A 124,751-nucleotide genomic window follows, 5' to 3' on the forward strand; every position below is an offset into this window, starting at 1 on the left:
GAACCAGTCTGAACCGGTTAGAACCAGTTTAGAACCGGCTTAGAACCAGTCGGAACCGGTTAGAACCGGTTTCAACTGGTTAGAACCAGTTAGAACCGGTTTGGAACCAGTTAGAACCAGTTAGAACCGGTTTAGAACTGGTTAGAACCAGTTTGAACTGGTTTAGAACCAGTCTGAACTGGTTAGAACTGGTTTGAACCAGTTTAGAACCAGTTAGAACTGGTTTAGAACCAGTCAGCACCAGTTAAAACCAGTTAGAACCGGTTTGGAACCAGTCAGCAGCAGTTAGAACCAGTTAGAACCGGTTTGGAACCAGTCAGCAGAAGTTAGAACCAGTTAGAACCGGTTTGGAACCAGTTAGAACCGGTTAGAACCAGTTTAAAACCGGTTAGAACCAGTTTAAAACAGTTCAGCACCAGTTAGAACCAGTCAGAACCAGTTCGACACCAGTTAGAAACGGTTTGAACCAGTCAGAACCAGTGAAAACCCGGAAAAACCAGTTAAATCCCAGTTAGAACCAGTTCAACACCACTCGGAACCAGTTAGAACTGGTTAGAACCAGTTTGAGACCAGTCAGAACTGGTTTTAATCAGTCAGAACCAGTGAAAACCCAGAAAAACCAGTTAAATCCCAGTCAGAACCAGTTAGAACCGGTTTGAGCCAGTTGGACACCAGTTAGAACCGGTTTGAGCCAGTTCAACACCAGTTAGAGCCGGTTTGAAGCAGCTGGGCACCAGTTAGAACCGGTTTGAACCAGTTTAGAACCGGTTTGAACCAGTTGGACACTGGTTAGAACCGGTTTGAACCAGTTTAGAACCGGTTTGAACCGGTTGGACACCAGTTAGAACCGGCTGAATTCCAGTTAGAACCAGTTGGGACCAGCTCAATCCCAGTTAAGGACGGGTTCCAGTCACCCCAGTCCCAGCCCCGCACTGGGCTGAACTGGTTTATACTGGTCTATACTGGTTTATACCGGTTTATACTGGTCTGTACTGGTCTGTACTGGTTTGTACTGGTCTGTACTGGTTTATACTGGTCTATACTGGTTTATACCGGTTTATACTGGTCTGTACTGGTCTGTACTGGTTTGTACTGGTCTGTACTGGTTTATACTGGTCTATACTGGTTTATACCGGTTTATACTGGTCTGTACTGGTCTGTACTGGTTTATACTGGTTTATACTGGTCTGTACTGGTCTGTACTGGTCCGTACTGGTTTATACTGGTCTGTACTGGTCTATACTGGTTTATACTGGTCTGTACTGGTTTATACTGGACTATACTGGTTTATACTGGTCTGTACTGGTCCGTACTGGTCCATACTGGTTTGTACTGGTTTATACTGGTCTGTACTGGTTCATACTGGTCCATACTGGTTTGTACTGGTGGGTACCTTGATGGAGATGAGGAAGTGCCCCCCGCAGCGCAGGAAGTGATGCGCGTTCAGCGCCACGATCCGCGTCTGTCCCTACTGCTCTGTACTGGTCTATACTGGTCTGAACTGGTCTGAACTGGTTTATACTGGTTCATACTGGTTTATACTGGTTTATACTGGTGGGTACCTTGATGGAGATGAGGAAGTGCCCCCCGCAGCGCAGGAAGTGATGCGCGTTCAGCGCCACGATCCGCGTCTGGTCCTACTGCTCTGAACTGGTTTATACTGGTTTATACTGGTCTGTACTGGTCTGTACTGGTCTGAACTGGTCTGTACTGGTCTGAACTGGTTTATACTGGTTTATACTGGTGGGTACCTTGATGGAGATGAGGAAGTGCCCCCCGCAGCGCAGGAAGTGATGCGCGTTCAGCGCCACGATCCGCGTCTGTCCCTACTGCTCTGAACTGGTTTATACTGGTTTATACTGGTCTATACTGGTCTGTACTGGTTTATATTGGTCTGAACTGGTCTGAACTGGTTTATACTGGTTTATACTGGTGGGTACCTTGATGGAGATGAGGAAGTGCCCCCCACAGCGCAGGAAGTGATGCGCGTTCAGCGCCACGATCCGCGTCTGTCCCTACTGCTCTGTACTGGTTTATACTGGTCTGTACTGGTTTATACTGGTCCGTACTGGTTTATACTGGTTTTTACTGGTCCGTACCTTGATGGAGATGAGGAAGTGCCCCCCGCAGCGCAGGAAGTGATGCGCGTTCAGCGCCACGATCCGCGTCTGTCCCTACTGGTCTGAACTGGTTTATACTGGTCTGTACTGGTTTATACTGGTCTGAACTGGTCTGAACTGGTTTATACTGGTCTGTACTGGTTTATACTGGTTTATACTGGTGGGTACCTTGATGGAGATGAGGAAGTGCCCCCCGCAGCGCAGGAAGTGATGCGCGTTCAGCGCCACGATCCGCGTCTGTCCCTACTGCTCTGTACTGGTTTATACTGGTCTGAACTGGTCTGTACTGGTCTGTACTGGTTTATACTGGTCTGAACTGGTCTGAACTGGTCTGTACTGGTTTATACTGGTCTGAACTGGTCTGAACTGGTCTGTACTGGTTTATACTGGTCTGAACTGGTCTGAACTGGTCCGTACTGGTTTATACTGGTCTGAACTGGTTTATACTGGTGGGTACCTTGATGGAGATGAGGAAGTGCCCCCCGCAGCGCAGGAAGTGATGCGCGTTCAGCGCCACGATCCGCGTCTGGTCCGGCTGCGCCACGTCGGCGAAGATGACGTCAACCATGCCTGGAGTTAATTAATTAACGGCTCGGAGTTAATTAATTATCAGCCCAAAGTTAATTAATTATCAGCCCGAAGTTAATTAACAGCCTGGAGTTAATTAATTCTCATCCCAGAATTAATTATCAATGCAGAATTCCCAGCCTGGAATTAATTATCATCCCAAAGTTAATTAATTAACAGCTCAGAGTTAATTAACAGCCTGGAGTTAATTAATTATCATCCCAGAATTACCATCCTGGAGTTCATTATCATCCCAAAATTAATTATCATCCCAGAGTTAATAAATTATCAGCCCAGAGTTAATTAACAGCCTTGAGATAATTAATTATCATCCCAAAATTAATTAATTATCACCCCAGAATTCTCATCCTGGAATTAATTATCATCCCGGAATTAATTAATTATCATCCTAAAATTCACATCCCGTAATTAATTATCATCCCAGAGTTAATTATCAGCCCAGAATTAATTAATTATCAGCCTGGAGTTAATTAACAGCCTGGAATTAATTAATTATCAGCCCAGAATTCCCAGCCTGGAATTAATTATCATCCTGGAACTAATTATCAGCCTGGAATTAGTTAATTATCAGCCCGGAATTCATTATCAGCCCAGAATTAATTAACATCCCTGAATTAATTATCAGCCCTGAATTAATTATCATCACTGAATTAATTATCATCCTTAAATTAATTATCAGCCCTGAATTAATTATCATTCCTGAATTTATTATTAGCCCTGAATTAATTATCATCCCGGAATTAATTATCAGCCCAGAATTAATTATCATCACTGAATTAATTATCAGCCCTGAATTAATTATAAGCCCTGAATTAATTATCATCCTTGAATTAATTATTATCCTTGGATTAATTATCAGCCCTAAATTAATTATCAGCCCAGAATTAATTATCATCACTGAATTAATTATCAGTCCTGAATTAATGATCAGCCCTGAATTAATTATCATCCCTGAATTAATTATCACCACTGAATTAATTATCAGCCCTGAATTAATTATCATCACTGAATTAATTATCACCACTGAATTAATCATCATCCCTGAATTTATTATCATCCTTGAATTAATTATCAGCCCTGAATTAATTATCAGCCCTGAATTAATTATCATCCCTGAATTAATTATCATCCTTGAATTAATTATCATCCCTGAATTAATTATCAGCCCTGAATTAATTATCAGCCCTGAACTAATTATCATCCTTGAATTAATTATCATCCCTGAATTAATTATCAGCTCTGAATTAATTATCAGCCCTGAATTAATTATCATCACTGAATTAATTATCATCACTGAATTAATTATCAGCCCTGAATTAATTATCATCCCTGAATTAATTATCATCCCTGAATTAATTATCAGCCCTGAATTAATTATCATCCTTGAATTAATTATCAGCCCTGAATTAATTATCAGCCCTGAATTAATTATCATCCCTGAATTAATTATCAGCCCTGAATTAATTATCATCCTTGAATTAATTATCATCCCTGAATTAATTATCAGCCCTGAATTAATTATCAGCCCTGAATTAATTATCATTCCTGAATTAATTATCATCCTTGAATTAATTTTCATTCCTGAATTAATTATCATCCCTGAATTAATTATCAGCCCTGAATTAATTATCATCCCTGAATTAATTATCATCCCTGAATTAATTATCAGCCCTGAATTAATTATCAGCCCTGAATTAATTATCATCCCTGAATTAATTATCAGCCCTGAATTAATTATCATCCTTGAATTAATTATCAGCCCTGAATTAATTATCAGCCCTGAATTAATTATCATCACTGAATTAATTATCAGCCCTGAACTAATTATCATCCTTGAATTAATTATCATTCCTGAATTAATTATCAGCTCTGAATTAATTATCATCCCTGAATTAATGATCATCCCTGAATTAATTATCAGCTCTGAATTAATTATCAGCCCTGAATTAATTATCATCCCTGAATTAATTATCATCCTTGAATTAATTATCATCCCTGAATTAATTATCATTCTGGAATTCTCGTCCCAAAATTCCACCCAAAACCCCCAAAATTCCCATTGAAGAAACCAAAATTCTTCTCCAGGAACCCCAAAATCACCTCAAAACCCCAAAATTCCACCTGGGAACCCAAAATTCCTCTCCAGAACCCCAAAATCGCCTCAAAACCCCAAAATTCCTCTCCAGGAACCCCAAAATCGCCTCAAAACCCCCAAAATTCCATCTGGGAACCCAAAATTCCTCTCCAGGAACCCCAAAATCGCCTCAAAACCCCCAAAATTCCTCTCCAGGACCCCAAAATCTCCTCAAAACCCCCAAAATTCCATCTGGGAACCCAAAATTCCTCTCCAGGAACCCCAAAATCGCCTCAAAACCCCAAAATTCCACCTGGGAACCCAAAATTCCTCTCCAGAACCCCAAAATCGCCTCAAAACCCCCAAAACTCCCAAAATTCCCATTGAGGATCCCAAAATTCCACCTGGGAACCCCAAAATCGCCTCAAAACCCCCAAAATTCCATCTGGGAACCCAAAATTCCTCTCCAGGAACCCCAAAATCGCCTCAAAACCCCCAAAATTCCTCTCCAGGACCCCAAAATCGCCTCAAAACCCCCAAAATTTCATCTGGGAACCCAAAATTCCACTCCAGGAACCCCAAAATTCCTCTTCAGGAACCTCAAACCCCCAAAATTCCTCTCCAGGACCCCAAAATCTCCTCAAAACTCCCAAAATTCCATCTGGGAACCCAAAATTCCACTCCAGGAACCCCAAAATTCCTCTTCAGGAACCTCAAACCCCCAAAATTCTTCTCCAGGAACCCCAAAACACCTCAGAACACCCAAAATTCCTCTCCAGGACCCCAAAATGACCTCAAAACACCCAAAATTCCTCTCCAGGACCCCAAAATCGCCTCAAAACCCCCAAAATTCCATCTGGGAACCCAAAATTCCTCTCCAGGAACCCCAAAATTCCTCTCCAGAACTCAAAAAATTCCTCTCCAGAAACCCCAAAATCACCTCAAAACCCCCAAAATTCCCATTGAAGAACCCAAAATTCCTCTCCAGGACCCCAAAATTGCCTCAAAACCCCCAAAATTTATCTCCAGGAACCCCAAAATCGCCTCAAACTCCCCAAAATTCCATCTGGGAACCCAAAATTCCTCTCCAGGAACCCCAAAACCATCTCAAAACACCCAAAATTCCTCTCCAGAACTCCAAAATAACCTCAAACCCCCCAAAATTCCACTCCAGGACCCCAAAATCGGCTCAAATCCCCCAAAATTCCATCTGGGAACACAAAATTCTTCTCCAGGAACCCCAAAATCGCCTCAAAACACCCAAAATTCCACTCCAGAACCCCAAAAATTCCTCTCCAGAACCCCAAAATTCCATCTGGGAACACAAAATTTCTCTCCAGGAACCCCAAACCCCCAAAATTCCTCTCCAGAACCCCCCAAAACCACCTCAAACTCCCAAAATTCCTCGCCAGGACCCCAAAATTCCATCTGGGAATACAAAATTCCCTTCAAAACCCCAAAATTTCTTCTCCAGGACCCCAAAATTCCTCTCCAGGACCCCAAAATTGCCTCAAACTCCCCAAAATTCCTCTCCAGGAACCCAAAACCTCAAAATTCTTCTTCAAAACCCTCAAAACCCCCAAAATTCCTCTCCAGGAACCCAAAATTCCCTCTGGGAACCCAAAATTCCTCTCCAGGAACCCAAAACCTCAAAATTCTTCTCCAGAACCCTCAACCCCCCCAAAATTTCTTCTCCAGGACCCCAAAATTCCACCTGGGAACACAAAATTCCTCTCCAGGACCCCCCAAATCACCTTAAACCCCCCAAAATTCCTCTCCAGGAACCCAAAACCTCAAAATTCCTCTCCAGGAACATCAAACCCCCCAAAATTCCTCTCCAGGACCCCAAAATTCCATCTGGGAACCCAAAATTCCATCTGGGAACACAAAATTCCTCTCCAGGAACCCCAAAACCATCTCAAATCCCCCAAAATTCCTCTCCAGAACTCCAAAAATTCGTTTCCAGGAACCCCAAAATCGCCTCAAAACCCCCAAAATTCCATCTGGGAACACAAAATTCCTCTCCAAGAACCCCAAAATCATCTCAAAACCCCCAAAACTCCCAAAATTCCCATTGAAGAACCCAAAATTCCTCTCCAGAAACCCAAAATCACCTCAAACTCCCCAAAATTCCTCTTCAGGAACCCCAAAAACACCTCAAATCCCCCAAAATTTAACTCCAGGAACCCCAAAACTCTTCTCCAGGACCCCAAAATCGCCTCAAAACCCCAAAATTCCACCTGGGAACACAAAATTCCTCTCCAAGAACCTCAAAATCCCCAAAATTCCTCTCCAGGACCCCAAAACCACCTCAAATCCCCCAAAATTCCTCTCCAGAACTCCAAAAATTCCTCTCCAGGAACCCCAAAATCGCCTCAAAACCCCCAAAATTCCCATTGAAGAACCCAAAATTTCTCTCCAGAACCCCAAAATCACCTCGAAACCCCCAAAATTCCTCTCCAGGAACCCCAAAACACCTCAGAACACCCAAAATTCCACTCCAGGAACCCCAAAATCACCTCAAAACCCCAAAATTCCTCTCCAGAACTCCAAAAATTCCTCTCCAGAACCCCAAAACCGCCTCAAAACCCCCAAAATTCCCAAAATTCCCATTGAGGAACCCAAAATTCCTCTTCAGGAACCTCAAACCCCCAAAATTCCTCTCCAGAACCCCAAAACCACCTCAAACTCCCCAAAATTCCTCTCCAGGACCCCAAAAATTCCATCTGGGAATACAAAATTCCCTCCAAAACTCCAAAACCCCAAAATTTCTCCTCCAGGACCCCAAAATTCTTCTCCAGGAACCCAAAACCTCAAAATTCTTCTCCAGAACCCTCAACCCCCCCAAAATTCCTCTCCAGGACCCCAAAATTCCATCTGGGAACACAAAATTCCTCTCCAGGACCCCAAAACCTCAAAATTCTTCTCCAGAACCCTCAACCCCCCCAAAATTTCTTCTCCAGGACCCCAAAATTCCACCTGGGAACACAAAATTCCTCTCCAGGACCCCCCAAATCACCTTAAACCCTCCCAAAATTCCTCTCCAGGAACCCAAAACCTCAAAATTCCTCTCCAGGAACATCAAACCCCCCAAAATTCCTCTCCAGGACCCCAAAATTCCATCTGGGAACCCAAAATTCCTCTCCAGGATCCCAAAATTCCTCTCCAGGAACCCAAAATTCCATCTGGGAACCCAAAATTCCTCTCCAGGACCCCCCAAACCACCTCAAACCCCCCCAAAATTCCTCAGAATTCCTCAAACCCCACAAAATTTCATCTGAGAACCCAAAATTCCTCTCCAGAAACCCAAAATTCCCCAAAATTCCTCTCCAGGACCCCCAAAAACGTTTGTGTGGGTGCCCCATGTCCCCAGGTGTCCCCAGGTGTGTCCCCAATGTCCCCAGGTGTGTCCCAGGCGTGTCCCCAATGTCTCCAGGTGTATCACACCTGTCCCCAGGTGTCCCCAGGTGTGTCCCAGGTGTCCCCAGGTGTGCTCCAATGTCCCCAGGTGTGTCCCATATCCCCCCAGGTGTCCCCAGGTGTATCTCAGCTGTCCCCAGGTGTCCCCAGGTATGTCCCAGGTGTCCCTCACCTGTCCCCAGGTGTGTCTCACCTATCTCACCGGTACCACGTTCCTTCTGTCCCCAATGTCCCCAGGTGTGTCCCAGGTGTGTCCCAGGTGTGTCCCCAGGTGTGTCCCAGGTGTCCCCAGGTGTCCCCAGGTGTGTCCCCAGGTGTCCCCAGGTGTCCCCAGGTGTCCCCAGGTGTGTCTCACCTATCAGCATGCGGTATTTGTGCGGGTGCCGCGCGTCCTCGATCACCGGCACCACGTTCGTTCTCTTCTTGGCCACGTTCAGCAGGTCCCGGCCCGAGCGGTGCGAGAACTCCACGGCGTAAACCACGCCCTCCTGGGGACAGGGACACACCTGAGACACCTGCGACACACCTGAGACACCTGCGACACACCTGGGGACAGCTGGGGACAGCTGGGGACAGGGACACACCTGAGACACCTGGGGACAGCTGGGGACAGCTGGGGACACACCTGAGACACCTGGGACACACCTGAGACACCTGGGGACACACCTGAGACACACCTGAGACACCTGGGGACACACCTGGGACACACCTGGGACACCTGGGGACACACCTGAGACACCTGGGACACCTGGGACACCCTCCTGGGGACAGGGACACACCTGAGACACCTGGGACACACCTGAGACACCTGGGACACACCTGAGACAGCTGAGGACACACCTGGAGACAGCTGGGGACACACCTGAGACACCTGGGACACATCTGAGACACCTGGGGACACACCTGAGACACCTGAGACACCTGGGGACACACCTGAGACACCTGGGGACACACCTGAGACACCAGGGACACACCTGGGGACACCTGGGACACACCTGGGACACACCTGGGGACAGGGACACACCTGAGACACCTGGGACACACCTGAGACACCTGGGACACACCTGGGACACACCTGAGACACACCTGGGACACACCTGGGGACACCTGGGACACACCTGGGGACAGGGACACACCTGAGACACCTGGGGACACACCTGAGACACCTGGGGACACACCTGGGGACAGCTGGGGACACACCTGGGGACAGCTGGGGACAGCTGGGGACAGCTGGGACACACCTGGGACAGCTGGGGACACATCCGGGTCACCGGGGTCATCTGGGGACAGGTGTGATACACCTGGGAGTCACCTGAGACCACCTGCGGTCACCTGGGGGGCTCCTGGGGTACCTGGGGACACACCCGGGTCACCTGGGACAGCTGGGGACACCTGGGGGTTACCTGGGGACACACCTGGGGACACTGGGGACAGCTGAGGACACCTGGGGACACCTGGGGACAGGTGTGATACACCAGGGGACACACCTGGGGACACCTGTGTCACTTGGGGACAGGTGTGATCAGCTGGAGACACCTGGAGACACCTAAGGGGCTCCTGGGGACACCTGGGGAGAGCTGGGGGTTACCTGGGACACACCTGGGGACACTGGGGACACCTGGGGACACACCTGGGGACACTGGGGACACACCTGGGGACACTGGGGACACCTGGGGTCACGTGAGGCCACCTGAGCTCACCTGAAGTCAGCTGCTGTCACCTGGGGTCACCTGCTGGCCACGACACCTCGGGGTCACCAAAGGTCACCAGGGGTCACCAAAGGTCACCAGGGGTCACCAAAGGTCACCAGGGGTCACCGGGGCCCCCCCAGGGTCACCTGGGGCAGGTGGGGACAGGAGCCGGGGACATCGCACGGAGCCGGCGTCACCTGGCCCAGGTGAGAGCTCGGGGACAGCCCCAGGTGTGTCCAGGTGTTCCCAGGTGTGTCTGTACCTGTCCCAGGTGTGTCCAGGTGTTCCCTGGTGTGTCTGTACCTGTCCCAGGTGTGTCTGTACCTGTCCCAGGTGTGTGTTACCTGTCCAGGTGTGTGTTACCTGTCCCAGGTGTGTGTTACCTGTCCCAGCTGTGTGTTACCTGTCCAGGTGTGTGTTACCTGTCCCAGGTGTGTCTGTACCTGTCCCAGGTGTGTCTGTACCTGTCCCAGGTGTGTGTTACCTGTCCCAGGTGTGTGTTACCTGTCCCAGGTGTGTCTGTACCTGTCCCAGCTGTGTGTTACCTGTCCCAGGTGTGTCTGTACCTGTCCCAGGTGTGTGTTACCTGTCCAGGTGTGTGTTACCTGTCCCAGGTGTGTCTGTACCTGTCCCAGGTGTGTGTTACCTGTCCCAGGTGTGTCTGTACCTGTCCCAGGTGTGTGTTACCTGCCCCAGGTGTGTCTGTACCTGTCCCAGGTGTGTCTGTACCTGTCCCAGGTGTGTCTGTACCTGTCCCAGGTGTGTCTGTACCTGTCCAGGTGTGTCTGTACCTGTCCCAGGTGTGTGTTACCTGTCCCAGGTATGTGTTACCTGTCCAGGTGTGTGTTACCTGTCCCAGGTGTGTGTTACCTGTCCCAGCTGTGTGTCACCTGTCTCAGGTGTGTGTTACCTGTCCCAGCTGTGTGTTACCTGTCCCAGGTGTGTCTGTACCTGTCCCAGGTGTGTGTTACCTGTCCCAGGTGTGTCTGTACCTGTCCAGGTGTGTGTTACCTGCCCCAGGTGTGTCTGTACCTGTCCCAGGTGTATCTCAGGTGTATCCAGGTGTGTCTGTACCTGTCCCAGGTGTGTCTGTACCTGTCCAGGTGTGTCTGTACCTGTCCAGGTGTGTCTGTACCTGCCCCAGGTGTGTGTTACCTGTCCCAGGTGTGTCTGTACCTGTCCCAGGTGTGTCTGTACCTGTCCCAGGTGTGTGTTACCTGTCCCAGGTGTGTCTGTACCTATCCCAGGTGTGTCTGTACCTGTCCAGGTGTGTCTGTACCTGTCCCAGGTGTGTCTGTACCTGTCCCAGGTGTGTGTTACCTGTCCCAGGTGTGTCTGTACCTGTCCCAGGTGTGTGTTACCTGTCCCAGGTGTGTGTTACCTGTCCCAGGTGTGTCTGTACCTGTCCCAGGTGTGTCTGTACCTGCCCCAGGTGTGTGTCACCTGTCCCAGGTGTGTGTTACCTGTCCCAGGTGTGTCTGTACCTGTCCAGGTGTGTGTTACCTGTCCCAGCTGTGTGTTACCTGTCCCAGGTGTGTCTGTACCTGTCCCAGGTGTGTCTGTACCTGCCCCAGGTGTGTGTCACCTGTCCCAGGTGTGTGTTACCTGTCCCAGGTGTGTCTGTACCTGCCCCAGGTGTGTGTTACCTGTCCCAGGTGTGTGTTACCTGTCCCAGGTGTGTCTGTACCTGCCCAGGTGTGTGTTACCTGTCCCAGGTGTGTGTTACCTGTCCCAGGTGTGTCTGTACCTGTCCCAGGTGTGTGTTACCTGTCCCAGGTGTGTGTTACCTGTCCCAGGTGTGTCTGTACCTGTCCCAGGTGTGTGTCACCTGTCCCAGGTGTGTGTTACCTGTCCCAGGTGTGTCTGTACCTGTCCCAGGTGTGTGTTACCTGTCCCAGGTGTGTCTGTACCTGTCCCAGGTGTGTCTGTACCTGTCCCAGGTGTGTCTGTACCTGTCCAGGTGTGTCTGTACCTGTCCCAGGTGTGTGTTACCTGTCCCAGGTGTGTGTTACCTGTCCCAGCTGTGTGTTACCGGCCCCAGGTGTATCTCAGGTGTACCCAGGTGTGTGTTACCTGTCCCAGGTGTATCTCAGGTGTCCCCAGGTGTCCCCAGGTGTCCCCAGGTGTATCTCAGGTGTCCCCAGCTGTGTGTTACCTGCCCCAGGTGTGTGTTACCTGCCCCAGGTGTCCCCAGGTGTATCTCAGGTGTACCCAGGTGTGTGTTACCTGCCTCAGGTGTACCGTACCTGTCCCACGATGTCGGACACGTGGCTGACGGTGGTACCCGAGGCAGCCCCCAGGTACAGCCCAGGTGTGTGTTACCTGTCCCAGGTGTGTGTTACCTGTCCCAGGTGTACCCAGGTGTATCCAGGTGTATCTCAGGTGTACCCAGGTGTCCCCAGGTGTACCCAGGTGTATCTCAGGTGTACCCAGGTGTACCGTACCTGTCTCACGATGTCGGACACGTGGCTGACGGTGGTACCCGAGGCAGCCCCCAGGTACAGCCCAGCTGTGTGTTACCTGTCCCAGGTGTCCCCAGGTGTATCTCAGGTGTACCCAGGTGTCCCCAGGTGTCCCCAGGTGTATCTCAGGTGTACCGTACCTGTCCCACGATGTCGGACACGTGGCTGACGGTGGTACCCGAGGCAGCCCCCAGGTACAGCCCAGCTGTGTGTTACCTGCCCCAGGTGTGTGTTACCTGTCCCAGGTGTACCCAGGTGTATCTCAGGTGTACCCAGGTGTACCCAGGTGTCCCCAGGTGTACCGTACCTGTCCCACGATGTCGGACACGTGGCTGACGGTGGTACCCGAGGCAGCCCCCAGGTACAGCCCAGGTGTGTGTTACCTGTCCCAGCTGTGTGTTACCTGTCCCAGGTGTACCCAGGTGTATCTCAGGTGTCCCCAGGTGTACCCAGGTGTATCTCAGGTGTCCCCAGGTGTATCCAGGTGTATCTCAGGTGTACCCAGGTGTACCCAGGTGTCCCCAGGTGTACCGTACCTGTCCCACGATGTCGGACACGTGGCTGACGGTGGTACCCGAGGCAGCCCCCAGGTACAGCCCAGGTGTGTGTTACCTGTCCCAGGTGTACCCAGGTGTCCCCAGGTGTATCTCAGGTGTACCCAGGTGTACCCAGGTGTCCCCAGGTGTACCGTACCTGTCCCACGATGTCGGACACGTGGCTGACGGTGGTACCCGAGGCAGCCCCCAGGTACAGCCCAGCTGTGTGTTACCTGCCCCAGGTGTGTGTTACCTGCCCCAGGTGTACCCAGGTGTATCTCAGGTGTACCCAGGTGTACCCAGGTGTACCCAGGTGTACCGTACCTGTCCCACGATGTCGGACACGTGGCTGACGGTGGTACCCGAGGCAGCCCCCAGGTACAGCACCCGCGCTCCGGGCCGGATGTGGATGCGGTCGATGCCCCCCAGGATGGCGGCCGCCAGCTTGGAGCGGAACGGGTTCCAGGCGCGGTACTCCACCGAGGCCTCGCCCTCCTGGGGACCAGTATAAACCAGTTAGAACCAGTATAAACCAGTATGGACCAGTTAGAACCAGTATGGACCAGTTAGAACCAGTTAGAACCAGTCCAGACCAGTATAAACCAGTACACCCCCCAGGATGGCGGCCGCCAGCTTGGAGCGGAACGGGTTCCAGGCGCGGTACTCCACCGAGGCCTCGCCCTCCTGGGGACCAGTATGAACCAGTTAGAACCAGTATAAACCAGTTAGAACCAGTATAAACCAGTTAGAACCAGTATAAACCAGTTAGAACCAGTATGGATCGGTATAGACTGGTATGGCCCAGTATAAACCAGTATGGACCAGTATGGGTCGGTATAGACCACTATAAACCAGTATAAACCAGTATGGACCGGTCAGGACCAGTACGGACCAGTCCCTCCCACTATAAACCAGTATAAACCAGTATGGACCGGTCAGGACCAGTACGGACCAGTATGGGCCGATATGGACCAGTGCGAACCAGTCCCTCCCAGTATAAACCAGTATAACCACTATAAACCAGTATAACCACTATAAACCAGTATAACCACTATAAACCAGTCCCTCCCACTATAAACCAGTCCCTCCCAGTATAAACCAGTATAACCACTATAAACCAGTCCCTCCCAGTATAAACCAGTATAACCACTAGAAACCAGTCCCTCCCACTATAAACCAGTATAACCACTATAAACCAGTATAACCATTATAAACCAGTATAACCACTATAAACCAGTCCCTCCCGCTATAAACCAGTATAACCACTATAAACCAGTATAACCATTATAAACCAGTGCCTCCCAGTATAAACCAGTATAACCACTATAAACCAGTATAATCACTATAAACCAGTATAACCACTATAAACCAGTATAACCACTATAAACCAGTGCCTCCCAGTATAAACCAGTATAACCACTATAAACCAGTCCCTCCCAGTATAAACTAGTATAAACCAATATGAGCTGATACAAACCAGTATAACCAGTATAACCAGTATAACCAGTATAAACCAGTATACACCCATATAACCGGTGCCTCCCAGTATAAACTGGTATACACCAGTATAAACCAGTATAAACCAGTGTAACTGAATACAAACCGGTGAAAACCGGTCCCTCCCAGTACAAACCAGTATAAACCAGTATAAACCAGTATACACCAGTATACACCAGTATACACCAGTATAAACCTGTATAACCGAATACAAACCGGCGCAAACCGGTCCCTCCCAGTACAAACCAGTACAAACCAGTATACACCCATATAACTGGTCCCTCCCAGTATAAAGTGGTATACACCAGTATAAACCAGTATACACCAGTATAAACTGGTATACACCCATATAACTGGTCCCTCCCAGTATAAACTGGTATACACCAGTATAAACCAGTATAAACCAGTACAACCAATAACCCCAGTATAAACCAGTATAAACCAGTATAACCGAATACAAACCGGTGCAAACCGGTCCCTCCCAGTACAAACCAGTACAAACCAGTACAAACCAGTACAAACCAGTACAAACCAGTATAACCAGTATAAACCAGTACCTCGACGCTGATGCGTTTCTCTCCGTACACCGACTCTCCCGGCACCAGGTTCCGCGTCACCAGCGCGTCCTCACGGCCCCGGCAGATGAACACACCTGGGGACACCTGAGTCAGCGCACCTGGGGACAGCTGGGGACAGCTGGGGACACCTGGGGACACCTGGGGACAGCTGGGGACACCTGGGACACACCTGGGGACACCTGGGGACACACCTGGGGACAGCTGGGGACAGCTGGGGACAGCTGGGGACACCTGGGGTACACCTGGGGACAGCTGGGGACAGCTGGGGATACCTGGGTACAGCTGGGGACACCTGGGGACACCTGGGGACAGCTGGGGACAGCTGGGGACAGCTGGGTTACACCTGGGGACACCTGGGGACAGCTGGGGACAGCTGGGGACACCTGGGGACACCTGGGGACAGCTGGGGACAGCTGGGGACAGCTGGGGACACCTGGGGAACACCTGGGGACACCTGGGGACAGCTGGGGACAGCTGGGGACAGCTGGGGACACCTGGGGACAGCTGGGGACACCTGGGGACAGCTGGGGGACAGCTGGGGACAGCTGGGGAACACCTGGGGACACCTGGGGACACCTGGGGACACCTGGGGACAGCTGGGGGACAGCTGGGGACACCTGGGGACACCTGGGGGACAGCTGGGGACACCTGGGGGGGCTGGGGACAGCTGGGGACAGCTGGGGACACCTGGGGACAGCTGGGGACAGCTGGGGTACACCTGGGGACAGCTGGGGACAGCTGGGGACACCTGGGGATACCTGGGGACACCTGGGGACAGCTGGGGACAGCTGGGGACAGCTGGGGACAGCTGGGGAACAGCTGGGGGCACCTGGGGACACCTGGGGGACAGCTGGGGACACCTGGGGACACCTGGGGGACACCTGGGGACAGCTGGGGACAGCTGGGGACACCTGGGGACACACCTGGGGACACCTGGGGTACACCTGAGATACACCTGGGGACACCTGGGGACACCTGGGGACAACTGGGGACACCTGGGGACAGCTTGGGTACACCTGGGGACACCTGAACCACCTGGGGACACCTGGGGACACCTGAGATACACCTGGGGACAGCTCGGACCCACAGACCCCTCCCAGTCCCTCCCAGTATCCCCAGTAACCCCTCCCAGTATCCCCAGTTACCCTCCCAGTATCCCCAGTTACCCTCCCAGTATCCCCAGTTACCCTCCCAGTCCCTCCCAGTATCCCCAGTATCCCCAGTAACCCCTCCCAGTCCCTCCCAGTATTCCCAGTATCCCCAGTTACCCTCCCAGTCCCTCCCAGTATCCCCAGTATCCCCAGTAACCCCTCCCAGTCCCTCCCAGTATTCCCAGTATCCCCAGTTACCCTCCCAGTCCCTCCCAGTATCCCCAGTAACCCCTCCCAGTATTCCCAGTATCCCCAGTAACCCCTCCCAGTATTCCCAGTATCCCCAGTTACCCTCCCAGTATCCCCAGTTACCCTCCCAGTCCCTCCCAGTATCCCCAGTTACCCTCCCAGTATCCCCAGTTACCCTCCCAGTCCCTCCCAGTATTCCCAGTATCCCCAGTAACCCCTCCCAGTCCCTCCCAGTCCCTCCCAGTATCCCCAGTTACCTTCATGCCGGTGCGGCTCCACCGTCACTTTTTTCCCGCCTTTGAATCCTCCTCTGGCTCCGCCCCCTCGGCCTCGGCCCCGCCCCCGGGGGCCTCCGCGGGCTCCGCCCCCTCCTCTGCCCATGCCCCCTCCTCTGGCTCCGCCCCCTCCGCGGGCCACGCCCCCTCCGCGGGCTCCGCCCCCTCCGCGGGGCGAGAAACCGGAACCTGCAGGAGGGAAACTGGGGTTACTGGGAGGGGATACTGGGGATACTGGGAGGGGTTACTGGGGATACTGGGAGCACTGGGAGGGGTTACTGGGGATACTGGGGTTACTGGGGATACTGGGAGGGGTTACTGGGGATACTGGGAGGGGTTACTGGGGTTACTGGGAGGGGTTACTGGGGATACTGGGGTTACTGGGAGGGGTTACTGGGGATACTGGGAGTACTGGGAGGGGTTACTGGGGTTACTGGGGATACTGGGAGGGGTTACTGGGGATACTGGGAGGGGTTACTGGGGATACTGGGAGGGACTGGGAGGGGTTACTGGGGATACTGGGGATACTGGGAGGGTTACTGGGGTTACTGGGGATACTGGGAGGGGTTACTGGGGATACTGGGAGTACTGGGAGGGGTTACTGGGGTTACTGGGAGGGGATACTGGGGATACTGGGGTTACTGGGAGGGGTTACTGGGGATACTGGGGTTACTGGGAGGGGTTACTGGGGATACTGGGAGGGGTTACTGGGGATACTGGGGATACTGGGAGGGGTTACTGGGGATACTGGGAGGGGTTACTGGGGATACTGGGAGGGGTTACTGGGAGGGGATACTGGGGATACTGGGAGGGGTTACTGGGAGGGGATACTGGGGATACTGGGAGGGGAAACTGGGGATACTGGGGTTACTGGGAGGGGTTACTGGGGATACTGGGAGGGGATACTGGGGATACTGGGGATACTGGGAGGGGTTACTGGGAGGGGATACTGGGGTTACTGGGAGGGCTTACTGGGGATACTGGGAGGGGTTACTGGGGTTACTGGGAGGGGATACTGGGGATACTGGGGATACTGGGAGGGGTTACTGGGGATACTGGGGATACTGGGAGGGGAAACTGGGGATACTGGGAGTACTGGGGATACTGGGAGGGGTTACTGGGGATACTGGGAGTACTGGGGATACTGGGAGTACTGGGGATACTGGGAGGGGTTACTGGGGATACTGGGAGTACTGGGGATACTGGGAGTACTGGGGATACTGGGAGGGGTTACTGGGGATACTGGGAGGGGTTACTGGGGATACTGGGGATACTGGGGATACTGGGAGTACTGGGGATACTGGGAGGGGTTACTTGGGTTACTGGGAGGGGTTACTGGGGATACTGGGAGGGGTTACTGGGGATACTGGGGATACTGGGAGGGTAACTGGGGTTACTGGGAGGGGTTACTGGGGTTACTGGGGATACTGGGAGGGGTAACTGGGGTTACTGGGGATACTGGGAGGAGTTACTGGGGATACTGGGAGGGGTTACTGGGGTTACTGGGGATACTGGGAGGGGTTACTGGGAGGGGATACTGGGGATACTGGGAGGGGTTACTGGGGATACTGGGGATACTGGGAGGGGATACTGGGGATACTGGGAGGGGTTACTGGGGATACTGGGAGTACTGGGAGGGGTTACTGGGGTTACTGGGAGGGGTTACTGGGGTTACTGGGAGGGGTTACTGGGGTTACTGGGGATACTGGGGATACTGGGAGGGGTTACTGGGGTTACTGGGGATACTGGGGATACTGGGAGGGGATACTGGGGATACTGGGAGGGGTTACTGGGGATACTGGGAGGGGTTACTGGGGATACTGGGAGGGGTTACTGGGGATACTGGGAGGACACTGGAGCTCCCAGTGTGGGCAGCAGGGGGGTTCCTGCTGGTTACTGGTCTGTACTGGTCTGTACTGGTCTGTACTGGTCTGTACTGGTCTGTACTGGGACTCACCTCGGCCCCGGAAGCCGCCGCGTCCCCCTCGGGGGCTGAAACCTGCGGGAAACTGGTCAGACTGGGAGATACTGGGAGCTACTGGGAGCCTCCCAGTGCTCCCAGTTTGGCTCCACCACCTCCCCCAGTTCCCTCCCAGTAACTCCCAGTTCCATCCCAGTTCCCTCCCAGTATGACCCAGTTCCATCCCAGTTCCCTCCCAGTTCATCCCAGTAACCCCCAATTCTCTCCCAGTCCCTCCCAGTAACCCCCAGTTCCCTCCCAGTTCCCCCTAAAACCCCCCCAGTATAACCCAGTCCATCCCAGTAACCCTCCAGTCCCTCCCAGTCCATCCCAGTAACCCCCAATCCTCTCCCAGTCCCTCCCAGTTCCCTCCCAGTCCCTCCCAGTTCCCTCCCAGTCCATCCCAGTTGCTCCCAGTTCAAACCCAGTAACTCCCCAGTCCATCCCAGTCCCTCCCAGTCCATCCCAGTTTATCCCAGTCCATCCCAGTTCCCTCCCAGTCCATCCCAGTTCCCTCCCAGTCCATCCCAGTAACCCCCCAGTCCCTCCCAGTCCATCCCAGTAACCCCCAATCCTCTCCCAGTAACTCGCAGTTCCCTTCCAGTAACCCCCAGTTCCCTCCCAGTTCATCCCAATAAGGCCTAAAACCCTCCCAGTATAACCCAGTCCATCCCAGTAACCCTCCAGTCCCTCCCAGTCCATCCCAGTAACCCCCAATCCTCTCCCAGTAACTCCCAGTTCCCTCCCAGTAACCCCCAGTTCCCTTCCAGTTCCCCCTAAAACCCTCCCAGTATAACCCAGTTCATCCCAGTTACGCCCAAGTCTCTCCCAGTTCCCTCCCAGTAACCCCCAATCCTCCCCCAGTAACCCCCAGTTCCCTCCCAGTAACTCCCAGTTCCAGCCCAGTTACCCCTAAAACCCTCCCAGTCCATCCCAGTTCAAACCAGTAACTCCCCAGTCCATCCCAGTCCATCCCAGTTCCCTCCCAGTCCATTCCAGTTGCTCCCAGTTCAAACCCAGTAACTCCCCAGTCCATCCCAGTCCATCCCAGTCCATCCCAGTTCATCCCAGTCCATCCCAGTTCCCTCCCAGTTCATCCCAGTTCCCTCCCAGTCCATCCCAGTAACCCCCCAGTCCCTCCCAGTCCATCCCAGTAACCCCCAATCCTCTCCCAGTAACTCCCAGTTCCCTTCCAGTAACTCCCAGTTCCCTCCCAGTAACCCCCAGTTCCCTTCCAGTTCCCCCTAAAACCCTCCCAGTATAACCCAGTTCATCCCAGTTACGCCCAAGTCTCTCCCAGTTCCCTCCCAGTAACCCCCAATCCTCCCCCAGTAACCCCCAGTTCCCTCCCAGTAACTCCCAGTTCCAGCCCAGTTACCCCTAAAACCCTCCCAGTCCATCCCAGTTCAAACCAGTAACTCCCCAGTCCATCCCAGTCCATCCCAGTTCCCTCCCAGTCCATTCCAGTTGCTCCCAGTTCAAACCCAGTAACTCCCCAGTCCATCCCAGTCCATCCCAGTCCATCCCAGTTCATCCCAGTCCATCCCAGTTCCCTCCCAGTTCATCCCAGTTCCCTCCCAGTCCATCCCAGTAACCCCCCAGTCCCTCCCAGTCCATCCCAGTAACCCCCAATCCTCTCCCAGTAACTCCCAGTTCCCTTCCAGTAACCCCCAGTTCCCTCCCAGTTCAACCCAGTAAGGCCTAAAACCCTCCCAGTATAACCCAGTTCATCCCAGTTACGCCCAAGTCTCTCCCAGTTCCCTCCCAGTAACCCCCAATCCTCCCCCAGTAACCCCCAGTTCCCTCCCAGTAACTCCCAGTTCCAGCCCAGTTACCCCTAAAACCCTCCCAGTTCATCCCAGTCCATCCCAGTTCAAACCAGTAACTCCCCAGTTCCCTCCCAGTCCATCCCAGTCCATCCCAGTTCCATCCCAGTCCATCCCAGTTCAAACCAGTAACTCCCCAGTCCATCCCAGTCCATCCCAGTCCCTCCCAGTCCATCCCAGTTCATCCCAGTCCATCCCAGTCCCTCCCAGTTTATCCCAGTTCATCCCAGTTCCCTCCCAGTTCATCCCAGTCCCTCCCAGTTTATCCCAGTCCATCCCAGTCCATCCCAGTTCCTACCCGGCCTCATCGCGCCGCTTTCTCCACGCGGGGCTCGCGCGCCGTTGCCGGAACAGGAAGTGACGTCACAAAAAACCAGCGTCACGCACGCGACGCTCGGGCCCCGCCCACTCCCTGCAGGACGCGTCCTCAGAGCGCCCCAAGGAGGCTCCGGAGCGGATTTCGGGGTAAAAAACGGGGATTTTGGGGTAAAGACAGGGGATTTTGGGGTAAGACCGGGGATTTTGGGGTAAAACCGGGGGTTTTGGGGTCTCTAACTGGGTATTTTTGGTGCCTGGGGAGGTTTTGGCGTCATTTCGGGGCAATTCCGGCGGACTCCGGGGCGCTGGCGGCTCCGTGTCGCCGCCATTTTTCCTCCGGGAGAGACGCTCTGTCCCGAACCTGCCTCTCTGTGCTCTTTAGTGACGTCATTTCCGGCGACTCTCCGGCGCTTCCTGCGTGACTCGTTGGTTCCGGCGAGCGGCGAGCGAGGGTGAAAGTGACTTTGAGAACTGGGATGTACTGGGAGGGAACTGGGGGGAACTGGGAGGAACTGGGAGGGAACTGGGGGGAACTGGGATGGACTGGGAGGGACTGGGATGAACTGGGAGGGAATTGGGGGGAACTGGGATGGACTGGGAGCACTGGGAGGGTCGGGAAGGGCGCTGAGGGCAGGTTAGGACTGACTGGGAGGGAGCTGGGGGGTTACTGGTTTGAACTGGGAGGGACTGGGATGGACTGGGATGGACTGGGATGAACTGGGAGGGACTGGGATGGACTGGGATGGACTGGGAGGGAACTGGTTTGAACTGGGATGGACTGGGAGCGACTGGAAGCGACTGGGGGGGAACTGGGGGGTTACTGGTTTGAACTGGTTTGAACTGGGAGGGAACTGGGATGAACTGGGAGCACTGGGAGGGAACTGGGATGGACTGGGATGGACTGGGAGGGAACTGGGGGTTACTGGTTTGAACTGGTTTGGACTGGGATGGAACTGGTCTGAACTGGGAGGGAACTGGGGGGTTACTGGTTTGAACTGGTTTGAACTGGTTTGGACTGGGATGGAACTGGGGGTTACTGGTTTGAACTGGGATGGACTGGGATGGACTGGGATGAACTGGTTTGGACTGGTTTGGACTGGGATGGAACTGGGGGTTACTGGTTTGAACTGGGAGGGGATACTGGGATGGGTCTGGACCCAACTGGTTTGAACTGGTTTGAACCATTTTGAACCGCTTTGAACCGCTTTATACTGGTTTGAACTGGTTTGAACCGGTTTGGTCTGGTTTGAACCGGTTTATACTGGTTTGGACTGGTTTGAACCGGTTTATACTGGTTTGAACTGGTTTGAACTGGTCCATACTGGCCCGTACTGGTCCATACTGGTCTGAACCGGTTTGAACTGGTCCGTACTGGTCCATACTGGTTTGAATCGGTTTGAACTGGTCCATACTGGTTTGAACCGGTTTGAACTGGTCCATACTGGTTTGAACCGGTTTGAACTGGTCCATACTGGTTTGAACCGGTTTGAACTGGTCCATACTGGTTTGAACCGGTTTGAACTGGTCCATACTGGTCCGTACTGGTCTATACTGGTCCGTACTGGTTTGAACCGGTTTGAACTGGTTTATACTGGTTTATACCGGTTTGAACTGGTCCATACTGGTCCATACTGGTTTGAACCGGTTTGAACTGGTTTGAACTGGTCCGTACTGGTTTGAACCGGTTTGAACTGGTCCATACTGGTCCGTACTGGTCCGAACCGGTTTGAACTGGTTTGAACTGGTCTGAACTGGTTTGAACCGGTTTGAACTGGTTTATACTGGTTTATACTGGTCCGTACTGGTCCATACTGGTTTGAACCGGTTCGAATTATCCCAGTTCATCCCGGCAGCACTAATTAATTAATTAATTAATGTGTTCCCAAATTAACGAGGAACCGAATGGCTGATTGATGGAGCGCTAATTAACTTAATTAATCAGATAAATTAATGAGCCCAGGGGTTGCTAATTAGCCCAGGCAATTAATCCCTTAATTAATATTCCTTATTTAATTAATTTGTTGTTTCTTCATCCCAGCCCGGCATTAATTAACCGTTAATTAACCCATCTTAATTAGCCCTCTGTGAGCTTTGATTAGTTTACACGGCGTTAATTAGCGTCATTAATTAGCGTCCAACGTTGATTTTTGTCGGCTTTGCCCCCATTTGGGTTAATTAAGGTTTTAATTAGCCCTTTGTAGAGCTAATTAATTTGCAGGGCGCTAATTAGGCTGTTAATTACCCTCCATGTCAATCATTGTCAGGCCAGGGCGGGATTCGTTAATTGCTTCATTAATAATTAATTCCAGGAGGTTCTGATTAACACAGTTGGTTGCTAATTAATTAAATTAAGCGCTAATTAATATGCTAATTGGTTAATTAGGTGCTCATTAGCAGCCTTAATGAGCTAATTTGTTCTTAATTGGTTTCAGGCTCACTTTTAATTCCAATTTTGTATTAATTAGCTCATTAAGTAATTAATTAGCCACAGCGTTTTATTAATACCGCAGCTCGTTAGGTAATTTGGCTGCTAGCATATTAATTAGGTGCTCATTAGCATAATTAATGATTTTTTTAATGCTAATTTCTCCCAGGTTCATGTTCACTTTTAATTGCAGGAGTGAACTAATTAATAGTTAAATGAACTAATTAATGGATTAGATTGATAATTAACTAATCAGCTGCTTGTTAGTGTTTCCGGTTAGTTAATTAGCAGCTAATTACCGTAATTAACAACTTCAGAGAGGCGGAGCCTCCAAATCTTCATTTCCGCCCCATTTTTGGGGTAATTAACGACCCCTGAGCCCAATTAACGAGCTCAGGCCAGTAATTAACAGCCGGTGGGGGGGGGCTGAGACCCCCGGCTGCTAATTAAGCTCTGTAATTAGGTTAATTAGCATGGCTGAGGACATCCAGGCCAGTCTGGGGTGCTAATTAAGCTCTGTAATTATGTTAATTAGGTTAATTAGCATGGCTGAGGACATCCAGGCCGGGCTGGGGTGCTAATTAAGCTCCGTAATTAGGTTAATTAGCATGGCTGATGACATCCAGGCCAGGCTGGGTTCTGGGGTGCTAATTAAGCTCTGTAATTATGTTAATTAGGTTAATTAGCATGGCTGAGGGCATCCAGGCCAGGCTGGGATGCTAATTAAGCTCTGTAATTAGGTTAATTAGCGTGACTGAGGACATCCAGGCCAGGCTGGGGTGCTAATTAAGCTCTGTAATTATGTTAATTAGGTTAGTTAGCATGGGTGAGGACATCTAGGCCAGGCTGGGGTGCTAATTAAGCTCCGTAATTAGGTTAATTAGCATGGGTGATGACATCCAGGCCAGGCTGGGGTGCTAATTAAGCTCTGTAATTAGCTTAATTAGCATGGCTGAGGACATCCAGGCCAGGCTGGGGTGCTAATTAAGCTCTGTAATTAGGTTAATTAGCATGGCTGAGGACATCCAGGCCAGGCTGGGGTGCTAATTAAGCTCTGTAATTATGTTAATTAGATTAATTAGCATGGGTTAGGACATCCAGGCCGGGCTGGGGTACTAATTAAGCTCTGTAATTAGGTTAATTAGCGTGACTGAGGACATCCAGGCCAGGCTGGGGTGCTAATTAAGCTCTGTAATTAGGTTAATTAGCATGGGTGATGACATCCAGGCCAGACTGGGGTGCTAATTAAGCTCTGGAATTATGTTAATTAGATTAATTAGCATGGGTTAGGACATCCAGGCCGGGCTGGGGTACTAATTAAGCTCTGTAATTAGGTTAATTAGCATGGCTGATGGCATCCAGGCCAGACTGGGGTGCTAATTAAGCTCTATAATTAGGTTAATTAGGTTAATTAGCATGGCTGAGGACATCCAGGCCAGGCTGGGTTCTGGGGTGCTAATTAAGCTCTGTAACTATGTTAATTAGATTAATTAGCATGGCTGAGGACATCCAGGCCAGGCTGGGGTGCTAATTAAGCTCTGTAATTAGGTTAATTAGCCATGGCTGATGATGTGAAGGGCAGGCTGGGGTGCTAATTAAGGTGTGTAATTATGTTAATTAGGTTAATTAGGATGGCTGAGGACATTAAATCCAAGCTGGCTCGTTACAAGACCGCGCCCTTCGACAGGGGCCGAGTGCCCCGGGTGCTAATTAAGCTCTGTAATTAGGTTAATTAGCCATGGATGATGATGTGAAGGGCAGGCTGGGGTGCTAATTAAGGCCTGTAATTATGTTAATTAGGTTAATTAGGATGGCTGAGGACATCAAGTCGAAGCTGGCTCGTTACAAGACCGCGCCCTTCGACAGGGGCTGAGTGCCCCGGGTGCTAATTAAGCTCTGTAATTATGTTAATTAGCCATGGATGATGATGTGAAGGGCAGGCTGGGGTGCTAATTAAGGTGTGTAATTATGCTAATTAGGTTAATTAGGATGGCTGAGGACATTAAATCCAAGCTGGCTCGTTACAAGACCGCGCCCTTCGACAGCCGCTTCCCCAACCAGAACCAGACCCGAAACTGCTGGCAGAACTACCTGGGTACGGCATGGGGACATTGGGGACACACCTGGGGACACCTGGGGACACCTGGGGACACCTGGGGACACCTGGGGACACCTGGGTACGGCATGGGGACATTGGGGACACACCTGGGGACAGCTGGGGACACCTGGGGACATCATTGGGGACACCTGGGTACGGCATGGGGACATTGGGGACACACCTGGGTACGGCATGGGGACATTGGGGACACCTGGGGACACCTGGGGACACCTGGGGACACCTGGGTACGGCACGGGGACAGGTGGGACACACCTGGGGACACCTGGGGACACACCTGGGGGGACATGGGGACATCACTGGGGACACCTGGGGACACCTGAGGACAGCTGGGGACACCTGGGGACAGGTGGGGACACCTGGGGACATCACTGGGGACACACCTGGGGACACCTGGGGACATCACTGGGGACACCTGGGGACAGGTGTGACACACCTGGGGACATCACTGGGGACACGCCTGGGGACACTGGGGACATTGGGGACATTGGGGACACGCCTGGGGACATTGGGGACATTGGGGACACACTTGGGGACACTGGGGACATTGGGGACACGCCTGGGGACATTGGGGACACACTTGGGGACATTGGGGACACGCCTGGGGACATTGGGGACATTGGGGACACACTTGGGGACACTGGGGACATTGGGGACACGCCTGGGGACATTGGGGACATTGGGGACATTGGGGACACGCCTGGGGACACTGGGGACATTGGGGACACGCCTGCCCCTCCCCAGTTCCCGCCCCACCCCCCCCGATCCCGAATTTTGGGGTTTTTTGCCTTCAGTGGGGGAGGGGCAGAGCCGGTGTCACCTCCGTCACCCCCCCATTGTCCCCCGTGTCCCCTCAGTGCCACCTGGGGGTCCACAAATGTCCCCTGAGTGTCCCCAAATGTCCCCTGAGTGTCCCCAGTGTCCCCAATGTCCCCAATGTCCCCAGTGTCCCCAATGTCCCCAAATCTCCCCAATGTCCCCAATGTCCCCAATGTCCCCAGTGTCCCCAGTGTCCCCATTGCCCCCAGTGTCCCCAATGACCCCAATGTCCCCAATGTCCCCAATGTCCCCAGTGTCCCCAATGTCCCCTGACTGTCCCCAATGTCCCCAATGTCCCCTGACTGTCCCCAATGTCCCCTGACTGTCCCCAATGTCCCCAGATTTCCAGCGGTGCCAGCGCGCCATGGCCGCCCGCGGTGCCGATGCCAGCCCGTGCCAGTCCCCAATGTCCCCTGACTGTCCCCAATGTCCCCAATGTCCCCAATGTCCCCAATGTCCCCTGACTGTCCCCAATGTCCCCAATGTCCCCAGATTTCCAGCGGTGCCAGCGCGCCATGGCCGCCCGCGGTGCCGATGCCAGCCCGTGCCAGTCCCCAATGTCCCCAATGTCCCCAATGTCCCCAATGTCCCCTGACTGTCCCCAATGTCCCCAATGTCCCCAGATTTCCAGCGGTGCCAGCGCGCCATGGCCGTCCGCGGTGCCGATGCCAGCCCGTGCCAGTCCCCAATGTCCCCTGACTGTCCCCAATGTCCCCAATGTCCCCTCACTGTCCCCAATGTCCCCAATGTCCCCTGACTGTCCCCAATGTCCCCAATGTCCCCAGATTTCCAGCGGTGCCAGCGCGCCATGGCCGCCCGCGGTGCCGATGCCAGCCCGTGCCAGTCCCCAATGTCCCCTGACTGTCCCCAATGTCCCCAATGTCCCCTGACTGTCCCCAATGTCCCCAGATTTCCAGCGGTGCCAGCGCGCCATGGCCGCCCGCGGTGCCGATGCCAGCCCGTGCCAGTCCCCAATGTCCCCTGACTGTCCCCAATGTCCCCAATGTCCCCAGTGTCCCCTGACTGTCCCCAATGTCCCCTGACTGTCCCCAATGTCCCCCAATGTCCCCAATGTCCCCAATGTCCCCAATGTCCCCTGACTGTCCCCAATGTCCCCTGACTGTCCCCAATGTCCCCCAATGTCCCCAATGTCCCCAATGTCCCCAGTGTCCCCTGACTGTCCCCAATGTCCCCTGACTGTCCCCAATGTCCCCCAATGTCCCCAATGTCCCCAATGTCCCCAATGTCCCCTGACTGTCCCCAATGTCCCCAGATTTCCAGCGGTGCCAGCGCGCCATGGCCGCCCGCGGTGCCGATGCCAGCCCGTGCCAGTCCCCAATGTCCCCTGACTGTCCCCAATGTCCCCAGATTTCCAGCGGTGCCAGCGCGCCATGGCCGCCCGCGGTGCCGATGCCAGCCCGTGCCAGTCCCCAATGTCCCCTGACTGTCCCCAATGTCCCCAATGTCCCCAATGTCCCCAATGTCCCCTGACTGTCCCCAGTGTCCCCTGACTGTCCCCAATGTCCCCAATGTCCCCAGACTTCCAGCGGTGCCAGCGCGCCATGGCCGCCCGCGGTGCCGATGCCAGCCCGTGCCAGTCCCCAATGTCCCCTGACTGTCCCCAATGTCCCCAGATTTCCAGCGGTGCCAGCGCGCCATGGCCGCCCGCGGTGCCGATGCCAGCCCGTGCCAGTGGTATTTCCGCGTCTACAAATCGCTGTGTCCCACGTCCTGGGTGAGTGCCACCGTCCCCGGGGTCACCTGCGGTCACCTGCGGTCACCTGCGGTCACTGGGGTCACCTGCGGTCACCTGCGGTCACCTGCGGTCATCAGGGTCATCATGGGGTCACCTGGGGTCACCTGCGGTCACCATGGGGTCATTGGGGTCACCGCAGGGTCACTGGGGTCACCTGCGGTCACCTGGGTCATCAGGGTCACCTGGGGACACCTGGGGTCACCAGGGATGTCCAGGAATCACCAAGGGTTACCTGGGGTCACCATGGGGTCACTGGGGTCACCATGGGGTCACCTGGGGTCACCTGGGGTCACCTAGTGTCACCTGGGGTCACCGCAGGGTCACCATGGGGTCACCACGGGGTCACCAGGGTAACCATGGGGTCACTGGGGTCACCACAGGGTCACCATGGGGTCACCACGGGGTCACCAAGGGTCACCTGGGGTCACCATGGGGTCACCTGGGGTCACCATGGGGTCACTGGGGTCACCGCAGGGTCACCTGCGGTCACCTGCGGTCATCAGTGTCACCTGGGGTCACCTGCGGTCACCTGGGTCATCAGTGTCACCTGGGGTCACCTGCGGTCACCTGGGGTCACTAAGGGTCACTGGGGTCGCCTGCGGTCACCAAGGGTGTCCAGGGATCACCAAGGGTCACCAAGGGTCACATGGGGTCACCTGGGGTCACCATGGGGTCACTGGGGTCACCATGGGGTCACTGGGGTCACCTGGGGTCACCAGGGTCATCAGTGTCACCTGATGACACCTGCGGTCACCTGGGGTCACTAAGGGTCACTGGGGTCGCCTGCGGTCACCAAGGGTGTCCAGGGATCACCAAGGGTCACCAGGGGTCACCACGGGGTCACCATGGGGTCACCAAGAGTCACCATGGGGTCACCACGGGGTCACCACAGGGTCACCGCAGGGTCACCACGGGGTCACCATGGGGTCACTGGGGTCACCTGGGGTCACCAGGGGTGTCCAGGAATCACCAAGGGTCACCAGGGGTCACCATGGGGTCACTGGGGTCACCACGGGGTCACCATGGGTCATCAGTGTCACCTGGGGTCACCTGCGGTCACCTGGGGTCACCAGGGGTGTCCAGGAATCACCAAGGGTCACCAGGAGTCACCATGGGGTCACTGGGGTCACCATGGGGTCACCTGGGGTCACCAGGGTCATCAGTGTCACCTGGGGTCACCGCAGGGTCACACTGGGTCACCACGGGGTCACCAAGGGTCACCATGGGGTCACCACGGGGTCACCGCAGGGTCACCGCAGGGTCACCGCAGGGTCACCAGGGTTACCAAGGGTCACCAAGGGTCACACGGGGTCACCATGGGGTCACTGGGGTCACCGCAGGGTCACCACGGGGTCACCAAGGGTCACCATGGGGTCACCAAGATCACCAAGGGTCACCACGGGGTCACCATGGGGTCACCACGGGGTCACCAAGGGTCACCTGGGGTCACCACATGGTCACATGGGGTCACCACGGGGTCACCATGGGGTCACCACGGGGTCACCAAGGGTCACCTGGGGTCACCACGGGGTCACCACGGGGTCACCTGGGGTCAGCAGGAGTCACCACGCGGTCACCAAGGGTCACCGGGGGTCAGCAGGAGTCACCACGGGGTCATCACGGGGTCACCATGGGTCATTGGGGTCAGCACGGGGTCACCGGGGGGTCACCACAGTGCCACCGTCCCCTGGGGTCACCAGGGGTCACCACAGGGTCACCACGGTGGCCCCGAGAGTCCTGAGAGTCCCCAAAGTGTCCCCGGGGTGTCCCCAAGGTGTCCCCAAGGTGTCCACTGTGTCCCCAAAGTGTCCCCAGGGTGTCCCCAAGGGTGTCCCCGGGGTGTCCCCAAGTCCTTCAGTGTCCCCAAGGTGTCCCCACAGTGTCCCCAAGGTCTCCACTGTGTCCCCAAAGTGTCCCCAAGGGTGTCCCCAAAGTGTCCCCGGGGTGTCCCCAAGTCCTTCAGGGTTCTCAAGGTGTCCCCAAGGTGTCCCCAAAGTGTCCCCAAGGTCCCCAAAGTGTCCCCATGATGTCCCCAAGGTCCCCACGGTGTCCCCAAGGTGTCGCCCTGTCCCTGAGGATCCCCACGGTGTCCCTAGGAGTGTCCCCAAGGTGTCCCCGAGGTGTCCCTAAGGTGTCCCCAAGGTCCCCAAGGTGTCCCCACGGTGTCCCCAAGGTCCCCAAGCTGTCTCCACGATGTCCCCAAGGTGTCCCCACAGCGTCCCCAAGGTGTCCCCACGGTGTCCCCAAGGTCCCCAAGGCCCCCACGATGTCCCCAAGGTCCCCATGATGTCCCCAAGGTCCCCAGGCTGTCTCCACGCTGTCCCCAAGGTCCCCCGACCCCCGCGGTGTCCCCAAGATCCCCACGATGTCCCCAAGGTCCCCAGGCTGTCTCCGCGATGTCCCCAAGGTCCCCCGACCCCCGCGGTGTCCCCAAGGTCCCCACGGTGTCCCCAAGGCCCCCACGGTGTCCCCAAGGTCCCTAGCTGTCTCCACGCTGTCCCCAAGGTCCCCACAGTGTCCCCACAGTGTCCCCACGATGTCCCAACGATGTCCCCACAGTGTCCCCAAGGTCTCCAAGGCCCCCACGGTGTCCCCAAGGTCCCCACGATGTCCCCAAGGTGTCCCCAACGTGTCCCCACGGTGTCCCCATGGTCCCCAAGGTCCCCCAACCCCCTCGGTGTCCCCAAGGTCCCCGCGCTGTCCCCAAGGTCCCCCGACCCCCACAGTGTCCCCAAGGTCCCCGCGGTGTCCCCAAGGTGTCCCCACAGTGTCCCCACGATGTCCCCAAGGTCCCCCAACCCCCACGGTGTCCCCAAGGTCCCCACGGTGTCCCCAAGGTCCCCACGATGTCCCCAAGGTGTCCCCAACGTGTCCCCACGGTGTCCCCATGGTCCCCAAGGTCCCCCAACCCCCACGATGTCCCCAAGGTCCCCACGGTGTCCCCAAGGTCCCCCGACCCCCACGGTGTCCCCAAGCGTCCCCTGTGTCCCCTCAGGTGACCACGTGGGACGAGGCCCGCGAGGAGGGGACCTTCCCCGGCAAGATCTGAGCGTCCCCACCCCCCCCGGTGGCACCGGTGACACCGCGGCGGGGGAGGGGAGGTGACACCGCGGTGACACCGCGGGGGAGGGGAGGGGACGCGGCTGTCACCCCCCCAGGGAGGGGACAGGCGGTGGCACCGCCAATAAAGGGTTAAAAACTGGGCCTGGACATCGGTGGTGTCACCTGGGACCCCCAAATGTCACCAGGGACCCCCCAATGTCACCTGGGACCCCTCAAATGTCACCTGGGACCCCCAAAATGTCACCTGGGACCCTCAAATGTCACCTGGGACCCCTCAAATGTCACCTGGGACCCCCAAAATGTCACCTGGGAATCCCCAAATGTCACCTGGGACCCCTCAAATGTCACCTGGGACCCTCCAAATGTCACCTGGGACCCTCCAAATGTCACCTGGGATCCCCCCCAAATGTCACCTGAGACCTCCAAATGTCACCTGGGACCCCCCCAATGTCACCTGGGACCCCTCAAATGTCACCTGGGACCCCCCCAATGTCACCTTGGGACCCCCCAAATGTCACCTGGGACCCCTCAAATGTCACCTGGGACCCCCAAATGTCACCTGGGACCCCCAAATGTCACCTTGGGACCCCCAAATGTCACCTGGGACCCTCAAATGTCACCTGGGACCCCCAAATGTCACCTTGGGACCCCCAAATGTCACCTGGGACCCCTCCCAATGTCACCTGGGACCCCTCAAATGTCACCTGGGACCCCCCCCAAATGTCACCTGGGATCCCCAAATGTCACCTGGGACCCCCCAGGATCAGCCCCCATAGAAGTCTATGGGTAGACCTGGTGTCCTCCCCCCCGGGAGCCTTCCCAGTTTATCCCAGTCCATCCCAGTTCCCTCCCAGTCCCTCCCAGTTTATCCCAGTTCATCCCAGTCCATCCCAGTCCATCCCAGTTTATCCCAGTTTATCCCAGTCCATCCCAGTCCCTCCCAGTCCATCCCAGTTTATCCCAGTTTATCCCAGTCCATCCCAGTCCATCCCAGTTCATCCCAGTTCATCCCAGTGACATCACAGGTGACATCACAGGTGACACTTTTATTGTCCCCAGGCCGGGTCACGGCCCCAGGGGGACCCCGGGGAGTGGCCCCAGGGCTCCTCCCAGTGCTCCCAGTTCCTTCCAGTCCATCCCAGTCCATCCCAGTTCCTCACAGTGACATCACAGGTGACAGCAGTGACGTCACAGGTGACACTTTTATTGTCCCCAGCCCGGGTCACGGCCCCAGGATGGCCCCAGTGGCCCCCCCAGGGCTCCTCCCAGTGCTCCCAGTCCATCCCAGTCCATCCCAGTCCATCCCAGTGACATCACAGGTGACATCACAGGTGACACTTTTATTGTCCCCAGGCCGGGTCACGGCCCCAGGGGGACCCCGGGGAGTGGCCCCAGGATGGCCCCGGGGGCCAGGGGGGCTCCCAGTGCTCCCAGTGGCCCCCCCAGGGCTCCTCCCAGTGCTCCCAGTCCATCCCAGTCCATCCCAGTCCATCCCAGTTCATCCCAGTGACATCACAGGTGACAGCAGTGACATCACAGGTGACACTTTTATTGTCCCCAGGCCTGGGTCACGGCCCCAGAGGGACCCCGGGGAGTGGCCCCAGGATGGCCCCGGGGGCCAGGGGGGCTCCCAGTGCTCCCAGTGGCCCCCCCAGGGCTCCTCCCAGTCCTCCCAGTGGCCCCCCCAGTGCTCCCAGTGGCCCCCCCAGGGCTCCTCCCAGTCCTCCCAGTGGCCCCCCCAGTCCCCCCAGTGGCCCCCCCAGGGCTCCTCCCAGTGGCCCCCCCAGTCCCCCCAGTGGCCCCCCCAGTGCTCCCAGTGGCCCCCCCAGTGCTCCCAGTGCTCCCAGTGGAGCTCCGAGGGGACGTCCCAGTGCTCCCAGTGCTCCCAGTGGAGCTCCCAGTGCTCCCAGTGGTTCCAGCAGGCGACCTGTGGGGGAGGACACGGGGTGGGGCCCTTATCGTCATCTTCGTCATCGTCATCTTCGTCATCGTCATCTTCATCATCATTGTGATCTTCGTTCCATCATTGTCGTCTTCATCACCCATCATCCCACCACCATCTTCATCATCATCACCCATCATCACCCATCATCACCCATCATCACCCATCATCACCCATCATCCCACCACCATCTTCACCATCATCACCCATCATCACCCATCATCCCACCACCATCTTCATCATCATCACCCAACATCCCACCACCCTCTTCATCACCCATCATCATCGTCTTCATCACCCATCATCCCACCACCATCTTCATTCCATCATCATCATCTTCATCACTCATCATCCCACCACCCTCTTCATCATCATCACCCATCATCACCCAACATCCCACCACCATCTTCATCCCATCATCATCATCTTCATCGCCCATCATCCCACCACCATCTTCATCCCATCATCATCATCTTCATCACCCATCATCCCACCACCCTCTTCATCATCACCCATCATCACCCAACATCTTCATCCCATCATCATTGTCTTCATCACCCATCATCACCCAACATCCCACCACCCTCTTCATCATCATCACCCATCATCCCACCACCATCTTCATCATCATCACCCAACATCCCACCACCATCTTCATCATCATCACCCATCATCCCACCACCATCTTCATCATCATCACCCAACATCCCACCACCCTCTTCATCATCATCACTCATCATCCCACCACCATCTTCATCCCATCATCATCATCACTCATCATCCCACCACCCTCTTCATCACCCATCATCATCATCACCCATCATCACCCAACATCCCACCATCGTCTTCATCCCATCATCATCATCTTCATCACCCATCATCCCACCACCATCTTCATTCCATCATCATCATCCCACCACCATCTTCATCATCATCACCCATCATCACCCACCATCACCCATCATCCCACCACCATCTTCATCCCATCATCATCTTCATCACTCATCATCCCACCACCCTCTTCATCATCACCCATCATCACCCAACATCTTCATCCCATCATCATCATCTTCATCACCCAACATCCCACCACCATCTTCATCCCATCATCATCATCACCCATCATCACCCATCATCCCACCACCCTCTTCATCCCATCATCATCATCTTCATCACACATCATCCCACCACCCTCTTCATCATCATCACCCATCATCACCCAACATCCCACCACCATCTTCATCATCATCCCACCACCCTCTTCATCATCTTCATCCCATCATCATCATCTTCATCACTCATTATCATCACCATCCCATCACTGTCTTCATCCCATCATCTTCATCGCCCATCATTCCACCTCTCTCATCATCATCATCATCATCATCGTCTTCATCACTCATCCCACCACCCTCATCATCCCACCATCATCATCCCATCACCATCTTCATCCCATCCCACCATCATCATCCCACCACCATCTTCATCCCATCATCACCATCTTCATCCCATCACCATCTTCATCCCACCATCATCATCATCCCATCATCACCATCTTCATCCCACTCTCATCCTTACCATCATCATCATCCCACCTCCATCATCATCCCATCATCCCACCATCATCTTCATCTCATCATCATCTTCATCGCCCATCATCCCACCACCCTCATCATCATCTTCGTCATCTCCATCACCATCTTCATCCCATCATCACCATCTTCATCCCATCACCATCTTCATCCCATCATCACCATCTTCATCCCATCATCACCATCTCCATCCCATCATCACCATCTTCATCCCACCATCATCATCATCCCATCATCACCAGCTTCATCCCACCACCATCTTCATCCCATCATCACCATCTTCATCCCACCACCATCTTCATCCCATCATCACCATCTTCATCCCATCATCACCATCTTCATCCCATCATCACCATCTTCATCCCACCATCTACATCCCATCATCACCATCTTCATCCCACCATCATCATCATCCCATCATCACCATCTACATCCTCACCCCATCATCATCCCATCATCACCATCTTCATCCCACCACCATCTTCATCCCATCATCACCATCTTCATCCCATCATCATCATCATCATCATCATCCCATCATCACCATCTTCATCCCACCATCATCATCATCCCATCATCACCATCTTCATCCCATCATCACCATCTTCATCCCACCATCATCATCATCCCATCACCATCTTCATCCCACCATCATCATCATCCCATCATCACCATCTTCATCCTCACCCCATCATCATCCCACCACCCTCATCGTCATCCCTCCATCATCTTCATCCCATCATCTTCATCACCCATCATCCCACCACCCTCATTATCATCCCACCATCACCACCATCACCATCACCATCATCACCACCATCACCATCACCACCACCATCACTACCATCACCTCCACCATCATCACCATGACCACCATCATCACCATCATCATCACCACCACCATCATCATCATCACCATCACCACCATCACCACCATCATCATCACCACCACCATCACCACCATCACCATCACCACCATCACCATCACCACCATCACCATCACCATCATCATCACCATCACCATCATCACCACCATCACCATCATCACCTCCATCCTGGTGTGTCCCCTCACCTGTGTTCAGGTCCCGGGGTGGCCGAGGGGCGGCGCCGGCGGCCGGGGGACACCAGGGGGCTGTGGGGGGACACCGGGAGGTCACCGGGAGGTCACGGATGGACACAGGATGGACACAGGGATGTACATGGGGGTGGAGAAGGTCACTGATGGACACAGGGATGGACACGGGAGGACATCGTGGATGGACACGGAAGTGGAGAAGGTCATGGATGGACACAGGGGTGGACATGGGGGTCATGGATGGACACAGGGATGGACACGGGGGTGGACATGGGGGTCATGGATGGACACAGGGATGGACACAGGGGTGGACATGGGGGTCATGGATGGACACAGGGATGGACACGGGGGTGGAGAAGGTCATGGATGGACACAGGGATGGACACAGGGATGGACATGGGGGTCATGGATGGACACAGGGATGGACACAGGGGTGGACATGGGGGTCATGGATGGACACAGGGATGGACACAGGGGTGGAGAAGGTCATGGATGGACACAGGGATGGACACAGGGATGGACATGGGGGTCATGGATGGACACAGGGATGGACACGGGGGTGGACATGGGAGTCATAGATGGACACAGGATGGACACAGGTGGGGAAGGTCATGGATGGACACAGGGATGGACACGGGGGTGGACATGGGGGTCATGGATGGACACAGGATGGACACAGGTGGGGAAGGTCATGGATGGACACGGGTGGAGAAGGTCATGGGTGGACACGGGGGTCATGGATGAACACAGGGATGGACACGAGGATGGACACGGGTGGAGAAGGTCATGGATGGACACAGGGATGGACACGGGGGTGGAGAAGGTCATGGATGGACACAGGGATGGACACAGGTGGATATGGGGGTCATGGATGGACACAGGATGGACACAGGTGGGGAAGGTCATGGATGGACACGGGTGGAGAAGGTCATGGGTGGACACGGGGGTCATGGATGAACACAGGGATGGACACGAGGATGGACACGGGTGGAGAAGGTCATGGATGGACACAGGGATGGACACGGGGGTGGAGAAGGTTATGGATGGACACAGGGATGGACACGAGGATGGACACGGGTGGAGAAGGTCATGGATGGACACAGGTGGATATGGGGGTCATAGATGGACACAGGATGGACACAGGTGGGGAAGGTCATGGATGGACACAGGGGTGGACATGGGGGTCATGGATGGACACAGGGATGGACACGGGGGTGGACATGGGGGTCATGGATGGACACAGGGATGGACACGGGGGTGGACATGGGGGTCATGGATGGACACGGGGGTGGAGAAGGTCATGGATGGACACAGGGATGGACACGGGGGTGGACATGGGGGTCATGGATGGACACAGGGATGGACACGGGTGGACATGGGGGTCATGGATGGACACGGGGGTGGAGAAGGTCATGGATGGACACAGGGATGGACACGGGGGTGGAGAAGGTTATGGATGGACACAGGGATGGACACAAGGATGGACACGGGTGGAGAAGGTTATGGATGGACACAGGGATGGACACAAGGATGGACACGGGTGGAGAAGGTCATGGATGGACACAGGGATGGACATGGGGGTGGAGAAGGTTATGGATGGACATGGGTGGACATCAGAAGGTCGTGGATGGACACGAGGACATCGTGGATGGACACAAGGATGGACACCGGTGGAGAAGGTCATGGACAGGTCCATAAAGGTCACGGACACATGGAGGGGTCATGGATGGACAGGAGAAGATCACAAAGGACATCGAGGTCCTGGAAGGACCCACAAAGGACCCAGCTGCCCCCTCCCCGTGTCCATGTCACACGTCCCACTCACGGCAGCGTCCCTGGGGACACTTCCCGATGTCCCTGTGGTCACTCGCGGTGTCCCCGAGGTCACTCCCGGTGTCCCCGAGGTCGTTGTGGGCGTTGCCATCGAAGTCCCCGCAGAGGCCGCAGGTGCGGTTGCGCAGCCGGGGGGACACGGTGACCTCCAGGAGGTCCCCGGGGCCGGTGGCCACGCGCAGGTCAGGGGACAGCAGGAGCAGGGCGTGGCCGGGGGCGTGGCCGACGCAGACGGAGCCGTCTGGGAGGCAGAAGGGCAGCGGGAGGGCGGCGCCGTCCAGCTGGGGGAGGGGCAGTGGTGTCTTCATCATCATTGTCATCATCATCACCATCATCATCATGGTCATCGTCATCATTGTCATCATCGTCATCATCATCGTCATTGTCATCATCGTCATCACCATCATCTTCATCTCCATCCATGCATTGTCATCATCATCATCATCATCATCATCATCATCACCTCCATCCATTCATCATCATCATCTTCATCCATTCATCATCATCATCGTCATCATCATCATCCTCATCATCATCACCTCCATCCATTCATCATCATCATCATCATCATCATCATCTTCATCCATTCATCATCATCATCTCCATCCATTCATCATCATCATCGTCATCATCACCATCCTCATCATCATCACCTCCATCCATTCATCATCATCATCATCATCATCATCATCATCATCTTCATCCATTCATTGTCACCATCATCTTTCCTCCACCTTCTCCATCCATTCATCTTCATCATCATCGTCGTCGTCATCATCATCATCATCATTGTCATCCTTCCTTTGACCTTCATCCATTCATCATCATCATCACCATCATCTCCATCCATTCATCATCATCATCACCATCATCTCCATCCATTCATTGTCATTGTCACCATCATCCTTCCTCCACCTTCTCCATCCATTCATCATCATCATCATCATCATCATCATCATCGTCGTCATCATCATCATTGTCATCCTTCCTTTGACCTTCATCCATTCATCATCATCATCACCATCATCTCCATCCATTCACCATCATCGTCGTCATCATCATCACCTCCATCCATTCATCATCATCATCATCATCATCATCACCATCATCTCCATCCATTCACCATCATCATCATCATCATCGTCATCATCATCACCTCCATCCATTCATCATCATCATCACCATCATCTCCATCCATTCATCATCATCATCATCATCATCATCACCATCATCATCCTCACCCTTCACCAACCCTCTCCATCCCTCCTTCCTCCCCCTCCCCCTCCTTCCTCCCCCTCCTTCCTCCCCCTCCCCCTCCTCCTCCTGAGCCTTCATCCCTCCCCTCCGTCCTTCCTCATCCCCCTCCTCCTCCCGACTCTCCTCCTCCTCCTCCTCCTCCTTCCTCCTCCCGAGTCTTCCTCACCCTCCTCCTCCTCCTCCTCCTCCTGAGCCTTCCTCCTCCTCCTCCTCCTCCTCCTCCTCCTGAGCCTTCCTCCCCCTCCTCCTCCTCCTCCTCCTGAGCCTTCCTCCTCCTCCTCCTCCTCGTCCTCACCCTCCTCCTCCCGAGCCTTCCTCCCCCTCCTCCTCCTCCTCCTCCTCCCGAGCCTTCCTCCCCCTCCTCCTCCTCCTCCTCCTCCCCTCCCCCCCAGCCCCTCCCCCCTCACCTGTGCCCCTCCCCCCTGCAGGTGCCACCTGCGCTGTCCCAGCGTCACCGTCAGGGCGGGGCCTCCCGCCCCTCCCCCCAGCGCCACCTCCATGGCGGGGGGTGGGGGAGGGGCGCCGGGGGGTGGGGGAGGGGCGCAGCTGCGGCTCAGCAGGAGGGGGGAGGGGCAGCCCCTCCCCCACGCCCCCCCCGCGCCGTCGAAGGTCCGGAAGCGCCGCGGCCACAGCCGGCAGGTACCTGGGGAGGGGGGGGAGGGGCCGGGGGGAGGGGCTGGGGGGAGGGGACAGAAAGGGGGGGGAGGGGTTGGGGGAGGAGCCCGGACACAGCTGGGGGGGGGGGAGAGTCCAGGACCCTCCCCCACAGGTACACTTGGATACACCTGGGGACACCTGGGGACACCTGGGGACACCTGAGATACACCTGAGATACACCTGGGGACACCTGGGTCACACCTGGATACACCTGGGGACACCTGGATACACCTGGGGACACCTGGGGACACCTGGGGACACCTGGACACACCTGGGTCACACCTGAGATACACCTGGGGACACACCTGAGAACACCTGGCACCTCCCACCCACACCTGGGACACCTGGGACACACCTGAGATACACCTGGACACACCCGGGACACACCTGGGTCACACCTGAGATACACCTGGGTCACACCTGGGGACACCTGGCACCTCCCACCCACACCTGGACACACCCGGGACACACCTGAGATACACCTGGACACACCCGGGACACACCTGAGATACACCTGGACACACCCGGGACACACCCGGCACTCACCTGTGGCACAGGTGCGCTGTCCGGCGCAGGCCCCGCAGAGCCCCCCCGCGGCCGCCGCCGGCGCCGTCACCGTCACGGCGCCGTCACCCGCCAGGCTCACCTGCAGCCCCAGCCAGGTGAGCAACACCTGGAGCTGCCCCCCCCGGCGCCGCACGCGCACCCGGCCCCCGGCAACCGACACCGGGAGACGCAGACGGCGACCGGACACCTGCGGACAGGTGAGACACCCGGTCAGGTGACACCTGGGACAGGTGAGACCTGGGACAGGTGAGACACCTGCGGACAGGTGAGACACCTGGGACAGGTGACACCTGAGACAGGTGAGACACCTGCGGACAGGTGAGACCTGGGACAGGTGAGACACCCGGTCAGGTGACACCCGGGACAGGTGAGACACCTGCGGACAGGTGAGACACCCGGTCAGGTGACACCTGGGACAGGTGAGAAACCTGCGGACAGGTGAGACACCCGGTCAGGTGACACCCGGGACAGGTGAGACACCCAGGACAGGTGAGACACCCGGTCAGGTGACACCCGGGACAGGTGAGACACCCGGGACAGGTGAGACACCCGGTCAGGTGACACCCGGGACAGGTGAGACACCCGGTCAGGTGACACCCGGGACAGGTGAGACACCTGCAGACAGGTGAGACACCCGGGACAGGTGAGACACCTGGGACAGGTGAGACACCCGGGACAGGTGAGACACCTGCAGACAGGTGAGACACCCGGGACAGGTGAGACACCTGGGACAGGTGAGACACCCGGGACAGGTGAGACACCTGGGACAGGTGAGACACCTGGGACAGCTGAGACACCTGGGACAGGTGAGACACCTGGGACAGGTGACACCCGGGACAGGTGAGACACCCAGGACAGGTGAGACACCTGGGACAGGTGAGACACCTGCGGACAGGTGAGACACCCGGTCAGGTGACACCTGGGACAGGTGAGACACCCGGGACAGGTGAGACACCTGGGACAGGTGACACCTGGTCAGGTGACACCTGGGACAGGTGAGACACCTGCGGACAGGTGAGACACCCGGTCAGGTGAGACACCCGGTCAGGTGACACCTGGGACAGGTGAGACACCCGGTCAGGTGAGACACCCGGTCAGGTGACACCTGGGAGAAGTGACACACCTGGGGACAGGTGAGACACACCTGGGGACAGGGACACACCTGGGACAAAACACACTGGGACAGAACACACCTGGACAGGGACACACCTGGGGACAGAACACACCTGGGGACAGGGGACACACCTGGACAGGGACACACCTGGGGACAGGGACACACCTGGGGAGAGAACACGCCTGGGGACAGCTGTCACACCTGTCCAGGTGTCACACTCACCCTGGCCGTGGTCCCCTCTCCGTGCCTCAGTTCCACCTGGAAGCCGTCTCCGGCCACTGTCACTCGCCAGAAGGTGGCCCCGGGCCTGGAGCTCACCTGGCCGGGGCTCACCTGGCCGGGGCTCACCTGGCCGGGGCTCACCTGGCCGGAGCTCACCTGGCCGGGGCTCACCTGGCCGGAGGAGCTCACCTGGCCGGGGCTCACCTGGCCAGAGCTCACCTGGCCGGAGCTCACCTGGCCGGGGCTCACCTGGCCGGGGCTCACCTGGCCGGGGCTCACCTGGCCGGAGGAGCTCACCTGGCCGGGGCTCACCTGGCTGGGGCTCACCTGGCCGGGGCTCACCTGGCCGGAGGAGCTCACCTGCCCTGAGAGCCACACCTGGAGGCCAGGTGAGGTCCCACAGGAGGCCACCAGGGGACAGGTGAGCGGCAGCCGCCAGGTGCGGCCGTCGAAGGCGCGGAAGCGGCGCCGGTTCAGGACGTGGCACACGAGGGGCGGGGCCGGAGCACACCTGGGGCCACAGGTGAGGCCAGGTGGGCACGGCAGGTCCTGGCAGGTGGATCCGGGTGGGCAGGTGAGGTCCTGGCAGGTCAACTTGATGGGGACACACCTGGGCGTGGCTCTGTCCATCTGACAGGTGGATCCAGGTGGACACGACAGGTCCTGGCAGGTCAACTTGATGGGGACACACCTGGGCGTGGTTCTGTCCATCTGACAGGTGTGTCCAGGTGGGCAGGTGAGGTCCTGGCAGGTTGAAGTTTGGGGGACACACCTGGGCGTGGTTCTGTCCATCTGACAGGTGGATCCAGGTGGGCAGGTGAGGTCCTGGCAGGTTGGAGCCATGGGGACACACCTGGGTGTGGATTTCTCCATCTGACAGGTGGATCCAGGTGGACACGACAGGTCCTGGCAGGTCATCTTGATGGGGACACACCTGGGCGTGGTTCTGTCCATCTGACAGGTGGATCCAGGTGGGCAGGACAGGTCCTGGCAGGTTGAAGTTTGGGGGACACACCTGGGTGTGGTTCTGTCCATCTGACAGGTGTGTCCAGGTGGGCAGGTGAGGTCCTGGCAGGTCAACTTGATGGGGACACACCTGGGGGTCATTTTCTCCATTCTACAGGAGTGTCCAGGTGGGCAGGTGAGGTCCTGGCAGGTCAGAGCCATGGGGACACACCTGGGTGTGGTTCTGTCCATTCTACAGGTGGATCCAGGTGGACACGACAGGTCCTGGCAGGTCAGTGCTGTGGGGACACACCTGGGTGTGCTTCTGTCCATCTGACAGGTGGATCCAGGTGGACAGGTGAGGTCCTGGCAGGTCAGTGCTGTGGGGACACACCTGGGCGTGGATTTCTCCATCTGACAGGTGGATCCAGGTGGGCAGGACAGGTCCTGGCAGGTTGAAGTTTTGGGGACACACCTGGGTGTGGTTCTGTCCATCTGACAGGTGGATCCAGGTGGACAGGTGAGGTCCTGGCAGGTTGGAGCCATGGGGACACACCTGGGTGTGGTTCTGTCCATCTGACAGGTGGATCCAGGTGGGCATGACAGGTCCTGGCAGGTCAGTGCTGTGGGGACACACCTGGGTGTGGATTTCTCCATCTGACAGGTGGATCCAGGTGGACAGGACAGGTCCTGGCAGGTCAGTGCTGTGGGGACACACCTGGGTGTGTCTCTGTCCATCTGACAGGTGGATCCAGGTGGGCACGACAGGTCCTGGCAGGTCAACTTGATGGGGACACACCTGGGCGTGGTTCTGTCCATCTGACAGGTGGATCCAGGTGGGCAGGTGAGGTCCTGGCAGGTTAAAGTTTTTGGGACACACCTGGGCGTGGATTTCTCCATTCTACAGGTGTGTCCAGGTGGACACGACAGGTCCTGGCAGGTCAGTGCTGTGGGGACACACCTGGACGTGTCTCTGTCCATCTGACAGGTGGATCCAGGTGGACACCGGACGTTGTCACACGAGGTCACCTCGGGGACACACCTGGGCCAGCCCTGCAGCACCTGGCAGGTGTCACCGGGCTCGCAGGTGACGTCGGAGCAGGACAGGGCGGGGACATCTCGGACCCTCCGCGGGCAGCGCAGGCCCCGGCAGGGCAGGGGGAGATGGACACAGTGCGGCCACCCAGCGGTCACCTGACACAGGGTGCCCTGGGGACACTGGACATTGTCACATGACGGTCGCTGATGGACACACTGCGGCCACCCATTGGTCATCTTGCACCTGGTGTCCTGGGGACAGTGGAGGTCAGCACAGGAAGGTCTTCTAGGGGCCACCTTGGTCTGGACACAGCGTGGCCACCCACTGACCACGTGACACGAGGTGTCAATGGGACAGTGGATGTTGTCACATGACGGTCGCTGATGGACACACTGCGGCCACCCATTGGTCATCTTGCAGGTGGTGTCCTGGGGACAGTGGAGGTCAGCACAGGAAGGTCTCCTGGTGGACGTCTTGGTCTGGACACACTGCGGCCACCCATTGACCATGTGACACGTTGTCCCCTTGAGGCAGTGGACACTGTCACACGATGGCCACTTGTGGACACACTGCGGCCACCCACTGACCATGCGACACTTGGTGTCCTGGGGACAGTGGAGGTCAGCACAGGAAGGTCTCCTGATGGACGTCTTGGTCTGGACACACCTGGGATGACCACTGACCATGTGACACGAGGTGTCCTTGGGACACTGGACATCCTGACATGAGGGTCGCTGATGGACACACTGCGGCCACCCATTGGTCATCTGGCACCTGGTGTCCTGGGGACAGTGGAGGTCAGCACAGGACGGTCTCCTGATGGTCACCTTGGTCTGGACACACCGTGGCCACCCATTGACCATGTGACACGAGGTGTCCTTGGGACACTGGACATTGTCACATGACGGTCGCTGAGGGACACACTGCGGCCACCCATTGGTCATCTTGCAGGTGGTGTCCTGGGGACAGTGGAGGTCAGCACAGGAAGGTCTCCTGATGGACGTCTTGGTCTGGACACACTGCGGCCACCCATTGGTCATCCTGCACCTGGTGTCCTGGGGACAGTGGAGGTCAGCACAGGAAGGTCTTCTTGGGGACATCTTGGTCTGGACACACCGTGGCCACCCACTGACCATCTGGCACATTGTCCCCTTCTGGCACTGGACATTGTCACATGACGGTCGCTGATGGACACACTGGGGCCACCCATTGGTCATCCTGCACCTGGTGTCCTGGGGACAGTGGAGGTCAGCACAGGAAGGTCTTCTAGGGGCCACCTTGGTCTGGACACAGCGTGGCCACCCACTGACCACGTGACACGAGGTGTCCTTGGGACAGTGGATGTTGTCACATGACGGTTGCTGATGGACACACTGCGGCCACCCATTGGTCATCCTGCACCTGGTGTCCTGGGGACAGTGGAGGTCAGCACAGGAAGGTCTTCTTAGGGACATCTTGGTCTGGACACAGCGTGGCCACCCACTGACCATGTGACACGAGGTGTCCTTGGGACACTGGACATCCTGACATGATGGTCGCTGATGGACACACTGCGGCCACCCATTGGTCATCTTGCAGGTGGTGTCCTGGGGACAGTGGAGGTCAGCACAGGAAGGTCTTCTTGGGGCCACCTTGGTCTGGACACAGCGTGGCCACCCACTGACCATGTGACATGAGGTGTCCTTGGGACAGTGGATGTTGTCACACGATGACCGCTTGTGGACACACTGGGGCCACCCACTGACCATGCGACACCTGGTGTCCTGGGGACAGTGGAGGTCAGCACAGGAAGGTCTCCTGGTGGACACCTTGGTCTGGACACACCTGGGCCACCCATTTGTCATCTGGCACATTGTCCCCTTCTGGCACTGGACATTGTCACATGAGGGTCGCTGATGGACACACTGCGGCCACCCATTGGTCATCCTGCACCTGGTGTCCTGGGGACAGTGGAGGTCAGCACAGGAAGGTCTCCTGATGGACGTCTTGGTCTGGACACACTGCGGCCACCCATTGACCATGTGACACGTTGTCCCCTTGAGGCACTGGACATTGTCACACGATGGCCGCTTGTGGACACACTGTGGCCACCCATTGGTCATCTGGCACCTGGTGTCCTGGGGACAGTGGAGGTCAGCACAGGAAGGTCTCCTGATGGACGTCTTGGTCTGGACACACCTGGGATGACCACTGACCATGTGACACGAGGTGTCCTTGGGACAGTGGATGTTGTCACATGACGGTCGCTGATGGACACACTGTGGCCACCCATTGGTCATCCTGCACCTGGTGTCCTGGGGACAGTGGAGGTCAGCACAGGAAGGTCTTCTTGGGGACATCTTGGTCTGGACACACCGTGGCCACCCACTGACCATGTGACACGAGGTGTCCTTGGGACAGTGGATGTTGTCACATGACGGTCGCTGATGGACACACTGCGGCCACCCATTGGTCATCCTGCACCTGGTGCCCTGGGGACAGTGGAGGTCAGCACAGGAAGGTCTTCTTGGGGCCACCTTGGTCTGGACACACCGTGGCCACCCACTGACCATGTGACACAAGGCGTCCTTGGGACACTGGACATCCTGACATGAGGGTCGCTGATGGACACACTGCGGCCACCCATTGGTCATCTGGCACCTGGTGTCCTGGGGACAGTGGAGGTCACTGCAGGAAGGTCTCCTGATGGACGTCTTGGTCTGGACACACTGCGGCCACCCATTGACCATGTGACACGAGGTGTCTTTGGGACAGTGGAGGTCACTGCAGGAAGGTCTCCTGATGGACGTCTTGGTCTGGACACACTGCGGCCACCCATTGACCATGTGACACGTTGTCCCCTTGAGGCAGTGGACATTGTCACACGATGGCCACTTGTGGACACACTGCGGCCACCCACTGACCATGCGACACTTGGTGTCCTGGGGACAGTGGAGGTCAGCACAGGAAGGTCTTCTTGGGGCCACCTTGGTCTGGACACAGCGTGGCCACCCATTGACCATGTGACACGAGGTGTCCTGAGGACACTGGACATCCCGGCAGGACGGTGGGTGATGGACACACTGCGGCCACCCATTGGTCATCTTGCATTGGCTTCCTTGGGGACAGTGGAGGTCAGCACAGGAAGGTCTCCTGGTGGACACTTTGGTCTGGACACACCTGGGCCACCCATTGGTCATCTGACACATTGTCCCCTTGAGGCACTGGACGTTGTCACACGAGGGTCGCTGATGGACACACTGGGGCCACCCATTGGTCATCTTGCAGGTGGTGTCCTGGGGACAGTGGAGGTCAGCACAGGACGGTCTCCTGGTGGACACCTTGGTCTGGACACACCGTGGCCACCCACTGACCATGTGACATGAGGTGTCCTGAGGACACTGGACATCCTGACATGAGGGTGGGTGATGGACACACTGCGGCCACCCATTGGTCATCTTGCATTGGCTTCCCTGGGGACAGTGGAGGTCAGCACAGGAAGGTCTCCTGATGGACATCTTGGTCTGGACACACTGTGGCCACCCACTGACCATGTGACACATTGTCCCCTTCTGGCACTGGACATTGTCACACGATGGCCGCTTGTGGACACACTGTGGCCACCCATTGGTCATCTTGCAGGTGGTGTCCTGGGGACACTGGAGGTCAGCACAGGAAGGTCTCCTGGTGGACACTTTGGTCTGGACACACCTGGGCCACCCATTGGTCATCTGGCACATTGTCCCCTTCTGGCACTGGACATTGTCACACGATGGTGGGTGATGGACACACTGCGGCCACCCATTGGTCATCCTGCACCTGGTGTCCTGGGGACAGTGGAGGTCAGCACAGGAAGGTCTTCTTGGGGACACCTTGGTCTGGACACAGCGTGGCCACCCACTGACCATGTGACACGAGGTGTCCTTGGGACAGTGGACATCCCGGCAGGACGGTGGATGATGGACACACTGCGGCCACCCATTGGTCATCTTGCAATGGCTTCCTTGGGGACAGTGGAGGTCAGCACAGGAAGGTCTTCTTGGGGACGTCTTGGTCTGGACACACCTGGGCCACCCACTGACCATGTGACACATTGTCCCCTTCTGGCACTGGACATTGTCACACGATGGCCGCTTGTGGACACACTGCGGCCACCCATTGGTCATCTTGCAGGTGGTGTCCTGGGGACAGTGGAGGTCAGCACAGGACGGTCTCCTGGTGGTCACCTTGGTCTGGACACACCTGGGCCACCCACTGACCATGTGACACGAGGTGTCCTTTGGACACTGGACATTGTCACACGACGGTGGGTGATGGACACACTGCGGCCACCCATTGGTCATCTTGCATTGGCTTCCTTGGGGACAGTGGAGGTCAGCACAGGAAGGTCTCCTGGTGGACATCTTGGTCTGGACACACCTGGGCCACCCACTGACCATGTGACACATTGTCCCCTTCTGGCACTGGACATTGTCACATGAGGGTCGCTGAGGGACACACTGCGGCCACCCATTGGTCATCCTGCACCTGGTGTCCTGGGGACAGTGGAGGTCAGCACAGGACGGTCTCCTGATGGACGTCTTGGTCTGCACACACCTGGGATGACCACTGACCATGTGACACGAGGTGTCCTTGTGACAGTGGATGTTGTCACATGACGGTCGCTGATGGACACACTGCGGCCACCCACTGACCATGCGACAGGTGGTGTCCTGGGGACAGTGGAGGTCAGCACAGGAAGGTCTCCTGGTGGACGTCTTGGTGTGGACACACTGGGGATGACCACTGACCATGTGACACGAGGTGTCCTTGGGACACTGGACATCCTGACACGATGGTGGGTGATGGACACACTGGGGCCACCCATTGGTCATCTTGCATTGGCTTCCTTGGGGACAGTGGAGGTCAGCACAGGAAGGTCTCCTGGTGGACACCTTGGTCTGGACACACCTGGGATGACCACTGACCATGTGACACATTGTCCCCTTCTGGCACTGGACATTGTCACACGATGGTGGGTGATGGACACACTGGGGCCACCCATTGGTCATCCTGCACCTGGTGTCCTGGGGACAGTGGAGGTCAGCACAGGAAGGTCTTCTTGGGGCCACCTTGGTCTGGACACAGCGTGGCCACCCACTGACCATGTGACACGAGGTGTCCTGGGGACAGTGGATGTTGAGACACGATGGTTGGTGATGGACACACTGCGGCCACCCATTGGTCATCCTGCACCTGGTGTCCTGGGGACAGTGGAGGTCAGCACAGGAAGGTCTCCTGATGGACACCTTGTTTGGAACACACTGGGGATGACCACTGACCACGTGGCACGAGGTGTCCTTGGGACACTGGACATCCTGACATGAGGGTGGGTGATGGACACACCGGGGTTGGTCATCCACCACATGACACTTGGTGTCCTGGGGACACTGGAGGTCACTGCAGGACGGTCTCCTGATGGTCACCTTGGTCTGGACACACCTGGGATGACCACTGACCACGTGGCACGAGGTGTCCTTGGGACACTGGAGGTCACTGCAGGACGGTGGCCGTGGTGCCACCTTGGTCTGGACACACCTGGGATGACCACTGACCACGTGACACGAGGAGCCCTGGGGACACTGGAGGTCACTGCAGGACGGTGGCTGTGGGGCCACCTTGGTCTGGACACAGCGTGGCCACCCATCGGTCACGTGACACGAGGTTCCTTGGGGACACCGGAGGTCACCGCAGGACGGTGGGTGATGGACACACCGCGGGTGACCATCGGTCACCTGGCACGAGGTTCCTGGGGGACACCGAGGACACGCCACGCCGCGGCGGCGCCGCCGGACACACACCGGCCACCCGTCGGCCATCTTGCAGCGGGCACAGCCGGCCAGGGGACACGAGGGGACAGGGACACAGCGAGGCCACCCCTGGGTCACCTGGCACCGCGTCCCCTCAGGACACCGGACATTGTCACACGAGGGGACAGGGACACATCTGGGCCACCCCTGGGTCACCTGGCACCGCGTCCCCTCAGGACACCGGACATTGTCACACGAGGGGACAGGGACACAGCGGGGCCACCCCTGGGTCACCTGGCACCGCGTCCCCTCCCCACACCGGACATTGTCACACGAGGGGACAGGGACACAGCGGGGCCACCCCTGGGTCACCTGGCACCGCGTCCCCTCAGGACACCGGACACTGTCACACGAGGGGACAGGGACACAGCGGGGCCACCCCTGGGTCACCTGGCACCGCGTCCCCTCAGGACATCGGACATTGTCACACGAGGGGACACATTTGGGCCACCCCTGGGTCACCTGGCACCGCGTCCCCTCCCCACACCGGACATTGTCACACGAGGGGACAGGGACACAGCGATTCCACCCCTGGGTCACCTGGCACCGCGTCCCCTCAGGACACCGGACATTGTCACACGAGGGGACAGGGACACAGCGGGGCCACCCCTGGGTCACCTGGCACCGCGTCCCCTCCCCACACCGGACATTGTCACACGAGGGGACAGGGACACATTTGGGCCACCCCTGGGTCACCTGGCACCGCGTCCCCTCCCCACACCGGACATTGTCACACGAGGGGACAGGGACACAGCGGGGGCCCAGGTGGGTGACACGACAGGTGACACCGCGGCCGCAGGTGACGCCGGAACAGGCGGACGGGGAAGGGGGGTCGGCACCTGGGGAAAAATGGGGGAAAAAATGGGGATTTTGGGAAAAATGGGGAGAAAAAAGGGGGATTTTGGGAAAAAATGAAGGGAAAATGGGGAAAAACTGGGAAAATCTGGGAAAAAATGGGGGAAAATGGGGAAAATGGGGAAAAAATGGGAAAAAATGGGGGAAAAATGGGGGAAAATGGGGAAAAAATGGGAAAAAATGGGAAAAAATGGGGGAAAAATGGGGGAAAATGGGAAAAAATGGGGAAAAAATGGGGAAAAATGGTGGAAAATGGAGAGGAAATGGGGAAAAAACGGGAAAAATGGGGAAAATGGGGGGAAAATGGGGAGAAATGGGGAAAACTGGGAAAATCTGGGGAAAAAACAGGGGAAAATGGGGAAAAAATTGGAAAAAATGGGGAAAAATGGTGGGAAATGGAGAGGAAATGGGGAAAAAACAGGAAAAATGGGGAAAATTGGGAAGAATGGGGGAAAATGGGAAAAAATGGGGAGAAATGGGGAAAAAATGGGGAAATCTGGGGAAAAAACGGGGGAAAATTGGGAAAAAATGGGGAAAAAATGGGGGAAAATGGGGAAAAAATGGGAAAAAATGGGGGAAAATGGGGGAAAATGGAGAGGAAATGGGGAAAAACGGGAAAAATGGGGAAAATTGGGAAGAATGGGGGAAAATGGGGGGAAAATGGGAAAAAATGGGGAAAAACTGGGAAAATCTGGGGAAAAAACGGGGGAAAATTGGGAAAAAATGGGAAAAAATCGTGGGAAATGGAGAGGAAATGGGGAAAAAACAGGAAAAATGGGGAAAATTGGGAAGAATGGGGGAAAATGGGGGAAAAATGGGAAGAAATGGGGAGAAATGGGGAAAAACTGGGAAAATTTGGGGGAAATGGGGAAAAAATGGGAAAAAGGAAGGGAAAATGGGGAAAAATGGGGAAAATTGGGAAGAATGGGTGAAAATAGGAAAAAAATGGGGAGAAATGGGGAAAAACTGGGAAAATCTAGGGAAAAAACGGGGGAAAATGGGGAAAATTGGGAAAAAGGAAGGGAAAATGGGGAAAAATGGGGAAAATTGGGGGGAAATGGGGATTTTGGGAAAAATGAAAGGAAAATGGGGCAAAAATGGGGGAAATTTGGGGGGAAATGGGAAAAAATGGGGAAAAATGGGGATAAATTGGGAAAAATATGGAGAAAATGGGGAAAAATGGGGAAAAATCTGGGAAAATGGGGGAAAAATGGGGAAAAAATGGGAAAAATGGGGGATTTTGGGAAAATGGGGGAAAATGGGGAAAATTTGGAGCAAATGGGAAAAATGGAAAAAAATGAGGAGGAAATGGGGAAAAATGAGGGGAAAGTTGGGGAAAAATCAGGGAAAATTGGGAAAGTTGGAGGGGAAATGGGAAAAACGGGGAAAAAATCAGGGAAAATGGGGAAAAATGGGGAAAATGGGGAAAATTGGGGAGGAAATGGGGAAAAAATCAGGGAAATTGGGAAAAAATAGGGAAAACAGAAAAATGGGGAAAATTGGGGGAAAATTGGGTGGAAATGGGGAAAAATGGGGAAAAATGGGGAAAAATGGGAAAAAAATGGGGGGAAATGGGGGAATTTGGGGCTGGAAAATTGGGATTTGGGTGGGAAAATTTGGGATTTGGGTGGAAAATTGGGATTTAAGAGGGGAAAATTGGGATTTGGGTGGGAAAATTGGGATTTGGGTGGAAAATTTGGGATTTGGGAGGGAAAATTTGGGATTTAAGGGGAAAAATGGGATTTGGGTGGGAAAATTTGGGATTTGGAGGGGAAAATTGGGATTTAAGAGGGAAAAATTTGGATTTAAGAGGGAAAAATTTGGATTTAAGAGGGAAAAATTTGGATTTGAGTGGGAAAATTTGGATTTTAAGGGGGAAAATTTGGGATTTGGGTGGAAAAATTGGGATTTGGGTGGGAAAATTGGGATTTGGGTTGGAAATTTGGGATTTGGATGGGAAAAATTGGGATTTTGGTGGGAAAATTGGGATTTTGGTGGGAAAATTGGGATTTGGGTGGGAAAATTTGGGATTTGGGTGGGAAAATTGGGATTTGGGTGGGAAAATTGGGATTTAAGAGGGGAAAATTGGGATTTTGGTGGGAAAAGTTGGGATTTGGGTGGGAAAATTTGGGATTTGGGTGGGAAATTTGGGATTTGGGTGGGAAAATTTGGGATTTGGGTGGGAAAATTTGGGTTTTAAGGGGGAAAATTTGGGATTTGGGTGGAAAAATTGGGATTTGGGTGGAAAATTTGGGATTTGGGTGGGAAATTTGGGATTTGGGTGGGAAAATTTGGGATTTGGGTGGGAAAATTTGGGTTTTAAGGGGGAAAATTTGGGATTTGGGTGGAAAAATTGGGATTTGGGTGGGAAAATTGGGATTTGGGTTGGAAATTTGGGATTTGGATGGGAAAAATTGGGATTTTGGTGGGAAAATTGGGATTTGGGTGGGAAAATTGGGATTTGGGTGGGAAAAATTGGGATTTGGGTGGGAAAAACGGGATTTGGGTGGGAAAATTGGGATTTAATAGGGGAAAATTGGGATTTGGGTGGGAAAAGTTGGGATTTGGGTGGGAAAATTTGGGTTTTAAGGGGGAAAACATGGGATTTGGGTGGAAAATTTGGGATTTGGGTGGGAAATTTGGGATTTGGGTGGGAAAATTTGGGATCTGGGACTCACGGCAGCCCAGCAGGATCCAGAGCCAGAGGAACAAAATCCGGGGGGGCCCCATCTGCCCGTGGGGGGAGGGGCGTGAGCAAAGGGGGGGGGATCCCGGGATTTGGGACCCTCCCCACCCCAAAAATCCCCCCCAAATTAAAGGAGAACACCCCAAAATTAGGGGGGACCCCAAAACCCCCCCCCCTTAAATGAATGGGAGCTTCCCGACCCCCCAAAATCCCCCCCAAAATTCAGGGAATGTTCCGGAATCCCCCAAATTCCCGCCTCACCTTCCCGGGATCCGGCTCCGGCTCCCCCAGGAATTCCCGGGGTTTTTAAGGGATCCCCGGAGTGGCCTCGGCCAATGGGAGAAGGCCACGCCCCCTTGGCCACGCCCCCGGCCACGCCCCCGTGGGATATCAGCGATAAGATCGGGGGGGGAGGGGCTGGGGGAGAGCGAGATAAGATCTGAGGGGGGAGGGGGAGTTAATGGGTGAACTGGGAGGGACTGGGAGGGAACTGGGAGGGACTGGGAGGGACTGGGATGGACTGGGATGGACTGGGATGGACTGGGATGGACTGGGAGGGACTGGGATGGACTGGGATGGACTGGGAGGGACTGGGAGGGACTGGGATGGACTGGGATGGACTGGGAGGGGACTGGGATGGACTGGGATGGACTGGGAGGGACTGGGATGGACTGGGATGGACTGGGATGGACTGGGACGGACTGGGAGGGACTGGGATGGACTGGGATGGACTGGGATGGACTGGGATGGACTGGGAGGGACTGGGAGGGAACTGGGAGGAACTGGGATGGACTGGGAGGGACTGGGAGGGACTGGGAGGGACTGGGGGGGACTGGGGTTCCATTCTCTCACAGCCGTTCCCTCTTCTTCATCCTCATCTTCATCATCTTCATCCTCTTCTTCATCCTCATCTTCATCCTCATCTTCTTCATCCTCTTCTTCATCATCTTCATCTTCATCTTCATCTTCATCTTCATCTTCATCACCTTCATCCTCTTCTTCATCCTCATCCTCATCTTCATCATCCTCATCATCTTCATCCTCATCCTCTTCTTCATCATCCTCATCTTCATCCTCATCCTCATCTTCATCCTCATCTTCATCCTCATCCTCTTCTTCATCCGTCTGTTCCCAGCCGTTCCCTCTTCCTCTTTCTCATCCTCACCTTCCTCATCCTCATCATCTCCATCCTCACTCTCATCTTCATCCTCATCCTCATCCTCTTCTTCATCATCCTCATCCCCATCCTCATCCTCCTCCTCCTCCTCCGTTCCCATCCCCCGATTCCCCCATTTCCCCCCAGATTTTCCCATTTCTCCCCCATTTTCCACTTCCCAACTTTTCCCATTTTCCCCCAATTTCCCCTCAATTTCCCCCCCAATTTTTTCCCCCATTTCCCCCCCAGATTTTATCCCAAATTTTCCCATTTTTTCCCCAATTTCCCCCCCATTTTTCCCCCATTTTTTCTCCCATTTTCCCCCAATTTTTCTCCCAAATTTTCCCGTTTTTCTCCCCCCAATTTTCCCATTTTCCCCCAATTTTTCTCCCTGATTTTCCCAATTTCTCCCCAAATTTCTCCCCCAATTTTCCCATTTCCCCCCCCAGTTTTTCTCCCCAATTTTCCCATTTTCCCCCCAATTTCCCCCCAATTTTCCCCCAATTTTCCCATTTTTCACCAATTTTCTCCCCAATTTTCCCGATTTCTCCCCAATTTTTCTCCCTGTTTTTCCCCCAAATTTCTCCCCCCAATTTTCCCTGTTTTTCCCCCAGTTTTTCTCCCCAATTTTCCCATTTTCCCCCCAATTTTCCCCCAATTTTCCCCCAATTTTCCCATTTTTCCCCAACTTTCCCCCCATTTTTTTCCCCATTTTTTCTCCCATTTCCCCCCAATTTTTCTCCCAAATTTTCCCATTTTCCTCCCCCCACTTTTCCCATTTTCCCCCAATTTTTTTCCCCAATTTTCCCATTTTCCCCCAATTTTTTTCCCCAATTTTCCTGATTTCTCCCCAATTTTCTCCCCAATTTTCCCGATTTCCCCCCAATTTTTCTCCCTGTTTTTCCCCCAAATTTCTCCCCCAATTTTCCCATTTCCCCCCCAGTTTTTCTCCCCAATTTTCCCATTTTCCCCCCAATTTTCCCCCAATTTTCCCCCAATTTTCCCATTTTTCCCCAATTTTCCCCCATTTTTTCCCCATTTCCCCCCCAGATTTTATCCCAAATTTTCCCATTTTTTCCCCAATTTTCCCCCAATTTTCCCATTTTTCACCAATTTCCCCCCCATTTTTCCCCCATTTTTTCTCCCATTTTCCCCCAATTTTTCTCCCAAATTTTCCTGTTTTTCTCCCCCCAATTTTCCCATTTTCCCCCAATTTTTCTCCCTGATTTTCCCAATTTCTCCCCAAATTTCTCCCCCAATTTTCCCATTTCCCCCCCCAGTTTTTCTCCCCAATTTTCCCATTTTCCCCCCAATTTCCCCCCAATTTTCCCCCAATTTTCCCATTTTTCACCAATTTTCTCCCCAATTTTCCCGATTTCTCCCCAATTTTTCTCCCTGTTTTTCCCCCAAATTTCTCCCCCAATTTTCCCATTTCCCCCCCCAGTTTTTCTCCCCAATTTTCCCATTTTCCCCCAATTTTCCCCCCAATTTTCCCCCAATTTTCCCATTTTTCCCCAATTTTCCCCCCATTTTTTTCCCCATTTTTTCTCCCATTTCCCCCCAATTTTTCTCCCAAATTTTCCCATTTTCCTCCCCCCACTTTTCCCATTTTCCCCCAATTTTTTTCCCCAATTTTCCCATTTCCCCCCAATTTTTCTCCCAGATCTTCCCGATTTCTCCCCAATTTTCTCCCCAATTTTCCTGATTTCCCCCCAATTTTTCTCCCTGTTTTTCCCCCAAATTTCTCCCCCAATTTTCCCATTTCCCCCCCCAGTTTTTCCCCCCATTTTTCCCCCAATTTTCCCAATTCCCCCCAATTTTTCTCCCCAATTTTCCCCCAGTTTTTCTCCCTGATTTTGCATTTTCTCCCCCAATTTTTTATCCAATTTCCCCAATTTTCCCCCAATTTTCCCAATTCCCCCCAATTTTTTTTCCTGATTTTCCCCTTCCCCCCAATTTTTATCCCAAATTTTCCCATTTTCCTTTCCCAATTTACCCCCAATTTTTCCAATTTCTCCCCAATTTTCCCAATTCCCCCAAAATTCCCCCCAATTTTCCCATTTTGCTCCCCCAAATTTTCCCTTTTTCTCCCCAATTTTCTCCCCAATTTTCCCAATTTCCCCCATTTTTCCCCCCAATTTTTCTCCCCAATTTTCCCAATTACCCCTCAATTTTTTCTCCCTGATTTTCCCATTTTTTCCCCCAATTTTCCCATTTCCCCCCAGTTTTTCCCCAATTTTCCCATTTTCTCCCCCAATTTTTTTCCCCACAATTTTCCCAATTCTCCCCATTTTCCCCCCAATTTTTCTCCCTGATTTTCCCATTTTTTTCCCCAATTTTTTCCCCCAATTTTTCCATTTTCTCCCCAATTTTTCTTCCCAATTTCCCCCAATTTTCCCCCAATTTTCCCATTTTTCCCCCAGTTTTTCCCCCAATTTTCCCATTTTCCCCCCATTTTCCCCCCATTTTTCCCCATTTTCCCCATTTTTTCCCCCAATTTCCCCATTTTTCCCCCAGTTTTTCCCCAATTTTCTCATTTTCTCCCCCAATTTTTCTCCCCAATTTCACCCAATTTTTATCCCAATTTTTTTCCCCAATTTTCCCAATTCCCCCCCAATTTTAACCCAAATTTTTCTCCCTGATTTTCCCATTTTTTCCCCAATTTTTTCCCCCAATTTTTCCATTTTCTCCCCAATTTTTCTTCCCAATTTCCCCCAATTTCCCCCATTTTTCCCCCCAATTTTTCTCCCCATTTTTCCCAGTTCCCCCCAAATTTTTCTCCCTGATTTCCCCCAATTTTCCCCATTTTTTCCCCCAATTTTCCCATTTTCCCCATTTTTCCCCATTTTCCCCCTTTTTCCCCCAATTTCCCCATTTTCCCCATTTTTCCCCCCAATTTTCCCATTTCCCCCCAGTTTTTCCCCAATTTTCTCATTTTCTCCCCCAATTTTTCTCCCTAATTTCACCCAATTTTTATCCCAATTTTTTTCCCCAATTTTCCCAATTCCCCCCAATTTTAACCCAAATTTTTCTCCCTGATTTTCCCAATTTTCCCCAATTTTTTTCCCCAATTTTCCCAATTTCCCCCCAATTTTAACCCAAATTTTTCTCCCTGATTTTCCCCATTTTCCCCAATTTTTTTCCCCAATTTTCCCATTTTCCCCCCCAATTTTCCCCCATTTTTTATCCCTGATTTTCCCATTTTTTCCCCAATTTTTTTCTCCCCAATTTTCCCAATTTCTCCCAAATTTTTCACCCAATTTTTCTCCCAAATTTCCTCCCCCCCCGATTTTCCCGATTCCCCCCCAATTCCCCCCTCTCCCCTCCCCCCCCCGGATAATTTGGGATCTTTGTTCTGGGAACAATGGGGGGTGGGGGAGGGGCCCCAAAATCCGGGGTGGGGGGGGGGGAGGGGCACCCAAAAATCGGCAGGGACCCAAAATCGGGGTGGGGGAGGGGAGACGCCCCAAAAAATGGGGGAGGGGCACCCAAAAATGGGGGAGGGGCGCCCAAAGACCCCCCAAAATGGGGGAGGGGCACCCAAAAATGGGGGAGGGGCACCCAAAAATGGGGGAGGGGCACCCAAAAATGGGGGAGGGGCACCCAAAAACCCCAAAAATGGGGGAGGGGCACCCAAAAAAACCCCAAAAATGGGGGAGGGGCACCCAAAAACCCCAAAAATGGGGGAGGGGCACCCAAAGACCCCCCAAAATGGGGGAGGGGCACCCAAAAATGGGGGAGGGGCACCCAAAAACCCCAAAAATGGGGGAGGGGCACCCAAAAACCCCAAAAATGGGGGAGGGGCACCCAAAAACCGCAAAAATGGGGGAGGGGAAAGGGGGGAATTTGGGGGGGGAAATCTGGGGGGACTTGGGAAAATTGGGGAGAAATCGGGAAAATTTGGGATAAAAATTGGGGGAAATCTGGGGGGAATTGGGAAAAATTGGGGGGAAAACGGGGGGGGGGAAATTGGGGAGAAAAATGGGAAAATCAGGGAGAAAAATTGGGGAGAAATGGGGAAAATTGGGGAAAAAATTGGGGAGAAAATTGGGGAGAAATCGGGAAAACTGGGGAGAAAAATGGGGAGAAATTGGAGAAATTGGGGAAAAAAATTGGGGAGAAAATTGGGGAGAAATCGGGAAAATTGGGGAAAAAAATTGGGGGGAAATTGGGATAATTGGGGAGAGAAAATGGGGGGAAATTGGGGAAATTGGGGAAAAAATTGGGGAGAAAATGGGAAAATTGGGGGAAAAAATTGGGGGAAATTGGGAAAATTGGGGAAAAAAAATTGGGGAGAAAATGGGAAAATTGGGGGGGAATTGGGGAAATTGGGGGAAAATGGGGGGTGGGGGGAAGGGAGGGGCACCCCAAAATCCGCAGGGACCCAAAATCGGGGTGGGGGGAGGGGAGACACCCCCAAAAATGGGGGAGGGGCACCCAAAATTTGGGGGGAGGGGCGCTCGTGGGACCCCCAAAAATGAACCCGGGACCCCCCCAAAGGAATTTTGGGACCTCCCCGGGAATTTTGGGAACCCCCAAAGGGAATTTTGGGACCCCCCCAAGGGAATTTTGGGACCCCCAATGGAATTTTGGAACCCCCCCAAAGGAATTTTGGGACCCCCAAAGGGAATTTTGGGACCCCCCAGTGAATTTTGGGACCCCCAAAGGAATTTTGGGACCCCCCAGTGAATTTTGGGACCCCCCCAGTGAATTTTGGGACCCCCCAGTGAATTTTGGGACCCCCAAAGGAATTTTGGGACCCCCCAGTGAATTTTGGGACCCCCAAAGGAATTTTGGGACCCCCCAAAGGGAATTTTGGGACCTCCCCAGGGAATTTTGGAACCCCCCAAAGGGAATTTTGGGACCTCCCCAGGGAATTTTGGAACCCCCAAAGGAATTTTGGGAACCCCCCAAGGGAATTTTGGGACCCCCCCCAAAGGGAATTTTGGGACCCCCCCCAAAGGGAATTTTGGGACCCCCCCCAAAGGGAATTTTGGGAACCCCCCCAGTGAATTTTGGGACCCCCAAAGGAATTTTGGAACCCCCCAGGAATTTTGGGACCCCCCAAAGAGGAATTTGCCCCCCCCCGGTTCCGGTTCCGGTTCCGGTTCCGGTTCCGGTTCCGGTTCCCCTCCCCCGGTAATTGCTGAGCAAAGATCGGGCGGGGCCGGGGCAGCGCGGCCTGGGAACCTCACCTGGAACACCTGAGGTACACCTGAGATACACCTGAACCACCTGGGAACCTCACCTGGAACACCTGAGAGACACCTGGGGTACACCTGGGGTACACCTGGGAACCTCACCTGGAACACCTGAGAGACACCTGGGGTACACCTGGAACACCTGAGAGACACCTGAACCACCTGAGAGACACCTGGGGTACACCTGGGAACACCTGGGAACACCTGGATACACCTGAGAGACACCTGAGATACACCTGGAACACCTGAGAGACACCTGAACCACCTGGGAACCTCACCTGGAACACCTGGGGTACACCTGAAACACCTGGGAACACCTGGGAACACCTGAGAGACACCTGGGGACACCTGGGGTACACCTGGAACACCTGAGAGACACCTGAGAACACCTGGATACACCTGGGGTACACCTGGGATACACCTGGGGACACCTGGAGTACACCTGAGATACACCTGGGATACACCTGAACCAACTGAGGTACACCTGAACCACCTGGGACAGGTAACACACACCTGGGCACAGCTGGGGGGCGGGGCAGGGATCAGGGGGAGCTCCTGCAGCTCTTCATGGAGCTCAGGTGTGTCCAGGTGAGGTCTCAGGTGTGTCCAGGTGTCCCCAGGTGTGTCCCCAGGTGAGGTCTCAGGTGTCCCCAGGTGTGCCAGAGCTGGGATCTCAGGTGTGTCCCCAGGTGTCCCCAGCTGGGATCACAGGTGTGTCCCCAGGTGAGGTCTCAGGTGTCCCCAGCTGGGATCTCAGGTGTGTCCCCAGGTGAGGTCTCAGGTGTCCCCAGCTGGGATCTCAGGTGTGTCCCCAGGTGAGGTCTCAGGTGTCCCCAGCTGGGATCTCAGGTGTCCCCAGGTGTGTCCCCAGATGTCCCCAGGTGGGATCTCAGGTGTCCCCAGGTGTCCCCAGCTGGGATCTCAGGTGTCCCCAGGTGTGTCCCCAGGTGTGTCCCCAGGTGTCCCCAGGTGAGGTCTCAGGTGTCCCCAGGTGTCCCCAGCTGGGATCTCAGGTGTCCCCAGGTGTCCCCAGGTGAGGTCTCAGGTGTCCCCAGGTGTGTCCCCAGGTGTCCCCAGCTGGGATCTCAGGTGTCCCCAGGTGTGTCCCCAGGTGTGTCCCCAGGTGTCCCCAGGTGTGCCAGAGCTGGAGGTGCCCTCACCTGGCCAGGTGAGCCCCAGGCAGCTCTGGAGCAGCTCCAGGGCAGGAAATGATCCCAAAATGGGGCAAATCCCGGGAATTTGGGGTTCTGCTGACCCAAACCTGGGGATTTGCTGGTTTCTCCTCACCTGTCCCACCTGTCTCACCTGTGTCTCCCCTGTGTCTCACCTGTGTCTCTCCTGTCCCTCACCTGTCCCTCACCTGTCCCTCCCCTGTCCCTCCCCTGTCCTTCACCTGTCCGTGTCTCACCTGTCCCTCACCTGTGTCTCACCTGTCCGTGTCTCACCTGTGTCTCCCCTGTCCCTCACCTGTCCCTCACCTGTCCGTGTCTCACCTGTCCCTCACCTGTGTCTCCCCTGTCCCTCACCTGTCCTTCACCTGTCCGTGTCTCACCTGTGTCTCACCTGTCCCTCACCTGTGTCTCACCTGTCCCTCACCTGTCCCTCACCTGTCCCTCACCTGTGTCTCCCCTGTCCCTCACCTGTCCCTCACCTGTCCCTCACCTGTCCGTGTCTCACCTGTGTCTCACCTGTCCCTCACCTGTGTCTCCCCTGTCCCTCACCTGTGTCTCACCTGTGTCTCACCTGTGTCTCACCTGTCCCTCACCTGTCCCTCACCTGTCCGTGTCCCTCACCTGTGTCTCACCTGTGTCTCACCTGTCCCTCACCTGTCCGTGTCCCTCACCTGTCCCTCACCTGTCCCTCACCTGTGTCTCACCTGTCCCTCACCTGTCCCTCACCTGTGTCTCACCTGTCCCTCACCTGTGTCTCACCTGTCCCTCACCTGTGTCTCACCTGTCCCTCACCTGTGTCTCACCTGTGTCTCACCTGTCCCTCACCTGTCCCTCACCTGTGTCTCACCTGTGTCTCACCTGTGTCTCACCTGTCCCTCACCTGTCCCTCACCTGTGTCTCACCTGTCCCTCACCTGTGTCTCACCTGTCCCTCACCTGTCCCTCACCTGTGTCTCACCTGTCCCTCACCTGTCCCTCACCTGTCCCTCACCTGTCCCTCACCTGTGTCTCACCTGTGTCTCACCTGTCCGTGTCCCTCACCTGTCCCTCACCTGTGTCTCACCTGTGTCTCACCTGTCCCTCACCTGTCCCTCACCTGTGTCTCACCTGTGTCTCACCTGTGTCTCACCTGTGTCTCACCTGTCCGTGTCCCTCACCTGTGTCTCACCTGTCCCTCACCTGTCCCTCACCTGTCTCTCACCTGTCCCTCACCTGTCCCTCACCTGTGTCTCACCTGTCCCTCACCTGTCCGTGTCTCACCTGTCCCTCACCTGTCCGTGTCTCACCTGTCCCTCACCTGTCCCTCACCTGTCCCTCACCTGTCCCTCACCTGTGTCTCACCTGTGTCTCCCCTGTCCCTCACCTGTCCCTCACCTGTCCCTCACCTGTCCCTCACCTGTGTCTCACCTGTCCCTCACCTGTCCCTCACCTGTCCCTCACCTGTCCCTCACCTGTGTCTCACCTGTGTCTCACCTGTGTCTCACCTGTGTCTCCCCTGTCCCTCACCTGTCCCTCACCTGTCCCTCACCTGTCCCTCACCTGTGTCTCACCTGTCCCTCACCTGTCCCTCACCTGTCCCTCACCTGTGTCTCACCTGTGTCTCACCTGTGTCTCACCTGTGTCTCACCTGTGTCTCACCTGTCCCTCACCTGTGTCTCACCTGTCCCTCACCTGTCCCTCACCTGTGTCTCACCTGTCCCTCACCTGTCCGTGTCTCACCTGTCCCTCACCTGTCCCTCACCTGTCCCTCACCTGTCCCTCACCTGTGTCTCACCTGTGTCTCACCTGTCCCTCACCTGTGTCTCACCTGTCCCTCACCTGTGTCTCACCTGTGTCTCACCTGTGTCCCCAGGGTGACTCCGGGGGCCCCTTGGTGTGCGGGGGTTTCCTGCAGGGCGTGGTCTCCTGGGGCATGGCCGTGTGCGGCCAGCGCGGCCACCCCGGGGTGTACGCCAACGTCTGCCGAGTGACCCCCTGGATCCGGAGTGTCACCCAGCACTGACCGCTGAGTGACCGCTGAGTGACCCTGAGTGACCGCTGAGTGACCCTGAGTGACCCTGAGTGACCCTGAGTGACCCTGAGTGACCACTGACCACACTGACTGCACTGACCACACTGACCACAGACCAGTGACCAGTGACCACTGACCAGTGACCACTGACCACTGACCAGTGACCACTGACCGGTGACCACTGACCACTGACCAGTGACCACTGACCACTGACCAGTGACTGGTGACCAGTGACCACTGACCGGTGACCACTGACCAGTGACCAGTGACCACTGACCGGTGACCAGTGACCATTGACCACTGACCGGTGACCGGTGACCAGTGACCATTGACCACTGACCAGTGACCAGTGACCACTGACCAGTGACCACTGACCACTGACCGGTGACCGGTGACCAGTGACCATTGACCACTGACCAGTGACCATTGACCACTGACCAGTGACCGGTGACCAGTGACCAGTGACCACTGACCGGTGACCAGTGACCAGTGACCGGTGACCAGTGACCGGTGACCAGTGACCGGTGACCAGTGACCACTGACCGGTGACCACTGACCAGTGACCAGTGACCACTGACCAGTGTCCAGTGACCACTGACCGGTGACCACTGACCAGTGACTGGTGACCACTGACCACTGACCACTGACCAGTGACCGGTGACCACTGACCGGTGACCAGTGACCACTGACCACTGACCAGTGACCGGTGACCAGTGACCACTGACCACTGACCAGTGACTGGTGACCACTGACCACTGACCACTGACCAGTGACCACTGACCACTGACCAGTGACTGGTGACCACTGACCACTGACCACTGACCAGTGACCGGTGACCAGTGACCACTGACCACTGACCAGTGACTGGTGACCAGTGACCAGTGACCAGTGACCAGTGACCACTGACCACTGACCAGTGACCAGTGACCGGTGACCACTGACCGGTGACCAGTGACCAGTGACCACTGACCACTGACCAGTGACCGGTGACCACTGACCAGTGACCAGTGACCACTGACCAGTGACCAGTGACCGGTGACCAGTGACCACTGACCACTGACAAGTGACCAGTGACCACTGACCGGTGACCAGTGACCGGTGACCAGTGACCGGTGACCCCTGACCAGTGACCACTGACAAGTGACCAGTGACCACTGACCACTGACCGGTGACCAGTGACCACTGACCGGTGACCCCTGACCACTGACCAGTGACCAGTGACCAGTGACCACTGACCACTGACCGGTGACCAGTGACCACTGACCGGTGACCACTGACCACTGACCAGTGACCAGTGACCACTGACCAGTGACCAGTGACCACTGACCGGTGACCAGTGACCAGTGACCAGTGACCGGTGACCAGTGACCAGTGACCTTTGGCCGTGGGTGTTCAGGACTTGGGTGGGGAAATTTGGGGAAAATAAAGGAAAATTTGAAAAAAAGCCAAAGAAATTGAATTCTGGGAACTGGGAGGGAACCGGCTTGAACTGGTTTGAACCGGTTTGAACTGGTTTGAACTGGTTACTACCGGTTTGAACTGGGATGAACCGGTTTGAACTGGTTTGAACCGGTTTGAACTGGTTTGAACTGGTTACTACCGGTTTGAACTGGGATGAACCGGTTTGAACTGGTTTGAACCGGTTTGGACTGGTTTGAACTGGAATGAACTGGTTTGAACCGGTTTGGACTGGTTTGAACTGGTTTGAACTGGTATAAACCGGTTTGGACTGGTTTGAACTGGTTTGAACTGGTATGAACTGGTTTGAACCGGTTTGGACTGGTATGAACCGGTTTGGACTGGTTTGAACTGGTTTGAACTGGTATGAACTGGTTTGAACTGGAATGAACTGGTTTGAACCGGTTTGGACTGGTTTGAACTGGTTTGAACTGGTATAAACCGGTTTGGACTGGTTTGAACTGGTTTGAACTGGTATGAACTGGTTTGAACCGGTTTGAACTGGTTTGGACTGGTATGAACCGGTTTGAACTGGTTTGAACTGGTATGAACCGGATTGAACCGGTTTGAACTGGTTTGAACTGGTTTGGACTGGTTTGGACTGGTTAGAACCAGTTTGAACCGGTTTGAACTGGGATGAACTGGTTTGAACCGGATTGAACCGGTTTGAACTGGAATGAACTGGTTTGAACCGGATTGAACTGGTTTGAACCGGTTTAAACTGGTTTGAACCGGTTTGAACCGGTTTGGGCTGAGCGTGCCCCCGGCTGATTTCCCTCGGTACCAACGGGGGTGGGGCCAGCTCAGAGACCCTGGGGACAGCCGGGGACACCTGGGGACACCTGGGGACATTTGGGGACATTTGGGGACACCTGGGGTACATTTGGGGACACCTGGGGACACCTGGGGACATCTGGGGACATTTGGGGACACCTGGGGCCATTTTGGGACATTTGGGGACATTTGGGGACACCTGGGGCCATTTTGGGACATTTGGGGACATTTGGAGTCATTTGGGGCCATTTGGGGACATTTGGGGACACCTGGGGACATTTGGGGCCATTTGGGGACATATGGGGACATTTTGGGACATTTTGGGGACATTTTGGAGACATTTGGGGCCATTTGGGGACATTTTGGGGCCATTTGGGGACACCTGGGGACATTTGGGGCCATTTGGGGACATTTTGGGGCCATTTGGGGACATTTTGGGGCCATTTTGGGGCCATTTGGGGACATTTTGGGGCCATTTGGGGACGTTTTGGGGCCATTTTGGGCCATTTGGGGCCATTTGGGGACATTTTGGGGCCATTTGGGGCCATTTGGGGGCCATTTGGGGCCATTTGGGGCCATTTGGAGTCATTTGGGGACATTTTGGGGACATTTTGGGGACATTTTGGGGCCATTTGGGGCCATTTGGGGACATTTTGGGCCATTTGGGGCCATTTTGGGGCCATTTGGAGTCATTTGGGGGACATTTTGGGGACATTTGGGGACATTTTGGGGCCATTTGGGGACATTTTGGGACATTTTGGGGACATTTGGGGCCATCGCTGCCTCTCTGCGAACGCTTTATTGAACACAACCTCATGCCACGCCCCCTTCCCCCTCGCAGCCAATCAGAGCCTCCGGAGCCCTGCAGGGGGCGGGGCCTCCATTCTACCCCTCCTGCTGGGTGGGCGTGGCCCCGGCGGTGGGCGTGGCCTGCAGGGCAGCAGTGGCATTCCTCCAGCGCTGCAGCCAATGGGAGAAGGGGGCATGGCCGGGGGGCGTGGCCAAGGCCCACTGAGCCGGCTGGGCCCACCTGGGGGGAGAGGCTGGGTTTAAAAGGGGGGCGTGGCTTGCGCGGAAGCCCCGCCCCCTTTAGTCCCTCCCCTCACTCACCATTGGCTGAGGAGCCCCTGGAGGCGGGGCCAGCTCCTGATTCGCTGCTGGCAGCCGGCGCTGACCAATCGCAGCCGGGGGAGGAGCTCGGCCGGGCCCTCGGGAGGGGGCGGGGCCTGCTCTGGCTCCGCCCCCCGCTGTGGCCACGCCCTCCTGCGCAGGCGCAGCCGCTCCTGGCGCAGCCGCTGCCGCAAGATGGCCGCCCGCGACAGCAGCGCGCCCTGGGGGGGGGAGGGGAGGGGAGTTTGGCCACGCCCACAATGGGAGAGAGCCCCTCCCCATCTTAATCCCCTCCCCTTCTCCCCAGGCCACGCCCCCTTAAGCCCCTCCCCCACCCCTTATTACCCCTGCCCCGCCCCCGGCCTTCAAACCTTGCCCCAAGCCCCTCCCCCACCCTTTAGGCTCCTCCCCTGCCCCGCCTGCCCTGCCCCCAGCCCCTCCCCCACCCTTCCAGGCCCCTCCCCCTCTACCAGGCCCCTCCCCCACCCTTCCAGCCCCTCCCCCACCCTTCCAGGCCCCTCCCCCACTTTTCTGGCCCCTCCCCCATCCCCCTCCCCCACCCTTCTGGCCCCTCCCCCAGCTTTAGGCCCTTCCCCCACCCTTCCGGCCCCTCCCCCATCCTTCCAGCCCCTCCCCCACTCCCAGGCCCCTCCCCCATCCCCTCTCCCAGGCCCCTCCCCCATCCCCTCTCCCAGGCCCCTCCCCCACCCTTCCGGCCCCTCCCCCACCATTCTGGCCCCTCCCCCAGCTCCAGGCCCCTCCCCTACTCTTCCGGCCCCTCCTTCATCCCTAGGCCCCTCTCCCAGGCCCCTCCCCCACCCTTCCAGGCCCCTCCCCCATTTCCAGGTTCCTCCCCCACCCTTCCAGCCCCTCCCCCAGCTTTAGGCCCCTCTCCCAGGCCCCTCCCCCACCCTTCCGGCCCCTCCCCCACCCTTCCAGCCGCTCCCCCATCCCCAGGCCCCTTTCCCAGGCCCCTCCCCCACCCTTCCGGCCCCTCCCCCATCCCCAGGCCCCTCCCCCTGCTCTGGCCCCTCCCCCATCCTCCCAGCCCCTCCCCCAGCTCCAGGCCCCTCCCCCATCCCCTCTCCCAGGCCCCTCCCCCACCCTTCTGGCCCCTCCCCCACCCTTCCAGCCCCTCCCCCATCCCCAGGCCCCTCTCCCAGGCCCCTCCCCCACCCTTCCGGCCCCTCCCCCATCCCCAGGCCCCTCCCCCTTCTCTGGCCCCTCCCCCACCCTTCCAGCCCCTCCCCCATCCCCAGGCCCCTCTCCCAGGCCCCTCCCCCACCCTTCCAGCCCCTCCCCCATCCCCCTCCCCCACCCTTCCAGCCCCTCCCCCTCTCCCAGGCCCCTCCCCCACCCTTCTGGCCCCTCCCCCAACCTTCCAGCCCCTCCCCCATCCCCAAGCCCTTCCCCCACCCTTCTGGCCCCTCCCCCATCCCCCTCCCCCCGCTCTGGCCCCTCCCCCCCGCAGGCCCCGCCCCCTCCTCACCTGCCCCGCCCCCAGCTCCCGGCTCAGCCTGTGCAGCGGGGGAGGGGTCCCGGGGTGGGGGAGGGGCTCTCCCAGTGCCCCCAGTGCCCCCAGCACGAGGCTGCGGCGCCGCTGCCCCTCCCCCTCCAGCGGGGGCGGGGCCAAGCTCAGCCGGGCCACGCCCAGAACCTGCGGCCAATCAGAGAGGGAGGAGCTGGACTGGGACAGACGGGGACAGACGGGGAGGGACTGGGGGATACTGGGATTGGACTGGGCTGAACTGGTTTGAACTGGGCTGAACTGGGCTGAACTGGGCTGAACTGGTTTGAACTGGTCTGTACTGGTCTGTACTGGTCTGTACTGGTTTATACTGGTTTATACTGGTCTGTACTGGTCTATACTGGTTTGTACTGGTTTATACTGGTCTGTACTGGTCTGTACTGGTTTATACTGGTTTATACCGGTCAGAACTGGTCTATACTGGTTTGTACTGGTCTGCACTGGTTTATACTGGTTTGTACTGGTCTGTACTGGTCTGAACTAGTCTGAACTGGTTTATACTGTTTAATACTGGTTTATACTGGTCTGAACTGGTTTGTACTGGTTTATACTGGTCTATACTGGTCAGTACCAGTCCATACTGGTCCATAGTGGTCTGTACTGGTCTGTACTGGTCTATACTGGTCCGTACTGGTTTATACTGGTCTATACTGGTCAGTACCAGTCCATACTGGTCCATACTGGTCCGTACTGGTCTGTACTGGTCTATACTGGTCTCTACTGGTCCGTACTGGTCTGTACCAGTCCATACTGGTCTGAACTGGTCTGTACTGGTGCCATCCCCACCTGTTCCTGCAGGGGTCTCAGCCCCGCCCGGCGCCCCCGCGTGGCCGAGCTGAGGAATCGCAGGCGCTGCTGCCACCAGAGCTGGGAGAGAGAGACCGAAACAGCCGGGATTAACCCCAAAAACAGCCGGGATTAACCCCAAAACTAACCCCAAACCAGCCGGGATTAACCCCAAAAACAGCCGGGATTAACCCCAAAAACAGCCGGGATTAACCCCAAAAACAGCCGGGATTAACCCCAAAACTAACCCCAAACCAGCCGGGATTAACCCCAAAAACAGCCGGGATTAACCCCAAAAACAGCCGGGATTAACCCCAAAAACAGCCGGGATTAACCCCAAAACTAACCCCAAACCAGCCGGGATTAACCCAAAAACAGCCGGGATTAACCCCAAAACTAACCCCAAACTAGCCGGGATTAACCCCAAAAACAGCCGGGATTAACCCCAAAACAGCCGGGATTAACCCCAAAACCAGCCGGGATTAACCCCAAAAACAGCCGGGATTAACCCCAAAACTAACCCCAAACCAGCCGGGATTAACCCCAAAACTAACCCCAAACCAGCCGGGATTAACCCCAAAACTAACCCCAAACCAGCCGGGATTAACCCCAAAACTAACCCCAAAACAGCCGGGATTAACCCCAAAAACAGCCGGGATTAACCCCAAAACAGCCGGGATTAACCCCAAAACCAGCTGGGATTAACCCCAAAACTAACCCCAAACCAGCCGGGATTAACCCAAACCAGCCGGGATTAACCCAAACCAGCCGGGATTAACCCCAAAACAGCCGGGATTAACCCCAAAACCAACCCCAAAGCACCCGGGATTAACCCAAACCAGCCGGGATTAACCTAAAACAGCCGGGATTAACCCAAAAACAGCCGGGATTAACCCCAAAAACAGCCGGGATTAACCCCAAAAATAACCCCAAAACAGCCGGGATTAACCCCAAACCAGCCAGGATTAACCCCAAAAACAGCCGGGATTAACCCCAAAACAGCCGGGATTAACCCCAAAAACAGCCGGGATTAACCCCAAAACTAACCCCAAACCAGCCGGGATTAACCCCAAAACTAACCCCAAAACAGCCGGGATTAACCCCAAAACTAACCCCAAACCAGCCGGGATTAACCCCAAAACAGCCGGGATTAACCCCAAACCAGCCGGGATTAACCCCAAAACTAACCCCAAACCAGCCGGGATTAACCCCAAAAACAGCCGGGATTAACCCAAACCAGCCGGGATTAACCCAAAACAGCCGGGATTAACCCCAAAAAACAGCCGGGATTAACCCAAAACTAACCCCAAAAACAGCCGGGATTAACCTAAAACAGCCGGGATTAACCCCAAAAACAGCCGGGATTAACCCCAAAAACAGCCGGGATTAACCCCAAACCAGCCGGGATTAACCCCAAAAACAGCCGGGATTAACCCCAAAACTAACCCCAAACCAGCCGGGATTAACCCCAAAACTAACCCCAAACCAGCCGGGATTAACCCCAAAAACAGCCGGGATTAACCCCAAAACTAACCCCAAAACAGCCGGGATTAACCCCAAAAACAGCCGGGATTAACCCCAAAAACAGCCGGGATTAACCCCAAAACTAACCCCAAACCAGCCGGGATTAACCCCAAAACTAACCCCAAACCAGCCGGGATTAACCCCAAAAACAGCCGGGATTAACCCCAAAACTAACCCCAAACCAGCCGGGATTAACCCCAAAACTAACCCCAAACCAGCCGGGATTAACCCCAAAAACAGCCGGGATTAACCCCAAAAACAGCCGGGATAAACCCCAAAAACAGCCGGGATTAACCCCAAACTAGCCGGGATTAACCCCAAAACTAACCACAAACCAGCCGGGATTAACCCCAAAACTAACCCCAAACCAGCCGGGATTAACCCCAAAACTAACCCCAAACCAGCCGGGATTAACCCCAAAACTAACCCCAAACCAGCCGGGATTAACCCCAAAACTAACCCCAAACCAGCCGGGATTAACCCCAAAACTAACCCCAAACCAGCTGGGATTAACCCCAAACCAGCCGGGATTAACCCCAAAACTAACCCCAAACCAGCCGGGATTAACCCCAAAACTAACCCCAAAACAGCCGGGATTAACCCCAAAACTAACCCCAAAACAGCCGGGATTAACCCCAAAACCAGCCGGGATTAACCCAAAATACCCCCAAAACAACCCAAACCCAGCCAAAAATACCCCAAATCCCACCCAAAATTGCCCAAAATCCCCCAATTTCCCCCCAAAATCACCAATTCCACCCCAAATTCCCCAAAATTCCCCCCAAAATTCCTAAATTTCCCCCAAATGCCCCCAAATTCTCCAAAATTCCCCAAATCCTCCCAAAATTCCCAAATTCCCGCCAAAAATTCTCCCCAAATTCCCCAAATTCCCCCTCAAATTCCCAAAATTCCCCCAAAACTTCCCCTGAAATTCCCAAATTTCCTCCAAAAATTCCCCAAATTCCCCCAAATCCCTCAAAATTCCCCCCAAATTCCCCCAATTCTTTAAAAATTCCCCAAATCCCCCCCAAATTTCCCAAATCAGCTCCAAAAATTCCCAAAATTCCCCCAAAATTCCCCAATTCCCCCAAAATTCCCCAAAAATCCCCAAAATTCCCTCAAAATTCCCCAATTCCCCCCGAAATTCCCCAATTCCCCCCAAAATTCCCAAAATTCCCCCAAAATTCCTTAAATAATCCCTAAAATTCCATCAAAATCCCCCAAAATTCCCGAATCCCCTCCAAAAATTCCCGAATCCCCCCAAAATTCCCCAATTTCCCCCCAAAATTCCCCAAAGAATCCCCAAAATTCCATCAAAATTCCCAAATTTCCCCCAAAATCCCCCCAAAATTCCCCAATTCCCCCCCAAATTCCCCAATTCCCCCCCAAATTCCCCAATTCCCCCCCAAATTCCCCAATTCCCCCCCAAATTCCCCAATTCCCCCCCAAAATTCCCAAAAATTCCCCCCAAAATTCCCAAATTTCCCCCAAAATTCCCCAATCCCCAAAATTCCCTCAAAATTCCCAAAATTCCCCCAAAATTCCCCAAAGAATCCCCGAAATTCCCTCAAAATTCCCAAATTCCCCCCAAAATTCCCAAATTTCCCCCAAAATTCCCCAAATTTCCCCCAAAATTCCCAAATCCTCTCCAAAAATTCCCAAAATTCCCTCAAAATTCCCAAATTTCCCCCCAAAATTCCCAAATTCCCCCAAAATTCCCAAATCCCCTCCAAAAATTCCCGAATCCCCCCAAAATTCCCAAAAATTCCCCCCAAAATTCCCCAAATTTCCCCCAAAATTCCCAAATTCCCCCCAAAATTCCCCAATCCCCAAAATTCCCTCAAAATTCCCAAATTCCCCCCAAAATTCCCCAATCCCCAAAATTCCCTCAAAATTCCCAAATTTCCCCCAAAATTCCCCAAATCCCCCCAAAATTCCCAAATCCCCTCCAAAAATTCCCGAAATTCCCCCAAAATTCCCCAAATAATCCCTAAAATTCCATCAAAATTCCCAAATCCCCTCCAAAAATTTCCGAATTGCCCCAAAATTCCCAAAAATTCCCCCCAAAATTCCCCAAATTTCTCCCAAAATTCCCAAATTCCCCCCAAAATTCCCTCAAAATTCCCAAATTTCCCCCAAAATTCCCCAAAAAATCCCTAAAATTCCCTCAAAATTCCCCAAATTTCCCCCAAAATTCCCAAAATTCCCCAATTCCCCCGAAATTCTCTCACCGCTCGTTCCCGTCCGCGCCGGAGCCGCTTCCGCAGCTCCCCCAGGGCCGATTTTGGGGGGAATTTGGGCGATTTTGGGAATTTTGGGGGAGATTTTGGGAATTCTTCCAATTTTTGGGAAGATTTGGGGAATTTTGGGGGGGATTTTGGGGAAATTTCAGGTTTTTGGGGGGATTTTGGGGGTTTTTGGGGGGATTTTGGGGGTTTTTGGGGTGATTTTGGGGGTTTTTGGGGTGATTTTGGGGGTTTTTGGGGGGATTTTGGGGGTTTTCGGGGGGATTTTGGGGGTTTTTGGGGGGATTTGGGGGGTTTTTGGGGGGATTTTGGGGGTTTTTGGGGGGATTTTGGGGGTTTTTGGGGGGATTTGGGGGGTTTTTGGGGGGATTTTGGGGGTTTTTGGGGGGATTTTGGGGGTTTTTGGGGGGATTTTGGGGGTTTTTGGGGGGATTTGGGGAGGTTCCCCTGCAGCTGCCGCAGTTCCCGGCTCAGGGATCCCAAAAATCCCTGGAGCCCCGCCCGGATCAGAGAGAGCCTGGGGAGAAAATGGGGGAAAATCAGGGGAAAACGGGAAAAAACGGGAGTGGGATGGGGAAAAATGGGGAAAAATGGGGAAAAAAATGGGGGAAAAATGGGGAAAAATGGGAAAAAATGGGGGAAAACGGGGAAATGTGGGGGAAAAATGGGGAAAAAAATAGGAAAAAATGGGGAAAAATGGGGGAAAATGGAAAAAAATGGGGGAAAATGGGGAAAAATGGGGAAAATGGGGAAGAAAAGGTTAAAAAGGGGAAAAATTGGGAAAAAATTGGGGAAAAAAGGGGGAAAATGGGGAAAAAATTGGGAAAAAAAGGGAAAAATTGGGAAAAAAAGGGGGAAAATGGAGGAAAACTGGGGAAGAAAGGGTTAAAAAGGGGGAAATTGGAAAAAAATTGGGAAAAAATGGGGAAAAAAATGGGAAAAATTGGGAAAAAAAAGGGGAAAATGGGGAAAAATGGGGTAAAATCAGGGAAAAAATGGGGAAAAAATGGGAAAAATTGGGAGGAAATGGAAAAAATGGGAGGAAATGGGAGAAAATCAGAGGGAAAATGGGGAAAAAAAAGGGAAAAATTGGGAGAAATGGGGAAAATGGGGAAAATGAGGAGAAAAAGGGGAAAAATGGAGGGAAAAATAGGGAAAAAATTGAGAAAAAAAGGGGGAAATTGGGAAAAATGGGTAAAATGGGGGAAAATGGGAGAAAAATGGGAAAAATTGGGGGAAAAATGGGAAAAATGGGAAGAAATTGGGGAAAATGGGAAAAATGGGGAAAATTTGTGGGAAAAATTGGAATGAAATAGGAATGAGGAAAAATGGGAAGAATGGGAAAAAATGGGAAAAATGAGGAGAAAAAGGGGAAAAATGGGAAAAAATTGGGAGGAAATGGGAGAAAATCAGAGGGAAAATGGGGAAAAAAAGGGAAAAATTGGGAGAAATGGGGAAAATGGGGAAAATAGGAGAAAATCAGGGGAAAAATGGGGAAAAATGAGGAGAAAAATGGGGGGAAAAATGGGGAAAAATGCGGAAAAATGGGGGGAAAAATGGAAAAAAATGGGAAAAAATGGGGGAAAAGTGGGAAAAATGGGAAAAAGGGGGAAATGGGGAAAAATGAGGAAAAATTAGAAAAAAATTGGGAAAAAATGGAAAAAAAAGGGAAAATATGGGGGAAAAATGGGAAGAAATTGGGAATAAAAGAGGAAAAAATGAGAAAAAAATGGAAAAAAATGGGAAAAATGGGGGAAAATGGAGGAAAATGGGAAAAAATGGGAATAAATGGGGAAGAAAGGGTTAAAAAGGGGAAATATTGGAAAAAAATTGGGAAAAAAAAGGGAAAAATTGGGAGAAATGGGGAAAATGGGGAAAAATGGGGAAAATGGGGAAAAATGGGGAAAAAATGGGAAAAAAATGGGAAAAAAAATGGGGAAAAATGGGGGAAAATGGGAGAAAAATGGGGAAAAATGGGGGAAAAAAATGGGAAAAATGTAAAAAAAAAGGGGAAAAATTGGGAAAAAAACGGGGAAAAAATGGGAAAATGTGGGGGAAAAATTGGGAAAAATGGGGAGAAATTGGGAAAAATGGGAAAAAAGGGGGGAAATGGGGAAAAATGAGGAAAAATGAGAAAAAAATGGGGGAAAATGGGGAAAAAATGGGGAAAAAATTATAGTTTTGGGGGTGAATTTGGGGTGAATTTGGGTGAATTTGGGGGTTTTGGGTGAATTTGGGGGTTCTGGGGGTGAATTTGGGGTTTTTTGGGTGGATTTGGGGTGGATTTTGGGTGAATTTGGGGGTTCTGGGGTGGATTTTGTTGTTTTTGGGGTGAATTTGGGTTTTTGGGGGTAGATTTGGGGTTTTTGGGGTGAATTTGGGGTTTTTGGGGTGAATTTGGGGGTTCTGGGGGTGAATTTGGGGTTTTTTGGGTGAATTTGGGGGTTCTGGGGGTGAATTTGGGGTTTTTGGGGTGAATTTGGGGTTTTTTGGGTGAATTTGGGGGTTCTGGGGGTGAATTTGGGGGTTTTGGGGAGAGTTTGGGGGTTCTGGGGATGGATTTTGTTGTTTTTGGGGTGGATTTGGCATTTTTGGGAAAATTTGGGTTTTTTGGGGTGGATTTTGTTGTTTTTGGGGTGAATTTGGGGTTTTTGGGGTGAATTTGGGGGTTCTGGGGGTGAATTTGGGGTTTTTTGGGTGAATTTGGGGGTTCTGGGGGTGAATTTGGGGTTTTTGGGGTGAATTTGGGGTTTTTTGGGTGAATTTGGGGGTTCTGGGGGTGAATTTGGGGGTTTTGGGGAGAGTTTGGGGGTTCTGGGGATGGATTTTGTTGTTTTTGGGGTGGATTTGGCATTTTTGGGAAAATTTGGGTTTTTTGGGGTGGATTTTGTTGTTTTTGGGGTGAATTTGGGGTTTTTTGGGGTGAATTTGGGGTTTTTGGGGTGAATTTGGGGTTTTTTGGGGTGGATTTTGATGTTTTTGGGGGTGAATTTGGGGTTTTTGGGGTGAATTTGGGGTTTTTGGGTGTGGATTTTGTTGTTTTTGGGGTGAATTTGGGGTTTCTGGGGGTGAATTTGGGGTTTTTGGGTGAATTTGGGTTTTGGGGGTGAATTTGGGGTTTTTGGGGTGAATTTGGGGTTTTTGGGGTGGATTTGGGGTTTTTGGGTGTGGATTTTGTTGTTTTTGGGGTGAATTTGGGGTTTTTTGGGGTGAATTTGGGGTTTTTGGGGTGAATTTGGGGTTTTTTGGGGTGGATTTTGATGTTTTTGGGGGTGAATTTGGGGTTTTTTGGGGTGAATTTGGGGTTTTTTGGGGTGAATTTGGGGTTTTTGGGGTGAATTTGGGGTTTTTTGGGGTGAATTTGTTGTTTTTGGGGTGAATTTGGGGTTTTTGGGGTACCTGGCGCGGGGGTCCTGGCTCAGACGCGGCTCCAGCTCTTCCAGGAGCCCCCTCAGGTGTCTCAGGTGGGACAGGAGCGGGGGCAGAGCCCCCCAAACCTCCCCCACAGCCCCCCAGCTCTCCTGGAACCCCAAAAAAAAACCACTCAAAAACCCCAAAAAGCACAAAAACACCCCAAAAGCCAAATCAGGAACCCAAAAACGGAGCCAGGATCCCCCCAAATCCCAAAAATTACCCCCCAAAAAATTGTTTTACGTCCAAAAACCCCCTCAGGACCCCACAAAAACCCCTGAAAGACCCCAAAATCCCCTCTGGACTCTCCCAATCTCCTCAGGACACCCCAAAAACCCCCAAATCCCCTCAAACACCCCAAAATCCCCCCTGGACCCCCAGAAATCCCCTCAGAGATCCCAAAATCCCCTCAGAAACCCTAAAATCTTCTAAGGACCCCCCAAAATCCCCTCAAGATCCCCAAAATCTCCTCAGAGACCCCAAAATCCCCTCAGAAACCCTAAAATCTTCTAAGGACCCCCCAAAATCCCCTCAAGATCCCCAAAATCTCCTCAGAGACCCCAAAATCCCCTCAGGACCCCCCAAAATCCCCTCAGAGACCCCAAAATCCCCTCAAGCCCCCCAAAATCCCCCCTGGACCCCCCAAAATCCCCTCAGAAACCCCAAAATCCCCTCAGAGACCCCAAAACCCCCTCAGGACCCCCCAAAATTCCCTCAGGACCCCCCAAAATCCCCTCAGGACCCCCCAAAGTCCCCCCGGGATCCCCTCCCCCCTCACCTGGACCAGGCTCCTCAGGGTGGGCGGGGCCTCAGCCGAGGGGGTGGGGCCAGCCAGGAGCTCCCTGCCAGGCCACGCCCACAAAAGGGTTAAACCACGCCCCCTCCCCACCGCGGCCACGCCCCCAGGAACCCCCAAAATCCTTTCAGGACCCCCCAAAATCCCCTCAGGACCCCCCAAAATCCCCTCAAGCCCCCCCAAAATCCCCTCAGGACCCCCCAAAATCCTCTCGGGACCCCCCAAAATCCCCTCAGGGACCCCCAAAATCCCCTCAGGACCCCCCAAAATCCTCTCAGGGCCCCCCAAAATCCCCTCAGGATCCCCCAAAATCCTCTCGGGACCCCCCAAATCCCCCCAGAACCCCCAAAATCCCCTCAGGACCCCCCAAAATCCCCTCAGATACCCCCAAAATCCTCTCAGGACCCCCCAAAATCCTCTCAGGAACCCCCAAAATCCTCTCAGGGCCCCCCAAAATCCCCTCAGGACCCCCCAAAATCCTCTCAGGGCCCCCCAAAATCCCCTCAGGGCCCCCCAAAATCCTCTCAGGACCCCCCAAAATCCTCTCGGGACCCCCCAAAATCCTCTCAGGAATCCCCAAAATCCCCTCAGGACCCCCCAAAATCCCCTCAGGACCCCCCAAAATCCCCTCAGGACCCCCCAAATCCCCTCAGGACCCCCCAAAATCCTCTCAGGACCCCCCAAAATCCCCCCAGAACCCCCAAAATCCCCTCAGGACCCCCATAATCCCCTCAGAGACCCCAAAATCCTCTCAGGAACCCCCAAAAATCCCCTCAGGACCCCCCAAAATTCCCTCAGGACCCCCCAAAATCCCCTCAGGAATCCCCAAAATCCCCTCAGGACCCCCCAAAATCCTCTCGGGACCCCCCAAAATCCTCTCAGAGACCCCAAAATCCCCTCAGGGACCCCCAAAATCCCCTCAGGACCCCCCAAAATCCCCTCAGGACCCCCCAAAATCCCCTCAGGACCCCCCAAAATCCCCTCAGGACCCCCCAAAATCCTCTCAGGAACCCCCAAAATCCCCTCAGGACCCCCCAAAATCCCCCCAGAACCCCCCAAATCCCCTCAGGACCCCCCAAAATCCTCTCGGGACCCCCCAAAATCCTCTCAGGACCCCCCAAAATCCTCTCAGGACCCCCCAAAATCCCCTCAGGGCCCCCTAAAATCCCCTCAGGACCCCCCAAAATCCTCTCAGGACCCCCAAAATCCCCTCAGGACCCCCCAAAATCCCCTCAGGGGCCCCCAAAATCCCCTCAGGAATCCCCAAAATCCCCTCAGGAACCCCCAAAATCCTCTCAGGGCCCCCCAAAATCCCCTCAGGACGCCCGAAATCCCCTCAGGACGCCCGAAATCCCCTCAGGACCCCCCAAAATCCCCCCGGGACCCCCCAAAATCCCCTCAGGACCCCCCAAAATCCCCCCTGGACCCCCCAAAATCCCCTCAGGACCCCCAAAATCCCCTCAGGACCCCCAAAATCCCCTCAGGACCCCCCAAAATCCTCTCGGGACCCCCCAAAATCCCCTCAGGACCCCCCAAAATCCTCTCAGGACCCCCCAAAATCCCCCCAGAACCCCCAAAATCCCCTCAGGACCCCCATAATCCCCTCAGAGACCCCAAAATCCTCTCAGAACCCCCCAAAATCCCCTCAGGGGCCCCCAAAATCCCCTCAGGACCCCCCAAAATCCCCTCAGGACCCCCCAAAATCCCCTCAGGACCCCCCAAAATCCCCTCAGGACCCCCAAAATCCCCTCAAGCCCCCCCAAAATCCCCTCAGGACCCCCCAAAATCCCCTCAGGACCCCCCAAAATCCCCTCAAGCCCCGCCAAAATCCCCTCTGGACCCCCCAAAATCCCATCAGGACCCCCCAAAATCCCATCAGGACCTCCCCCTGACCCTCCCTCCCCACTAAGCCCCGCCCATTTCTTCCTCTAAGCCCCTCCCACCCTCCCCTAAGCCCTGCCCTCTCCTGTAAGCCCCACCCACTTCTTCCCTCTAAGCCCCACCCACCCCCTTGGTCTAAGCCCCGCCCACCCCCTTGGTCTAAGCCCCGCCCACCCCTCAAAGGACCATTTACCCCTCTAAGCCCCGCCCACATTTCTAAGCCCCGCCCTCCCTCTAAGCCCCACCCACCCCTTCTCTAAGCCTCACCTTCCCTCCCCACTAAGCCCCGCCCATTTATTCCCCCTAAGCCCCGCCCACCTCTCAAAGGACCATTTACCCCTCTAAGCCCCGCCCACATTTCTAAGCCCCGCCCACCCCTTCTCTAAGCCTCACCTTCCCTACCCACTAAGCCCCGCCCATTTATTCCCTCTAAGCCCCGCCCACCCCTTTAAGCACCACCCTCCCCTCAAAGCCCCACCTGCCCCTCTAAGCCCCGCCCACCACCTCCTCTAAGCCCTGCCCTCTCCTCTAAGCCCCACCCACTGCTCTAAGCCCCACCCTCCCCTCTAAGCCCCACCCACCCACCTCCTCCAAGCCCCGCCTACCTCTTCCCCCTAAGCCCCGCCCTCCGCTCTAAGCCCCGCCCTCCCACCCCTCTAACCCCTGGCCACCATTCTAAGGACCACTCACCCCTCTAAACCCCGCCCACCCCTTTAAGCCCCGCCCAGCCCTCCAAGCCACTCCCACACCCTAAGCCACGCCCACCTCGTGCTCTGATTGGCCAGCGCCTCCAACGCCCACAGCACGGCCTCGGGGCTGTGGCCAATCAGCAGAGCCTGCAGGGGGCGCCAAGTGTCAGGAAAAGGGGCGGGGCCACAGGTAAAGCCACGCCCCTTCCGTGCAAGCCACGCCCACCTCAGCCTGCTCCAGCCAATCGTGAGCCTCAGCCAGCTCCTCCTGCGGCTCCCTGCAGTGATTGACACCGCCGGGGGTTAATTAATGCGTTAATTAATACGTTAATTAAGGAGTTGTGTAAGGGGCCTTACCTGGAGGGATGGGCCCACTGTAGCTCCGCCTCCCTGGATTTGCATAAAGCCTTGATTGACACCTGGGGGGGGGGTTGATGGGATTTGGGGTGTGACCAGCTCAGGCCACGCCCACCCCGAGGCCACGCCCACTCACCAGCACTTCCGGCTCCGCCCCCGAGGCCAAGATGGCCGAAAGCTCCACCCAGGACTGGCCTGGCCTGAGGGGAGGGACCCAAAAATTCCATCAGGAACCCAAAAAATTCCATCAGGATCCCAAAATTCCATCAGAGATCCCAAAAAATTCCATCAGGATCCCAAAATCCCCTCAGGATCCCAAAAAATTCCATCAGGAACCCAAAATTCCAGCAGGATCCCAAAAAATTCCATCAGGAACCCAAAAATTCCATCAGAGACCCCAAAATTCCATCAGGATCACAAAAAATTCCATCAGAGACCCCAAAATTCCATCAGAGACCCCAAAATCCTCTCAGGATCCCAAAAATTCCATCAGGATCCCAAAATTCCATCAGGAACCCAAAAAATTCCATCAGGATCCCAAAAATTCCATCAGGATCCCAAAAAATCCCTTCAGGATCCCAAAATCCCATCAGAGACCCCAAAAAATCCCTTCAGGATCCCAAAATCCCATCAGAGACCCCAAAATTCCATCAGGATCCCAAAATTTTATCAGAGACCACAAAAAATTCCATCAGGATCCCAAAATCCCCTCAGGATCCCAAAAAATTCCATGAGGAACCCAAAATCCCCTCAGGATCCCAAAAAATCCCATCAGAGACCCCAAAATCCCCTCAGGAACCCCAAAATCCCCTCAGGATCCCCAAAATTCCATCAGAGACCCCAAAAAATTCCATCAGAGACCCCAAAAAATTCCATCAGGATCCCAAAATTCCAGCAGGATCCCAAAATTCCATCAGAGACCCCAAAAATTCCATCAGAGACCCAAAAAATCCCCTCAGGATCCCAAAATCCCCAAAGGATCCCAAAAAATCCCATCAGGATCCCAAAAAATTCCATCAGGATCCCAAAAATTCCATCAGAGACCGCAAAAAATTCCATCAGGAACCCCAAAATCCCATCAGAGACCCCAAAAAATTCCATCAGGAACCCCAAAATCCCATCAGGATCCCCAAAATCCCCTCTGGGTCCAAAAAAATCCCATCAGGATCCCCAAAAATTCCATCAGAGACCCCAAAATTCCATCAGAGACCCCAAAAAATTCCATCAGGATCCCAAAAAATTCCATCAGGATCCCAAAAAATCCCATCAGAGACCCCAAAAAATTCCATCAGGATCCCAAAAAATTCCATCAGAGACCCCAAAATTCCATCAGGATCCCAAAATTCCATCAGGATCCCAAAAAATTCCATCAGAAACCCCAAAATCCCATCAAAATCCCAAAATCCCCTCAGGATCCCAAAAAATTCCATCAGGATCCCAAAAAATCCTCTCAGGATCCCAAAATCCCCTCAGGATCCCCAAAAATTCCATCAAAGACCCCAAAATCCCCTCAGGATCCCAAAATTCCATCAGAGACCCCAAAAAATTCCATCAGGATCCCAAAAATTCCATCAGGATCCCAAAATTCCATCAGGATCCCAAAATTCCATCAGAGACCCCAAAATTCCATCAGGATCCCAAAATTCCATCAGAGACCCCAAAAAATTCCATCAGAGACCCCAAAAAATCCCATCAGAGACCCCAAAATTCCATCAGAGACCCCAAAATTCCATCAGGATCCCAAAAAATTCCCTCAGGATCCCAAAATTCCATCAGGATCCCAAAAAATTCCATCAGGATCCCAAAAATTCCATCAAAGACCCCAAAAAATTCCATCAGAGACCCCAAAAAATTCCATCAGGATCCCAAAAAATTCCATCAGGATCCCAAAAAATCCCATCAGAGACCCAAAAATCCCCTCAGGATCCCAAAAAATCCTCTCAGGATCCCAAAATCCCCTCAGGATCCCCAAAAATTCCAGCAGGATCCCAGAAAATTCCATCAGGAACCCAAAAAATTCCATCAGGATCCCAAAAATCCCCTCAGGATCCCAAAAAATTTCAGCAGGAACCCAAAAAATCCCATCAGGACCCTAAAATCCTCTCAGGATCCCAAAAATCACTTCAGGATCCCAGAAAATTCCATCAGGATCCCAAAAAATTCCATCAGGATCCCAAAAAATCCCATCAGAGACCCCAAAAAATTCCATCAGGATCCCAAAAATTCCATCAGAGACCCCAAAAAATTCCATCAGAGACCCCAAAAAATTCCATCAGGATCCCAAAAATTCCATCAGAGACCCCAAAATCCCATCAGGATCCCAAAATTCCATCAGGATCCCAAAAAATTCCATCAGGATCCCAAAATCCCCTCAGGATCCCAAAAAATTCCATCAGAGACCCCAAAAAATTCCATCAGGATCCCAAAAATTCCATCAGAGACCCCAAAAAATTCCATCAGAGACCCCAAAAAATTCCATCAGGATCCTAAAATTCCATCAGGATCCCAAAATTCCATCAGGACCCAAAAAATTCCATCAGGATCCCAAAATTCCATCAGAGACCCCAAAATCCCATCAGGAACCCCAAAATCCCATCAGAGACCCCAAAAAATTCCATCAGAGACCCCAAAATTCCATCAAAGACCCCAAAATCCCCAAAGGATCCCCAAAATCCATTCAGGATCCCAAAAAATCCCATCAGGATCCCAAAAAATCCCCACAGGATCCCAAAAAATTTCATCAGAGACCCCAAAATTCCATCAGAGACCCCAAAATTCCATCAGGATCCCAAAAATCCCCTCAGGATCCCAAAAATTCCATCAGGACCCCAAAATCCCCTCAGGATCCCCAAAATCCCCTCAGGATCCCAAAAAATTCCATCAGGACCCCCCAAAATCCTCTCAGGACCCCCCAAAATCCCCTCAGGATCCCCCAAAATCCCCTCAGGACCCCCCAAAATCCCCTCAGGACCCCCCAAAATCCTCTCAGGATCCCAAAAATCCCCTCAGGATCCCCAAAAACCCCTCAGGACCCCCCAAAATCCCCTCAGGACCCCCCAAAATCCTCTCAGGACCCCCCAAAATCCTCTCAGGACCCCCCAAAAATCCCCTCAGGATCCCCAAAATCCTCTCAGGACCCCCCAAAATCCCCTCAGGATCCCCAAAATCCCCTCAGGATCCCCAAAATCCCCTCAGGACCCCCCAAAATCCCCTCAGGATCCCCAAAATCCTCTCAGGATCCCCAAAAATCCCCTCAGGATCCCAAAAATTTTCACCAGAGACCCCAAAATCCCCTCCCCGCCTTCCAAATTCCTCCCCAAAAATCCCCCAAACCCCAAAATTCCTCCTCTAGGACCCCCCAGATCCATCCCAGGATCCCAAAATTCCCAAACTTTCCCCCAAATTCCCAAATTTCCCCCCAAGCTCCGCCCACTTGCCCATATAAGGAAGTCCCAGTTAAGCCCCGCCCCCGTTTACCTTTGCTGGGGGGGCTTTAGCGCCCCCTGCTGGACGCGGCTCAGCCAATCAGAGCCCGGCTCCGCCCCCAGCAGCCGAAGCTCCGCCCCCCGCCGAAGCTCCGCCCACCGGCGGCTCTGCCCCACCCCCAGCGAGGACTCTGGGGGGGGGAGGGGAGGTCACAGACCCCGAAATTGGGGTGGGGACCCCAAAATTTGGGGTTTGGGGGCTCAGGGGACCCCAAATTTGGGGTTTGGGGGCTCAGGGGATCCCAAATTTGGGGTCTGGGGGCTCAGGAGACCCCAAATTTGGGGTTTGGGGGGCAGAGGGACCCCAAAATTGGGGTGGGGTCCCAAATTTGGGGTTTTGGGGGGATTTGGGGGGCAGAGCGCCCCCAAATTTGGGGTTTGGGGGCTCAGGGGACCCCAAATTTGGGGTTTGGGGGCTCAGGGGATCCCAAATTTGGGGTTTGGGGGCTCAGGGGATCCCAAATTTGGGGTTTGGGGGGCAGAGGGACCCCAAAATTGGGGTGGGGTCCCAAATTTGGGGTTTTGGGGGGTTTGGGGGGCAGAGGGACCCCAAAAAATGGGGTGGAGTCCCCAAATTTGGGGTTTTGGGGGCTCAGGAGATCCCAAACTCAGGGTTTGGGGGCAGAGGTCCCCCAATTTGGGATTTTGGGGTGCAGGGGTCCCCAATTTGTGGTTTTAGGGTGCAGAGGTTCCCCAGTTTGTGGTTTTGGAGTTCAGGGGTCCCCAATTTGGGGTTTTGGGGTGCAGGGGCCCCCAGTTTGGATTTTGGGGTGCAGGGGTCCCCCAATTTGGGGTGCAGAGGTTCCCAATTTGGGGTGCAGGGGGGCAGAGGTTCCCCAGTTTGGATTTTGGGGTTCAGATGTCCCCAGTTTGGGTTTTGGGGTGCAGATGTCCCCAGTTTGGATTTTGGGGTGCAGGGGCCCCCAGTTTGGGATTTTGGGGTTCAGATGTCCCCAATTTGTGGTTTTGGGGTGCAGGGACCCCAGTTTGGGATTTTGGGGTGCAGAGGTTCCCCAATTCGGGGTTCAGATGTCCCCAATTCGGGGTTCAGGTGTCCCCAGTTTGGGGTTTTGGGGTTCAGATGTCCCCAGTTTGGGGTTCAGGGTCCCCAATTTGGGGTTTTGGGGTTCAGGGGTCCCCAATTTGGGGTTTTGGGGTTCAGGGTCCCCATTGGGCGCTGGCCCGCGCTCACCGAGGCGCTGCGCCGTTTCCTTTTGGGGTTCAGATGTCCCCAATTTGGGGTTCAGGGTCCCCAATTTGGGGTTCAGGGTCCCCATTGGGCGCTGGCCCGCGCTCACCGAGGCGCTGCGCCGTTTCCTTTTGGGGTGCAGGGGTCCCCAGTTTGGGGTTTTGGGGTTCAGGGTCCCCAGTTTGGGGTTTTGGGGTGCAGAGGTTCCCCAATTTGGGGTTCAGATGTCCCCAGTTTGGGGTTTTGGGGTTCAGATGTTCCCAGTTTGGGGTTTTGGGGTTCAGATGTCCCCAGTTTGGGATTTTGGGGTTCAGATGTCCCCAGTTTGGGATTTTGGGGTGCAGAGGTCCCCAGTTTGGATTTTGGGGTTCAGATGTCCCCAGTTTGGGATTTTGGGGTGCAGAGGTTCCCCAATTTGGGGTTCAGATGTCCCCAATTTGGGGTTTTGGGGTTCAGATGTCCCCAGTTTGGGGTTCAGATGTCCCCAGTTTGGGGTTTTGGGGTTCAGATGTCCCCAATTTGGGGTTCAGATGTCCCCAGTTTGGATTTTGGGGTTCCGATGTCCCCAATTTGGGGTTCAGATGTCCCCAGTTTGGGATTTTGGGGTGCAGGGGTCCCCAATTCGGGGTTCAGATGTCCCCAATTTGGGGTGCAGATGTCCCCAGTTTGGGATTTTGGGGTTCAGATGTCCCCAATTCGGGGTTCAGATGTCCCCAATTTGGGATTTTGGGGTTCAGATGTCCCCAATTCGGGGTTCAGATGTCCCCAGTTTGGGGTTCAGATGTCCCCAATTCGGGGTTCAGGTGTCCCCAGTTTGGGGTTTTGGGGTGCAGGGGTCCCCAGTTTGGGGTTCAGATGTCCCCAGTTTGGGATTTTGGGGTGCAGATGTCCCCAATTCGGGGTTCAGATGTCCCCAATTTGGGGTTCAGATGTCCCCAGTTTGGGGTTCAGATGTCCCCAATTTGGGGTTTTGGGGTTCAGATGTCCCCAGTTTGGGTTTTGGGGTTCAGATGTCCCCAGTTTGGGGTTTTGGGGTGCAGATGTCCCCAGTTTGGGATTTTGGGGTTCAGATGTCCCCAATTTGGGGTTCAGATGTCCCCAGTTTGGGGTTTTGGGGTTCAGGGCTCCCCAATTTGGGATTTTGGGGTTCAGGGTCCCCATTGGGCGCTGGCCCGCGCTCACCGAGGCGCTGCGCCGTTTCCTTTTGGGGTGCAGGGGTCCCCAGTTTGGGATTTTGGGGTTCAGGGGTCCCCAGTTTGGGGTTTTGGGGTTCAGATGTCCCCAATTTGGGGTTCAGATGTCCCCAATTTGGGGTTCAGGGGTCCCCAGTTTGGGGTTTTGGGGTTCAGGGTCCCCATTGGGCGCTGGGGCCCGCGCTCACCGAGGCGCTGCGCCGTTTCCTTTTGGGGTTCAGATGTCCCCAGTTTGGGATTTTGGGGTTCAGGGGTCCCCAATTCGGGGTTCAGATGTCCCCAGTTTGGGGTTCAGATGTCCCCAGTTTGGGGTTTTGGGGTTCAGGGGTCCCCAATTTGGGGTGCAGGGTCCCCATTGGGCGCTGGCCCGCGCTCACCGAGGCGCTGCGCCGTTTCCTGCGCTCCCGCCATGGCGGCGCCCAGAGCCCGCAGCTCCTGCCGGATCCGGGCCACGGCCGCGCCCAGCGCCCCCCGGCGGCGAGGAGGAGGAACTGCGCCCTGGGAGGAGCCAAAGCCACCCCAAACCCCCCGAAATGCACCCCAAATCAGCCCAAAATCACCCCAAAATTCAACCCAAAATTCACCCCAAAATGCACCCCAAATCAGCCCCAAATCACCCCAAAATTCACCCCAAAATGCAGCCCAAAATGCAGCCCAAATCAGCCCCAAACGCCCCAAAATGCAGCCCAAATCATCCCAAATCACCCCAAAATTCACCCCAAATCACCCCAAATCATCCCAAAATCACCCCAAAAATGCAGCCCAAATCACCCCAAATCACCCCAGAATTCACCCCAAAATGCAGCCCAAATCACCACAAAATTCACACCAAAATTCAACCCAAATCACCCCAAAATTCACCCAAATCCCACAAAATTCACACCAAGTTCCCCAAAATTCACCCAAATCCCCCCAAAATTCACCCCAAAATTCACCCAAATCCCCCAAAATTCACCCCAATTTCACCCCAAAATTCACCCTAAATCACCCCAAAATTCACCCAAATCCCCCAAAATGCACCCTAAATCACCCCAAATCACCCCAAAATTCACCCCAAAATCCCACAAAATCCACCCCAAAATCCCACAAAATCCACCCCAAAACGCACCCCAAAATTCACCCAAATCCCCCAAAACGCAGCCCAAATCACCCCAGAATTCACCCCAAAATTCACCTCAAATCACCCCAAAATTCACCCAAATCCCCCAAAATTCACCCAAATCCCCCAAAATTCACCCCAAATCCCCCCAAAATTCACCCAAATCCCCCAAAATTCACCCAAATCCCCACAAAATTCACCCCAAATCACCCCAAAATGCACCCGAAACCCACAAAGTTCACCCCTAAATTCACCCCAATTTCAACCCAAAATTCACCCCAAAATTCCCCCCAAAATTCACTCCAAATCCCCCAAAATTCACCCCAAAATTCACCCCAAATCACCCCAAAATGCACCCCAAACCCACAAAGTTCACCCCAAAATTCACCCCAAATCACCCCAAAATTCACCCCAAATCACCCCAAAATCCCCCCAAAATTCACCCCAATCCCCCAAAATTTCACCCCAAAATTCACCCCAAATCACCCCAAAATTCACCCAGAAATTCACCCCAAATCACCCCAAAATTCATCCCAAATCACCACAAAACGCACCCCAAATCACCACAAAATTCACCCCAAATCACCCCAAAATTCACCCCAATTTCACCCCAAAATTCACCCAAAATTTACCCCAAATCACCCCAAAATTTACCCCAAATCACCCCAAAATGCACCCCTAAATACACCCCAAAATTCACCCAAATCCCCCAAAATTCACCCCAAATCCCCCAAAATTCACCCCAAAATTTCACCCAAATCCCCCCAAATTTTAAGAGAAATCCCCAAACTCGCCCAAATCCTCCAAAATCGCCCCAAATCCCCCCAAAATTCCCCCAAATTTTACAGGACACCCCAAAAATTTGGGGAAAACCCCAATAAAACCTGAAATTTAAAGGAAATCCCTCCAAAATTTTGGGGTTCCCCCACCCCAAATTCACCCTGAACCCCCCAAAATTTTGGGGTCCCCCCCCAAATTCACCCTGAACCCCCCAAATTCACCCTGAACCCCCCAAAATTGGGGTCCCCCCCCCAAATTCACCCTGAACCCCCCAAAATTTTGGGGTCCCCCCCCCCAAATCCCCCCCAAAATTTTGGGGTTCCCCCCACCCCAAATTCACCCTGAACCCCCCAAAATTCACCCTGAACCCCCCAAAATTTTGGGGTTCCCCCACCCCAAATTCACCCTGAACCCCCCAAAATTCACCCTGAACCCCCCAAAATTTTGGGGTTCCCCCCCCCAAATCCCCCCCAAAATTTTGGGGTTCCCCCCCCAAATTCACCCTGAACCCCCCAAAATTTTGGGGTTCCCCACACCCCAAATCCCCCCCGAATTTTAGGGTTCCCCCCCCAAATTTTGGGGTTCCCCCCCCCAAATCCCCCTCAAATTTTGGGGTTCCCCCCCCCAAATCCCCCCCGAATTTTAGGGTTCCCCCCCCAAATTTTGGGGTTCCCCCCCCCAAATCCCCCCCAAATTTTGGGGTTCCCCCCCCCCAAATCCCCCCCAAATTTTGGGGTTCCCCCCCCCAAATCCCCCCCGAATTTTGGGGTTCCCCCCCCCCAATCCCCCCCAAATTTTGGGGTTCCCCCCCCGAATTTTGGGGTTCCCCTCACCTCCAGCTCCTGCAGGTGCCTGTACCTGGACCCCGAGTTAAGGAACAATTCTGGGGTCACCCCAAAATTTTTTTGGGATTTCCCCAAAATTTTTTGGGATTCCCCCAATTTTTTGGGGTCTCCCCAATTTTTGGAATTCCCCAAAATTTTTTAGAATTTCCCCAAAATTTTTGGAATTTCCCCAATTTTTGGGGATTTCCCCAATTTTTTTGGGGTCTCCCCAATTTTTGGGACATTCCATTTTTTTAGGATTTCCAAAATTTTTGGGATTTCCCCAATTTTTAGGTTTTCCCCAATTTTTAGGTTTTCCCCAAAATTTTTTGGGATTTCCCCAATTTTGGGATTTCCCCAAAATTTTTTGGAATTTCCCCAATTTCTTGGGATTTCCCCAATTTTTAGGAATTTCCCTAAAATTTTTTAGGATTTCCCCAAAATTTTTTGGAATTTCCCCAATTTTTTGGGATTTCCCCAAAATTTTTTAGGAATTTCCCCAATTTTGGGATTTCCCCAATTTTTGGGTTTTTGGAGTCTCCCCAATTTTTGGGATTTCCCCAAAATTTTTTAGGATTCCCCCAAAATTTTTTGGAATTTCCCCAATTTTTGGGGTCTCCCCAATTTTTGGGTTTTTAGGATTTCCCCAATTTTTGGGATTCCCCCAAAATTTTTTGGGGTCTCCCCAATTTTTAGGATTCCCCAATTTTTGGGATTTCCCCAATTTTTAGGAATTTCTCCAAAATTTTTTGGGATTTCCCCAAAATTTTTGGGATTTCCCCAATTTTTGGGATTTCCCCAAAATTTTTTAGGAATTTCCCCAATTTTTGGGGTCTCCCCAATTTTTTGGTTTTTGGGGTCTCCCCAATTTTTGGGATTTCCCCAATTTTTTGGGAATTCCCCAAAATTCTTTGGGATTTCCCCAAAATTTTTTAGGATTTCCCCAATTTTTTGGGATTTCCTCAAAAATTTTTTAGGATTTCCCCCAAATTTTTTGGAATTTCCCCAATTTTTGGGATTTCCCCAAAATTTTTTAGGATTTCCCCAATTTTGGGATTCCCCCAATTTTTGGGTTTTTGGGGTCTCCCAATTTTCCAATCCCACCCCAAACCCCCCCAAAACTCCCCAGATTTTGGAATCCCCCGATTTTGGGGTCCCCACCAACTCCTCCCGTTAAATTTCGGGCTGAAAACCCCAAATTCCGACGCTTTCACCCCAAATTTTTGGGGTGAATTCCCAAAATTCCGGATACCAGCGGAGATTCCCCCGGATCTTCTTCACGTTCCTGTGGGAACACCCCAAAAATCCATAGGGGACACCCCAAAATCCATAGGGGACACCCCAAAAATCCATAAGGGACACCCCAAAAACCACAGGGGACACCCCAAAATCCATATGGGACACCCCAAAATCCATAAGGGACACCCCAAAATCCATAAGGGACACCCCAAAAATCCACAGGGGACACCCCAAAAACCCACAGGGGACACCCCAAAATCCATAGGGGACACCCCAAAAAATCCATAGGGGACACCCCAAAAATCCACAGGGGACACCCCAAAAACCCACAGGGGACACCCCAAAATCCATAGGGGACACCCCAAAATCCATAGGGGACACCCCAAAAATCCACAGGGGACACCCCAAAATCCCATAGGGGACACCCCAAAAATCCATAGGGGACACCCCAAAAATAGGGGACACCCCAAAACCCATAAGGGACACCCCAAAAATCCATAAGGGACACCCCAAAAATCCATAGGGGACACCCCAAAAATCCATAGGGGACACCCCAAAAACCCATAGGGACACCCCAAAAAATCCATAGGGGACACCCCAAAAATCCATAGGGGACACCCCAAAATCCATAAGGGACACCCCAAAATCCATAGGGGACACCCCAAAAATCCATAGGGGACACCCCAAAAATCCCATAGGGGACACCCCAAAAAACCCATAAAGGGACACCCCAAAATCCATAGGGGACACCCCAAAAATCCACAGGGGACACCCCAAAAAACCCATAAGGGACACCCCAAAAATCCATAGGGGACACCCCAAAAATCCATAGGGGACACCCCAAAAATCCACAGGGGACACCCCAAAAATCCATAGGGGACACCCCAAAAGTGGCTGAGGGTGTTTCAGGTGTGGTGGGAGGGGGGAATTTGGGGTGTTTGGGGTGTTTTGGGGTGTTTCCGGGTGAATTTGGGGTGTTTCAGGTGAATTTGGGGTGAATTTGGGGTGTTTGGGGTGAATTTGGGGTGTTTCCGGGTGAATTTGGGGTGTTTTGGGGGTGTTTCCGGGTGAATTTGGGGTGTTTCCGGGTGAATTTGGGGTGTTTCCGGGTGAATTTGGGGTGTTTGGGGTGAATTTGGGGTGTTTCAGGTGAATTTGGGGTGTTTCCGGGTGAATTTGGGGTGTTCCGGGTGAATTTGGGGTGTTTTCGGGTGTTTCCGGGTGAATTTGGGGTGTTTCAGGGTGAATTTGGGGTGTTTTGGGGGTGTTTCCGGGTGAATTTGGGGTGTTCCGGGTGTTGTCACCCCTCACCGGCTGTTGCGGGCGTGGCGGGTGACGAAATCCCAGATGGGGGCGGTGGGGCCGGAGCAGAGCCTGGGGGGGGAGGGGAAAGGGGGGGTCAGGGACACCCCAAAACTCCCGGAGGGGAATTCAGACCCGCAAAGGGACGGAAAATCAGCCCCCAACCCCCGGAAAGGGACCCCAGGAACCTCAGCACCCCTATAGAACCCCTATAGACCCTCCCTATGGGACCCCAAACCCCTCAAATCCCCTATGGAACCTCCCTATGGAACCCAAACCCCCTCAAAACCCCCTCAAATCCCCCTATAGACCCTCCCTATGGAGCCCAAAGCCCCTCAAATCCCCCTCAAATCCCCTATGGAACCTCCCTATGGGACCCCAAACCCCTCGAATCCCCTATAGACCCTCCCTATGGAACCCAAACCCCCTCAAATCCCCTCAAATCCCCTATGGAACCTCCCTATGGGACCCCAAACCCCTCAAAACCCCCTCAGAACCCCCTCAAAACCCCTATAGACCCTCCCTATGGAGCCCAAACCCCCTCAAATCCCCTATAGAACCTCCAAAAGGGACCCCAAAGCCCTCAAATCCCCTATAGACCCTCCCTATGGATCCCGAGCCCCCTCAAATCCCCTATAGACCCTCCCTATGGAACCCAAACCCCTCAAAACCCCCTCAGGACCCCTATAGAACCTCCCTATGGAACCCAAACCCCCTCAAATCCCCCTCAAATCCCCTATAGAACCTCCAAAAGAGACCCCAAACCCCTCAAATCCCCTCAAATCCCCTATAGAACCTCCCTATGGGACCCAAACCCCCTCAAAACCCCCTCAAATCCCCTATGGAACCTCCCTATGGAGCCCAAACCCCTCGAATCCCCTATAGACCCTCCCTATGGAACCCAAACCCCTCAAATCCCCTATAGACCCTCCCTATGGACCCCAAACCCCTCAAATCCCCTATAGACCCTCCCTATGGAACCCAAAGCCCTCGAATCCCCTATAGACCCTCCCTATGGAACCCAAACCCCTCGAATCCCCTATAGACCCTCCCTATGGACCCCAAACCCCTCAAATCCCCTATAGACCCTCCCTATGGAACCCAAACCCCTCACAACCCCTATAGACCCTCCCTATGGACCCCAAAGCCCTCAAATCCCCTATAGACCCTCCCTATGGAACCCAAACCCCTCGAATCCCCTATAGAACCTCCCTATGGAACCCAAACCCCCTCAAATCCCCTATAGACCCTCCCTATGGAACCCAAACCCCTCGAATCCCCTATAGACCCTCCCTATGGAACCCAAACCGCTCGAATCCCCTATAGACCCTCCCTATGGAACCCAAACCCCTCGAATCCCCTATAGAACCGCTCCGGGTGGCCCCGACCTGCGGAGCGCGGCCGGGGAGGGGCAGGCGGAGGGCGGCAGCTCCATCTCCTCGCGGGCCCACAGCTCCAGAGCCTTCGCCATCATAGCCGGGGGCTCTGAGGGGAAGCGAAAAAGCGCGCGAAAAGCGCCGCGGGGCATGACGGGAGTTGTAGTGCGGGAGGGGCGGGGTCTGCAATGCTTCTCTACGAGCGCCGCGGGGCATGACGGGAGTTGTAGTGCGGGAGGGGCGGGGTCTGCAATGCTTCGCTACGGGCGCCGCGGGGCATGACGGGAGTTGTAGTGCGGGAGGGGCGGGGTCTGCAATGCTTCTCTACGAGCGGCGCGGGGCATGACGGGAGTTGTAGTGCGGGAGGGGCGGGGTCTGTAATGCTTCGCTACGGGGCGCGGGGCATGACGGGAGTTGTAGTGCGGGAGGGGCGGGGTCTGCAATGCTTCGCTACGGGGCGCGGGGCATGACGGGAGTTGTAAACGGATAACGAGGGATTTCACGGTGCGCGAGGGATGATCGGGGTTGTAGGCCGGGCCGTAATGCGTCCAGGGCTGTTGGATGCCTGGGGAGGAATTTATGGGCACTTTCGGGTCGTGGGGGGATATTTGGGGGGAATTTGGGGGCGTGTACCCCGGGAGGGGAGAGCTGAGTAGCGAGGGCTGTGTAGGCCCGGCTCTAATGGCGCCCCGGGCAGCCGCGGTGCGAGATGGGAGGTGTAGTCAAAAAGCCAAAATGGCGCCGCCTCGGGGCACCGCCCCCGAGGCCGCTGAGTGGTTGTGCGCTGTGATTGACGTGCGCGGCGCCCAATGAGAAGCGGCGCCGGGGGAAGGCGGGAAGCGGCGGCGGCTGAGGGCGGCGGTGAGGGGGGGTCGCGGATTTCGGGAGAATTTGAGGAGATTTTGGGGGATTTTTGGGAATTTTTGGAAGTTTTGGGGGATTTTGGGATTCTCCGTTACCTCTCCACCCCTCACAGACCCCAGAGACGCGTCCGGAGCGGCGATGGCCGCCAAGGTGAAGGTGGAGAAGCCAGGTGAGCTCGGCCGGAGCCCCTCAAATCCCCAAAATCCAACCCGAGAACCCCAAAATTCCTTCCAAATCCCCTCTGGAATCGCCCAAATCCTCCCTGGAATCCCCAAATTCCAACAGATTACCCGAAGTTACCCCAAATTCCCCCGAGATCCCCACCAGGGAAGCAAAAATCCCCTCCCCAAATTCCCAAAATATTCCTGGAATTGCCCCGAATTCCCCCCAGAATTCCCCAAATCTCACCAAAATTCCTCCCAAATATTCCAGAAATCCATAAAGATCCCCAAATCCAGCCCCAGCTCCCAAATTTCCACACAAATCCTTCTGAAAGCCCTCACAGGACCCCCCAAATTCCCAAAAAATTCCCCCGAAATTGTCCCCAAATCCCCTCTGGGACCCCAAATTTCTCCCAAATTCCTTAAAATTCCCAAAGTCCTGCAAAATTCTCCCAAATTCCCCCAAAATCTTTCTCTCAATTCCCAAAAATTCCCCAAATTTCCCCCCTGGATCCCACCCCCCCAAAAATCCCCCCAAATTCCTGAAATTTCCCTCAAATCCTTCCCAAATCTCCACAAATTCCCAAAGAATTCCCAAATTTCCCAGAACTGAAGCCTGGAACCCCCAAATTCCCAAATAATTTATTAAATCCCCCCAAAATTCCTGAAATTTCCCTCCAATCCTTCCCAAATCTCCTCAGTTTTCCAAAAAATTCCCAGAAATTTCCCAGAGCTGGACCCTGGAACCCCCAAATTCCCCAAAAATTCCTTAAATCCCCCCAAAATTCCTTAAATTCCCCCCAAAATCCCAAAAATTCCTTAAATCCCCCCCAAAAATCCCAAAATTTCCTTAAATCCCCCCCAAAAATTCCTTAAATCCTCCCCAAATCCCCCAAAATTCCTGAAATTTCCCTCCAATCCTTCCCAAATCTCCACAAATTTCCAAATAATTCCCAAAGAATTCCCAAAGAATTCTCGAATTTCCCAGAGCTGGACCCTGGAACCCCCAAATTCCCCAAAAATTCCTGAAATCCCCCCAAAATTCCCAAAAATTCCTTAAATCCCCCTCAAAAATTCATAAAATCCTCCCCAAATTCCCCAAAATTCCTGAAATTCCCTTCAAATCCTTCCCAAATCTCCACAAATTCACAAAAAATTCCCAGAAATTTCCCAGAACTGAAGCCTGGAACCCCCAAATTCCCCAAAAATTCCTTAAATCCCCCCCAAATTCCCAAAAATTCCTTAAATCCCCCTCAAAAATTCATAAAATCCTCCCCAAATTCCCCAAAATTCCTGAAATTTCCCTCCAATCCTTCCCAAATCTCCACAAATTCCCAAAATATTCCCAGAAATTTCCCAGAACTGAACCCTGGAACCCTCAAATTCCCCAAAAATTCCTTAAATCCCCCCAAAATTCCTTAAATTCCCCCCAAAAATCCCAAAATTTCCTTAAATCCCCCCCAAAAATTCCTTAAATCCTCCCCAAATCCCCCAAAATTCCTGAAATTTCCCTCCAATCCTTCCCAAATCTCCACAAATTTCCAAATAATTCCCAAAGAATTCCCAAAGAATTGCCAAAGAATTCCCAAATTTCCCAGAGCTGAACCCTGGAACCCCCAAATTCCAAAAAAATTCCTGAAATCCCCCTCAAAAAATCCCAAAAATTCCTTAAATCCCTCCAAAAGTCCCCAAAATTCCTGAAATCCCCCCCCAAAATTCCTACAATCCTCCCCAAATCCCTCCAAAAATTCCTGAAATTTCCCTGCAATCCTTGCCAAATCTCCTGGAATTCCCAAAGAATTCCCCAAGAATTCCCCAAGAATTCCCAAAGAATTCCCGAATTTCCCAGAGCTGGAGCCTGGAACCCCCAAATTCCCCAAAAATTCCTGAAATTCCCCTGAAAAATCCCAAAAATTCCTTAAATCCCTCCAAAAATTCCTGAAATTTCCCTCAAATCCTTCCCAAATCTCCTGGATTTCCCAAAGAATTCCCAGAAATTTCCCAGAACTAAACCCTGGAACCCTCAAATTCCCCAAAAATTCCTGAAATCCCCCCCAAAAAATCCCAAAAATTCCGGAAATCCCTCCAAAAATTCCGGAAATTTCCCTGCAATCCTCCCCAAATCTCCTCAGTTTTCCAAAAAGTTCCCAAAGAATTCCCAAAGAATTCCCGAATTTCCCAGAACTGAACCCTGGGACCCCCAAATTCCCCAAAAATTCCTTAAATCCCCCCAAAAAATCCCAAAAATTCCTTAAATCCCCCTCCAAAAATTCCTTAAATCCTCCCCAAAATCCCCCAAAATTCCTGAAATTTCCCTCCAATCCTTCCCAAATCTCCACAGATTCCCCAAAAATTCCCAGAAATTTCCCAGAACTGAACCCTGGAACCCCCAAATTCCCCAAAAATTCCTTAAATCTCCCCAAAAAATCCCAAAAAATTCCTTAAATTCCCCCCAAAATCCCCCCAAATTCCTGAAATTTCCCTCAAATCCTTCCCAAATCTCCACAAATTCCCAAAAAATTCCCAGAAATTTCCCAGAACTGAACCCTGGAACCCCCAAATTCCCCAAAAATTCCTTAAATCTCCCCAAAATTCCTTAAATGCCCCCAAAAAATCCCAAAAATTCCGGAAATTCCTCCAAAAATTCCTGAAATTTCCCTGCAATCCTCCCCAAATCTCCTGGAATTCCCCAAGAATTCCCAAGAATTCCCAAAGAATTCCCAAGAATTCCCAAAGAATTCCCGAATTTCCCAGAGCTGGAGCCTGGAACCCCCAAATTCCCAAAAATTCCTTAAATCCCCCCAAAAAATCCCCAAAAATTCCTAAAATCCTCCCCAAATCCCCCCAAATTCCTGAAATTTCCCTCAAATCCTTCCCAAATCTCCACAAATTCCCAAAATATTCCCAGAAATTTCCCAGAACTGAACCCTGGAACCCCCAAATTCCCAAATAATTCCTTAAATCCGCCCCAAAAATCCCAAAAAATTCCTTAAATTCCCCCCAAATCCCCCCAAATTCCTGAAATTTCCTTCAAATCCTTCCCAAATCTCCTCCAATTCCTTCCAAATTCCCAAAAAATTCCTTAAATCCTCCCAAAATTCCTAAAAATTCTTTAAATCCCTCCAAAAATTCCTTAAATTTCCCCCAAAATCCCCCAAAATTCCTGAAATTTCCCTCCAATCCTTCCCAAATCTCCACAAATTCCCAAAAAATTCCCAGAAATTTCTCAGAACTGAAGCCTGGAACCCCCAAATTCCCAAAAATTTCTTCAATCCCCCCAAAATTCCCAAACAATTCCTTAAATTCCACCCAAAATCCCCCAAAATTCCTGAAATTTCCCTCCAATCCTTCCCAAATCTCCACAAATTCCCAAAAAATTCCCAGAAATTTCCCAGAACTGAACGCTGGAACCCCCAAATTCCCAAATAATTCCTTAAATCCCCCCAAAAAATCCCAAAAAATTCCTTAAATTCCCCCCAAATCCCCCCAAATTCCTGAAATTTCCCTCAAATCCTTCCCAAATCTCCTCAAATTCCCCAAAAATTCCCAGAAATTTCCCAGAGCTGGACCCTGGAACCCCCAAATTCCCAAAAAATTCCTTAAATCCCCCCAAAAAATCCCAAAAATTCCTGAAATTTCCCTGCAATCCTCCCCAAATCTCCTGGAATTCCTCAAGAATTCCCAAGAATTCCCAAAGAATTCCCGAATTTGCCAGAGCTGGACCCTGGAACCCCCAAATTCCCCAAAAATTCCTGAAATTCCCCTGAAAAATCCCAAAAATTCCTTAAATCCCACAAAATTCCTGAAATTTCCCTGCAATCCTCCCCAAATCTCCTGGAATTCCCAAGAATTCCCAAAGAATTCCCAAAGAATTGTTCCCGAATTTGGCAGAGCTGGAGGCGGCGGCGGCGCGGCGACGTCTCGACGCCGTCCTGGAGCAGCTCCTGCAGCGCGGGCCCAGGTGGGAGCCGGGCGGGAATCCCGGAATTCCCGGAGTTCTGGGATCCAAAATGGGAATCTGGAGGGGTTTGAGAGGGAATTTGGGGCAGAAATCCGGGAATTTGGGGAATTCTGGGATCCAAAATGGGAATCTGGAGGGGTTTGGGGCAGAAATCCGGGAATTCTGGGATCCAAAATGGGAATTTTGAGGGGTTTGGGGCAGAAATCCGGGAATTCCCGGAGTTCTGGGATGCAAAATGGGAATCTGGAGGGGTTTGGGGCAGGAATCCGGGAATTTTTGGGACGAAAAATGGGAATTTTGAGGGGTTTTAGAGGGAGTTTGGGACAGAAATCCAGGAATTTGGGGAATTCTGGGACGGAAAATGGGAATTTTGAGGGGTTTTAGTGGGAATTTTGGGAGGAGTTTTGGGAATTTTGGGAATTTTGGGATCCAAAATGGGAATTTTGAGGGGTTTTAGAGGGGATTTGGGGCAGGAATCCGGGAATTTGGGGAATTCTGGGATGGAAATGGGAATTTTGAGGGGTTTTAATTGGAATTTTGGGAGGAATTTGGCAATTTTAAGGGGTTTTAGTGGGAATTCGGGCAGGAATCCAGGAATTTGGGGAATTCTGGGATCCAAAATGGGAATTTTGAGGGGTTTTAGAGGGGATTTGGGGCAGAAATCCGGGAATTTTGGGACAAAAAATGGGAATTTTGAGGGGTTTTAGAGGGAATTTTGGGAGTTTATTTGGAATTTTTGGGATTTTGGGAGGAGTTTGGGATCCAAAATGGGAATTTTGAGGGGTTTCAATGGGAATTTTGGGAGTTTATTTGGAATTTTTGGGATTTTGGGGGATTTTGGGATGGAAAATGGGAATTTTGAGGGGTTTTAGAGGGAGTTTGGGACAGAAATCCGGGAATTTTGGGAATTCTGGGATGGAAAATGGGAATTTTGAGGGGTTTTAATGGGAATTTGGGGCGGGAATCCCGGAATTCCCGGAGTTCTGGGATCCAAACGGGAATTTTGAGGGGTTTGGGGCAGAAATCCGGGAATTCTGGGATGGAAACGGGAATCTTGAGGGGTTTTAGAGGGAGTTTGGGGAGGAATTTGGGGAATTCTGGGATCAAAATGGGAATTTTGAGGGGTTTTAGAGGGAATTTGGGGCAGAAATCCGGGAATTTTGGGAATTTTGGGAGATTTTAGGATCCAAAATGGGAATTTTGAGGGGTTTTAGAGGGGATTTGGGGAGGAATTTTGGGAATTTTGGGATCCAAAATGGGAATTTTGAGGGGTTTTAATGGGAATTTGGGGGTTTTAATTGGAATTTTGGGAGGAATTTGGGAATTTTGAGGGGTTTTAGAGGGAGTTTGGGGCGGGAATCCCGGAATTCCCAGAGTTCTGGGATCCAAAATGGGAATCTGGAGGGGTTTGGGGCAGAAATCCGGGAATTTGGGGAATTCTGGGATGGAAAATGGGAATTTTGAGGGGTTTTAGTGGGAATTTGGGGAGGAATTTTGGGAATTCTGGGATCCAAAATGGGAATTTTGAGGGGTTTTAATTGGAATTTTGGGAGGAATTTGGGAATTTTAAAGGGTTTTAGTGGGAATTTGGGCAGGAATCCAGGAATTTTGGGGATTTTGGGATCCAAAATGGGAATTTTGAGGGGTTTTAGAGGGAATTTGGGGCAGAAATCCGGGAATTTTGGGAATTTTGGGATGGAAAATGGGAATTTTGAGGGGTTTTAAAGGGAATTTGGGGGTTTTAATTGGAATTTTGGGAGGAATTTGGGAATTTTGGGATCCAAAACGGGAATTTGGGGGCATTTAATTGGAATTTTGGGAGGAATTTGGAATTCTGGGAGATTTTGGGATCCAAAACGGGAATTTTGAGGGGTTTTAGAGGGAATTTGGGGGTTTTAATTGGAATTTTGGGAGGAATTTGGGAATTTTGAGGGGTTTTAGAGGGAGTTTGGGGCGGGAATCCCGGAATTCCCGGAGTTCTGGGATCCAAAATGGGAATCTGGAGGGGTTTGGGGCAGGAATCCGGGAATTCTGGGATGGAAATGGGAATCTGGAGGGGTTTTAGAGGGAATTTGGGGAGGAATTTGGGGAATTCTGGGATCCAAACGGGAATTTTGAGGGGTTTTAATTGGAATTTGGGGAGGAATTTCGGGAATTCTGGGATCCAAAATGGGAATCTGGAGGGGTTTGGGGCAGAAATCCAGGAATTTGGGAATTCTGGGATTGAAAATGGGAATTTTGAGGGGTTTTAGAGGGAATTTGGGGAGGAATTTGGGAATTTTGGGATCAAAAATGGGAATTTTGAGGGGTTTTAGAGGGGATTTGGGGCAGAAATCCGGGAATTTGGGGAATTCTGGGATGGAAAATGGGAATTTTGAGGGGTTTGGGACAGAAATCTGGGAATTCTGGGGAATTTTGGGATGGAAAATGGGAATTTTGAGGGGTTTGGGACAGGAATCCGGGAATTTGGGAATTCTGGGATGGAAAATGGGAATTCTGAGGGGTTTTAGTGGGAATTTGGGCAGGAATTTGGGAATTTTGGGATCAAAAATGGGAATTTTGAGGGGTTTTAGTGAGAATTTGGGGCAGAAATCTGGGAATTTTGGGAATTTGGGGAGATTTTAGGATCCAAAATGGGAATTTTGAGGGGTTTTAGAGGGGATTTGGGGAGGAATTTTGGGAATTTTGGGATCCAAAATGGGAATTTTGAGGGGTTTTAATGGGAATTTGGGGGTTTTTAATTGGAATTTTGGGAGGAATCTGGGAATTTTGAGGGGTTTTAGAGGGAGTTTGGGGCAGAAATCCGGGAATTTCGGGAATTCTGAGATCCAAAATGGGAATTTTGAGGGGTTTTAGAGGGAATTTGGGGCAGGAATCCAGGAATTTGGGGAATTTTGGGATGGAAAATGGGAATTTTGAGGGGTTTTAGTGGAAATTTGGGGTTTTTAATTGGAATTTTGGGAGGAGTTTTGGGAATTCTGGGAGATTTTGGGATCCAAAACGGGAATTTTGAGGGGTTTAGGGCAGAAATCCGGGAATTTGGGGAATTCTGGGATCCAAAATGGGAATTTTGAGGGGTTTGGGACAGGAATCCGGGAATTTGGGAATTCTGGGATGGAAAATGGGAATTTTGAGGGGTTTTAGAGGGGATTTGGGGAGGAATTTTGGGAATTCTGGGATCCAAAATGGGAATTTTGAGGGGTTTTAGAGGGAATTTTGGGAGGAGTTTTGGGAATTTTGGGAATTTTGGGATCCAAAATGGGAATTTTGAGGGGTTTTAGAGGGAATTTGGGGGTTTTAATTGGAATTTTGGGAGGAATCTGGGAATTTTGGGGTGGAAAAATGGGAATTTTGAGGGGTTTTAGAGGGGATTTGGGGCAGAAATCCGGGAATTTTGGGAATTCTGGGATGGAAAATGGGAATTTTGAGGGGTTTTAGAGGGAATTTTGGGAGTTTATTTGGAATTTTTGGGATTTTGGGAGATTTTGGGATCCAAAATGGGAATTTTGAGGGGTTTTAATGGGAATTTTGGGAGTTTATCTGGAATTTTTGGGATTTTGGGAGATTTTGGGATCCAAAATGGGAATTTTGAGGGGTTTTAGAGGGAATTTTGGGAGTTTATTTGGAATTTTTGGGATTTTGGGATCCAAAATGGGAATTTTGAGGGGTTTTAATGGGAATTTTGGGAGTTTATTTGGAATTTTTGGGATTTTGGGGGATTTCTGGGGATTTCCAAAGGGAATTTTGGGATCCCCAGGACCCTCCCTGGGTGGAATTTTGGGAATTTTTGGGGTTTTTTGGGGAATTTTGGGATCTCTGGGGAGTTCCCAGATTTCTGGGAGCTTCCCAAATTCCGGAATTTTCCAGGGAGCCGCTGGAGGAGGAGCCTGGGAAAGCCCCCGGGGACCCCCCGGCCAAGTAAGGGGGGAAATCCCCAAAAAATTTGGGAATTTGGGGGTGGGGGAGGGGAAAATTCCCTTCCCTGAGCAGAAAAATTCCCAATTTTGTTTTTGGTTTCCAGGGAGGCCTCGCCCAGCGCTCCGGGAAAAAGGTGAGGAGACAGAATTCCCAAAATTCCCAAAATTCCCACAAAATTCCCACAAAATTCCCCAAATTCCCCTGAAATTCCCAAAATTCCCCTGAAATTCCCCCAAAATTCCCCCAAAATTCCCCCAAAATTCCCCTAAAATTCCCCTAAAATTCCCACGAAATTCCCCAAATTCCCCTGAAATTCCCAAAATTCCCCTGAAATTCCCCCAAAATTCCCCCAAAATTCTCCCAAAATCTCCCTAAAATTCCTCCAAATTCACCTAAAATTTCCCAAAATTCCCCCAAAATTACCTCAAAATTCCCTAAAATTCCCAAAAATTCCCAAAATTCCCCTGAAATTCCCAAAATTCCCCTGAATTCCCAAAAATTCCCAAAATTCCCCCAAAATTCCCACAAAATTCCCAAAATTCCCCCAAAATTCCCACAAAATTCCCCCCAAATCTCCCTAAAATTCTCAAAATTCCCCCAAAATTCCCAAAATTCCCCCCAAATTCCCTAAAATTCCCAGGAATTCCCCCAAAATTCCCAGGAATTCCCAGAATTCCCCCAAATTCCCCAAAATTCCCCAAAAACCTCCCTAAAATTCCCAAAATCCCCTAAAATTCCCAAAAAATCCACCAAAATTCCCTAAATTCCCCTGAAATTCCCCCCAAATTCCCCCTAAAATTCCCAAATATTCCCCTGAAATTCCCAAAATTCCCCTGAAATTCCCAAAAATTCCACCAAAATTCCCTAAAATTCCCCCAAATTCCCTTGAAATTCCCAGAAATTCCCAAAATTCCCCCAAAATTCCCCTGAAATTCCCCAAATTCCCCTGAAATTCCCAAAAATTCCCCAAATTCCCCCAAAATTCCCCAAATTCCCCTAAAATTCCCAAAATTCCCACAAAATTCTCCCAAAATCTCCCTAAAATTCCTCCAAATTCACCTAAAATTTCCCAAAATTCCCCCAAAATTACCTCAAAATTCCCTAAAATTCCCAAAAATTCCCAAAATTCCCCTGAAATTCCCAAAATTCCCCTGAAATTCCCCAAAACTCCCAAAATTCCCCCAAAATTCCTTCAAAATTCCCCCAAAATTCCCTCAAAGTTCCCCCAAAATTCCCAAAATTCCCCCAAAATTCCCTCAAAATTCCCCCAAAATTCCCTAAAATTCCCCTAAAATTCACAAAATTTCCCCAAAATTCCCAAAATTCACAAAAATTCCCAAAATTCCCCCAAAATTCCCCAAGAATTCCCCCAAATTCCCACAAAATTCCCCCAAAATTCCCCCAAAATTCCCTAAAATTCCAAAAAATTCCCCCAAAATCTCCCTAAAATTTCTCCAAATTCACCTAAAATTTCCCAAAATTCCCCCAAAATTCCCAGGAATTCCCAGAATCCCCCCAATTCTCTCTAAAATCTCCCTAAAATTCCCAAAATTCTCTGAAATTCCCAAAAATTCCCCTGAAATTCCCAAAATTCCCCCAAAATTCCCCCAAAATTCCCCAGAAATTCCCCAAATTCCCCCAAAATTCCCAAAAATTCCCCCTAAAATTCTCAAAATTCCCTAAAATTCCCCCAAAATTCCCCTGAAATTCCAAAAAATTCCCAAAATTCCCCTAAAATTCAGCCAAAATTCCCTAAATTCCCCTGAAATTCCCAAAAATTCCCCCAAAATTCCCTAAAATTCCCCAAAAATTCCCAAAATTCCCGAAATTCCCCTGAAATTCCCAAAATTCCCCCAAAATTCCCGAAATTCCCCTGAAATTCCCAAAATTCCCCCAAAATTCCCGAAATTCCCCTGAAATTCCCCAAATTCCCCCTAAAATTCCCAAAAATTCCCCCTAAAATTCTCAAAATTCCCTAAAATTCCCCCAAAATTCCCCTAAAATTTCCCCAAAATTCCTAAAATTCCCTAAAATTCCCCCAAAATTCCCCTAAAATTTCCCCAAAATTCCTAAAATTCCCCCAAAATTCCTAAAATTCCCCTGAAATTCCCAGAATTCCCCTAAAATTCCCTAAAATTCTCTAAATTCCCTAAAATTCCCAAAATTCCCCTGGAATTCCCAAAAATTCCCCAAAAAAATCCCAAAATTCCCCTGAAATTCCCCAAGTTCCCGCAGGCTCCCAGGCTCCGTTCCCGATTCCTGCATTCCGTGTTTTCCCGCAGGCTCCGTTCCCGATTCCTGCATTCCGTGTTTTCCCCCAGGCTCCGTTCCCGATTCCTGCATTCCGTGTTTTCCCCCGGGCTCCGTTCCCGATTCCTGCATTCCGTGTTTTCCCGCAGGCCGGGCTCCATTCCCGATTCCTGCATTCCGTGTTTTCCCGCAGGCTCCGTTCCCGATTCCTGCATTCCGTGTTTTCCCGCAGGCTCCATTCCGGATTCCTGCATTCCGTGTTTTCCCGCAGGCTCCGTTCCCGATTCCTGCATTCCGTGTTTTCCCCCGGGCTCCGTTCCCGATTCCTGCATTCCGTGTTTTCCCGCAGGCCGGGCTCCATTCCCGATTCCTGCATTCTGTGTTTTCCCCCAGCCCAGGCTCCGTTCCCGATTCCTGCATTCCGTGTTTTCCCCCAGGCTCTGTTCCCGATTCCTGCATTCCGTGTTTTCCCCTGGGCTCCGTTCCGGATTCCTGCATTCCGTGTTTTCCCGCAGGCCGGGCTCCATTCCCGATTCCTGCATTCCGTGTTTTCCCGGGCTCCATTCCCGATTCCTGCATTCCGTGTTTTCCCCCAGGCTCCATTCCGGATTCCTGCATTCCGTGTTTTCCCGCAGGCTCCGTTCCCGATTCCTGCATTCCGTGTTTTCCCGCAGGCCGGGCTCCGTTCCCGATTCCTGCATTCCGTGTTTTCCCGCAGGCTCCATTCCGGATTCCTGCATTCCGTGTTTTCCCCCAGGCTCCGTTCCCGATTCCTGCATTCCGTGTTTTCCCCCAGGCTCCGTTCCCGATTCCTGCATTCCGTGTTTTCCCCCAGCCCAGGCTCCATTCCCGATTCCTGCATTCCGTGTTTTCCCGCAGGCTCCATTCCCGATTCCTGCATTCCGTGTTTTCCCCCAGGCCGGGCTCCGTTCCCGATTCCTGCATTCCGTGTTTTCCCCCAGGCTCCGTTCCCGATTCCTGCATTCCGTGTTTTCCCCTGGGCTCCGTTCCCGATTCCTGCATTCCGTGTTTTCCCGCAGGCTCCGTTCCCGATTCCTGCATTCCGTGTTTTCCCGCAGGCCGGGCTCCGTTCCCGATTCCTGCATTCCGTGTTTTCCCGCAGGCTCCGTTCCGGATTCCTGCATTCCGTGTTTTCCCGCAGGCTCCGTTCCCGATTCCTGCATTCCGTGTTTTCCCGCAGGCTCCGTTCCCGATTCCTGCATTCCGTGTTTTCCCGCAGGCTCCGTTCCCGATTCCTGCATTCCGTGTTTTCCCGCAGGCTCCGTTCCCGATTCCTGCATTCCGTGTTTTCCCCCGGGCTCCGTTCCCGATTCCTGCATTCCGTGTTTTCCCCTGGGCTCCGTTCCCGATTCCTGCATTCCGTGTTTTCCCGCAGGCCGGGCTCCGTTCCGGATTCCTGCATTCCGTGTTTTCCCCCGGGCTCCGTTCCCGATTCCTGCATTCCGTGTTTTCCCCCGGGCTCCGTTCCCGATTCCTGCATTCCGTGTTTTCCCCCGGGCTCCGTTCCCGATTCCTGCATTCCGTGTTTTCCCCCAGGCTCCGTTCCCGATTCCTGCATTCCGTGTTTTCCCCCAGCCCAGGCTCCATTCCGGATTCCTGCATTCCGTGTTTTCCCGCAGGCCGCCCGGGCGATTCCCGCAGCAGCGACGGAAGAAGAGGAGAGAGGGGGGGGAGGGGCTGGAGCCGCCTCCCCAAAAACAGAGTGAGCCCAAAAACCGGGAATTGTCACCCAAAAATGGGAATTGTCACCAAAAATCGGGAATTGTCACCCAGAAACCCGGAATTGTCACCCAGAATCGGGAATTGTCACCCAAAAACCCGGAATTGTCACCCAAAAACCCGGAATTGTGGCCCAAAAACCGGGAATTGTCACCCAAAAACCCGGAATTGTCACCCAAAAAATGGGAATTGTCACCCAAAAACCGGGAATTGTCACCCAAAAACCGGGAATTGTGGCCCAAAAACCCGGAATTGTGACCCAAAAACCCGGAATTGTCACCCAAAATTGGGAATTGTCACCCAAAATTGGGAATTGTCACCCAAAATTGGGAATTGTCACCCAAAATCGGGAATTGTCACCCAAAATCGGGAATTGTCACCCAAAAACCGGGAATTGTCACCCAAAAACCTGGAATTGTCACCCAAAAACCCGGAATTGTCACCCAAAAACCGGGAATTGTCACCCAAAATTGGGAATTCTCACCCAAAAACCCGGAATTGTCACCCAAAATCTGGGAATTGTGACCCAAAAACCGGGAATTGTCACCCAAAAACCCGGAATTGTCACCCAAAATTGGGAATTGTGACCCAAAAACCGGGAATTGTGACCCAAAATTGAGAATTGTGGCCCAAAAATTGGGAATTCTGACCCAAAATTGGGAATTGTCACCCAAAATTGGGAATTCTGACCCAAAAACCGGGAATTGTCACCCAAAATCGGGAATTGTCACCCAAAACTGGGAATTCTGACCCAAAAACCGGGAATTGTCACCCAAAAACCAGGAATTGCAACCCAAAAATTGGGAATTGTGACCCAAAATCGGGAATTGTCACCCAAAAACCGGGAATTGTCACCCAAAAACCCGGAATTGTCACCCAAAACCGGGAATTGTCACCCAAAATTGGGAATTGTCACCCAAAAACCGGGAATTGCAGCTGGAAAAATGGGAATTGTGACCCCAAATTGGGAATTCTGACCCCAAAACGGGGAATTGGGAATCGGGGCTGGGTTTTGGGGTGATTTTGAGGTGTTTTGGGTCATTTTGGGATGATTTTGGGTGTTTTTGGGGTGATTTTGGGTGTTTTTAGGGTGTTTAGGGTGTTTTTTGGGGTGTTTTTGTGTCATTTAGGGGTGTTTTTGGGGTGATTTTGGGTGGTTTTGGGTCAATTTGTGCCATTTTTGGGGTGATTTTGGCTGATTTTGGGTGATTTAGGGGTGATTTGGGGTGATTTTGGGGTGTTTTGTGCCATTTTTGGGCCGGTTTGTGCCAGTTTTGGGGTGTTTTTGGGTCATTTAGGGGTGATTTTGGGTGATTTTGGGGTGAGTTTGGGTGATTTTGGGTCATTTAGGGGTGATTTTGGGTCATTTGGGGTGATTTGTGGTGATTTTGGGTCATTTAGGGGTGATTTGGGTGATTTTGGGTCATTTAGGGGTGATTTTGGGTGATTTGGGGTGATTTGTGGTGATTTTGGGTCATTTAGGGGTGATTTGGGGTGTTTTTGGGGTGATTTTGGGTCATTTAGGGTCGTTTAGGGGTGATTTGGGTGATTTTGGGTCGTTTAGGGTGATTTTGGGTCATTTAGAGGTGATTTTGGGTGATTTTGGGTCGTTTGGGGTGATTTTGGATCATTTAGAGGTGATTTGGGGTGATTTTGGGTCATTTAGGGGTGATTTGGGGTGAGTTTGGGGTGAGTTTGGGTGATTTTGGGTCATTTAGGGGTGATTTGGGGTGATTTTGGGTCATTTAGGGGTGATTTTGGGTGATTTGGGGTTGTTTAGGGGTGATTTTGGGTCATTTGGGGTGATTTTGGGTCATTTAGGGGTGATTTTGGGTGATTCAGGGGTGATTTTGGGTGATTTTGGGTCATTTAGAGGTGAGTTTGGGTGATTTTGGGTCATTTAGGGGTGATTTGGGGTGATTTTGGGTGATTCAGGGGTGATTTTGGGTGATTTTGGGTCATTCAGGGGTGATTTTGGGTCATTTAGGGGTGATTTTGGGTGATTTCGGGTCATTTAGAGGTGATTTGGGGTGTTTAGGGGTGATTTGGGGTATTTTGATGTGATTCCGGCTGATTTTGTGCTGGTTTCGGGCTGATTTTTGCCGTTTTTGGGGCGATTCTGGCCGTTTCTGGGTGCTCTGTGTGATTTTTCCCGCAGACTCCTTCGTGATCCGGCTCTTTGACCGCAGCGTGGAGCTGGGGCAGTTCCCGGCGGGGACCCCCCTGTACCCCGTGTGCCGCGCCTGGATCGGCCACAGCCCCGCCCCCGGCCCGCCCCCCGAGCAGGTCCGCACTGGTTTGAACTGGGAGGGACTGGGAGGGGACTGGGATGGAACTGGGAGGGGACTGGGAGGGACTGGGATGGACTGGGATGGACTGGGAGGGACTGGGAGGGGACTGGGAGGGGACTGGGATGGACTGGGGGGGAACTGGGAGGGGACTGGGAGGGACTGGGATGAACTGGGATGGACTGGGATGAACTGGGAGGGACTGGGAGGGACTGGGATGGACTGGGATGGACTGGGATGAACTGGGAGGGAACTGGGAGGGAACTGGGAGGGGACTGGGAGGGGACTGGGATGGACTGGGATGGACTGGGACAGATTGGTTTAAACTGGGATGGAACTGGGAGGGAACTGAAAGGGAACTGGGAGGGACTGGGATGGACTGGTTTAAACTGGGATGAACTGGGAGGGGACTGGGACAAACTGGGAGGGACTGGGAGGGTTTGGTTTGAACTGGGATGGACTGGGAGGGACTGGGATGAACTGTTCTATACTGGTTTATACTGGTTTATACTGGTTTATACTGGTCTGTACTGGTCTGTACTGGTCTATACTGGTTTATATTGGTTTATACTGGTTTATACTGGTCTATACTGGTTTATACTGGTTTATACTGGTTTATACTGGTTTATACTGGTCTGTACTGGTCTGTACTGGTTTATACTGGTCTGTACTGGTTTATACTGGTTTATACTGGTCTGTACTGGTCTATACTGGTTTATACTGGTCTATACTGGTCTATACTGGTTTATACTGGTCTGTACTGGTTTATACTGGTCTATACTGGTCTGTACTGGTCTGTACTGGTTTATACTGGTCTATACTGGTTTATACTGGTTTATACTGGTTTATTCTGGTCTGTTCTGGTGCAGGCCCCCCCCGGAGCCGAGGATGTTCTGGCCCTGCCCCCACCCGGCCCCGCCCTGGCCCCGCGGGTCCCCTCCCCCCTGGGCCCCGAGGAGGGGGCGGCGCCACCCGACCAGGTGAGAGCTAAAATCACCTCAAATCACCCCGAAATACACCCAAAATACACCCCAAAATACACCCCAAAATACCCCCAAAATACACCCAAAATCACCCCGAAATACACCCCAAATCACCCTGAAATACACCCAAAATACACCCCAAAATACACCCCAAAATCACCCCAAAATACACCCAAAATACACCCCAAAATCACCCCAAATCACCCTGAAATACACCCCAAAATACACCCCAAAATCACCCCAAATCACCCAAAATAACCTCAAAATACACCCCAAATCACCCTGAAATACACCCAAAATACACCCCAAAATACACCCCAAAATACCCCCAAAATACACCCCAAAATACACCCCAAATCACCCCAAAATACCCCCAAAATCACCCCAAATCACCCCGAAATACCCCCAAAATCACCCCAAAATCATCCCAAATCACCCCGAAATACCCCCAAAATACACCCCAAAATCACCCCAAAATACCCCCAAAATACCCCCAAAATACACCCCAAAATCACCCCAAATCACCCTGAAATACACCCCAAAATACACCCCAAAATACCCCCAAAATACACCCAAAATCACCCCGAAATACAACCCAAATCACCCCGAAATACACCCAAAATCACCCCGAAATACAACCCAAAATCACCCCAAATCACCCCGAAATACCCCCAAAATCACCCCAAAATCATCCCAAATCACCCTGAAATACACCCCAAAATACACCCCAAAATCACCCCAAAATACACCCCAAAATCACCCCAAATCACCCTGAAATACACCCCAAAATACACCCCAAAATCACCCCAAATCACCCCGAAATACACCCAAAATAACCACAAAATACCCCTAAAATCACCCCAAAATCACCCCGAAATACACCCAAAATAACCACAAAATCACCCCAAAATCACCCCGAAATACACCCAAAATACACCCCAAAATCACCCCAAAATCACCCCAAAATACACTCAAAATAACCACAAAATACACCCAAAATCACCCCAAAATACACTCAAAATAACCACAAAATACCCCCAAAATACACCCAAAATACACCCTAAAATCAACCCCAAATACACCCCAAAATACACCGAAAGAACCCCAAAATCACCCCAAATAACCCCAAAATACACCCAGAATAACCTCAAAATACACTCAAAATAGCCACAAAATACCCCCAAAATCACCCCGAAATCCACCCCAAAATACACCCAAAATAACCCCAAAATACACCCAAAAATAACCCCAAAATACACTCAAACTAACCACAAAATCACCCCAAAATCACCCCAAAATCACCCAAAATACACTCAAAATACACCCAAAATAACCTCAAAATACACCCAAAATCACCCCAAAATCACCCAATACACTCAAAATAACCCCAAAATACCCCAGAACACCTCAAAAATAACCCAGAAACATCCCAAAAATTCCCTAAAAACATCCCAAAAATCCCCTAAAAACATCCCAAAAATCCCTTAAAAACATCCCAAAAATCCCCTAAAAACATCCCAAAAATCCCCTAAAAACATCCCAAAAATCCCTTAAAAACATCCCAAAAATCCCTTAAAAACATCCCAAAAATCCCCTAAAAACATCCCAAAAATCCCTTAAAAACATCCCAAAAATCCCCTAAAAACATCCCAAAAATCCCTTAAAAACATCCCAAAAATCCCTTAAAAACATCCCAAAAATCCCCTAAAAACATCCCAAAAATCCCCTAAAAACATCCCAAAAATTCCCTAAAAACATCCCAAAAATCCCCTAAAAACATCCCAAAAATCCCTTAAAAACATCCCAAAAATCCCTTAAAAACATCCCAAAAATCCCCTAAAAATATCCCAAAAATCCCCTAAAAATATCCCAAAAATCCCCTAAAAACATCCCAAAAATCCCTTAAAAACATCCCAAAAATCCCTTAAAAATATCCCAAAAATCCCCTAAAAACATCCCAAAAATCCCCTAAAAACATCCCAAAAATCCCCTAAAAACATCCCAAAAATCCCTTAAAAACATCCCAAAAATCCCCCAAAAAACCCCAAATTTCCCCCAAATTTCCCCCAAATTTCCCCATCCCCCCAGCCCCGCTTGGCCCCGCCCATTTGATGACGTCACCGTTTTGGCCCCGCCCAGGTGCTCGACCCCGCCCCCTCGATTACGTCACTGATCTACAAGAACATGGACAGGTGGAAACGAGTGCGGCAGCGGTGAGAGACTGGGACGGACTGGGGGGGCCTGAACTGGTTTGAACCGGTTTGAACTGGTTTGAACTGGTTTGAACTGGTCTGTATCAGTCTTCACTGGTCTGTACCGGTTTATACTGGTTTATACTGGTTCATACCGGTCTGTACTGGTTTAGACTGGTGTGTACCTGTTCATACTGGTTCATACTGGTTCGTACTGGTTCGTACTGGTTCGTACTGGTTTGTACTGGTTTGTACTGGTTTGTACTGGTTTGTAGCGGTTCATACTGGTTGATACTGGTCTGTACTGGTCCGTACTGGTTTATGTTGGGCTCTACTGGTTTATACTGGTTGATACTGGTCCGTACTGGTCTGTACCGGTTCATACTGGTTTATACTGGTTTGTACTGGTTGATACTGGTCCGTACTGGTCTGTACCGGTTCATACTGGTTTATACTGGTCCATACCGGTTCATACTGGACCATACTGGTTTATACTGGTTGATACTGGTCCGTACTGGTCTGTACCGGTTCATACTGGCTTATACTGGTTTGTACCACTTGATACTGGTCCGTACTGGTTGGTACCGGTCCATACTGGTTTATACTGGTCGGTACCGGTCAATACCGCTTGATACTGGTCTGTACTGGTTTATACTGGTCTGAACTGGTCCGTACCGGTTCATACTGGTCTATACTGGTCCATACTGGTTTATACTGGTCTGTACTGGTCCGTATTGGTTTGTACTGGTCCGTACTGGTTTATACTGGTCTGTACTGGTTTGTACCGGTTCACACTGGTCTATACTGGTCCGTACTGGTTTGTACTGGTTTGTACTGGTTTGTACTGGCCCGTATCAGTTCATACTGGTCTGTACTGGTTTGTACTGGTTTTTACTGGTCCGTACCGGTTCATACTGGTCCGTACTGGTCTATACTGGTCCGTACTGGTTTATACTGGTCTGTACTGGTCTGTACTGGTTTGTACTGGTTTGTACCGGTTCATACTGGTTTATACTGGTCCGTACTGGTCCGGCAGGTGGCGGGAGGCGGCGCAGCGGCAGCAGCAGCGCTACGGCCCCAGCCTGAGGCTGCTGCGCATCATCTACGAGAGACAGTGATGACACGCCCACCCCGGGCCACGCCCACCATGGCCACGCCCACCTTGGCCACACCCATCCTGACCGTGTCCACCCTGCCCGTACCACGGCCACGCCCACTGTGGCCACGCCCACTATGATCACACCTACCCTGGCCACGCCCTGACCATGGCCACGCCCACAACGGCCATGCCCAACCTGGCCATGCCCACTACGGTCACACCCATCATGGCCACGCCCACCCCTGTCCATCATAGGCCACACCCACCGTGACCACGCCCACCCCAATAAAGAAATTTCCATATTTGGGTGTGGTCAGTGCCTTTATTTGGGGGAAAAGGGGCGGGGCTTCCCGGCGGTGACATCATCGCTGCTGTGTGGGGAGAGAAGGGGAGGGGTCAAGAGCGGCGAGGCCACGCCCCCTTTGGCTTTCTATTGGTCAGGGTTAGTCCTAATGCTAATTTCCAGCTCTCCCATTGGCTGCTCAGAGCCTTTTCCCATTGGCCGATCTCAGCCCCTCCCTGCCCTCCCATTGGCTGAAACAACCATGCCCCGCTCCCGCCCTCTCCCATTGGCTGGTTGTGGCCCCACCCTCACCTTGCTGCTCTCCCATTGGCCGCGGGCAGCCCCGCCCCGGCTCAGGGCTCTCCCATTGGCTGAGTGAAGCTGAGGGCGTCGCCCAGCGCTCCCCATTGGCTGCGGCGGCTCTGGAACAGCCCCACCCACACGCCCAGGCCCAGCCCCCAGAGCGCCGCGCCCACGGCCGAGCGCAGCACGTCTGCGAGGAGACGGAAACGGCCAAAATCAGCCCAAAAACTGCCCCAAAACCCCCCAAAATCAACCCAAAATCACCCCCAAAAACTGCCCCAAAACCCCCCAAAATCAACCCAAAATCACCCCCAAAAATCAGCCCAAAATCAACCCAAAAACTGCCCCAAAACCCCCCAAAATCAACCCAAAATCACCCCCAAAAATCAGCCAAAACTTCCCAAAATCAAACCAAAATCACCCCCAAAAATCAGCCCCAAAATCAACCCCAAATCAACCCAAAATCAGCCCAAAATCACCCCCAAAAATCACCCCCAAAATCAGCCCCAAAATCAGCCCAAAAACTGCCCCAAAATCAGCCAAAATCAACCCAAAATCAATCCAAAACAGCCCGAAAAAACCCAAAATCAGCCCCAAAAATGCCCCAAATCAGCCCCAAAATCAGCCCCAAAAATGCCCCAAATCAGCCCAAAATCAGCCCCAAAATCAGCCCCAAAAATGCCCAAAATCAGCCGCAAAATCAATCCAAAACAGCCCAAAAAAACCCCAAAATCAACCCAAAATCACCCCCAAAAATGCCCAAAATCAGCACCAAAATTAGCCCAAAATCAACCCAAAATCAGCCCCAAAATCAGCCAAAAACTGCCCCAAAACCCCCCAAAATCAACCCAAAATCAATCCAAAACCGCCTGTAAAAACCCCAAATCAACCCAAAATCACCCCCAAAAATGCCCAAAATCAGCCCCAAAATCAGCCCCAAAATCAACCCAAAATCAGCCAAAAAAACCCAAAATCAACCCAACTCTGCCCCAAAAATCAGCCCCAAAATCAACCCAAAATCAATCCAAAACTGCCCGAAAAAACCCAAAATCAGCCCCAAAATCAGCCCCAAAATCACCCCAAAACAGCCCAAAAATCAACCCAAAAACAGCTCAAAACCAGCCCAAAATCACCCCAAAATTAGCCCCAAAATCACCCCCAAAAACAGCCCAAAACAACCCAAATCCAGCTCCAAAAACAACCCAAAACACCCCCAAAATCATCCCAAAATCATCCCAAAACCAGTCCTCAAAACCCCCAAAAACCACCGAAAAACCCCCAAATCAACCCAAAAATCAGCCCCAAAATCACCCAGAATTACCCCAAAATTACCCCAAAATCAGCCCAAAAACAACCCAAAAACAGCCAAAAAACCCCAAAATCACCCCAAAACAACCCAAAAATCAGCCCCAAAATCACCCCAAAACAGCCCAAAAAAACCCAAAATCACCCCAAAAACCAGTCCTGAACACCCCCAAAAAAACCCAAAATCAGCCCAAAAACAGCCCAAAAATCCGTCCTCAAAACACCCAAAATCGGCCCAAAATCACCCCCAAAAACAACCCAAAACACCCCAAAATCAGCCCAAAGTCACCCCAAAATCAGCCCAAAACAACCCCCAAAAACCACCGAAAAACCCCCCAAATCAACCCAAAAATCAGCCCCAAAATCACCCAAAATCACCCCAAAATCAGCCCAAAATCTCCCCAAAAATCAGCCCCAAAATCACCCAGAATTACCCCAAAATCACCCCAAAACCAGCTCCAAATCAGCCCCAAAATCCCCCAAAATTTGCCCAGAAATCCCCAAAATTTCCCCCCAAAATTGCCCAAAAATCAACCAGAAAAAAACCCCAAAATCTTCAATTTCCTCAAAATCCTCTCCAAACTCAACCCCCAAATCCCCAAATCCCACCCAAAATAACCCAAAATTGCTTCGATTCACCCCAAAATTCACCCAAAATCCCCAGAATTCACCCCAAAACTGCCCAAATCCCCTCAAACAGCCCCAAATTCACCCAAAATGACCCCAAAAAATCAAAATATCGACCCGAAAAGTCCCAAATTTCCCCAAATCCCCCCCAAATTTCCTCCAATCCCCAAAAATTCCACCCAAATCCCTCCCAAATTCCCAAAACTTCCCCAAATTTTCCCAATTTTCCCAAAATCCCCCCGAATTTCCCCAAATTCGCCCCCGAATCTCCCAAATTTTCCCAAAATTCCCGATTTTCCCAAAAATCCCCCTCGGATTTCCCCCAATCCCCAAAAAATTCCACCCAAATCCCTCCCAAACTCCCCAAATTCCTCCCAAAACTCCCAAAATTCCCCCAAATCCCCCCCAAAATTCCCAAATTTCCCCAAATCCCCCCAAAATTTCCCCCCAAAATTCCCAAATTTCCCCCAAAATTCCCCCAAATTTCCCCAAATCCCCCCAAAATTTCCCCAAAATTCCCAAATTTCCCCAAATCCCCCCCAAATTTCCCCAAATCCCCCCAGAATTCCCCCCCAAAACCCCAAATTTTCCCGGAATCTCCCGGAATCTCCCGGAATCCCCCGGAATTTTCCGGAATTCCCCAGAATTCCCCGGAATCCCCCGGAATCCCCTGGAATTTTCCGGAATTCCGGCTGTTCCGGCCGCTCACAGCGTTTGATGCGCGGCTGTTCCCCGAAGGGCGGGGCCAGGAACGCCTCCCGGAAAAACCAAACCACGTTCACCAACCACAGGAACGGCAACAGCAGGAACCCACCTGGGACAGGTAAACAACACCTGAACACACCTGGACACACCTGGATACACCTGAACACACCTGGGACAGGTAAACAACACCTGAACACACCTGAACACACCTGGATACACCTGAACCCACCTGGGACAGGTAAAAATACACCTGAACACACCTGGACACACCTGAACCCACCTGGGACAGGTAAAAATACACCTGGATACACCTGGGACAGGTAAACAACACCTGAACACACCTGGGACAGGTAAACAACACACCTGGGACAGGTAAAAATACACCTGAACACACCTGGGACAGGTAAACAACACCTGAACACACCTGGGATACACCTGAACACAGCTGGGACAGGTAAACAACACCTGAACACACCTGGGACAGGTAAACAACACACCTGGAGACACCTGGGATACACCTGGGATACACCTGGGACAGGTAAACAACACCTGAACACACCTGGGATACACCTGGATACACCTGGGACAGGTAAACAACACCTGAACACACCTGGGATACACCTGGATACACCTGGGACAGGTAAACAACACCTGAACACACCTGGGACAGGTAAAAATACACCTGGGATACACCTGGGAAAGGTAAACAACACCTGAACCCACCTGGGACAGGTAAACAACACACCTGGGACAGGTAAAAATGCACCTGGGTACACCTGGGACAGGTAAACAACACCTGAACACACCTGGGACAGGTAAACAACACCTGAACACACCTGGACACACCTGGGACAGGTAAACAACACACCCGGGATACACCTGGATACACCTGGGACAGGTAAAAATACACCTGGGATACACCTGGGACAGGTAAAAATACACCTGGGATACACCTGGGACAGGTAAAAATACACCTGGGATACACCTGGGACAGGTAAAAATACACCTGAACACACCTGGGACAGGTAAAAATACACCTGAACCCACCTGGGACAGGTAAACAACACCTGAACACACCTGGGACAGGTAAACAACACCTGAACACACCTGGGACAGGTAAACAACACCTGAACACACCTGGGACAGGTAAAAATACACCTGGACACACCACGACCACCAACAGTCACTCAGGGTCACTCAGGGTCACTCAGGGTCACTCAGGGTCACTCAGGGGTCACTCAGGGTCACTCAGGGTCACTCAGGGGTCACTCTGGTCACTCAGGGTCACTCAGGGGTCACTCAGGGGTCACTCAGGGTCACTCAGGGTCACTCAGGGGTCACTCAGGGGTCACTCAGGGTCACTCAGGGTCACTCAGGGTCACTCAGGGTCACTCAGGGTCACTCAGTGGTCACTCAGGGTCACTCAGGGTCACTCAGGGTCACTCAGGGTCACTCAGGGTCACTCAGGGGTCACTCAGGGTCACTCAGGGTCACTCAGGGGTCACTCTGGTCACTCAGGGTCACTCAGGGGTCACTCAGGGGTCACTCAGGGTCACTCAGGGTCACTCAGGGGTCACTCAGGGGTCACTCAGGGTCACTCAGGGTCACTCAGGGTCACTCAGGGTCACTCAGTGGTCACTCAGGGTCACTCAGGGTCACTCAGTGGTCACTCAGGGTCACTCAGTGGTCACTCAGGGGTCACTCAGGGGTCACTCAGGGTCACTCAGGGTCACTCAGGGGTCACTCAGGGGTCACTCAGGGGTCACTCAGGGTCACTCAGGGTCACTCAGGGTCACTCAGGGTCACTCAGGGTCACTCAGGGTCACTCCGGTCACTCAGGGGTCACTCAGGGGTCACTCAGGGTCACTCAGGGGTCACTCAGGGTCACTCAGGGTCACTCAGGGTCACTCAGGGGTCACTCAGGGTCACTCAGGGGTCACTCAGGGTCACTCAGGGGTCACTCAGGGTCACTCAGGGTCACTCAGGGTCACTCAGGGTCACTCAGAGGTCACTCAGGGTCACTCAGGGTCACTCAGGGTCACTCAGGGTCACTCAGGGGTCACTCAGGGGTCACTCAGGGTCACTCAGGGGTCACTCAGGGTCACTCAGGGTCACTCAGGGTCACTCAGGGTCATTCAGGGTCACTCAGGGTCACTCAGTGGTCACTCAGCGGTCACTCAGGGTCACTCAGGGTCACTCAGGGTCACTCAGAGGTCACTCAGAGGTCACTCGGGGTCACTCAGGGTCACTCAGGGTCACTCAGGGTCACTCTGGTCACTCACCCAGGTAATATTTCCGGCACAGCTCCAGCTTCTCCTCGTTGGAGACGCGCTCCAGGTTCATCTGCACCAGTAAAAACCAGTACAGACCAGTATGGACCAGTATGGACCAGTTCAAACCAGTTCAAACCAGTATGGACCAGTACGGACCAGTATGGACCAGTATGGACCAGTATGGACCAGTACGGACCAGTACGGACCAGTACGGACCAGTATGGACCAGTTTAAACCAGTATGGACCAGTATGGACCAGTACGGACCAGTATAAACCAGTCCAAACCAGTTTAAACCGGTCCAAACCAGTATGAACCAGTTCAAACCAGTTCATCCCAGTATCGCTTCCAGTTCATCCCAGTAACTCCCAGTCTACCCCAGTAACAACTCCCGGTTCATCCCAGTTTATCCCAGTCCATCCCAGTCCCTCCCAGTCCATCCCAGTCCCCTCCCAGTCCCCTCCCAGTCCATCCCAGTTCCCTCCCAGTCCATCCCAGTCCATCCCAGTCCCTCCCAGTCCCTCCCAGTCCATCCCAGTCCATCCCAGTCCCCTCCCAGTCCATCCCAGTCCCTCCCAGTTTGTCCCAGTCCATCCCAGTTCGCCCCAGTTCTCACCGCGGCTCCCGCGCTGCCGCCGCCGCTTCCTGGCTCCTGACGTCACTTCCGCCCCGCCTCCTGACGTCATTTCCTCCCATCGGCGGGGAGCCCGCAGCGCGCGGGAGGAGGAAACATCGCGAGAGTTCGGGGACTGGCGGGGAACTGGGAGGGAACTGGGACAAACTGGGAGGGAACTGGGAGGGAACTGGGAGGGAACTGGGACAAACTGGGAGGGAACTGGGACAAACTGGGAGCACTGGGAGGAACTGGGAAGGAACTGGGAGCACTGGGAGGGAACTGGGAGGGAACTGGGACAAACTGGGAGGGAACTGGGACAAACTGGGAGGGAACTGGGACAAACTGGGAGCACTGGGAGGGTCGCTGGTTGTTACTGGGGTGAACTGGGAGCGCGGCGCTCGCTACTTCCGCATAAGGCCCCGCCCACTTGACTGCAGCCAATCAGCGCCACCCGTTCGCTCCCCTCACTGACCAATCAGTACCACCCGTTCGGTCTCGTAACTGACCAATCAGCGCCGCCCGTTGGTTCCGCACACTGACCAATCAGCGCCGCCCGTTGGTTCCCCACACTGACCAATCAGCGCCGCCCGTTCGCTCCCCTCACTGACCAATCAGCGCCGCCCGTTGGTTCCCCACACTGACCAATCAGCGCCGCCCGTTCGCTCCCCTCACTGACCAATCAGCGCCCGCATAGCCCCCCGCCCCCCCATGACGTCATCCAGGACCGTTCGCGCCCATTCCGGGGGGGATTTGGGGGAATTTTCAGGAATTTTGGGTCATTCCGGGCGGGATTTGGGAATTCTGGCGGGAACCGCGGGAATTTTGGGGTTTCCGGTTCATTTTGAGGGGTCCCGGGATTGGAATTTTGGGGGAATTTGGAGACCCTGGAGTCGCAATTTTGGGAATTTTGGGAATTTGGGGTATCCCAAGCTGGAATTTGGAAATCCTGAGGGGGATTTGGGAATTTCCAGGGTTGGAATTCTGCTGGAATTTGGGGATTTTGATGATTTTGGGGGGGAATTTTTTGGGGAGGTTTTTGGGAATTTTTTGGATTTTTTAAAAATTTTTTAGGAATTTTTTATGAATTTTTTGTGGAAGATTTTGGGAAGTTTTTGAGGAAGTTTTTGGGAATTTTCCAGGAATTTTTTGAATTTTTTGGAAAGTTTTTGGGAATTTTTGGAGAATTTTTGGGGAATTTTTTGAATTGTTTGGGAATTTTTGGGGGAATTTTGGGGAAAAGTTTTTGGATTTTCTTTGGGAATTTTTGGGGAAATTTTTGAGGAATTTTCTTGAAAATTTTTGGGTGTTTTTTTGGAATTTTTTGGGAAATTTTTGGAGAGGTTTTTGGGAATTTTGGGGGAATTTTTTTGGAATTTTGGGGGGAATTTTCTGGGAATTTTTGAGGAGTTTTTGGGGAATTTTTTGGGAATTTTTTTGGAAATTTTGGGGAATTTTTTGCGATTTTTGGGGGATTATTTGGGGAAGTTTTTGGGAATTTTTGAGGAATTTTTTTTTAATTTTCCGGGAATTTTGGGGGATTTTTTGGGAAGTTTCGGGGGAAATTTTGGGGAATTTTTTGGGAATTTTTGAGGAATTTTCTTGAAAATTTTTGGGTATTTTTTTGGAAATTTTTGGGAAATTTTTGGGGAGGTTTTTGGGAATTTTGGGGGGAAATTTTGGGGGAATTTTTGAGGAGTTTTTGGGGAATTTTTTTTTATTTTTTGGGGAAATTTTTCAGGAATTTTTTGGAAATTTTGGGGGAATTTTTTGCGATTTTTGGTGGAATTTTGGGGGAATTTTTTTGGAATTTTTGAGGAATTTTCTTGGAAATTTTGGGTATTTTTTTGGAATTTTTTGGGAAATTTTTGGGGAGGTTTTTGGGAATTTTGGGGGGAATTTTTTTGGAGTTTTGGGGGGAATTTTCTGGGAATATTTGAGGAATTTTTGAGGAGTTTTTGGGGAATATTTGGGGAAATATTTCAGGAATTTTTTGGGAAATTTTTGAGGAATTTTTTTGGAAATTTTGGGGGAATTTTTTGCGATTTTTAGGGGAATTTTGGGGGATTTTTTGGGGGAAGTTTTTGGGAATTTTTGAGGAATTTTTTTTTTAATTTTCCGGGAATTTTGGGGGAAATTTTGGGGAATTTTTTGGGAATTTTTGAGGAATTTTCTTGAAAATTTTTGGGTATTTTTTTGGAATTTTTTGGGAAATTTTTGGGGAGGTTTTTGGGAATTTTGGGGGGAATTTTGTGGGGGAATTTTTGGGGAATTTTTGGGGAATTTTTTTTGATTTTTTGGGGAAATTTTTCAGGATTTTTTTGGAAATTTTGGGGGAATTTTTTGCAATTTTTGGTGGAATTTTGGGGGAATTTTTTTGGAATTTTTGAGGAATTTTCTTGGAAATTTTGGGTATTTTTTTGGAATTTTTTTGGAAATTTTTGGGGAGGTTTTTGGGAATTTTGGGGGGAATTTGGGAGGAATTTTTTTGGAGTTTTGGGGGGAATTTTCTGGGAATATTTGAGGAATTTTTGAGGAGTTTTTGGGGAATATTTGGGGAAATATTTCAGGAATTTTTTGGGAAATTTTGGGGGAATTTTTTGCGATTTTTAGGGGAATTTGGGGGGATTTTTTGGGGGAAGTTTATGGGAATTTTTGAGGAATTTTTTTTTAATTTTCCGGGAATTTTGGGGGATTTTTTGGGAAGTTTTGGGGGAAATTTTGGGGAATTTTTGGGGATTTTTTGGGGAATTTTTGAGGAATTTTTTTTTTAATTTTCCGGGAATTTTGGGGGAAATTTTGGGGAAGTTTTGGGGGAAATTTTGGGGAATTTTTTGGGGATTTTTTTGGGAATTTTTGAGGCATTTTGGGGGAAATTTTGGGGGAATTTTCCGGGAATTTTCGGGAATTTTCCAGGAATTCCAACACTCCCAGCGACCGCACCAAACTCTTCTTTATTAATCCAAATTTTCCGAGTTCCCCACGATTTTTTTTAGGAATTCCCAACTTTTGGGGTGCGGGGCCTTCCCTAAAACATTCTTTTGGGGTGGGGGAGGGGCAACTCCCCCCTTTTTTTTTTTTTGGGAATTCCCCCTCATTTTTCCCTGATTTTTTTGGGCTCTCCCAAATTTTTTCCAGCTCATCCCCAACTTTTTGAGACCCCCAAATTTCATTTTTGGGGTGTTCCCGTTGATTTCGGGGCGTCCCGGCTCTCAAAGTGCATTTTTTTGGGGTGAAATCCCCAATTTTTGGGGTCGTTCCCGGGGATTTTGGGATTTCCCCATTTCCAAAGTGCATTTTTTTAAATGTTTTTTTTTGGGGGGGGATCCCCCAAATTTTTGGGGTCTCCCGGGTGTCAAAGTGCATTTTTTGGGGTCACCCCCGATTTTTGGGGGGTCCCGAGTGCTTCCGGTGAGTGGGGGAGGGGTCGGGGGGGGGAGGGGACCCCAAATTTGGGGATTTTTGGGAATTTTTGGGGATTTTTGGGGTTTTTTTTGGCTCCGTGCAGGGGGGGGGGGATCCCCCAAATTTCCCCTCCCCCATTGTATTGGGGGGAGGGGTTTCATGCACTGGGGGCGGGGCTTAACCCCAAAGGGGGCGGGGCTTCATTCAGAGGGGGCGGGGCTACGCCGAGGCCGCTGGGGCTGCAAGGAAAGGAAGGATTTAGGGAAAATTCCCAAGATTTGGGGAAAATCCTCAAATTCTGAGTGAAAAATTCGGGATTTTGGGGGAATTCCCGAGAGAATCCCGAATTTTTCCGGTTTTCCCACAAAAAAGGAAATTTTGCTCCTAAGAAAACCAAAATTTATCCCAAATCGCCCCAAAATCCCTCCCCAAACCCCAAATTTATCCAAATTCCCCCCAAAATCCCAAATTTCCCCCAAAATCCCCAAAATTCCCCCCTAAATCCCGCCCTAAATCCCAAATTTTCCCCCAAATTCCCCTAAAGTCCTTCCCTAAATCCCAAATTTCCTCAAATTTCCCTCAAAATCCCTCCCTAAATCCAAATTTTTCCCTAAATTCCCCAAAATTCCCCCCAAAATCCCTCCCTAAATCCCAAATTTTCCCAAATTTCACCCAAAATCCCAAATTTCCCCGAAATTGCCTCCAAAATCCCGCCCTAAATCCCAAATTTACCCAAATTCCCCCCCAAATCCCCCCCTAAATCCCCAAATTTGCCCAAAATCCCTCCCTAAATCCCAAATTTTCCCAAATTTCTTCCAAAATCCCTCCCTAAATCCCAAATTTTCCCAAATTTCTTCCAAAATCCCTCCCTAAATCCCAAATTTCCCCCCAAATCCCGCCCTAAATCCCAAATTTTCCCAAATTCCCCCCAAATCCCTCCCAAATTCCCGAAAATTCCCCCCTAAATCCCAAATCTCCAAAAATTCCCCCAAATCTCCTCCCAAATTCCCCCAAATCCCCTCAAAATTTCAAATTTCCCCCCAGAATTCCCAAACCCCTTCACAAAATCACCCCAAAATTCCCCAAATTCCCCCAAATCTCCTCCCAAATTCCCAATTTTCCCCGATTTTTCCCCCTTTTTCTCCCAATTTTTCTCCCAATTTTTCTCCCATTTTTTTCCGACAATTTTCCCAATTTTCCCCAATTTTCCCAAATTATTTTCACCATTTTTTCCCCCCTATTTTTCCCCATTTTTCCCAAATTATTTTTCCCGGATTTTTCCCAATTTTTCCCCAATTTATGCCAATTATTTTTCTTGGGTTTTTTTTCAGTTTATTTCCAATATTCCCCTATTATTTTCCCCATTTTTCCCCATTTGTCCCCAAATTTTTCACAATTTTTTCCAATTTTTCCCGATTATTTTTTCCCAATTATTTTCCCATTTATTTTTGCCGTTTTTTTCCCCATTTTCCCTGATAATTTCCCCCCATTTTCCCCAATTATTTTCCCCAAATTTTGCCGATATTTTTCCCATTTCTCCCTCTTTTTTCCCCAATTTTCCCCATTTATTTTTCCCAATTTTCCCTAATTTTCCCCCAATTTTTCCCCAATTATTTTCCTGATAATTTTTCCCAATTTCTTTTCCCATTTCCCCCCATTTTTTCCCGATATTTTCCCCCATTTTTCTCCATTTTCCCCCATTTTCTCCTGATATGTTTCCCATTTTCCCCCCATTTTTTCCCCCTTTTTTTTCCATTTTCCCCATTTTCCCCCATTTTTCCCCATTTTCTCCCATTTTCTTGCTTTTTTTCCCAATTTTTCCTGATAATTTTCCCGGATTTTCCCCATTTTTCCCCATTTTTCCCCATTTTCCCCCATTTTCCTCCAATTTTTCCTGATAATTTTCCTGTTGTTTCCTGATATTTTCTCCATTTTTCCCCGATTTTCCCCATTTTTTTCCCCATTTTTCCCATTTCACCCCATTTTTCCCCATTTTTCCTAATAATTTTCCCGTTTTTTCCCCATTTTCCCCCATTTTTCCCCATTTTTCCCGATTTCATTCCAAATTTTTTCCCCTTTTTCCCCTGATTTTCCCATTTTTTCCTGTTTTTTCCCCATTTTTCCCGATATTTTTCCCGATTTTCCCCCATTTTTCCCCATTTTTCCCCATTTTTCCCATTTCCCCCCATTTTTCCCCCATTTTTCCCCATTTTTTCCCCATTTTTTCCATTTTTTCCCCATTTTTTCCCCGTTTCTCCCCATATCCCCCCCGTTTTTCCCCATTTTTTCCATTTTTTCCAATTTTTTCCCCATTTTTTCCCCATTTTCCCCCATTTTTCCCATTTTTTCCCCGTTTTTCCCGTTTTCCCCCCATTTTTCCCCATTTTATTCCCATTTTTCCCGTTTTCCCCCCGTTTCTCCCCATTTTTCCCGTTTTCCCCCCATTTTTCCCCGTTTTCCCGCTCTCACCCGCGCTTTTCGCCGTTTCCGGGGCGCTGCTGGAAATGGGGGAGGGGCTCAGAGAGATTTTTTGGGAATTCCCAAATTTTGGGGGCTTCTGAGGCTCCCAAATTTGGGGAATATTGGGAATTTGGGGGAATTTCTGAAAATTTGGGGAATTTTGGGGGAATTTTGGGGTTTTGGGGAATTTGGGGGGAATTTTTGAGGAAATTTTGGGGATTTTGGGTGAATTTTTGTGAGTTTTTAGGAATTTTTGGAATTTTGGGGGGAATTGCTGGGAATTTTGGGGAATATTTGGGAATTTTTGGGGTTTTGGGGATTTTGGGGGGAATTTTGGGGGGAATTTTTTTGGATTTTTTTTTAATTTTTAGGATTTTTGTGGGAATTTTTTGGGAATTTTTGGGATTTTTGTGGGAATTTTGGGGGGAATTTTTTGGGATTTTTTTGGGAATTTTTAGGATTTTTGGGGGAATTTTTGGGATTTTTTGGGGGAATTTCTGGGATTCTTTGGGGAATTTTTGGGGGTTTTTTTTGGAATTTTTAGGATTTTTGTGGGAATTTTTTGGGGAATTTTTGGGAATTTTTTTGGGAATATTTTTTGGAATTTCTGGGATTTTTTGGGGAATTTTTGGGGGGGTTTTTTGGGAATTTTTGGGATTTTTGGGGGGAATTTTTGGGAATTTTTTGGGGAATTTTTTTGGGTTTTTTTTGGAATTTTTGGGATTTTTGTGGGATTTTTTTTGGGAATTTTTGGGATTTTTTTGGGATTTTTTTGGGGAATATTTTGGGAATTTTTTTGGGAATTTTTTTGGAATTTTTGGGATTTTTGTGGGAATTTTGGGGGGAATTTTTGGGATTTTTTGGGGGAATTTCTGGAATTTTTTGGGGAATTTTTGGGGGTTTTTTTTGGAATTTTTGGGATTTTTGTGGGAATTTTTTGTGGGAATTTTTGGGATTTTTGTGGGAATTTTTTGGGGAATTTTTGGGAATTTTTTTGGGAATATTTTTTGGAATTTTTGGGATTTTTTGTGGGAATTTTTTGGGAATTTTTTGGGGAATTTTTTGGGGTTTTTTTTAATTTTTGGGATTTTTGGGGGAATTTTTGGGATTTTTTTGGGAATTTTTTGGGAATTTTTTGGAATTTTTGGGATTTTTGTGGGAATTTTTTGGGGAATTTTTTTGGGGTTTTTTTGGAATTTTTGGGATTTTTTGGGGGGAATTTTTTGGGAATTTTTGGGATTTTTTGGGGGAATTTTTGGGAATTTTTTGGGGAATTTTTTTGTGTTTTTTTTGGAATTTTTGGGATTTTTGTGGGAATTTTTTTGGGATTTTTGTGGGAATTTTTTTGGGAATTTTTGGGATTTTTTGGGGGGAATTTTTTGGGAATTTTTGGGATTTTTTTGGGAATTTTTGGGGAATTTTTGGGGACTTTTGGGATTTTCTCACCTGGGCTCGGATTTTTTGCATTTGAATTTTTTACCTGGGGAGACAAAAAAGGGGGGGGGGAGGGGTCGGGAGGGGACCCCAAAATCCGGGAGGGAATTTTGGGGTCCCCTGGGGGGGGGATTTGGGGCAATTTTGGGGTCCCGGGTTTGGATTTTGGGGTCCCAGGGAATTTTTTGGGGATCCGGGGGGGAATTTTGGGAATTTTGGGGAATTTTGGGGAATTTTCGTGGGGTCTCAGGAGGATTTTGGGGTCCCGGGTTTGGATTTTGGGGTCCCGGGAGGATTTTGGGGTCCTGGGTTTGGATTTTGGGGTCCCGGAGGGATTTTTGGGGTCCCGAGGGAGAATTTTGGGGTCCCGGAGGTTTTTTGGGGTCCCGGGTTTGGTTTTTGGGGTGCAAGGAGGATTTTGGGGTGCAGATTTTGGGGTCCCGAGGGAGGATTTTGGGGGTCCCCGGGGGAATTTTGGGGTTCGGATTTTGGGGTCCCGGCTTTGGTTTTTGGGGTCCCAGGAGAAAATTTTGGGGTCCCAGCAAAATTTTGGGGTGCAGACTTTGGGGTCCCGGGGGAGGATTTTGGGGTCCCGGAGGTTTTTTGGGGTCCTGGGTTTGGTTTTTAGGGTGCCAGCAGATTTTGGGGCGCAGATTTTGGGGTCCCGGGGGAGGATTTTGCGGTCTCGGGTTTGATTTTTGGGGTCTCAGGGGAGGATTTTGGGGTCCTGGGTTTGGTTTTTGGGGTGCCAGCAGATTTTGGGGTGCAGATTTTGGGGTCCTGGGGGAGGATTTTGGGGTTCCAAGTTTGGATTTTGGGGTCCCGA

General features: G+C 52.3%; 7 protein-coding genes across 9 annotated transcripts in view; 4 read left to right on the top strand and 3 right to left on the bottom strand.

Annotated features, from left to right (window-relative positions):
* FBL (fibrillarin rRNA 2'-O-methyltransferase) overlaps positions 1 to 20,708 on the bottom strand; it is a 25,065-nt gene extending 4,357 nt beyond the window's left edge. Inside the window, exons 1-7 of the mRNA XM_086864930.1 lie at positions 20,666 to 20,708; positions 18,539 to 18,580; positions 16,564 to 16,770; positions 14,946 to 15,040; positions 13,216 to 13,386; positions 8,558 to 8,690; positions 2,578 to 2,690 (exon numbers count right to left, since the gene is read on the bottom strand). Coding sequence (XP_086721056.1) covers positions 2,578 to 2,690; positions 8,558 to 8,690; positions 13,216 to 13,386; positions 14,946 to 15,040; positions 16,564 to 16,770; positions 18,539 to 18,580; positions 20,666 to 20,675 — 771 coding nt within the window. The 5' untranslated portion in view covers positions 20,676 to 20,708. The remainder of the gene's footprint in view (positions 1 to 2,577; positions 2,691 to 8,557; positions 8,691 to 13,215; positions 13,387 to 14,945; positions 15,041 to 16,563; positions 16,771 to 18,538; positions 18,581 to 20,665) is intronic.
* Positions 20,693 to 31,004, top strand: COX6B1 (cytochrome c oxidase subunit 6B1). 2 transcript variants are annotated; one of them, XM_086864946.1, is made up of 5 exons: positions 20,693 to 20,832; positions 21,068 to 21,158; positions 25,089 to 25,205; positions 27,680 to 27,780; positions 30,797 to 31,004. In XM_086864946.1, exons 3-5 carry the CDS (start codon positions 25,100 to 25,102, stop codon positions 30,848 to 30,850), a joined length of 261 nt encoding a protein of 86 aa, XP_086721072.1. In that variant the 5' UTR covers positions 20,693 to 20,832; positions 21,068 to 21,158; positions 25,089 to 25,099; the 3' UTR covers positions 30,851 to 31,004. The 2 variants fall into 2 exon arrangements, with proteins under 2 accessions (XP_086721072.1, XP_086721073.1); XM_086864947.1 differs by having other exon boundaries at positions 21,068 to 21,137; positions 25,090 to 25,205.
* Positions 31,005 to 61,064: 30,060 nt separating this feature from the next.
* Positions 61,065 to 63,459, top strand: LOC147648996 (uncharacterized; the record flags this gene model as incomplete). The annotated part of the gene is made up of 1 exon (XM_086864865.1): positions 61,065 to 63,459. A coding segment is annotated over one exon (942 nt), but the record flags the coding sequence as incomplete, so codon positions are not given.
* Positions 63,460 to 65,032: 1,573 nt separating this feature from the next.
* HAUS5 (HAUS augmin like complex subunit 5) lies at positions 65,033 to 91,223 on the bottom strand. The gene is made up of 17 exons (XM_086864956.1): positions 91,075 to 91,223; positions 89,696 to 89,758; positions 88,398 to 88,430; positions 87,155 to 87,179; positions 84,820 to 84,940; positions 82,053 to 82,191; positions 78,712 to 78,775; positions 78,576 to 78,637; positions 78,445 to 78,496; positions 78,295 to 78,365; positions 75,631 to 75,694; positions 74,841 to 74,962; positions 71,427 to 71,958; positions 67,672 to 67,752; positions 66,847 to 67,014; positions 65,358 to 65,578; positions 65,033 to 65,277 (listed from the first exon to the last, which is right to left on the bottom strand). The coding sequence occupies exons 1-17, from the start codon at positions 91,212 to 91,214 to the stop codon at positions 65,133 to 65,135; spliced, it is 2,103 nt and encodes a 700-aa protein (XP_086721082.1). The 5' UTR covers positions 91,215 to 91,223; the 3' UTR covers positions 65,033 to 65,132.
* Positions 91,224 to 91,888: 665 nt separating this feature from the next.
* On the top strand, positions 91,889 to 110,820 carry LIN37 (lin-37 DREAM MuvB core complex component). Its single transcript, XM_086864952.1, has 10 exons — positions 91,889 to 91,923; positions 92,039 to 92,095; positions 95,979 to 96,048; positions 99,916 to 99,966; positions 100,070 to 100,099; positions 103,857 to 103,939; positions 106,115 to 106,242; positions 107,114 to 107,224; positions 109,367 to 109,440; positions 110,456 to 110,820. Exons 2-10 carry the CDS (start codon positions 92,065 to 92,067, stop codon positions 110,535 to 110,537), a joined length of 660 nt encoding a protein of 219 aa, XP_086721078.1. The 5' UTR covers positions 91,889 to 91,923; positions 92,039 to 92,064; the 3' UTR covers positions 110,538 to 110,820.
* Positions 102,770 to 103,852, top strand: LOC147648997 (uncharacterized; the record flags this gene model as incomplete). The annotated part of the gene is made up of 1 exon (XM_086864958.1): positions 102,770 to 103,852. A coding segment is annotated over one exon (1,083 nt), but the record flags the coding sequence as incomplete, so codon positions are not given.
* On the bottom strand, positions 110,821 to 117,169 carry PSENEN (presenilin enhancer, gamma-secretase subunit). 2 transcript variants are annotated; one of them, XM_086864950.1, is made up of 5 exons: positions 116,630 to 117,169; positions 116,024 to 116,084; positions 113,746 to 113,850; positions 111,114 to 111,294; positions 110,821 to 110,889 (listed from the first exon to the last, which is right to left on the bottom strand). In XM_086864950.1, exons 2-4 carry the CDS (start codon positions 116,082 to 116,084, stop codon positions 111,155 to 111,157), a joined length of 306 nt encoding a protein of 101 aa, XP_086721076.1. In that variant the 5' UTR covers positions 116,630 to 117,169; the 3' UTR covers positions 110,821 to 110,889; positions 111,114 to 111,154. The 2 variants fall into 2 exon arrangements, with proteins under 2 accessions (XP_086721076.1, XP_086721077.1); XM_086864951.1 differs by having other exon boundaries at positions 110,821 to 110,886; positions 116,630 to 117,059.
* Positions 117,170 to 124,751: the final 7,582 nt, after the last annotated feature.

This window comes from Cyanistes caeruleus, chromosome 28 (assembly GCF_971803275.1).
Source record: "Cyanistes caeruleus chromosome 28, bCyaCae1.hap1.1, whole genome shotgun sequence".
Lineage (NCBI taxonomy): Eukaryota > Metazoa > Chordata > Aves > Passeriformes > Paridae > Cyanistes > Cyanistes caeruleus.

Coding starts and splice junctions, on each gene's coding strand:
- COX6B1 (XM_086864946.1), top strand. CDS start 25,100: ATGGCTGAGGACATTAAATCCAAGCTGGCTCGTTACAAGACCGCGCCC. Junction 25,206..27,679: donor CTGCTGGCAGAACTACCTGG/GTACGGCATGGG, acceptor CAATGTCCCCAG/ATTTCCAGCGGTGCCAGCGC. Junction 27,781..30,796: donor CGCTGTGTCCCACGTCCTGG/GTGAGTGCCACC, acceptor GTGTCCCCTCAG/GTGACCACGTGGGACGAGGC.
- HAUS5 (XM_086864956.1), bottom strand. CDS start 91,214: ATGCCCCGCGGCGCTTTTCGCGCGCTTTTTCGCTTCCCCTCAGAGCCC. Junction 78,497..78,575: donor CAGTGGGCCCATCCCTCCAG/GTAAGGCCCCTT, acceptor CAATCACTGCAG/GGAGCCGCAGGAGGAGCTGG. Junction 67,015..67,671: donor TGAGACCCCTGCAGGAACAG/GTGGGGATGGCA, acceptor GATTGGCCGCAG/GTTCTGGGCGTGGCCCGGCT.
- LIN37 (XM_086864952.1), top strand. CDS start 92,065: ATGGCCGCCAAGGTGAAGGTGGAGAAGCCAG. Junction 96,049..99,915: donor CTCCTGCAGCGCGGGCCCAG/GTGGGAGCCGGG, acceptor GGAATTTTCCAG/GGAGCCGCTGGAGGAGGAGC. Junction 109,441..110,455: donor TGGAAACGAGTGCGGCAGCG/GTGAGAGACTGG, acceptor CTGGTCCGGCAG/GTGGCGGGAGGCGGCGCAGC.
- PSENEN (XM_086864950.1), bottom strand. CDS start 116,084: ATGAACCTGGAGCGCGTCTCCAACGAGGAGAAGCTGGAGCTGTGCCGG. Junction 113,851..116,023: donor GTGCCGGAAATATTACCTGG/GTGAGTGACCAG, acceptor TACCTGTCCCAG/GTGGGTTCCTGCTGTTGCCG. Junction 111,295..113,745: donor ACAGCCGCGCATCAAACGCT/GTGAGCGGCCGG, acceptor GTCTCCTCGCAG/ACGTGCTGCGCTCGGCCGTG.